We start from the raw sequence: 121,896 nt of genomic DNA on the forward strand, positions 1-121,896 counted from the left end.
ATTACACCTAGTCAGGCTCCTGTGACTTCCATGTTTGCAGCAATCGTGCATAGGCCTTGTACCCCATGTCCCTGTGATTAATTAGGGAACTCTAAGTGCATGGCGTAGTGCAGAGGGCTGCTGTGTCTGTAGTGTCTGCCAACGGTAGCGGTATTGCATGCACTGAACCTGTCTTTCTTCTGTCTCCCCCCCCACACTTTTTGTGGTCTCCCTGTCCTTGTGTGCATTAGCATCATCGGGCGGAGGAGCAGTGCCACCAGAGCAGCAGGGAGCTGCATCCCACATGGCCCTGGAGGGCAAAACAACGTAGTCTGAAGCCACCAGTGGGACAGAGGGCGAGTGGAGCTCCACGGCGGGGACAGGATGTGACATCAGCGACAGCAGCTCCTCCTCTGACGGAAGCTCCCTTGCGGTGGCGGGCCCCTCTGTGCCCCCCGCATCAACAGGTACAGCCGCCACCACCCCACCAACACCGCCCTCCCAGCAGCCCCTCAGCGTGTGTCCCATGGCCGCTCACCCAGGAGGGTGGGCATCTCCTTCACCCCAGGCACCTCAGGCCCTGCCCCAGTCAGCCCTGCTGCCCTCAGTGAGGAGGCTATTGACCTCCTGAGATCCCTCACTGTTGGGTAGTCTACCATTCTGAATGCCATCCAGGGTGTACAGAGGCAGTTGCAGCACACAAATGCATACCTGGAGGGCATTCATTCTGGCCAAGCAGCCCAACAGAGAGCATTTCAGGCTCTGGCCTCTGCACTGATGGCAGCCATTGTCCCTGTGTCCAGCCTCCCTCTTCCAACTCCCTCCACCCAGACCCAATCCCCTGTACCTCAGCCTATCCTAAGCACACCATCAGACCAGCATGCACACACCTCAACACACAAGGGTGGCTCTGGCAAACATAAACACCACACATCCCACAGGCAGTCACACAAGCATCATACCCATGCACACATACCAACATCCACTGCCTCCACTGTGTCCCCCTCCTCAACGTCTCCCTCCTCCTTCCCTGTCTGCTCTCCACTCACACCTGCATGCACTACATCATCAGCCACTATCTCCATCACCAGCACGCCCATCAACATACACCGCTCATGTGCACTCACCACCCCCACTACCATTCACACATCCCCTGTGTCCTCTCCCAGTGTGTCTGTGAGCCCTCCTCCCAAAGTACACAAACGCGGGCACACACCCACCCAACAGCCATCCACCTCACAACAGCCTCCAGCCCATGCACCTTCACCCAAAGTCAGCAAACTACACCTCCTACATCCACTACCTCTTCCTCCACTCCCAAACGCCCTCCATCTACCCATCCCAGTGTGTCTAAAAAGCTTTTCCTATCTAATGTTGACCCCTTCCCTACACTTCCCCCCCCCTCGTCCATCCCCTAGAGCCCGCCTTTCCAGGTCCCAACCCAGCACCTTAGCCTCCACATCACCGGGCACAGTGGTGCCAGCAATTACGGGCTTTTGGAGTGCGCCAAGCAACAGGGCTGCCAGTGTTCCATGGAGCGAGGGCAAGGGCATTCCGCCACCTTCAAATGTCAAAAAGTTGCCCACATCCCGGAGGTAGAAGGCAAAAACACCTGCCACCAAGGGCTCAGGCAAAACAAAAGTGGATAGTGGCAAGACAGATGCACCACCATCCAAGGGGGAGAAGGGCCAGAAGATCAAGGGCAGGTCCACGTCGACGTCAACCTGCAAGGCGGACAAGACCACCACTCGCACCGGCGCCAGCACTGCAGTCACTGAGTCCGCCACCAGCATCGCAGTTAGTGAGCCCGCCACCAACACCGCAGTGACTGAGCCCGCCACCAGCACCCCCACCACAAAGACCGCAGCCAGCACCGATGCCACAGAGCCCGCCGCCATCACCGATGCCACAGAGTCCGCCGCCAGCACCGATGCCACAGAGTCCGCCGCAAGCACCGCCACTAATCACACCGCCACCAGCAACTGAGGCAGCCGCAATCACTGCCGCTACTGACACCGCCGCCAGCACCGCCAGCGGCCCTGTGACATCCTGAGCCAGTGGCACCACCGCAGGCATGGCTGCCATCCCCAGTGGTTAGCCGTCCGAGGCTCGTGGTCAGTTCCAGGAGCCTGGGCAGCTTGCATGTTGCACCACCATCAGTGGAGTGTCACATCCACTACCTCAGTCCTTGGCAGGATGAAGCACTCTGGGCACCAAGCTCCCTCCAGAACCAGTGGAGAAAGACATCCACTACCTGTGTCCTTGGCAGGATGAAGCACTCTGGGCACAAAGCCCCCTCCAGAACCAGTGGAGAAAGACATCCACTACCTCAGTCCTTGGCAGGATGAAGCACTCTGGGCACCAAGCCCCCTCCAGAACCAGTGGAGAAAGACATCCACTTGAGAGACTGTGGCTTTGCACTCCCCAGGATGCAGCAGTGGGCAAACCACCCACTGGAGACTTCAGAGACTGTGGCTTTGCACTCCCCAGGATGCAGCAGTGGGCAAACCACTCACTGGAGAGACTTCAGAGACTGTGGCTTTGCACTCCCCAGGATAAAGCAGTGGGCAAACCACCCACTGGAGAGACTTTAGAGACTGTGGCTTTGCACTCCCCAAGTTAAAGCAGTGGGCAAACCACCCACTGGAATGACTTGAGAGACTCTGGCTTTGCACTCCCCAGGATGAAGCAGTGGGCAAACCACCCACTGGAAAGACTTGAGAGACTGTGGCTTTGCACACCGCAGGATAAAGCAGTGGGCAAACCACCCACTATATAGACTTGAGGGACTGTGGCTTTGCACTCCCCAGGATACAGCAGTGGGCATGGAGCCCCCTCGTGGAGCTGGCGTCGTGCCTTCATCCGGCTGAGGTGCCGCCCCTTCCCTTCCCCCTGAGGTGCCTGTTTAATTTTGATCTGATGCCTCATCAGTGTTCTCTCAGTTTGGAGTCTGGTATCGAGTGTGGGCCTCGCCCATGCATTTTAGGCCCAGTGGTCCACATACTATGAATGGTGCACTATCTGGACTTGTATAGTTGGTGTACATAATTGTTTATACTGTATTTACATTTTTTACTAATGGATTTTTCATAATTACAGTCGTTCAACTCATTTCCTTTTGTCATTGCGTTCTTCCAGGGGGGGTGTAAATGTAATGTTGCAGCATGTATCAGTGTGTATGTTGTTGTGGGTGAGGGTGGGGGTGGGGGTTTTGCATGTAGCGTGTGTGTGTCACTCTCTTTTCCCTCCCCTGTGTTGTAGGTGCAGTACTCACCGTGGTCGCCGCCGCCGTCGTTCGTGCTCCTGGTAGAGGAGCAGGAATACTATTGCAGGGAGTATTTGGAGTTCTGGCTCCATGGCATCCTGGTTCCTCGTGGAATGTGTAGAGGTGAGTGTTCTCCCTTCCAAGTCCTGTTTCCACCATGTTTTTGTTCGCGTTGGTTCCGCCCCGGAAAAAGTGTCAGATTGGCCTCTCATAATAGTGTGGCAGTACATTGTCTTCCGCCTGTCTGTTGGCGGTGACCTCCATGCTGTTTGTTTCTACCACATTGGCGGTCGGAGTGTTAAAGTGGCTGTCTATGTTGGCGGTTTCCGCCATGGTCGTGATTCCATTTTTTTTACCGCCGGCCTGTTGGCGGTCTTACCACCGCTTTAACACCGACCGCCAGGGTTGTAATGAGGGCCTAGTGCTGCAAGATACAGACAATACTTGCGGTACGATGAACTAAGAGTCTACTCCGGTATACATGAGCCTCTCAACAAGAACATGCCCATAAGTGTTCCTGACGACGGAAGTCTTTTCTGTGAGGAAAAACAAGCACGCTGAAGAGTACAGTTGAAGTGCACCGTCTTCCAAGACGAGGGTCTGCATCATGAGCGGGATTTCCAGTTTGCGCTCGAACACTAGACTGCTGACCTCCTTGGGACGTCCGCCATCTTTGAATTCTCGAAGACAAAGCGTGTTGCCAATACGCAATGAATGGCATTCAACAACAGTTTTGTGGATGGCCTTCCATGCCACCAATGGGGATATCGCCGGGCTCTTGTCAGTCTTTGGTGTCTTGGACTTCTATACAGGTAAGTTCTAGTTCCTTCTATGGAATTCCTGACAATTATGTTCTTTAGATCCAACAAATGTTTTCTATTTTTTAAATCCCAAATCCCGATCTATGCTGAAGCTCATAACAAACAAACAAAAACTCCTTGAAGCGGTTGTTGATTTCTTTTAGAGACAAGCATACCAACTGAGAGACGCACCTCATATTCATATGCTGCCATGAATAGAAAAATTCACCAAAATGTTGATATGACTTTGATGAATCGGTTCTTCAATTTACTGAACAATATGTGACTTGTGACATCCCAAATAAAGAAACAAACATTTGTTTGACCAAGTTATTACATTTCAAAGTCTCAAATGAAGTAAATATTGTTTAAGAAAATTATGCAACAGATCTAAACAGTACACAAAATGTTGTTGTGGATTCCCAAGGCCAATCTTTTAAAAAAGGAAGAGTGAATAATCTTATGTCTTCTTTTAGGCATGTTGCTAAAGGGAAGTCACCAAAAAACATATGCAATTTAAAGCGGGCACACATCACAACGCATCAATGGCTACAACCCTTTAATACTTCATATGTGGAATGCTAATATTAATATCCAGTTTGTGGCTGACAATTCAACTTCTGTTGCCCAGGATGTGACTTCACATAGTACTAAACTGAGAAAACTGATATGATGGATGTACAGGAAAACATTTCTTCCAAGCGATCTTTAATTATGAAGCTGTATCAATTTGGCCTTCAAATGCTATCTCAAGAGAGGTTAGCAGTTGTGAGGCGTGCAACCGTTTAAGCAATTCCAGTTTATATGTTAAATCTCAGGGTATTCCTTGGCTCAGCATAGGTTTAGCATCCTCACGAATAAGAGTTTTAAAAAGTTTGTCAAAACTTGAATATCTTGCTCACTTTCACACTGAAAACAAAAACATTGCAAAAACAAATTTAATAGACACATACTATCCTAACGGAAGCCCTTAATGGAAAACCATGTCCCTTTATGAAGTAGCTTAAGTTTATATGTAAAGAAATAATGTAGGTGAGGATGTTCACGTTAACAAATATGATGTACAGGGAATAAGCAGTAGTTTGATATGCCATTCCAAACCTACTCTAATTAATCACCACAAACTTTCATATAATAATCCTACAAAGTATTGTATTATTTAGCACTGTTAAAGCTTTTTAAACCATGGTGAAAAGAGGAAAAATTGATTGGAACATTTTCATTTTATGAGGAAGCTTTTTGTAACTACAGACATAATATTAAAATATCAGAGTTTAAGGTTTATGTTGATATGTTAGACCAAACCATTTTAGACGAATTAAAAAAGAAATATGTGACACTGCAAATAAAGCTTCTAATACAAGTCCTGCTGACCCTCTTGGGGTTCCAAAAACTGTGAATAAAGAAATAATAGCTATGGGTGAGGTAGAACTTGCTATGGGAGAAATACATAAGGACGTTGAAAACTTTGACTATGTGTTATCACAATCAAATTGTGAGCAGCTTACAATATTTGAGGAGACTAAAACAAGTATTGAACATGGACTACAACATGAACAGTGTTTATGTATATGTTCTGAATATCACCCTACATTAAAATACATATCAGGACAAGCTGGTACCGGGAAACGTTTCCTTATAAAAGCAATAACAGCTGACCTTCAGACAATTGCCAATTCAACCTTATCTTATGTGGTTACTGCTCCAACTGGATTATCCACACAAAATACTTAACATGTCATTGTTTTTGGTGATCTATTTCAACTTACCCCAGTTAAAGGCAGCAGAGGCTGCCCTTTGGGGGCTCCAGGGTGTTGACTTACTGCCTCCCTCTTCATCACTGCATGGCATATTACAGCTTTTATGTAAAAGCAAACCATCTCATGAGTCGTTTGATTTGCATGTAAAAGCAGTAATATTACCTTGCAGCAGAAGAGGGCTCTGTGAGATCTACTGCACGTGTCAGATGGGAGCTGTTACAGCCCAAGTCTCACACATACACAATACATATCTGACATACTGCACTAGCATCACGTAGTGCAGCATGTCAGATAATGGAGTTTCAGGGCTTGTCAATCACATGCCCTCTTACCCCATCAAAAGCTAGAATAGAGAAAAAGGTCTACCTCTGCACCTTCAACCCTATTCCATCTTCTAACTATGTGGACGTTTCGTGGGTCTGCCTCTGGCTGCTGCAGACAGACCGAATAGGAAATCGGGGCTGCCCATGTAAGTTGTTGGTTTTGAGTGTGAGTGCGTATGTGTGTGCTAAGGAATGCCTGCATATGTATGTATGAATGGCTGTGTGCATGCCTGCAACTGTGTGTACGTATGCTTGTGTATTTGTGTGCAAAGTGATAGTCTGGCCCACGGGTCGGCAAGCTAGGCCCGCGGCAAAGTGCCGGAAAGTGGTTTTGGGCCCTACCACTTTAATAATCCACCAGCCGCCACTGGTTAAAGGGGAGTCAATTTTTGTGGCAATTAAAGAAAGAAGAAACTCCTAAGGATGTATAGGTAATGTTAATATTTGGTTTCATTTCTCGTATAATGAACTTACCCAAAATATGAGACAAGCAAATGAGGAAGTGTAGGAGGCTGGCCTGGTTTGTAGTGGGTACCAAAGGTACTTACACCTTATACCAGGTCCAGTTATCCCTTATTAGTGAAACGTAGTCAGTGTCTAGAAGCCAGGCCGTCTAGGGGTAGCTGTAAAGCTGCCAAGCAGCCAAGGCTCATCTAGGAGACATGCAAAGATCATGCAATACCACTGTAGTCACACAGTACTTACACACATAAAAGAAAACACTCTGGGGGTCATTCAGACCTTGGCGGACGGCGGAGGCCGTCCACCAAGGTACCGCCGACAAATGACCGCACCGCGGTCAAAAGACCGCGGCGGCCATTCAAACATTTCCGCTGGGCCGGCGGGCGCTCTTCAAAAGAGCGCCCGCCGGCCCAGCGGAAATGCCCCTGCAACGAGGACGCCGGCTCAGAATTGAGCCGGCGTAGTTGCAGGGGTGCGACGGGTGCAGTTGCACCCGTCGCGTATTTCAGTGTCTGCAAAGCAGACACTGAAATACTTTGTGGGGCCCTCTTACGGGGGCCCCTGCAGTGCCCATGCCATTGGCATGGGCACTGCAGGGGCCCCCAGGGGCCCCGCGGCACCCCCTACCGCCATCCTGTTCATGGCGGGTTTCCCGCCATGAACAGGATGGCGGTAGGGGGTGTCTGAATCCCCATGGCGGCGGAGCGCGCTCCGCCGCCATGGAGGATTCAATGGGGCAGCGGTAAACCGGCGGGAGACCGCCGGTTTACCCTTTCTGACCGCGGCTGAACCGCCGCGGTCAGAATGCCCTTGGGAGCACCGCCAGCCTGTTGGCGGTGCTCCCGTGGTCGGTGACGCCAGGGTCAGAATGACCCCCTCTGTGTTACAAAAATAAAGGTACTTTATTTTCAGTGACACAATGCCAAAAATACCTTAGAGACTATACTCCCTTAGGAGGTAAGTTATAAAAAACAGTATATACACTGGAATGCAGAAATAGCTGTAAAAACAGTTAGAAAACAGTGCAAATGGTGAAAATCACAATAGGTTGCAATGGGCCTGGGGGGGGGGGACACTAACCATATACTAAAATAGTGGAATGCGAAAGTCGATTTCCCACCAAGACAAGTGTAGTGTGTAGAGGGGTGCTAGGTGTGTAAGCACCAAAGGTAAGTAATAGAACCCACCCCAGAGCCCAGGAAAGCAGGAGTAGATCACAGTAGGTGATAGAAGGTAATGCAAGAACCAGAACAGACTGCAAGACACCAACAATGGATTTGTGGACCTGGAGACCTGTGGAAGAAGGGGACCAAGTCCAAGAAGTACTGCAGACTCCTGGGAGAACAGGAGCTCCTGCTAACCCGGATGAAGGTGCAAAAGAAGAACAACCGGTGAAGAAGAACAGTCAGTACTGCACCCAAGAAGATGGATGCGGATTCTTGGTTGGTGCAGATAATGTCCCATGCCAAATGGAAGATTGAAGTCTGGTTTGCAATGTTGGATTCCACAATCAAGCCTTGGCACACGCAAAGCACGCATTTAACAGAAAATGGTGTTGCTCGGGACCAGGAGGGACTCTTGGTGGCCCCTACCAAGGAGGGGAAGACAGAGGGGGCTCTCAGGAACTGAGAGAGCCCTCAAAAGACCAGGCAGCATGCACAGGAGTCCCACAGCACAGGGACAAAGAAGGTGCAAATGGATGCCCATGCAGCACAACACAAAGGGATCCCACCCGTCGGAGAACCACTCAGGAAGCTGTGCGTTGCAGGATGGAGTGCTGGGGGCCTAAGCTGTGCTGTGCATGAAGAACTTTGTGGAAGGTCGCACACAAGTCTTGGAAACTGCAAATCATGTGGTGCATGGGGGGGTACTGTTTTGCGTGAAGAGGCAAGTTCTTACCTCCACCAAAGTTGGACAGCTGGACCTTGGGACAGTCGCGGTCACTTCAGTCCACCACCCATGTTGCTGGGAGGCAACAGTTATGCTGCAGCCCATAGGGATCCCCTGGAACCCCAATGTCCTGGGTACCTAGGTACCATATACGAGGGACTTATAAGGGGGCACCTGAATGCCAATTTGGGTTGAAATACTGGGTTACCGGTGTAGTGACAAATGTGGGAAAAGAGACAGCATAAGCACTGGGGTCCTGGTTAGGAGGATCCCAGTGACACAGTCAAGCATACTGACAAACAGTCAAACATACTGACAAACAGGCCACAAACCATAAGCAATGGGGTCCTGGCTAGCAGGATCCCAGGGACATAGTCAAACACACTGACAAACAGGCCAAAAATGGAGATAACCATGCTAGAAAGAGGCTACTTTCTCAGAGGAACAATATGGAAAAATGTTCAAAGATATTAGGCTATGAATCTTTACAGATATTGCAAAAAATAAACTTCAGACAATGAGAATATCCACTTTATTCCTATATATATATATGTTGCATGAGGTCATCATCTGTGAGGTAGATATCATCTATGTAGGACAACACCTCAGGGTTTATGTCATGTAAAATAGATGTAACACGAGCTGAGAACAGTCCTGGACTGTTCTTGTACCCTTGTGGGGGTTGGCAAAGTTTTTTTTGAGAGCCTAAAGCACTGAAACTTGTTAAGCCCCTACTTTCAGGCGTTGTATTTTGGCAGAAAAACCCATTGGATATATCCAGGGTGTTTTTTTTATTTCTTTTACACACTATGTTGTTCATAAGTGCTGTGCTGTGTGCATTTTGTATAGCAAATGTGCATGTGTGACTGCTTAAATGCCTGTAGTCTAAAACTATTGTGTAAGAATGGTCGGGTTTAGCTATGGGAAACAATGGATTGTTCATTGGTGAGACACAGGGTTCAATTACGCCCTGGAACTGTAACTGTGTGAAGATTTCCCTCAAGGGTGCTTTAGCTTCATGCTTTCTTGGATATTGGGGCTGAGGTTGGAATTTAATTGGTATTACATGAAAGGGGGAATCCTTATCTCACCCTATGTGGTTGCTGTATAATGCAGGTACCTGTGCCACTGCCCAATCAATGGTGTGTATTTCTATGAGCTTTCTGGGACCAATGGTTGAGAAAGAATCTTCAATAATCTCTTCTCCACAGGGGAGATCACGGTCCTAAAAGATAGTGCTGATTATGCGTTCAATATCTCCCTCTAACTGTATAGGTACTTTATACACCCTGTCGGGCGTGAAGACATGCATGTCTGCAGTCTCAACTTGTAAGACGTCATCAGTTGCTTTCGCCTCCACATTCTCTTGAAGTTCCCGGCAAACTATTGTGGCATCTGCTGCACTGTCTAGCAGTGCTAGTGCCCACTTCCTGTTCTTCAGCAAAGCCCTCTTCCTGAGTGGCATGTCGTACTGCAATTGCTGCCACGTGTTTCTTTTTAAACTGGAGTTTTTGTTGGGGAAATTTCTCTTCTTTCTTAACAGAAACTTCAGACGAGTGTTGTGAGTCCTTTCTTGGTTTCCCATACTCTGTTTGCTGCTCTGACTGCCGACCTCTCGCACTGCTTTTTTCTTGTGAGTCCTGAAAGGAACAAGATTGGTGTGTATCAGTATAATGATATCTGGCAGGTGTTTTTAAATTATCTCTATTTCTAAGATTATTTCTATTTTGAGGGATCTCCGAGTGCGGAGATTCTTCCCTTTCTTTTTTAGGTGTTTGTTGTTTTTCATCCCAGCGTTTTTTCAAACCTTGAGGTGCTTGCTTGGTAGAGTCTTTATTGGATCTACACTGTAATTGTGATTTGATGTATCTGGCCCCCAGACTATCTCGACTAATACTAGAGTAGGTCTCTGTGATAATCTTTGGCAGCTCACGTTCTTCATCCTGTGCAGCCGCATATGCACCGCTAGTGCATCTGCCTCCCCTTTTAGATTATTCAGTATTATTGAGGGTACTGTGGCAAAATTACCAATTAATTGCATCCCCAAATCCAGGGCTGGGGCAGCCCTGTATTCATCTTGAATTTGTTTTAATACTTTGTGAAGAGGACAAGAGTTGGTGTACTGTGTGTGGTAGTATAAAGCATGGCAAATACCGTGCCCCAAGTGTTGCAGTTATCTACTGTGGGAACCATCCCAAATGGCAACCACATAGTGAGAATTCTATGTTTATCCTGTGGACCCATATGGGGAAAGACTGCTTCCAGCGCGTTTATTTTTTGAGCTAACCAAAACAAAATTTCATCCTGCTTGGCGGGTACTTTACCCATGAACAAATGTACAGTTGCAGGGTTAATGCCTGGTGTGACTGCATGTGGTTGCGCTGGGGCAGCACATGCTGGGTTAGTATTTAATGTTCGCATTACAAACTGTACTAACAGTCTGTATATTGCGTGAGCTCTATATATAAGCAGCGAACCTCAGCTACCACCGCGGTTGCTACATCAGGGTGCAGTGTATATGTGGCCAATAAAGGCCAGGTAGGGCATTCACTGTTCAAAGGAGGCCATTTGCCAATAAATGTGCAGTAAGGGGTGGTCGCATGTTCTCTGCAATTACTATCCATTGTGGGTTTGCCATAGTAATGGTAAGTGTCTTAGTTCAGCGATAAGGACACCATTTGGTGATTAATCCTTTTTTAGGTTCAAGCTTGAACAACCTACAGCGTTAGATAGGTACTACTTACTTAGCTGAGGAGGAAACACTCAATACCACAGACGTCTCCATATATAGTATTGAGGTATCTTTGATCTTTAGTGAGACAGAGATACTTAGGAGGATCCGAAAATTTGTGCTTGACCAAACGCTGGTGGTGCCATGTAGCATAGGTTCTCATTATCCTTTTTTTTAAATTTTAATATGTCAGAGGGGGAGGACTATACAAAAAAAAAAAAGACATAATATATCCATGAGAAAAAAAGAAGCAAAGAAAAAGAAAGAGGGCCTGGAAGAAGACAGTTGAATACATCGCATATCAAAACAGCTAACATCTTTTACAATATATCTTGATTTTCCAGCCATTTAGTCAGTGGTGCCCATATTCGTTCCCCCCTTATGCCTCTTCTTATGACCCTTTAGTTTGTAAAGACTTAATTCAATATTATAGATGGTGAGTAATCTAGAGTGCCATCCCTCAAACGTGGGGGGTTCTTTTTAATCCAGTCTGTAGCAATACAAAGACGATATATTGCCATTGTTAAAAATAAAATACGCCTTATTTTATACAGTGCAGGCTCCATATTTTCAGATGAGTCCATAACCCCAAGTACTACCAACATAACAGTTACCTGAACATTGCAACCTGTAATCTTCTTGAGGAATACCTCTATCTCATTCAAAATTCCCCGTAGCATTGGACATGCAAAAAACATATGCGTTATCTCAGCTTCAGCTTCCCCGCAACGAGTGCAGATTCCAGAGGATTTCCCCCACTTTTTCAACTTTGCAGGAGTGTAATATAGGTCCATCAATGTCTTGTAATGCTGGGTTTTCAAATTAGCTGAGAGAAGCGTTGTATCAGCCATAACTAAAGATTGGTCCATCCATTCCCCAGCCAAACCAAACCGTACAGTCCATTGCTCATTCTGATGTGCCATATCATCTGATTGTAACTCACTTAGTAAAGTATATAACTTGCCAATCTTTGCGCCACTTTTAACAGCCTCAACTATTGGAATCTCCATCATTCCTGACCTATCATACTTCTGAGAATGAAGAAAATTTCGTATTTGCAAAAACTTAAAGAAATGGGTCCTAGGTAAACCATATTGGGACTGCAACTCCATAAAAGATTTACATCCGGATTTACAATACAAGTCTCCAACTTTGTTTATTCCCCAAGGACGCCAGACCGCTAGTATGGGATCCCTAAAGATATAATTCGGGATAGCCGAAAAATTCATTGGTGTGTAAGCCGTAATCTTTCTCAATCCCATGCTCTGTTTTATCTGAGCCCAAACCTTGAAGGCGGCTAAGAAAGGCTTGAATCTTACTTTTTTTAAATAACTTGGTTCCTCAAATTTCGATAACCATCCACTTGCCTCCCCACCCGCCATCATAACATAGATAGGGGTTTGATTTACTTCTACAACTCCACTGGAGCTTTCCCTTATAAGTTCATCCATGTGTTGAAGACAGCAAGCATAATAGTACAGTGTGAAATTAGGGACTGACCAGCCACCACGATCCTTGGGAAGTGTCATATACTTCATAGCCCTTCTCGTTTTAGCATATCCCCATATGAAGTTATTACCCCTTTTTTCCAATCTCTTAAGCCACTTTTTGGTAACCTCAAGGGGAATGGCCCGAAATAAATATAGGATTTTCGGAAGAACTAGCATTTTCAATACATTGCAGCGACCCTTTAATGATAAGTGCAAATTATGCATTCTATCTAAATCTTTCTTTATTCTGCTTAACAGTGGAACGAAATTGATTTCCACCAGACGATTAACCACAGGAGTGATTTTAACCCCCAGATACACCGCTTCAGATACCAGCCGCCTGTCTGTTAACGAAACATGCTCAGAACATACTATCTGTGTCTTATCAGAGTTCAACTTGTATCCAGAGTATCTTCCAAACTCTCTTGCCTCTATTTCTACTGCCTTAATAGCTTCCTCTAGGTTGCTTGTCACTATAGCTACATCATCAGCATACGCAAACACCTTATATGCTTCTATAATAGAGGTTTAATATTTTTGCATTCTTCTAATCTTAGCAAAAAAGAATCAATGTATAAAGCAAAGAGCAAGGGGGAGCAGGGACATCCCTGTCTGGTCCCCCTTGAAATTGAAATAATACCTGATTCCAAACCTGCGATGCATATTCTAGCTTTTGGGGCTGCATATAAGGCTTTTATGGCTGTGATATACCCGCTCCCTATGCCCTTCCACCGCATAGTTTCCCATAAAAACTTCCATGATACACGGTCGAATGCCTTCTTGGCATCTAAAAGTAATAGCCCAAGAGTTGTTTGATGCAATTCTGCAAGATCAATCATGGATATTCTTCTTCTTATATGATCAATTGTATCTCTGCCAGGAATAAATCCATGTTGTTGTTTCCTTACCAGACTGACTATTACATTTGCCAATCTACTAGCCAGAACCTTTGCATAAATCTTTCCATCTACATTCAGCAAGGAGATAGGTCTATACGAACTGGGGAGCTCTGCTGGTTTATCCTTTTTCTTTAACACTATAATACTTGCGCATTCCCACGATGGGGGCGCATGGCCTGTCTGCGCTATACAAAAAATACTATGTATGTCCCTTTTTATGTCTGCTAAAAAAAAGTATAGAATTCGAGTGGTATAGCGTCCGGCCCAGCGGCTTTCCCTGTTGCCAGGGAACTCACTGCCCCAATTATCTCTTCAATCTGAATTGGTGCATCTAATGTGATTTGTTCCTCAGGAGAGAGCCTTGTACCTTTTAATTCCCCCAAAAATCCGCTGACCTCTTTTTGAAGCTGTTCAGAATGCATTATATCCTCTCTATACAAATCCTGATAGTAGCCCTTGAAAACCTCTAGAATTCCTTCTAACTCTGCATGTTTCTGCCTGTTACTATCAATTATATTCAAAATATTCTGCTTAACAGCCTTTTGTCTAACCCGCCTAGCTAGGACTTTTCCTGTTGTTTCGCCATATTCATAATGTTCAGATCGATGACTTTGATAATCAGCTGCAACTGTTTTGTTCAGGTAAGCATTTATTTTAGCCTTAAGAATCATCGTCTGGGTCTGGGTGAGAGTAACATCTTCCTTACTAACGATTTTAAGGGCTAATTCCCTTTCTTTTGTTATTAATCTTTGCTGAAGCTCTGCGATTTCCTTCCCCCTCGCTGTCTGCACTCCCAAACTATAACTGAGGGTTTCACCCCTTACCCCAGCTTTAAATGAGTCCCACACCATCCCCGGATCTGCCGTATTCCTATTAATTTAAATAAATTGGTGAATCCACACTTTCATGTAGGATATATATCCTGGGTCAACCAACAATTTCCTATCAAATGTCCACACGCGCCGTGGACTAGATGGCCCCCTTACTACTATAGACAAGATTAACGGATTATGATCTGATAAAAATCTGGGCTTACATTCTATTTCAGCCCCTCGAATTAAACTTTGTGATATAAAAAAGTAATCCAATCTTATTAATTTCGCATGTGGGAAAGAGTAATAGGTATACCCTGGATTTGAAGTTTTAGTATTTTCCCAAACATCGATCAGCCCATGATCTATCACTAACCTCCTTAAAGCTTTCCATACTTTGGGCTTTCGGCCCTGATATAAGCTCTGAGCGCCCATACTATTACTACCTACCTCTAAATGAATATTTAAATCACCACATTCAATTATTGGTAAGGGCCATCCGGCTAGTTCTACATTCAATGTGTCCAGAGGCTCAACCTCGTCAAAAACTGATCCATATATAGTGCAAAGAGTAAATTTAAATGTGTTCACAGATAGCTCTGCAAGAGCCCAACGCCCATCACTGCTTGTTCGAGATCGACAAACATAAACATTACTCATTCTAGCAAATATCGCCACACCACGTGTCGACACCTCCTACCGGGTACAAACCAGAGGCGTTAACCCAAGCTCTCGCTTGCTCCATGCAATGTGTGTTTCTTGTAAGCAGTATAAGTCCGATTTAATTAGTTTAAGCCCAGCTGCCACTCTTTTCCTTTTTTGGGGGCTATTAAGACCACAAATATTCAGCGTACATATCCTTAATCTATTTGCCATATCTCTCAGTTTGTTGTACCAATCTTACGCCACTGCTTCTTCCTCTAAGCAAACCTACTTCTTGACTTTGAGCCATATAAATCCTCTTCCTCTGACATGTCTTCATTAACTTATTCTGAACATTCCTGCCTATATTAGCACCCCCTGGTCCCCACCACCCCTCTCCCACCTACCCACCCCTTGCCACCCAACTCTACTACCAACCGCACCCCCCCACCCATCTACACCCCCCCATTCCCCTACCCTTCCGCCCAGTTTATGGAAAGTATGGGATCCTACTATCCCTAATGATGAAAGAACATCCGCTCCGACTGTCCCACCCAGTGCCTGTTTTTTAGACCTTTTCTCTTTTTTTTTTTTTCCCCATTCTTTATCTCTATCTCTATCTATCTGAGTACTATTTTGTCTGAATTTTATAAAAAAAGGGAATTAATCCTGAGGGGGGAACATAAAGGGGTTATTTACCGCTACCTCATCTTCTCAACTCCATACCCTTTCTACTTTCCCCACCCCCTACCTTAATCAAAGGGCTCTACCTTAAGAAACCGGACCACTAAGTCCACCCAAAAAAGCTCTTGCTTTCACCTCTGACGTGAAAAACTGGGTCCTATTATCCATTACTACTTTCAGTTTAGCTGGGTTTAATAAAAAAACCTGTGCCCCCTTATTTTGGAGTGGTTGAATTAACTGACGGAGCCTCCACCTTTTTTCAACGGTAGTGTGGCAGAAATCTGGTCTCACAAAAAACTCACAACCCTTAGCCTTACTTCTAGAATTGGGTCGAGCTCGATCGTATATAGTCTGTCTTGCCTGAAAATTAAGCAGAGAGATTAACATTGCTCTGGGTCTCCCACTTCCTCCTACTGAGTTTGACCCTGCTCTACTAAAGGGAAATCGGTGGGCTCTTTGAATCTCTCTATCCCAATCCAGCTGATGTAAGTCCGGAAAGGCCTCCTTAAAAAGTGCGACCATAAAGCTAAGTGTATCTGATCCTTCAAGTCCCTCTGGTATACCCAGTACGCGCAAATTGTTCCTCCTTAGTCTATCCTCTATATCTGTCAATTTCCACTGAGTGTCCTCAAGTTGTTTCTCCATAGCTTCTCGAGTCACTTGGTGAGATCCGGCCTCATCCTCCAGATGAGAAATACGAGTCTCCACTTCTTCCATCCGTGTAGCAAACTCCGAACATGTCTTCGCCACCCGACGAATTTGGATTTGCATCTTACGACAAGCTAGTTGAGTCTTACGGCTCTCAGATTTAGATTCTTCTCGATGTTCCATAATACTTTGATATATGGTTTCCAGCGACACAGGATTAGGCTGTTTTTCAACATTGTCATATAGAGTTAAGTCATCCTTAGAATACTCCCACTGAAGACCCTGAAGACCCTTAGGGGGTGATTCTATCTTCGGCGGGCGGCAGAGGCCGCCCGCCGAAGTTCCCCCACCAAAATACCGCTCCGCGGTCGAAAGACCGCTGAGGGTATTTTGGGATTTGCCCTGGGCTGGCGGGCGGCCGCCAAAAGGCCGCCCGCCAGCCCAGGGCAAATCAACCTTCCTACTAAGATGCCGGCTCAGAATTGAGCCGGCGGAGTGGGAAGGTGCGACGGGTGCAGTTGCACCCGTCGCGTATTTCAGTGTCTGCTAGGCAGACACTGAAATACTTTGTGGGGCCCTCTTACGGGGGCCCCTGCCGTGCCCATGCCATTGGCATTGGCATGGGCATGGCAGGGGCCCCCAGGGGCCCCGCGGCACCTCCTACCGCCATCCTGTTCCTGGCGGGCGAACCGCCAGGAACAGGATGGCGGTAGGGGGTGTCAGAATCCCCCATGGCGGCGCAGCAAGCTGCGCCGCCATGGGGGATTCTAAGGGCAGCGGTAAACCGGCGGGAGACCGCCGGTTTACCCTTTCTGACCGCGGCCAAACCGCCGCGGTCAGAATGCCCTGCGGGCACCGCCGGTCTGTCGGCGGTGCTCCCGCCGACCCTGGCCCCGGCGGTCTGAGACCGCCGGGGTTAGAATGAGGGCCTTAGTGTCCAGCGAGTTAATAGAGTGCTTGTTAGGTCCTACTTGCTCGCTTCTCTTCTTCTGTTTTTTCCTAACCGTGGCATTCTTGCTACTTTCATGTGATTCCCTCCCCAGTGCCAAGGTGGACACCTCGGAATCAAACTCTGAAGAAGTCTTATCCGCCTCTAAGTCCAACTGCTCATTACTTGACCAACTTGAATGATCGGATAATGAAAAAAACGTATCCCCTTGCATTGCCTCGTTATCACGTAACATCATAGGCCCCTGTTTTAACAGACTTATTCCGGCAAAATGAGACAAATCTCCGTTACTGCCGGGGAGTTCTTGTTGTGGTTGTTGTTGACTTCCAACATCTACCTGTGGCAGTATCATGTCACCTTGAAAGCTCTTCCTCTGCTCCACCTGACTTCCAGTAACTTGCTTTTCTAAGGCCGCCACGTCTAACCCATCACTCTGCCTCCCCCCATCTTCCTGTGGGGGGGGTCCTTCCGCAGCCACCATCTCAATGGTTGCTAACTGATCAGCCACCACCGCAACGGAGGGGGTATCGGTACCCCCGCCGGTATGTCTTTCCCTCTCTCAAGAAACCTGTCCAATGAGGCATTCTTAATTTTAGAGCCAATCTTCTCCCCGAGCCATGCTTCGTATCCATTGTCCCTCCCTGTTGAGTTGACAAACTAACCCTTAACGGTTTACCCCGTCCAGACAAAGTCATATTTTTCGCCCCCTTTGGCGGCATTTTTACTTTCTTTGCTTTCTGAAGCAAAAATGCGTTATTGTAATATATACCAAATGTCAAGCGTCTGTAATAAAGAAAAGAGATTCTGACCGTTTTCTGGATCCACGTCTGAAGCTTTCCCCAATTGGCGTCCGGGAGCGCAAGCCAGACGTTGCCCTCAGGCAGAAGCAGAAGAAAACCAGAACGCATTCCACAGAGGCGGTATATAATCCATTGACTCCGCCAGCAATTTCCACGTTGTTTTATTGCCCTCAAGCAAGACCAGGAGCAGAGCGAGCTATAGCACTTCTCGTTCAGGTAGTGTGTAATCCTTTAACGTTAGCAACAGTATCCACGATTTTTCCAAAGGCAACAAGCTGCCGTTATAAAGTATCCAGTGCGACCGCCAGAAGTGAAGCCGCTACAATGTATCCGATGCGAGGATGCGCGAGGATGCGCGAGGACGCCATCACCGCCAAGAAAGCCTCCGGCTCGCAGGAGGGCTTCCGCCGCACTGGAGGGTTCCGGCCGGAGCAGACGTTCGTGGCCGAATTACGCGGCCGCCATCTTGCTTTCCCTGGAGGTTCTCATTATCCTAATGAGGCTACTGGATTTGGGGAGCAGAATCACCTACATTGTGGGGCACTGAGTACAATTCCACACCATGTGACACCTGTTTGCCTAATCTGGGTTTTTCGGCTAAGTAGCAGTGCCTCATCTCTGCCCAAGAGCAGGGATGATTGTGGCAACCGGACTCATGACAAGAAAGACTCCTCAGTAGAATCGTGGTTGATCAGATCTCACCCCTCTCTCTCAATTACATTAGTCTGACACAGGCAAAGATAAACAGAAGCAGAAGATAGTTCAATGTAGGTTTATTGAAGTAACTGCATCTTAGATAAAATGGCATGTATTGCAATAACTAGGATGATAAAACACAAAAGAAGCAAGAGTGTGACAAGGAGAGTGAAACACAAAAACAGTCTCACCACACTGTCACTAAGAGTGATGTATATATTTTTCCTACCTAAGCTAAATTAGAGCACAGCGTTATAAGCCCTAATCTGCCCTTCAGGTTTATCCCTGGGAAGATATCATCCTCCATAACAGAGCAAGGAAGCCTATTGTCTAAAAAGACACCATCTCCATGTAGGCCAGAGATTCAGTAGTCTAAGCAAGCAGCTGTAGTGAAGACGATCAGCAATCAGGATGAAGTCGTGGTTATCTGGTTGGAATCTCCCTCCAACGTGCATGGGACAGAGAAATGTGTTTATAATAAAACAATGGATGGTCTAGGAAAAATGTTCCCACGTAAGCATTATGTATGTTTCTGTGAATGTCGGAGACACAGCGTACCACTTTTGCCGGCAACCCTATCTAACTGTAACCCTGAGCAAAGCACTAAGTGAAATGCTAAGAACATGATTCTTTCGTAGGAGAAGGAACAAATAGATAGAGAAAATAAAATAACACCGCAAATGTGGCTATTGTTAGAAAAATAAAGTGATGCTGAAGAAAATGTAAGTGGGCTAAAGTGCACAACGGCGGGCCTAGTTTCCTAAAATAATGTGTGTAAAACATGGTTAAAATAGCAGATGAATTGTCCATTTTGGCACTACAGTATCATTTTTTTTTGACAATCATATTTTTCTAAACTAGGTGGGTTCAATTCACTCCTCTATAAATAGATTTTTCAAACCTAAAAGCCATAGAAGATGTCTAATAACTTTGGGCTCTGGGGCAGGAGGACTGTTAGAAATGCATTAACTGTGTCACAATCATGCTTTTGTTTCCTTACACAACAGATTGATGATGATACACTGCTCATCACCCTGATGAATATTGTTCTTGTGTGGTGTTTGTCTTTGTCACACCTTTCCCGAAATCCATTTTCCCATCCATTTATCAAGCCCCTTACCCTCTTGCCCCAGGCTGTGTGATTTGTTTGAGGTGTGTCTTAATTGACACCAAATAGATGGGCAGATGCAGTTAAATGTGACACAATGGTTAAATGCAACACCAACTTACTGCAGAATCTCCTATTACATAGCAATAGCCCACAACGCCTGGCTATCCCAACCACGCATAAGTAAGAACATCATTCCTCAACGTCGTCATCATCAATTAGGCCTTTGCTATGCCTAAATAAATGCTTAAACTTGTCGACTACAGAGAACAGAGTAAATTTTTTATGACTTGAGGATTTCATAACTTTGGTTTTCAAATTCCATGCTCACAATTGCTCAGAATAATTTACTACATCTTGTTTTTGTTATACTCTATGGCATTCTTTGATGGTAGTAGTCTTTTTAAATCTATAATATAAATGTATATGTGTAACCTACTAATTTATTTTTGCAAATTATTTGCCTGTGAGCCTTTTGATTAATCTGACAGTTGGAGATCTAGATGGGAGCGGGATCTCGCTTGTTGTGATGTCTTCCCTGTTTGCGCACTAACACTACCATAAAGAAGGCACCCTGGAAACCCTCCAGTAAGGTACTGGAACATTGAGAGAGGGAGCAGCTGTCAGCCATCACTTCATCTATTCCGTTGAGAGAACTCTGGGGTGAAGTGAATTACTTTAGTTAGTACGTAACTAACTTTCATTACATATGAGATAAGTAACTCTGTAGTTAATATAGAGTATGGCAGCATTCCTTCCTAACTGGCATACAGCTTGAGTAGATTAAAAAGACAGGCTGCTCGAAAAGGCATCAGTGCAAAGTTAAAATAAAACACACAAAAATACAGACATAAAGTAGATTAGAAAGATTTTCTCTTTACTAACAAAAATAAACCCAATCTCTCCACCCACAACAGGCTCACCCCTCTCCCACATCTCTTCCCCATCCCTAAACAATGTGCAAAATAAATATCAATGCCCAAATGTCAGTAACAAAAAAACACCAGCCCAAATTCCGACCCTCTCCACACACAACAAAACTTCATCCACCAAAGCAAAAAAAAAGGGCTAGTAGAGGGCATTCTTGATGAGGGTCCTCAGGTGTTGGATCTGGGCATGGAATCATGTCATCCAATGGCCCAAGAGCGCCAGCTCACGCAGCACCCGGTGATGGTGCAGCTGGTCTGAAAGGTTGCCAATGGTGGTACGGGGTCAGGGACAGGCAACTCCAAGCTGCCTGCAGCACTGGCGTGTCCTGGAAGCTGGAGATGCTGGTGGAACTGGGCCACTGAGCATGTGCCTGGCCCTCCTCATCCACCAGCCGCTAGAAGTGGGCCCTGGTGACCTCCAGCCTATGGTGCTGGAACCGGGCTGCTATCCCCTGCTAGGTTGGTAGCGGTTGTGGACCAGCAGGGGTAGCTATATCAAGAAAGAAAAAAGATAAATTGGAAAGAATGCTCTGTGCATCAGTGCAAACACTTGTTTTTTAAATTACACAATATAAGTACATTGCTGGTCCACTTGAGCCATTAGAATTGTTGATGTGCTTAGGAAAGGCACAGGGTCATGATTCTACCAACACATACCTCACATAAAAGGACTGACTGGTTGAAAGGAGGCAGCACAAGACTGAAAAAAACTGGATTTTTTTATAGTAAAGAATTTCCTAAAAAATGAAATCATGTGGGCCCTTTGTATGGAAAAAACAAAAATAAATATTATTAAAGAGAAAGGCATCATCCACTATGTTGTGCAAATGACTGGAAGCGGGGTACCTAGTGCATCTGGTACAAATTTGCTACTCTCTGCAGTCTTCAGCTGGGACAGCTGAAATGGACATAAATTAAATTTGATTCCAATGGCTCTGCTCTTCTCCAAATGCCTTTGAATTCTACCCGGACTCCAAAGATGATTAATATTACACATGTCACGTTTAACATGCGGATAATCGATATCCTGTCTGCTGTAAGTAGTTGGTGGGAACTACCTCCACTACCCTGGGAAGGATGGGGTGAGTGGATTGCTTCTCCACTGGTTCTGGAGGGGGCATTGTGCCCAGTGAGCTTCATCCTGGGAAGGATGGGGTGAATAGATGGCTTCTTCCACTGGTTCTGGAGAGGGCATTGTGCCCAGTGAGCTTCATCCTGGGAAGGATGGGGTAAGTAGACGGCTTCTCCACTGGTTCTGGAGGGGGCATTGTGCCCTGTGATGCATATCTTGGGGAATGCAAGGTCACAGTCTCTCACCTGGGTGTCAGACCCACAGGATTTGCAGGGGCCAGGTCGCACAACAGCCCATGGATGCAGAACTATACACTGTCCGCCGACTGTGACGGCTGCTCAGTGGTGGCAGTGGCGGTGCTGGTGTTGGTGCTGGCAGTGGTGGGGGGAGGCTCCAGCCCTTCCCCTGCAGCCTGGGACGGCTGCCCACTGGGGCTGCTGCTGCTGGCAGTGGTTTTGGTGAAAGTGCTGGCAGTGGTGGGGGGAGGCTCCAGCCCTTCCCTTACACCCTCGGACGGCTGCAGCACCAGGCCTCCTGTTCTTTTTGCCTGCTGGTGCAGGCCCCTTGCCCATCCTGCCAGCAGCTGGGGATGGCTCTGTGCTCCTTTTGGCAGCAGCCGGGGATTGCTCCCTGTCCTTCCTTTTACCAGCTGGGGTGCCTCCTTGCTCTTCTTTGCAGCAGCTGGGGGGGACCTCCTTGCCCTTCTTTGCAGCAGATGGGGGTGCCTCCTTGCCCTTCCTTACCACACTTGGTGCAGGCACCCTATCAGTGTGGCTGCCTGGTGCCCGGGATCCTCTCCCACCTTGTGTGGCAGTGTGCCCCTGGACTGGGTGGCTGAGGTGCTTAGCTGGGTTCTGACCACCCTGGCCTGATGTGAGGGATGGGGGGGGGGGCTAGGGAAGAGGTCAAAGCAAAGGTGGAAAGGAAAAGCTTCTTAGGGACATTGGTGAGGGAAGTTGGAGATGGTTTGGGAGTGGAGGTAGAGGGAGTGGTTGTAGAAGGTGTCTGCTGTGTATGGTGCAGGTGCATGGGCTGGATGCTGTTGTGAGGTGGATGGCTGTTGGGTGTCTGACTGCTTGCGTTTATGTACTTTGGGAGGAGGGGGCACAGACACAGTGGGAGAGGACACAGGGGACATGTGCATGGAAGTGGGGGTGGTGACTGCCAGTGAGGGGCGTGTGCTGATAGGTGTGCAGGTGATGGGGGTAGTGGATGAGGATGTAGTACATGCAGGTGTGAGTGTAGATGAAACTGGGAGGGAGGTGGACGATGAGGAGGAGGGCGCCACAGTAGAGGCAGTGGATGTTAGTATGTCTGCATCTGGATAGTGTTTGTGTGAGTGCCTGTGGAAAGAAGTGTGGTGCTTGTGTTTGCCATGTCCACTCTTGTGTGTTGTCCTGGGTGCCTGCTCATCTGACTGTGTGCTTGGGATAGGTTGGGGTTGAGGGTAATGGGATTGGGTAGAGGAAGTTGGAGGGGGAGTCTAGAAACAGGGACAATGGCTGCCAACAGAGAGGAGGCCAGAACCTAGATTGATATATATTGGGCCACCATGCCAGTGTGAATGCCCTCCAGGAATGCATTTGTCTGTTGCATTTGGGCTGCCAGCCCCTGGATGGCATTCCCAATGGTTGACTGCCCAACAGAGATGGATCGCAGGAGGTCAATAGCCTCTTCACTCAGGGTAGCAGGGCTCACTGGGGCAATGCCTGAGGTGCCTGGGGTGAAGGAGATGCCCACCCTCCTAGGTGAGCGGGCACGGAAAAATATGATGAGGGGCTGCTGGGAGGGCGGTGCTGGTATGGGGGGCAACTGTAGCTGGGGTAGGCACAGAGGTGTCCACCACCACCAGGGAGCTTCCATCGGAGGCGGAATCCATGTTTGAACTGTCCCCTCCTGTCTCTGCCGTGGTGCTCCCCTCGTCCTCCGTCCCACTAGTGCCCTCACCGTCGGTGGATTCGGCCTCCTGGGCTCTGTGAGACGCAATTCCCTCCTTCGCTGGTGCCTCAGCTCCTCCACCAGATGATGGTAATGCACATAAGGACAGGATGACAAAACAAAAAAGGGGGGACGGGACAAAGGATACACTTGGTCAATGGCGGCAACAACACCACCGTTGGCGTACACGACACACACACACAGAGGGAACTGCCTCACGCACTAGGCAATGCACTACCAGTCACAATGCTAGTCACCAGGACATGGATAGGGACACCTAATACCAATTGCAGCATACCTGAGAACCCCAGATCCCTGCTGAGTAGTGGATGCCTACTAACTTGGTTGGAGGTATTTTACATCAGAACCCTGCCCAACATGTGACCTACTCTTCAATGTCAGGACTGGCCTAGGGGCACCCACAGGCCCACATCCCCCACCCGGATACCACCCCACCAGGTGCAAGTTGTATATTGGGGCACTGTACTCACCCCCTTGTTGCTGCTGTGATGCCCCCAAGCGCCCATCCAGCTCCGGATAGGCCACCGCCAGTATGCGGGCCATCAGGGGGGTCAGGGTTTGAGGGGCACCCCATCCCCAGGTGGGCCTCCGCCATCTTCCGTGCCCAGTGTCTCAGGTCCTCCAACCGTTTGCGACAGTGTGTGCTCCGCCTGCCGCAGACCCCCAGGTTCTGCACGTCCTTGGCGATGGAACGCTATATTCCCTTTTTCTGATGGGTGCTGATCTGCAGAGAAATGGACACAGGAAAAGGTATTAGCCCGACCATCCTGCCTGTTACACTCAAGGCCCACCATGCCCCTTCCCATTTGCACAGACATGGCCCACCATACATGCACCTCGCTGCTCAGGGCCCATCCACCAAAAAGGCCCCCTACATGAGGCCTTCACACACAGCACTCCATGCATTCACACCCCATACATCATACTCACAGTGTACCCACCTGGTGGTCTGGAGGCCCATACAGCATTCGGTATTGGGGTAGTATTCCATCCACCAGTCGCTTCAGCTCTGCCGAGGTGAAGGCAGGGGCCCTTTCCCCAGTGACACGAGCCATGGTCAGTTCCAGACACAGGTCACAGCAGCACTTGCAGTGTAGGTCCTCTCCTGTTGAAGGTCAAGTAGCAAGTGAGTGAACAGATAGAAAATGGCGGTGACGTCCGCGGCGGTGCATACCGTCACCTCCGGCGTACATTACCATTGGCCACTGTAACCCATAGGGCCCAATGTTAACCAATGAGGAGTTGAACAGTGGTTTTCAACCGCCTCCCGCAAGGGCACACAACGTCAGCTGAATTACCTCATTTCCGCCTGTCCCGCCACACAGGACAGGCGGACACCATTTCAGAGGGGGTGCAGAATTGGCTCCTAACTGCATCACAGGGCACATATGCACCATTTGGAACTCTCCAAAACAATACTGTTACAATTACGACATGCATTGAAGTGCAGTGGTTGGAAATAAGAGATACTGACCAGCTGCTCACCATTTTGCCCCATAGATTGCAACCTCTGCGGATGAATCGGATATGGAGACATTGCCCTGTGTACAGACCCCTGGTAGACTTGGCAACAATGGAGGACAGGCACATTGTCCTCACCTATAGACTGGACAGGGCTACAATCACAGAGCTGTGTGCCCAATTGGAGCCTGACCTAATCTCTGCTATCCGTCACCCCACCGGGATCCCCCCTCTTGTGCAAGTGCTATCAGTGCTCCATTTCCTGGCAACTGGCTCCTTCCAAGTGACAGTGGGCTTGGCAGCAGGAATGTCTCAGCTAATGTTCTCAATAGTGCTGACCAGAGTGTTGTCTGCCCTGATTAAACACATGCGCAGCTACATCATTTTCCCCCAGGTGGAGTATTTGGCCACAGTGAAAGCTGATTTCTATGTAATGGGACATATCCCCAACATTATTGGGGCAATTGATGGAACACTTATAGCTTTTGTGTCCCCCCCCGGTGAAATTAACAGGTGTTCAGAAATCGAAAGAGCTTTCACTCAATGAATGTGCAGATGGTGTTCCTGGCGGACCACTACATCTCCCACATCAATGCAAAATATCCTGGGTTTGTGCATGATGCCTTTATCCTGAGGAATAGCGGCATCCCATATGTGATGGCTCAACTCTAGAGGCACAGGGTGTGGCTAATAGGTGAGCCCTGTTTCCCACCCAGTTGATGTTGGTGTATGGGTATGGAGTGGGCCCTAATGGTTGGTGTGTGGCTAACAGTTGTCGATGTTTGCAGGTGACTCTGGTTACCCCAACCTCTCATGGCTACCGACCCCTGTGAGGAATCCCAGGACAAGGGCAGAGATACGTTACAATGAGGCACTGGGCGAACAAGAAGGATTATAGAGAGGACCTTTGGCCTATTGAAGGCCAGGTTTTGTTGCCTCCATCTAACAGGTGGATCCCTGTACTACTCACCCAAGAAGGTCTGCCAGATCATCGTGACATGCTGTATGTTACACAACCTTGCCTTATGTTGCCAGGTACCTTTTCTGCAGGAGGATGAGGCTGAAGATGGCCATGTGGCAGCAGTGGAACTTGTGCACAGTGAAGATGAGGAGGCAGAGGATGAGGATGAGGACAACAGAAGTGCAATATTTAATCAATACTTCCAATGACACACAGGTAAGACAGTGTAACTTCACATTTAATTGACAGCTTTGTGTTTGACATTGTCACTGGCAGGCTGATTTTCCCACTTCTATGGCCACTCGGTGTAGCCTTTGGCATCCCTATTTGCAGATATTTGTGCCCCACTTTCACTCCTGGCCTGTTGACTGCAGCCAACTACAGGTCATTCCTATGTATACATTTCTGCACAGTTGATTTTCAATGTTTCAACCTTATTAAACAAATACATACTTAAATGATTTGACATACTCCAGACTTGTATTTTTTCAAAGGGTGTTTATTTCAGTGCTAAGAGGTAGAGGGGGATGTGCAATGAGCTGGAAGTATGGTGGATGAAAGTCCAGGTTGAAGTCCAGTCTATTTGTATCACAGGTGCATTGTCCAAGGGGGCATAGAAAGGGGAGCAATGGCAGTTCAATGTGGACAGGGTGACAGAGTGGGACACAAGGGTGACAATCAGGAGAGTCTCATTTCCTGGCAGGGTTCTTGGCAATAGTCTCTGGCTTCTGCCTGGATCGCAGGTAATGTTTGCGGGGTGGTTCACCTTCTGCAGGGGGAGGGGTGCTTGTGGCCTATTGGTCCTGTGGTGGGGCCTCCTGTCCACTAGCGGCAGCAGAGGTAGAGGGCTGTTCATCTGTTTGGCTAGTGGCAGAGGCCCGGTGAGGTGCCTCGGCCTCCCTCATACTGTTGACCATGTCTACCAGCACCCCCGCAATGGCAACCAGGGTGGTGTTGAAGTCCTTCAAGTCCTCCCTGATCCCCAGATACTGTCCCTCCTGCAGCCGCATGTTCTCCTGCAACGTATCCAGTATCTGGCCAATCATCTCCTGGGAATGGTGGTATGCTCCAAGGATCGCGGTGAGTGCCTCCTGGAGAGTCGGTTTCCTGGGCCTGTCCTCCCCCTGTTGCACAGCAGTCCTCCCAGCTTCCCTGTTGTCCTGTGCCTCTGTCCCCTGAACCGTGTGCCCACTGCCACTGACCGCAGGTCCCTCTTGTCCTGTGTTTGTGGGGTGGCCTGGGGACCCTGTAGTGGTGGACACACTGCTGATTGACGTGTCCTGGGTACAGAGGTATGGGCCCGCTGGGTGGGTGCTGTGGTGGTATTTCCTGAGGAGGGAGGCTCTGTAGCGGTGTGAGAGTCTGCCTGGGTCACCGACTGTCCGGAGATCCCTGATGGGCCAGGTTGGTCATCCAGATCCAGGTGAGCAGAGCTGCTGTCATCACTATGGGCCTCTTCTGGGGGGACTGGATGTTCCTGGCACCTCTTCTCTGGTGACATTGGCTGGGGGACCTGTGGGTATGTAAATGCAGTGTTATTGTTTCTGCGTGTGACATCATGTGCATGGATGTGTTGCCCTCTATGGTTGTTGTTGCCCTGGCAGATTTGCCTTTGAGTGAGAAGCTATTTGGTGGGCTAGGTGAATCTCTCCAGTGTGCATGCAGTGGTGATAGGTGTCCATGCAGGTCTGTGAGGGGTGTCCATGCGTTGATGTTACATGCAGGGCTTGGTATTGGGATGAGTGGGTTGTGATGGTGGGGTATGTGGGAGGTGGTGGAGTGATGGGAGTGAGGGCACAGGTGGGGGTTTGTGATGGCATGCAGGTAGGGGGGGTGATAGTAATAGAGATTTGACTTACCAGAGCCCAGTCCTCCTCCTACTCCTGCGAGGCCCTCAGGATGCATGATTGCCAAGACTTGCTCCTCCCATGTTGTTAGTTGTGGGGGAGGAGGTGGGGGTCCACCACCAGTCCTCTGTACAGCTAGTTGGTGTCTTGCTGCTGTGGAATGTACCTTCCCCCGTAGGTCGTTCCACCTCTTCCTGATGTCGTCCCTTGTTCTGGGGTGCCGTCCCACTGCGTTGACCCTGTCCACGATTCTCCGCCATAGCTCCATCTTCCTAGCAATGGATGTCTGCTGCACCTGTGATCCAAATAGCTGCAGCTCTACCCAGATGATTTCCTCCACCATGACCCTCAGCTCCTCCTCAGAGAATCTGGGGTGTCGTTGTGGTGCCATGGGTGTAGTGTGAATGGTGTGGGTGAAGGTGTGTGGGGTGATCTGTTGGGGTGTGTGATGTAAGGTGTGTGGATGGTGTATAGGTGATGTAGTTATGTGGCTCTGGTTGTGTGTGTGCTCTTGCTGTCTCTCTCTGGTGGCAATTATTTCTAATCATAAAGGGTTGTGGGTAGTGTGGATGTGTTTTTTGTAGTGGTGTGGGTGTGTGGTGTGTGTATGGATGTCAGGTGTGTGTAGTTTGAACTGACCAATGTAGTGTTGTTTTGTTTAGGGGGGGTGTATTTTGAGCGCAGCAGTATGTACCGCCAATGGTTTGCCATCATTGAATGTCTGCTGCGTTGATTCGTGGGTCATAATGCTGTGGGCGTAGTTCTGTTGGCGTAACGGTGTGGGTTTTGCTACCGCCAGTTTATCGCTGACCTTTGGGCTGGCAGACTTGTGTGTGTGGCTATATAGTGACGGATCGGTATGTGTGTGTCATAATATGGTTGGCGGTTATCCGCTGCGGTGGCGTTATGTTGGCGGCAGGCGGCATGGCGGTAAGCGGGATTTACCGCCAATGTCATAATCAGGGCCTTAGTAATGTGGTCTGTATCGGTTACTTGGTACGTATGACCAAGTAGGATTTTCTCAGGTGTCAACAGTGTTTCAGCCCCCATAGTGACACTTGCACCTGTAAGCTTCTACCTCAATACCATTGATAAGAGGGTGCTGCCTGTAGCTCCTCATTAGGAGTCCAGGAAGCCAAAGTGGCAGCGTCAATGCTACTGTCTGATACTAGGACAGCCTCAGTGATTTCTCTGACTAGTTCAGAGTCCTTTGCAGTATCTAAGGTGAACCCAGCTACACCCTTGATTGTCGTACTACAACTGGTGCTACTGCTAGGGACTCTAGAGGAAGTAGTAGTAGTATTACTGGTCCTTTTCTTAGGGCAAGTGGAGTCAGATGTCTCATGTCCTTTTGTCTTACAGACTATGCATCAGGCTTTCTTACCAGGGGAAAAAGAGGATTTGGACCCACCCCAAGAAGAAGATATTTGTAGACCCGAAGAAGACACTTTCTTTGTATCTTTAGGTTCCTCATCATCTTTCACTTGGGGCTTGGTGGTATTCTCTTTCTTATGGTCAAACCCACTATGAGCTTTCTTACCCACCCTAGTATGGACCCATTTGTCTCCTTCTTGACCATTTTTTATGGAAAGGTGAACTCGGAGTCCACCAGGTATTGGTGACGTTTGTCAGTCACACAGTTATCAAGGATGTGCTCTCTCATGATTAAATTGTACAGCCCTTCATAGTCATGTACATTACTACCATGTTGCCAGACTACCAGAGCCTTAACTGCACAGCCTACAAAATCAATTCAGGCTTGAGAGGACTCTTTCTTGTTTCTCTGAATCTTACCCTGTACTCTTCAGTAGTAAGCCCAAGCTCATCAATCAGTGCCTCCCTTAAGACATAGTAGTTGTCTGCATCCTCTTCCCTGACTGCCAAAATTTTGCTTATAACTTTGTCAGCAAAGGAGAGCCACAGGATAGCTTCCCACGGCCTTTGGGGGAACCTTTTTGACTTTACATGTCCTCTCCAGAGCAGTAATCCATTTGTGGAAATCATCCCCAGAGTTGTAAGGGGGGGGGTCTATCTTGCTGAGATTCCTAGAGTGAAAGTGCTCCTCCCTGACTCTGGATTCTCTAGTGCTGCCACCATGGGATTTTAACCTCAAATTCTTCCTCTCTTTCTCCATCTCTAGGGCTCTCTTTTCAAGGGCCAGCTGCTCCTTCTTCAACTTGACTTTAACCTCCTCGAGTTGCAGCAGCTGTAAACCCTCTGACTAGCACTTCCTCCTCTGAATTAGAGTGTGTGGACTCAGCAGGAAGATGCTGAAAAAAGTGAGGATGAGAATGAGGAGGACCTATAACTCCTTGTAACCCTTGTTACCAATCTAGGGGGAGTAAAAGTGGGCCTACTAGTGTGACCCCCTCTGTACTACAAGCACCTCCCTCTCCAGGTTCAGGGGTGCCTTAAAGGATCTCCTCTGAATCCTCAGGGGCATGTCCAGAGTGAGAGCCTGAAGTACTAGTTACTTTCCTCTCTAACTCTGGATGTTTACCCCCCCCTTATCAAGATCTCCCTGTTCTTCCTGCGTCTCAGGGTTCTGGAAGTCATCCTGGATGAGCATCTCTAGGATTTGCCAGGGTGACTACCTGTCTTCAGTTTTCTAGCTTTGCACAGTGATCTGAGTTCTTGAAATGTAAGGGCACCATGCCCAGACTCCTGAGTCTGTTTAGCTTCCTTAACAGAAGACACAGTACTAGTGTAATGTAAGCATACCTACAACTACCATAGTGTTCTAAACTGTTAAAAGATTGGGGATAAGACTATGCTAGACCCTTAACAACTCAATCCAAAAAAGGACACCAATTTGTTAAAAGTACCGCATGTACCTAAGTCGTTAGTGGTTTTCTTGTGGAAACTCACTTATGACCAAGTGGTAAAGCAATGCAACTCTTTATCCCAACCACTGCACCACCAATGTACCTGGGCTTCCTGGTGTAGATATGCCACTTCCCTGGCTATCCAGGGGTGGGAGGCACCCTTGAACATCCCTTGACCAAACAGGTTTTTTTGGGGGTTCTCTGGGAAGGATCCTTTTCAAACCTTTTCCTGACTGTGACCTCCTCCATTGGTTCCTACAGGGGTTCCGACACACGTTCAGCCCTGTGCACACGGCTTCCTGGGTTCCGGTCCTGGTTCTGAGGGTGGTCACTCGTAGGTCATCATCTGAGGTCTCTTCACTCCACAGGGCATCTTGTCACCATCCGGGAAGGGTCTTGAAATGCTCAAACACTAGCCGCAAGCTACCCAATATTATCCTAATGGACACCCGCCACTAGGTTACACCTCTGCATACTGGCTCCTAGGGAATGCCTGCTGCTTAGCTCTGGTGTTCTAGTACTTCCCTAGTCCTGTGGATTCTTGAGTGTTAGTCGGGATTAGTTGTGTCTTTATTAACCTATTTTTTTAGTTTATGGTTTTGCCCCCCCGTAGGGCCCATGTTATCATATGCTTTACCTACCTTTTTTAAATATATGTTTGTGTGTTCATATCTCCAGTTAGGAGATATACCAAAGTTAGTTTAGTGCCTGTGTGTTAATAAATAATCCTTTATTTTTTTAACACCTGGGGCCTGATTACGACCTTGGTGGATAGGATACTCCGTCACAAACATGAAGGATATCCAGCCTGCCATTTTACAAGTTCCATAGGATACAATGGAACTTGAAATATGGTGGACGGAATATTCGTCACGTTTGCGACAGAGTATCCCACCCGCCAAGGTCATAATCAGGCCCTTGGTGTGGTTCCTCCTTGTGTGTAAATCTTTGACTGGTTTTGTGATTATTGCAATTGCTTTACACCCTCTATGATAAGCCATTTGCTGGACTGCATAAGCTTCACTTTGGGCTAGCAAAGTTGGGACTGTGGCTCCTGCCATGGGAAAAATTGTACCCCAGCTTTAGACCAAAGCAGTGACTCCAAAGATCAGTTGGCTGATCCCTGAATCCAGTACCAGGGACAGAAGAGCTGAAGAAGCCCCAACTGGCAAGTTGGGAGCCACCCCAGGAGATCCACAGCTGACAGCTTCTTGTCACCCCACATATTGATCCTTGATGGCCAAAAGGTGCACCCAAGTCAACCAGACCCAGGGTTGGCAAAGAGGGACACCAGCCTCCACAAAATGTTTACGCTCCAAGCTCTGTGTCCGGACACCAGTAGCCCTGCAGCAGCTGTCCTTCTACTGGCTCAAAGAGGGCTTCATGGGACACGAATCTCTCTGGCCAAAGTCACCCTACTTCATCTGTGGTCCAAAGAATCACCACAAAGGCACCCCCGTCATCCGCACAGCAACTGGTGCATCCTTGAGTATCTTTTCATCCTGCATCCCCATCAACATGACCCTTCCATTATAGTCTATGGCGGTTGTCTTGCAAAATTTAGAACTGGACTGATAAACAGTCTGGTGGCCACGTAACTGACCAAATCTACTCCACTGGCCCCCTCCAAATACCTCCATCATTTTTTATTTGGTCACCCAAACAGCTCGAGCAGCTGAACTAACTTTAACAAACTTTTGAAAGGTTGTGTGCTGTTGGAACCCCCAGTGGATGTTGCTCATCAAAATCTCAAAAAATATAATCTACTTTTATAAATTGGTGTCCTGGTTCTCTCATGTTGTGTGATTTTATTTTGTTGTTTCATGCTGTTAAGTGTTTTACACTACGTCCCTTTTTACAACCCCTGCTGCTCAAAAGCCGTAGCTACCCAGGGTTCAGGTTAAGGTTGTTGAAAGAGCCTGACTGCACCAAGACAGTTTTTGCGATTGTATTTCACTGTAAGGCCTCACAGCCACACCATATAATAAACCCAAATCCTCACAATAAGGAATAATCCTGGATACAATACACAAAGAACGGTAGGACAGGGGTTTGCCCGACAAATATTAGAGCCCCAACCTCAAGGGGAATTGTGTTGTTGCTCTGAATATCATAGTCCTTTGCATGTGTAGAATTAGAAATAAAATGCTACTTTTCGTTATGAAAGTAAGTATTTGGCTGGACACTGATTTATTGTTAATACTGTTTGCTGTAATTTTTTTTCTGTTTCTTTTAGGCAGCACGAGAGGAGTCTGGCTGCATGCTCCCATGCTCCATGCAGAGCAGCAAAGAAGAGACAGAGTGGGGAGGAGGGCAGGGGGGCTCAGAGTGGAGGTGCTGCCACAGCTAATATTATGTATGCAGCCGCCCGCCCTCCTCCTGCGCTGCCTCACATACCAGATAAATTACTTAAATTATTTCAGACTTTAGACATGACTGTGGAAGGGAAGAGCATGTATTTTAATTCTGCTTTACAGGATGACTTGAACTTTGTCCCCAAAACCGGGAAATATACTTGAAATTAAAAAAAAGATTTGAGACACTGCATCAGTTCGCTCAAAACCAGGAAAATCTGGAATGTCTGTTCATCCTGTCTGGATATCCTGCTCTGGTGGGTGTCTTACACCCCACAGAGCTACTACGAGTGATGCTGAAATCCATTCATTGCATACTATATTTAAATTCCTATAGGCATAACAGAAAACATTAGAGTTCCTTTTTTTCTGTCAAATAGATCCATTTGCTTAAGTGAGAGACATGATATCAGTGAAAAGACATCCCTTACTGTTACATAACTTCCAGTGAAGTTGAAGTTACTTTATATGACGTCATTGCAGACTGGCTACCCTAAATAGCCTTCCCACTATTTTTAGGGAGAGTGCTCAGCATGCAGGGCACAAGCCGGGGGTACACTCAGGTAGGCAGCTTCCACCCATTATTTTCACTAGGTAGATGCAGTCCACCCTGCGAAGAAGGTGGTCCCCACAGAAATATGCTGAGCTTGTCCTGATGTAATGTTCAGTCACTGGATTATGTTCAGCAGCACCTGCACGTTGTCTGCTTTCCATTGCCAGCAGCAATGTGCAGGCAGGGAAGGCTTTTTTAATTTCACCTCCATCTGGGCCAAAGATAAAGGTTGAAGTTAAGGGGCCATCAGGCCTCCTTTCCTGGCTAAGTGTGAGGCTCCAGACCACACACTAATAAAAATGCAACTGAGTAGAAACAAAAACACAGAGCTTTATATCACTTCACAGGTACTTAAGAGAAGCATGCTTTTGACTTTGTTTAGTCTCTGTATCTAAGAGATATATATGCACTGTAAGAATGTCAGATGTGTTGGTTTGTACCAATATTTACGCAAATAACAGTTTAAATGCCACTATTGTATTTCTTTTATAGCACTACACATTGCAGTGCAGTGTGTCAAACCGCTTTACGTAACATACACGTTATACATTGACAATAAATCATTTGTTTCTAAAAAAATGTACAAGATGTTTTACATAGGATAGTGAGGGTTATAAAGTGTAGTAGTCACATGTGTCTGTTATTTCTTGGGATGTCACTTCCTTTGAGGCCACTTTCTGTGACGCTACGTGTGATGTCATAAGCTGTGATGTCATGTGCTGTGAAGTCACATGCCATGATTTCACTTGCATACTACCTAACTTGGTTACTGCCCTCATTTTTTTTTTAGGACTTGTACCTCGCCTGCAAGGAAGTATTGTAGTGATTAATTTTCAGAGACATTCAGTGTTTCTGACAAAGTTAGAGTAGTGAGCCATCCTGGCTCACTGTGGAAATGGTGACACGAGCACGCACCACCTCGGCCAGGTGTGGCTAAGGTGATAAAATAAAGGGGAATGAACCGCACGAGGCTCAGTCCCAGAGTGTGTACGTGTGTGTGGGTCATGTCAATGCACTCTTTGAGCAGCGCGTCAGCTGGGGCCTAGGGCCATTGTGCTTAGCATCCACCACAGCACACTGGCGACAAGGATGAAGACCAGCGCAGTTGTCAGGGCTGCCGTACCATGCTCAGACACCCCTCAGAACTAGTGGTGAGCCTCAGCTGGTCCCTTCCACATAGGCGACATTGAGGCTTTGTGGAGGAGGATCGGAGGCCTTGGGGGACAGGCCTATTGGCAGCCCTATAGGAAAGATTCAGCCCTCATTATGAACTTGGCGGTAAACACCGCCGAACGCCGTGCTGACGGGGAACAAAAGACCGCCGGTGGGGGTGGACTGCACACTGCCGAATAATGATGCCAAAAAAAGTACCTAAAAAAATCCTGAAATCTCCACCCACTGCCATGGCCAACGACGGCGGAAAGGCAGTACACCTCATCTAGCCACCACCATGCAGACAAATCCTCCGCCCACCAAATAATGATGCACAGATCAGCTTGGCAGACCTTGGCAGACAGTGAATGCCGAATGACCATTGGCGGTATGGACCGCCATGGGCAGCAATGGGACCCACCAACAACAAATGCACACATTGGCAAGTTTGAAACCCACACACTTGACACACATCCACAACACTATAAAACACACACATACACACCCCACAATCCTTTGCAATGCCAATAGCATGACAGATCTTGACAACAAAACACGCATACACTGAACTCAACATCACACTAGTCATACACACAAATACACCACCAAAACCCATACATACCCCAAACACCATCACAAGCCACATACCCAACCACACAACAGCAACCTCACCAATACGCCTACAACACACCACCCACAACACACACCATGGCACCCCCTAAGCACCCCCGCTTCACAGACAGGAAGCTAAGGACCATGGTGGACGAAATACTCAGGGTCGAGCCACAACTATTCGGGGCACAGGAGCTGCAGACACCCGTGGCCAGGAAGATGGAGCTATGGCAGACAATAGTCAACAAGGCAAATGAAGTGGGAAACCATCCACGCACAAGGGACATACGGAAGAGATGAAACGACCTGCTCAGGAAGGTTCGGTCCATGGCATCCAGGTACAGACGACTGGTGGTGGTCCCCAACCTCCTCCACCTGAATTTACTGACTGGGAGGAGAAGGTCCTGGCTATCCTGCACCGGAGGACCTCACTGAACTCACTGGAGGACTGGACTTGGGTAAGTGAACTACAATATCTTATAAGTCACCACACCTGTAATGCATGTATCACCCCATGCCTTCACTACCACCAGGACCTCATCCACTACCCAGTCCACAACACCCACATCCAAGTCCCCTGCATGCCCAGAATACCACAAACAAATCTCCATCCAGGCCCCTGTGCACAGTCACCTACCCCTGCATGGAATCCCAGTGGCACTACAGCACCCACAATGCACCTCCACCTCCCACAAAATATGCACAAAAATGTACTCAAAGGGTCCTTGCATGCCACTACAGGAGAATATAAGCATAAAATAGTGCAGACCAGTGCTGCAATTGTCAACAAAGTACAGGACACCCACGTCTATTCTCCCATACACAGGCACCACCACCCATGCCACCTGGTCGGAGACGTCAAGGAGTGCCAGTCCTCCAACCGGAGAACGGAGGCCCCACTCAGGAGAGTGCAGAGGGATTTCTGGACAGAGAGGAAATCCCTGGCCCATCCCACAGTCCTGGACTGTCACGCTCCAGAAGCCCCACCCAGGACACCACTGACACCCCTACCACACAGCCACCATCATCAGCTCTGGCGAAACAACCGCACACCAGAGTTTCCCAGCCATGGACTGGATGCCCACATGTACAGAGGCCAAAGTCTCCACCCACCAACAGCAGGATGATGAGGGGCCCGTTGCAACTGGGACTGCCAGACCTGTGCAGGGGACACAGGCACAGGGGGATGGGCCAGTGGGCCAGAGGGGTAGCCAAAGGATGGATGCTGCAGCCCAAGAGGTGATTTCTGAGGTCCTGGGAGCATACCACCACACCCAGGAAAGGATGGGCCAGATCCTGGCTACCCTGGAGCAGAATCAGAGGCTGCAGATAGCACACCACCAAGAGGCTATGGAGCAATGGAAACAGCTCGGTGCCACCATGGCCTCCATTGCAGGGGTGCTGCAGCACCACTACCACAGCCAGCCTGAGTCCTCCACCCACCTGCAAGCCCCTACCACTAGCCATCTACATCTGCAGCATCCACTGGACTGGTGGCCCTGCCAGAGGACTCACAGGACATCAGCACCCCTACCCGTGCAGCCCAGCTGCATCTTCGCAAACGTGCCCTCAGGCCCTGATGTCACACTGAAACACCAGCCAAGACCAAGCCCAGCTCCAGGAAGTGACTCTGCCCTGAACTGTCTCCCTTGTTTGCCACTAAGCTACCTTGTTGACATGCCACTGCCATCACACCATCTTCCAATGGCCACAAGGATTATACCCCAGTGCAACCAACTGCTGAGCATATGTACCTGAGTATGTTTTTCACCATGTGCCCACTCCCTTTCACTGTCCCAACACATATGTATATATTGTCATTGAATAAATACACCTATGCACCCAAATTATATGTCCTTCATCAATATGAGGGATCAATTGTGAATGTGAATGCATTAGCCAGTTACTATCATAATAACACTTTTATTGCAGGAGGGATCCAACACACTGAAATGTCTGAACTATGTCACACTGTACCTAAACATGAGTTCTCTGGCACATGCCAACTCAGGTATGATTTAGCATTGTCACTGACAAAAGACACCACAGTACTTATTACATGAGTCAGACTGTAACTATGCAGTGAAGACATCAGCATCATTGAACTCTACCTTAGAGTGACTGGAAGTACAGCCGGATTAGCTGGGTCCTGCAGTTGAGATCTTCCCCCTCTTCTTCCTCACCATCACTCTCATCCCCTCACTGTGCTGCAGGGCTGGTTGGACAACACCCTCCTCTTCCAGAAGGGGGGTAGCTTTCCTCACAGCCAAGCTGTGCAGCATGCAGCAGGCAACAACTATCTTACACACCTTGTCAGGGACATAACACAGGAATCCCCAAGAGAGATGGAGGTTACAAAATCTTGCCTTCAGGAGTCCTATAGTGCACTCTATCACCCTCCTAGTCTGACCATGGGCCTCTTATAATTCCTCTCTCGGATTCCTCAAAGGTATCAGGAGCCATTGCAAGTTGGAGTGGCCAGAATCACCTGCAAAAGTGGGTGAAAGAGGACTTGAAAAAAAAGCCTTTACTTGCATACAGCCTGGCTGTCAGCTATGTAACTGATCCAGTGTCATACACACTCACCTATGAGCCAAGCTCCTTCCTCCTGTAGTTGTCCCATTATGTGTGGCACGCTGCTGTTTCTCAGGACAAATGAATCATGGATTGATCTTGGGAACCTGGCATTGACATGTGATATGTACTGATCAGCAGTGCACGCCAATTGTACATTCAGGGAGTGATAGTTCTTACGATTCCCATACACCTGTTCATTCACTCTTGGGGGTATGAGAGCTATGTGGGTTCCATCAATGGCACCTATCACATGGGGGATATTAGCAAAGGCATAGAATCTGGATTTGATGGCGGTGAGTTCAGCCTAAGTTTGCAAGTGTTGAATAAATGCATACAGGAAATTATACAGGATGTGGCTGACCATTGGCTGTGAGACCCCTGCTGCCATGCCCATTGTCACCTGAAATGCACCTGTGACCAAAAACTGGAGCACAGATAGCACTTGCACAGTTGTAGGGATGGCATGCTGATTCCGATTGGCCGGCTTCAGAACAGGATCCATTAATGCACAGAGGACATGGATTGTAGCTCTATTGAGTCGGTAGGTGATAATGATGTGACGTTCCTCCATAGTGGCCCGATCTATCAGGAGTCTGTAAACAGATGGGGCCCTCCCTCGCCACATGGGTCTGTACCTATGGGGGAGGAAAGAACACATTTTGAGTGTCAACATACACTTGCATCACATGATGTCACTGTACTTTTCAAAATGCATCACATAGCTAACGCACAAAAACAAAATGAATGAGGTACACCGTCAGGCTAATGTGTGCTGAGGTTTCTCTGTCATAATGGCATCACAGCGTAGACACAACCATGAGTACATGTGGGGATCATAGAATCATGTCAGCAATCGACGAAGAAGAGAGAGAATAGGGCCATGGCTGAGGCCCCCTGCTAGGCTATGGAAACGTGGTGGAAGCAAAATGGCAGCCTCCTGCCACCCAGGTATGGTAGAGTAGAAGTGACTTCATTCCGCTGGCATTAGTTGTTATGGCAGAAGGCGGTGTCCACCACTGTGCACCTGATCATTGGATTACATGGTTGTCAATGGGGATCCTGAGCCAATCCTGGTCTCCGCCGATGGTGACGGTGCACACCACCAAGGTATCTACCGCCATTTTGTCAGACCCTTGACACTTGACTCCTGCATCACGTGAAGGGTAGTACTCCACTGTGTGTGCTGCAGTGTCCTGACTCTGGTCCCTGAGGTGGCGCGTGTCACAGGGGAACGGGCCTCAGCCTTCACCGCAGAGGTTCTGGAAAAGCTGGTGGATGGGGTCCTACTCCTGTATGCAAAGTTGTATGAGCGACCATAGGAGTAGGTGAGTTGGCATCTGTCATCCTTAGATGTGTGTGATTGTGGCGGATGCCTGTATGCATGTGTGTTCGATGTGTGATATCCCAGCCGTAGGTTGTCAGGCACTTTCTGCCTGTAATTTGTTCATATGCATGTCAACATTGGCCGTTCAGTATGAAAGGCCATGGCATTTGTGTACGGGGCACCCACACGGATGTCTGTTTCTTTGCTCTTTGTGTCCCGCGCAGGTCAGCGCCCATCAAAAGAAAGGCCTGTGGCAAGCCATCACCAAGGATGTGCGGACCCTGGGTGTCTACAACTGGTGGAGCACCCACTACAGTAAGTGGTGGGAGGACCTAAGGATCTGGGCCAGGAAGACTGGAAAGGTCCAGCTGGGGAAGGCCTCCCAACAAGGAAGGGGTACCTGTTGGACCCCCACTAATGGCCAACATTCTGGCAGTGGCCTATCAGATTTGGATGGGTGCTTGAAGGCAGCACAGCAGCCACAAGGGGGTGAGTACCAACACTGTTGTGATACCATTTTGATGTGTGAATTTGGGTGCTGTGGGATGTATGCATTGTAGTGCCAGGCACTTAGACAGGTTTGTCCCTGAAGTCCTGCCCCCTCCAAGTCCTTGGGATAGTGTCATAACTAGTTTTGGCAGGGCCTGTAGGCCTATAAGGGGTCCCCTTTTTGTCATATGGTATTCATTGTGGCCTTATGGACTTGTAAGTGCATTGACTTGGCATGGTCTCTCATGGGTGTACTTCACACAGTGTATCAGAGTTGTGTTTCATGAGGGCTACGTGGTGTATTCTAGGGTCATGCCTACTAGTAAGGGGCGCATTCATAATGTGTGTTGTGCCTGCTGAGGGTTCGTGCCAGACCTGGTTGGGAGTGTCTGTGCCCCAAAATGTACATATATTCAGGATTTTACTTCTTTCTTGTTTTGTTTCCCCACCCCTGTGTTATTGTGTCCCTGTGTACATTAGCATCATCTGGCGAGGGAGCTGAGGCCCCAGCGAGTGGGGATTCAGCAGCCCACGGTTCCAAGGAGGCAGAGTCGACTGATGCCAAGGGGACCAGTGGGTTGGAGGGCGAGAGGAGTACCACGGGGGAGGCAACTACCACTGGAGGTAGTGACTCTGATATCTCCTCCGATGGCAGCTCCCTGATGGTGGCAGAAACTACTCGGCCCACCCATTCTTTGTCAACTTCCGCTACCCCCATACCATCACCGCCCTCCCAGTTGCTCCCCACCGAGTTGTCTGTGCCTGCTCAACCAGGAGGGTGGGCGTCTCCTTCGCCCCAGGCACATCATCCCCTGCCACAGTCAGCCCTGCTGCCATCACGGAGGAGGCTAGTGACCTCCTGAGAACCATCTCTGTTGGGCACACAACCATCGTGAATGCCATCCAGGGGCTAGCATCCTAGATGCAGCAATGCAATGCATACCTGCAAGGCATTCACGATGCCATGTCTGGCCTACAGAGACCTTTTCAGGCTCTGGCCTCCTCTTTGATAGCACCTAGTGTTCCTGGTTTTTCCGTCTCCCATTCCACCACCTCTACCCCTTCCAGCACGCCACTCCCTTCACCCATCCCAATCACACATACAGACAGCCACGCACACAGATCAACACACAAGAAGCACACAGAGAAACACAAGCACCACACTTCCCACCACAGGCAGCCACACACCCAACATACCAAAGCCCACACAAGATCCACTTCTCCCATTGTGTCAACCTCCCTGCCACCCTGTCTGTCACCTCACCATGCACACCCACACGCACTGCACCCTCAGTCACTACTGCTGCCCCCATTCATGCAGTCACCACAACTTTTGACATCCAGACATGCACCCCTGACACCGCACCTGCCCTCACCATGACTACATTTACAGACACTTGCAGCACACTCACCAGACCTGCAGACACCCAGACAACATCCATCTACACTGGCAGCCTGTCCTCTCCCACTGTGTCCACCCCCTCCTCCCAAAACACTCAAACGTTCCCACACATCCATACCACACAAATCCACCATACATAAGCATACTATACAGGCACCTGCATCCACATCCAGCACACCTACACCTGATAAGATCACTCTCTCAACCTCCTCTCCCAGACCTGCCTCAAAATCTTCTCCAACTGCACCTATGAAGTTTTCCTATCCCTTGGTGACCTGTTTGAACCCACTTGTCCATAAACATTCCCATATCCTTGCCCAGTCCACTCCTTCCTCGTCTAAGTCTGCCCAAGTCTGCCCTTCCCATACATGTGCCCCTTCCCCAGGGAGGAAGAAGCTCTCTCTTGCCCCAGGTCCCTCTGCCACACCCCGGTGCAGGCCCACACCACCTCCTTCCAAGAGCAAGCCCAAACCCTGCCACCTCCCAAAACTAAGCCCAAGACCCCCCTTCCAGACCTAGGTCCCTACCGGCCTCCCCCTGCCCCTGTTCCCTTAGGTGCCTGGCTTCCCCATTGATGCCCCTTTCCAGTGGAGTTCCCTCTGCACACATGGGAGTCAAGCTTGGGCTATATTTGCTTTTCAGGGACTTTACGATGGACTGGCCAATGGCCTTATTTGGACATTACTTTTCAAATACAATTTAAGTGCCAGCAGTGCTGGTGGCACAATATAGTGACGTTGTTCAGCGTTTCACTGCGGGGGTGTGGTGTGCACAGGTGTGTACATTGGTGCAGGTATTTGTTGGCTTGTGTCTGGTAAGTACATTTTGTTATGGTATGTATGGCTTGGGATGGTGGAAGGGATTGGGAGTGCGTTGCGGGTTGGGGTGGGTGGGTGTGTAACTGTACCCTTTCTTCCCATGTGTACTAGGCTGTGGTACTTACCGTCGTTGTCTTCGTTCTTGGCCACGGTCCTGGACGAATATGGTAAGGAGGAGCACTGGCATTATTTCCAACTCTCGCTCCATGTCTGCATCGGCGTGTTCTGTGTACCTCCGGTGAGTGTTTCTTTTTATATTGTTCATTTCCGCCACGCTTTGCCTGGCGGTGGTTCCCACCCTAGAACTGATGGCGGTCTGGTGTTTCATTAATTGGTGGGCGGGTAGGACCTTTCTGCCGGCCTGTGGGCTGCCTCCTCCAACGTTGTTGGGACTACAAAAATGGCAGTGTGTGGATGGACCGCTACTTGTTTCTCATGGGCTTAATTATTTGGTGGTTCAGACCGCCAGCCTGTTGGTGGCAGTTACCGCCGGCAGAGCGGTGTTTACCACCATGTTCATAATGACTATCTCGGTGTCCAGAAAAAGTAAGAAGTGGAGCATGCAAGGTACTGGGCATGTGCAGCCCCTGCACACAGTCTCAGACAGAGAGTAGTCCCTAGTAACCGGCAGGCTCTTACACTGAGTAAACTACATGGCGACCACAATAAGGACACTCGATATTCTAAAGAAAAGGGGAAAAAAGTTAAGAGAAATACACTAAAGCAAATAATACTGAGAAGCTGTAAAAGGACATAAGAGATGCTGAGGATGGTGGGCATGTAGTAAGGCCTTCTTGTTGGGAACTATCCTGAACAACTAGGTCCTAAACAACTACTTGCCTAAACCACTACTGCTAAAGAACTAAAAAGTCTCTACAACGAAGTACTGAAAAACTACTGTCTAAACAATGATTTTGCCTGAATAACGATGCCTGAGCAACAAATTTAGTATAGGCATGTAGCTGTTTAGGACCTAATAGATCCATCACATATTCCTTCCTGGGCTCTCAAAGGTGCTCCATTTTAGCTCCATTTTATATTTTACATTTAACACATTGTAGCTGACATTGATTTTAGCAGTGACATTTCACACACATAGGCTTGCACAATTTTAATATAAGAATACATTCTACATGTCGCTTGTTTGAGTTAGCCTTTTCTTGGCATATAATCAGTACATTCTGTCCAGAGCTAGGAACACAGTACAAAATATCCTAGTGCTTGCGTTGCCTGTTTGGAGGCAGCTTTTAACAGCTTAGACATATCATTGCATCAAAGCTGTGCCTCTAGCATAGTGTCGCTTTGGTTATATAAATGGTGTGCTGACCTGGAAGGGACAGAGGGGTACTCCAGCCATAACCGTCCTGGGACGAATGCGGTGTTCAACATCCAGTTTTGGTGGTGCTGACCTTCCAGCTTACCAAAAGGATTGCCATTCACACTGCTGGCTGATTCCTGACTCAGTTCTCCAGGTATGAGGGATAAGGTTAACATCTTAGATTGGGCAGAGGATACAACCACTAAGCTCTCAGTATAGTCTTGTTGTGTGGAGTTGTATAGGAACCTCTAGAAATCCTATACCATGGTAGGATTGTTCATTCTCTTCACCATGTCCATAATGCTGGTATAAGACGGTGCGGGAAAAATACACACTTGGGGCTGTGATTTTGCTTTTGCATCTCTATTCACAACAATTTGAGGTTTCTTTGGTACATCCTAATTTGTTACTCTGTGTGTTTCCTCTAGGCTCTTGCATTGTAGGAAAGTACCCTCTTTTTGGCATGGTTACCCCCATTTTCTGCCTGATGTTGGTGTGTTTGACTGTGTTCACTTGGATCCTGTTAACCATGACCCCAGTGATTATGTTCTCCCTTCTCTAAATTTTCTCATTGCATACTGTTGACTCCAGTATTTCACCCACAATTGGCATACTGGTGCCCCCTAATAAGTCCCTAGTATATGATACCTAGGTACCCTGGGCATTGGGGTTCCAGGGGATCCCTATGGGCTGCAGCATTTCTTTTGCCACCCATAGGGAGCCCATGCAAAGGCTTATGCAGGACTGCCATTGCAGCCTGCGTTAAAAGGTGCATGCACCTTTTCACTGCCATTTTCACTGCACCAGGTCACTGATAACTCAACCCTATTGCAGGCCTTCCAGCCGTGAAGGCAGGGTGCAGAATACCTCTGTGTGAGGGCACCCCTGCACTAGCAGAGATGCCCCACATCATCCAGGACCATTTCCCCAGACTTAATGAGTGCGGGGATGCTATTTTACACATGCACTGAACATATGTCAATACCTAGGTTCAGCTTCACAATGGTAACTCCGAATATGGCTATGTAAGGTGTTTAACATCTTGGAATTATACCCCAATGTTGATTCTAACATTGGTTGTATAATTCCACACACTCTGGGGGCTCCACAGTGGACCCTCAGTACTGCCATAACAGCCTTCTGTGGTTTTCCAGGCAGCCCTTGCTGCTGCCACCTCACAGACAAGTTTCTGCCCTACTGTTCCACAAGCAGCTCGATCCCAGGAGGGCAGAACAAAGAATTTCCTTTGGGAGAGGGGTGTTACACCCTCTCTCTTTGTAAATAGGTGTTACAGGCACGGGAGGGGTAGCCACCCAGAGCCTTTGGACGTGCTTTGAAGGGCACAGATGGTGCCCTCCTTGCATAATACAGTCTACACCAGTTCAGGGACCCCCAGTCCCTGCGCTGGGGCGAAACTGGACTAGGGAAAGGGGAGTGACCACTCCCCTGTCCATCACCACCCCAAGGGTGGTGCCCAGAGCTCCTCCAGAGCATCCCTGGGTTTTGCCATCTTGGATTCCAAGGTGGTGGGGCACTCTGGGAGCATCTGAGTGGCCAGTGCCAGCAGGTGACATCAGAGCCCTCCCCTGAAAGGTGCTTACCTATGTAGCTGGCAAATCCCATTTTCAGGGCTATTTAGGGTCTCTCTCTTGGGTAGTTCTTCAGATTCGGATTGCAAGACTCCAGCATAAATCCTCTGCATCCTTTACTTCACCTTCTTACCAAAGACATTGCATCTGGACCCTCCAGGAACTCGACAACTGCAACAAAGTATCTTCAGCTCCTGACGGCAAATGAAACTGTTTCCTGGCCGTACATCCTCAGAGGACAGCCTGTCTTCAGTCTGCTCCAGAAGTACAAAGGAATCTCACTTGAAGTGAAGGAGTCACTCCCCTGCTTCAGCAGGCCCTCTCTGCAACAATGACGGTGAAGTACTGGGTTTTTCAGAACCCAGTGGTGCCAGGGTACACACCCTAAGACTTCGAGTCCTTCCTGTTTCAGACTACAGAAACACAGAGTCTTCTTGGTGAAGTCAAAGATCTTGTTTATTGGCTGCAGCCAGTAACAGGTATCCTAGAAGTACAACAGTGTATATTCTCAGGAGACTGCTGCTCTTGCAAAGCTAACCTTCTCTTTTATACAAAATATTATGCTTTGGGCAAACATTCCTTATTTTACAGTTGACCATTCACATATTTTCACTACAAAGAAATAGCAGGGTTATGATGACAAGCCCATATTTCAGTTTGTCCAGCCCTCAATCAATTACCCGGCAAGGCTCAGTACTTTCATCAGATATCAACGGACCCCCAATATAAACAGGCACCTCCTCCTTGTAAAGCAAGTCATAAAGAAAGAAACAGGGACAGGTGCGTGTAAGATTAGGCATGGTTTGTGTGTGATGAAAGGTTTTATGATGTGTTGTGCCTTGATACTAATCTCATTTGGCCACTGGGAAAGAAACTGGCCGAACAGGTTTGGCTTCAGGCAGTGGAGTCAGCTTGCCCAGGTCACAGAGGAGTCAGCAAAGATGTATGTGTCCTTCAGACTCGTTTTCGGCATTAGTCATTGGCCTATGTGAGGGCAATCACAAAATGGCTGTCGTTTAAATGGAACCCGAGGGTTCAGGACGGAAACTCTGATATTCGGGTGATTTCGTTACCCGAATATGAATACAATGCTTGTGCATACTATTCTAATCATTCTCGGTCTGCTGATACCAAAATCGTTGTGATACGACGATGTTTATAACACGGGTCCAGAATTTTCAGTACCACAGACCCTCCTTTTGCCCTTACATAGGCAATAACCTATACTCACGCTAATCTGAGTCCAGGTCTATATTCATAAAGTTGTTGAGATGGTGCTGTAGTATCATCCTATTACCTAGCTCGTCCCTTGATACAGGTTTCCTTACACACGATGTAGCACAGAGGCCACATATTGCAGGAGCACACTGTACACACAGACAGGACAGGAAAAGAATGGCTAAGATCATCCCAATGACTACCAGAGTCTTCCATCCCCAGGCGGATATCAGCTCCCAGAACCACCCCATCAATGACCAATCTCCTTTATCCACGTGAATAGACTCGGAGATCTTATGCAGTTTGGAAATGGCCTGGTAGACTGTCGGAGCGTTATCTGGGATGAAAACACAGCAACTTGATTGGATCACTTTACATACCCCACCTCGGTCTGCAAGTATGACGTCTAATGCGACCCTGTTCTGAAGAGTCATAAGGCGATCCGACTGGAGCTCAGCAGTCAAATTACCAAGGGCACCTGCGGTTTCAACTACCGTGGATTCAACCACCTTTGTCAATTGCCTTATGTTCCTGCTGTTAACCATAGGACCCCAAAACGGCAGAATACCCTTTACGAAATCTCCAAATTCTTGTCCTGTAGTGTCTTCTTTACTTATGACACCTCTAACTATCCTTGTCTTATGGTAATCTGCCGCAGCCGTGTAGGTGGGAGGTAACAGGAACGAAACAAAACATGTGCCTGAGAAGTCAGGGGGCAACCATGTATAGGCTCTATTATGGCAGATGAAATAGGTACCCTTAGCTGCTAAGAACGAAGGAGAAGTCTGAGACGCAAAAACATATGTTTCAGTGCAGATACTTTTCCCTAACTGAGCTCTGGGATTCTTGCCATTACCTTGCAGACATAGGTGACCCTGATGGGGTACAATCCAAATCGGGGAGGATCTCTTTGCTCGCTTGTTCCCACTCAGAGTAACTCCATATCCTGTTATGTTCCATCCAATATATGCTAGTGTCTCATCTCTCGGGATAGTCTCATAGGAAATATCTTCCCTAATCATATCTACTATACCCTTAGCTAGAGCACTATTCTTAGGATTATCTTTCACAGAACGTAGGGGGTTGGCTTCATACGTGTATATGAACACGGTTCTATATGCCCATACAGAACCATTTTGGCTGAAAGGCAGGACCAGAAGGGATACCTTTATCAGTAGTATGAGGCATAAGACCACACACCCAACAGTTAGTTGTGTTCACTACTAATTGGTGTTGGTGTAGAAGCTGAATGAATGAATTGTTGACAAATTCTAATCTTCTAGCAGACTCGTGTTCAGGCAGGGGGTGAAAAGAATGTGAGGAAACAGTAGAAGAAGGTATGGGCTGTGTAATGGGTGCAAATGTCACTTGAAAAGAGAATAAAACATATCCTATTAAAAACGTCATTACACTAAGCAACATGAAAATACATAATATCAAAAATCGTTTCTTTGTCATTATTATACACATTCTGGCTTTAAAGTCCATCTGTCTGGCAGGTCTCTCATTCTTGAAAAACTCCATCCTCTCTAATTGCTGCTCGTGGTGGTAGGGTGTTCTATGCTAGGGAATGCTTCTGTCAGTCCAGGGCAACTCCCTTAGACCGACCAGAACTGTCGACCTAACGTCTTCAGCTGCACTCCAAAGACTTGGGCAACCACGACCCTACAGCTGAACCCGGATGGCGGTTCAAAAAGAAAAAAACAAGAATAAGAAAGTTTCTCAGATGAGAGAGCCGCACCTTTAAAAAAAAATAGCAAAGGAACGGGAAAAAATTATTTGTCCTTAGTTCTTGGTCTCAAATTATAACGGCTTTTTCCAGGTACTGTCTGGTTCTGGAACAAGAGTTCATCCTCTGTAGTGTTCAATCGAATTGACGGTGGCACAGCTTCTTGCAAATTATTGTCACTTTCTCGTTCAGAAATTGTTCCTTTTACACGTGCATCGCTAAATGGCAAAAAACGAGGCACAGTCTCAGAGTCAGCGATCCCCTCCTGGACCCATCGGTCGTACGGTAGAGGAAAAGGGACCCTCTTGCAGTGTACGCCGTGGATCCAGTTCTTTTTCCCTTCCACTCGAACAGCTGATCTTGTTGAGAGGAGGATGAGGTGGGGGCCGGTCCAACGGGGCTGGTCATTCTTTGTCCGCTGGAAGTTCTTGACCAGCACCCATGATCCAGGATCGATAAGATGTCCTGGAGCTTCAGAGACCTGAGGCAGAGTATCGTGAACCTGTTGGTGTAGAACACGCAATTTAGCTGTCAATTCATACAAATAATCAAGCAGTACAGGGTGTTCGATCTCACTGAATTTTGTTGGTCTTGGCACTCCCCATATGTTGGCCGGGCGGCCGAACACAATTTCATAGGGACTTAGTCCCACTCGCGAATGCACAGTCATTCTTGTTGATAGGAGTGCTAGAGGCAGAGCGTCAGGCCATTTAAGACCAGAGCTCGCTTGTATCTTTGCCAACTTCAGTTTTAGCGTGCCATTATAGCACTCTACTAGTCCAGCTGATTGGGGGTGATTTGCAGCGTGGAATTTTTGCTGGATACCTAGCCCCTCACATACTTTTTTCATCACTCGACCCACAAATTCACTCCCATTATCACTCCAGACCATTCTCGGCATTCCAAACCTAGGGAAGAATTCTTTGGCAGGGGCTTTAGCTGTGGATAAGGCAGTGTTGTCTTTTAAGGGATATGCTTCTACCCATCTTGAAAAAGCACAAACAACAACGAGTACGTATTTCAGATTGTTGCACCTTTCCATGTGGATGAAATCTAGCTGCAAAACCTCGAACGGATATGTTGGAGGCGCAAAAATGACCAGCTGGAGTTGGGGTTCCCCTACCAGGATTGTATTTCAGACACACCATGCAATTCTTGACCACATTCTCTGCACATTTAGGAATTCCAGCATTTTGCCATACTGGAGCCAACAACTTACAAATCCCTTTCACACTGATATGGGCCATTCCATGAGCCATTGTCACCAATGCAAGCACATATGCATCGGGTAACAACCATCGCTGATGTTCTGACAAGTCAACCCAACAACCATTTTCATCCAATTTACCCGTACTTTCTTTCCACACACTCAACTCTTTCTCTGAAGCTTCAGCTTGAAGAGACTTCACACCCTCTATCGTATCTTCACTTATTCCAATGTCACCATCCCATCTTGCGGGGCCTGCAACATACATTCGATTCATCACATGTTTTGCTGTTTCTTTTGCTATTTCGTCAGCAAATGCATTGCCACGACCGACATCATCAGTAACCTTCTTGTGTGCACTGCATTTCACAATCGCAACTTGTAATGGCAAGGTCAGTGACTCAAGAAGCTCATTCACCAACTGACCATGCTGAATTTTAGCTCCATGCGAAGTCAGGAACCCACGTTCTTTCCACAATCGCCCAAAACTATGGGCCACACCAAACGCATACTGGCTGTCGGTATATATGGTAACTTTCATTCCTTTCGATAACACACACGCTCTCGTAAGTGCAATCAGCTCTGCTGCTTGAGCTGAATTATGTGGTATACGTGCAGCTTCAACAATCGTATGCAAAGTTGTGACAGCATATGCTGCAGTCGTATCACCATTCGGAAGCTTGAAGCATGAACCATCCACCCATAAGGTACCATCACACTTTACAAGAGGAGTATCTTTAAGATCTACTCTCCCTTTCGTTTCTCCTTCTGTCCTAAGAAAACAATCATGTTGTTCAACATCATCTGTCTCTACTGAAATCGGCAATAACGTGGCTGGATTCAACGTATTGCACCTCTTTATGTGCACATGATTCGCTAACAGTGTCAACTCGTAACCTGACAATCAAGCACTAGTTAAATGCTGTGTCTTGGTCCTGTTTAACAACGTGTCCACTGCATGTGGAACCATCACAATCAACGTATTATTCATCACTAACCCAGCAGACTGTCGAATAGAAACAGCTGCTGACGCTGTGGCTCTCAAGCAACTCGGCAATGCTTTAGCTACCGGATCCAAAGTTGACGAAAAATATGCGCATGGGCGCTGCTTGTCTCCAAAAGACTGTGTCAGCACTGACAATGCACAACCCTCTTTCTCATGGACATACAGTGTAAAGGGCTTACTGTAGTCGGGGGTACCCAACACAGGAGCCGAAGACAATGCATTACGCAATTCGGAAAAACTTTTCTGACAATCTTCAGACCACGGAACGGGGTTCGGTGTATCTTTATAGGTCAATGCTACCAAAGGTTTGGCCAGCAAAGAAAAATTTGGTATCCATTGTCTGCAGTATGATGTAATGCCCAAGAAAGCACGTACTTCTCTCTGTGTCCTTGGCACACTCAATTTTGCAATTGCCTGAATTCTTTCTGAGGTCAGTTTCCTTCCCTCCTTCGATAAGAGATGACCTAAGTAGGTCACTTCTTGTCGACAATATTGCAGTTTTGAAAGGGACACTTTGTGATGTAAATCAGATAAATGACGCAACAACGACAAGGTGGCTTCTTTACAAATCTCTTCAGTATCTGTAGCGACTAGCAAATCATTGACGTACTGAATAAGGGTAGCGCCGTCAGGTAAAGCAATTGCATCAAGCTGTGTTTTTAAAGCCTGACTATATATTGATGGACTTTCACAGTAGCCTTGTGGAGCGCGTTTGAAGCAGAAACTTCGGCCTCCTAAACTGAAGCCAAAAATATCCCTGCTCTCCTTTGCAATCTGGATGCTGAAGAAAGCATTCTTTAAGTCAATCACCGAAAACCAGGTGGCGGAAGCTGGAATCATAGTCAATAGGGCAGTGATATTAAGAACAACTGGAAACTGTGGCACAACTATTTTATTTACCTCTCTAAGATCAATCACGAGCCTGTAAACAGGTGGCTTAGAGGGGTCAGTATGTTTCAAAACAGGCAGAACAGGACTATTACAAACATTGCCTCTTGTCTCTTCAATTACATCTTTTTCAATTAAATCATAAATGATCGCTAGCAACGCCTTTTCACCTTCACTAGAGATCTTGTATTGTTGAATGCGTGGTAATGTAACATTGGCTTTCAATGTCACAACATAAGGCGGTATTTCCAACAGACCCACGTCATTAGGACCAGTAGCCCAAATGGTATCAGGAAGAAACGACAATTCGGTCGGAAGTTTATCCTTCGACAAATACATTGGAGAGACCATTTTCCTACCCAGTGTAAGTTGTACTCCCGAAGGAGAACAATATAATGTCGCATACAATCTTTTCAACAAATCCAATCCTAACAAGTTTTCACCACAACCTGTCGTCAGAATAAGGGGTGCTTCCAATTCACAAGGTCCAACAGAAAGGAACATAGGACTAGAAATCGGGTTCCTAACCGGGGCGCCAGAAAAACCTACTGAAACATTCATCTCGCCAGACAAAGGTGCGCCAGGGAGTTTTGAGTGCATAATAGAACTCTTTGTAGCACCAGTATCCAACAGAAAAGGCTCCGACACACCTGAGGTAATCACCTTAACATAAGGTCCATTCTGATCTACTGGAACTAAAAAAACTCCCTCTCTTCGTCTATGGCTGTCCTAGCAATTATTACCTTCCAAGTTCTCATCTTCTGCATAGTAGTCGTCAGCATAGTACTGAGCCGTCCTACCAGACGCGTTATGTTGCTGGTCAAAACTATTCATTGAGTTTTGAGACGGAAAGGAACGCGTGTTCTGGGGAAAACTTCCACGTCCTCTACCTCTAGGAGCTTGTTGAACACCTCGACCTCTTGCGCCTGAAGCACCATTCGTACGCTGTAACAAAATAGGACAACTATACTTGAAATTACCCTCTTCTTTACAATATGAACACTGATTGGGACCTACAGGAACACGTGGTTGAGAAAACTCGAACCTTTGCGAGTTTCTCTGGAACTGTTTAGGTTGCTGATAGTTACTCTGACCACCACATGGCGGATACGCCTGTTGTAAAAGAACCTTCGTCTTTAATTCTTTAGTTTTCTTGTCTGCTCTATCCTTCTCATCTTTATCCCTATTTTCGTAGTACTGTGCAGTAGCCAATATTTGTGCTGAAGAGGAAACGGCCCAAGAACTCTCTGAATCCTTCAATTTCCTACACAGCTCGGCAAGCAAATTGTGCACAAACTTGTCGACGAACAACCGTTGACCACCTTCTGTACTCATATCTTGACCACTGTGGTCGATAAACGTTTCCTCAAACCTGGTGAAGAAATCAGACACTGTTTCATCTTTCTTCTGCTTATACGCAGACAATTTATCCCAATTCACACGCATCGCAGGCATTAAAGTCTTCATGTAAGTAATGATCCTAGCAGGCAGTTCTGCTACCAAAGGCTCAGGCTTGGCACCACCAACTTGTAGCAGCACTAATATTAGCCCATGAGTCACCTAACTCTTGTGCATGATCTGTATGGCGAATCAATCCCCACAAAGGCTGTGGAACAACATTCCCAAATAACATGTCTATGTCGGCTAAATTCATAATGCATGAGTCTGCAGTCTGTGATAATTCCTTATAATACCCTGCAGGGTTTTTACGGGGATCAGGCAAAGTCTGCTTAAGGGCTAAAACTTCAGCTCGCTTCCACGGAACATGTACCCAAACACGCTGAAAATGAGCTGGGACAGCATCAATTTGATTAGCAACATCAGCCGCAACGGCGTCCTTCCATACCGGAGGGACTTCTCTCATTGGGTACTGTCGCACCTTTTTTTTAACAGAGGAGTCATGTTGGAACAATGACTGAGAAGGATCCTTATTCCTAAAGGACAACAACGTCGCAACTGCTTTCTCAACATCGGGACCCACAATCGTGCCTTTTTCAAACTCAAACCGTACACGGCACAAATCAGGCGGATTTGTTTCCAACCCATTATCCTCAAATTCCTTACAAAGTAATGCACACATTTTCTCAAAAACGTATCTTTGTTTTGGTGCTTCCCATTGACGGAAGACATCCATAACAGACTCTACATCATATCTTAAAGGGTAAACAACCCATTTACGCGCCATACGGTCAAACATTTCTCTCTCTTGAGAATTAGGCAGTTGACTACGCGACTGTTTACGCTCCGAATCTGGGGTCACACCAGACGACCCAAAGAGAGGAAATATAAGGCTGGCAACAGTATCTGTCATTCTCTGTCGGACAGAAGGAGAAGTTGATGAAAGAACAGGAGGAAAAACAGAGGGAGGCAAGGCAGACGCAGAAGCAGACGCAGAGGCAGTATCAGGAAGAACACCAGAAGAGGCAGACGATGTAGTACATAAAGTCGCAGGAGGTACAGATGGAGCAGGTAGCGAAGTCGGCGGCCCTTGAAGGGGCTGCGCCATAGTAGTAGGAGCCAACTGAAGAGGAGCTGACGGCTGTGGAAGAACCTGAGGCACAATAACCAGAGGTTGCACAGCTAAAGGTTGTGGGGGTGCTGTAGCATTCTGCGCATAAGGGGGTGGCGAACTCAACAAGTGTGACATTAAAGGATCTTTCTCAAGTTCTTTTGCTCCATCTTGCTGAAGAAGCGGAAAAACTGGATAACATTTATCGGTCACCAATTTACGTTGCCTGTGCAACTGCTCATTCATCTGTTCTTCTTCATCATCTTTAAACTGCATGGCAGCTTGCATTATCGAGATACCCTCTTCCCTCTTATTTCTCTTTGCTAATTTAATTTCCTTCTGTTTGGCTTCCTTACGCCATAGGCGGAAAGAGTCAAACATCGCCGGCCGGGCTTTCTTCTTAAAAAGTTTAACCTCCAGATTATCCAGAATCTCTGTGTCAAAACTACCATATTGGGGCCATTTTAAAACACCATCTTTCCTGGTGTATCGGATCCATACTTCATTATATGTGAGGGGGCCTATGCCATGTTTCACATATAGTTCATAGGTTGGAGTTCCAATCGGAGGAACCGGACACGAGTCCTCCAATCGGGAATCCCTATTATAACCAAGACAAAACAAATTTCCATGTCTGCTAAGACCAGGCATCTTCGCTCTCCAGTCTAGCTTCAAACTTCAAAGGATTATCGAATACGATAGCCTCGTGAATACACGAATCCCTCGGCTTTGGTACTTGCAAGTTCCAAATCAAAGATCCCAAGGGGATACCAAACTAAGAACCAAACTAAGGACTGGGAGATGCTCCACTTATACTTAACTGAGATATCGATGACGTCACCAGAAGACTCGTTTATCGTTTCGCTCTACAAAATCATCAAGGGTCCAAAACAGGGAGATAGTCAGGGCAGCAGTCCTTCGTAGCCGTCGGGAAGCGGGGAACCTCGCAGCAAAGACTTTCGGACCACGTCGACATACAGGGGTCGATGAAGTGGCGGCCTCCCTCCAGAATTTTCACACGAAGCTCCTCACGAACCTCTGGCTTGGACTGGTACCGCTGAAATCGCCCCACGTTGGGCGCCAAATGAAGTACTGGGTTTTTCAGAACCCAGTGGTGCCAGGGAACACACCCTAAGACTTCGAGTCCTTCCTGTTTCAGACTACAGAAACACAGAGTCTTCTTGGTGAAGTCAAAGATCTTGTTTATTGGCTGCAGCCAGTAACAGGTATCCTAGAAGTACAACACGGTGTATATTCTCAGGAGACTGCTGCTCTTGCAAAGCTAACCTTCTCTTTTATACAAAATATTATGCTTTGGGCAAACATTCCTTATTTTACAGTTGACCATTCACATATTTTCACTACAAAGAAATAGCAGGGTTATGATGACAAGCCCATATTTCAGTTTGTCCAGCCCTCAATCAATTACCCGGCAAGGCTCAGTACTTTCATCAGATATCAACGGACCCCCAATATAAACAGGCACCTCCTCCTAGTAAAGCAAGTCATAAAGAAAGAAACAGGGACAGGTGCGTGTAAGATTAGGCATGGTTTGTGTGTGATGAAAGGTTTTATGATGTGTTGTGCCTTGATACTAATCTCATTCGGCCACTGGGAAAGAAACTGGCCGAACAGGTTTGGCTTCAGGCAGTGGAGTCAGCTTGCCCAGGTCACAGAGGAGTCAGCAAAGATGTACGTGTCCTTCAGACTCGTTTTCGGCATTAGTCATTGGCCTATGTGAGGGCAATCACAAAATGGCTGTCGTTTAAATGGAACCCGAGGGTTCAGGACGGAAACTCTGATATTCGGGTGATTTCGTTACCCGAATATGAATACAATGCTTGTGCATACTATTCTAATCATTCTCGGTCTGTTGATGCCAAAATCGTTGTGATACGACGATGTTTATAACACGGGTCCAGAATTTTCAGTACCACAACGGTTGTGTGGGACCCCTATCCTAATGAGCTACGTGGATCCTGTGTCATGGGTGGTAGACTGAAGTGGTCCTGATGGTCTTGACGTTCAACTGTCGAACTTTGGTGGAGGTAAGAGATTACCTCCCTATGCAAGACAGTAACCCCATTCACCGCATGTTTTGCAGTTGCCAAGGCTTTTTGGCATCCTTCCACAAACTTCTTTGTGCACTGTGCAGCTCCGGTGCCCAGCACTTCTGCCTGCGATGCACAGCTTCCTGCGTGGTTCTCCGACGGCGTGGGATCCTTTGTTGTAGTGCTGCATGGGCCTCATTTTGCACCTTCTTTGTCCCCGTAATGTGGGACTCCTGTGCATGCTGCCTGGTCTTCTGAGGGCTCTCTGAGTTGCTGAGAGCCCCCTCTGATCCCCCTCCTGGGTAGAGTCCATCAGGTCCCTCCTGGACCAGGGCAACACCATTTTCTGAAACCGTGAGCTTTGCGTGTGTCAAGGCTTGTTGGCAGAATCCAGCGATGCAAACCAGACTGCAATCGTACATCCAGCGTGGGACATCTTCTGCAACAACCAGGAACCTGCATCCATCTTCTTGGGTGCAGTACTGACTGTTGTTCTTCACCAGTGGTTCTTCTTTTGCACCTTCATCCAGGTTAGCAGGGGCTCCTCTTCTCCCTGAACTCGTCTGTGCTTCTTGGACTTGGTCCCCTTCTTTCACAGGTCTTCAGGTCCAGGAATCCATTGCTGGTGCCTTGCCGTCTCTCCTGGTTCTTGCAATATCTTCTTTCTCGTGTTCCTGTGTGTTCTAGAAAGGTTTCTGTGATTTACTCCTGCTTTCCTGGGCTCTGGGATGGGTTCTATTACTTACCATTGGTGTTTTCTAATACTACCAGCGCCCCTCTACACACAACACTTGCCTTGGTGGGAAACCGACATTCGCATTCCACTTTCTTAGTATATGGTTTGTATTCCCCTAAGCCCATTTTTAACTATTGTGATTTTAACTATTTGCACTGTTTCTAACTGTTTTTACAGCTATTTCTGCATACTCGTGTATATATTTTGTGTAATACTTACCGCCTAAGGGAGTATAGTCTCTATGGTATTTTTGACATTTGTGTCACCAAAATAAAGTACCGTTATTTTTGTAACACTGAGTATTTTCTTTCATGTGTGAGTACTGTGTGACTACAGTGGTATTGCATGAGCTTTGCATGTCCCCTAAATAAGCCTTGGCTGCTCAGCTACAGCTACCCCTAAAGAACCTGGCTTCTATACAGTGCCAAATCACAAATGAGAGTACAGGGGTTCTTGTAACGTAAGTAGGTCAATAGTGTATCAATTGTGACACTAGACCTCTTGTATACCTCGACTAGAGGTGAAATGTGGGTGAGCTGTGGAGTGGTGTCTGGTCTGAAGGGGGGATTTCCTTTACGGACTAGGTGGTCTCACACACTATATAGTGTCATGCTTCATCATATGACCACCTAGCCCCACCCAGGTAGGACAGTGCCACCTGGGCGGACTCAACCTCACTGTTAAAGGAACAGGAGGGAGTGCGTAAATTAATTTAATTTCTGGAAAAAGGGATCCCGCTATGCTAGGGAAATAAAAACACCTACTCAGATACCCGGGTAAGTTTAATAAGGGTTCGGTGTGGTGGGATTAAAAAGGAATGGGGAACCGGTGTGAGAGCAATGACTCACAAGGTCACCTATCTAAAAGGAGTAGCCGACATGTTTCTGCCCTTGTAATTGAGCTATGGAGGGTCTCTGGGCATTCATCGGGGCGTTGGATCCCTGTTGCATATGCTTCTTAAGCGCTGCACAAATAATCACATTAGAAAAGGGGTTGAGGACCGCTTCAAGGTCGGTATAGGCGCAAAGAGAGCGCCCACCTTTGATGCAAGTCTGACTATAAGGGGATGCTCCCTCTCCAGGATACCAGAGGCCACTAGCCTCGAGTGTTAGGGTCCTCCCCAGGTAAACCCTTGGTTAAGGTAGGCCCTTCCTCAACCCCTTTTCTAATGTGATTATTTGTGCAGCGCTTAAGAAGCATATGCAACAGGGATCCAACGCCCCGATGAATGCCCAGAGACCCTCCATAGCTCAATTACAAGGGCAGAAACATGTCGGCTACTCCTTTTAGATAGGTGACCTTGTGAGTCATTGCTCTCACACCGGTTCCCCATTCCTTTTTAATCACACCACACAGAACCCTTATTAAACTTACCCGGGTATCTGAGTAGGTGTTTTTATTTCCCTAGCATAGCGGGATCCCTTTTTCCAGAAATTAAATTAATTTACGCACTCCGTCCTGTTCCTTTAGCAGTGAGGTTGAGTCCGCCCAGGTGGCACTGTCCTACCTGGGTGGGGCTAGGTGGTCATATGATGAAGCATGACACTATATAGTGTGTGAGACCACCTAGTCCGTAAAGGAAATCCCCCCCCTCAGACCAGACACCACTCCACAGCTCACCCACATTTCACCTCTAGTCGAGGTATACGAGTGGTCTAGTGTCACAATTGATACACTATTGACCTACTTACGTTACAAGAACCCCCGTACTCTCATTTGTGATTTAGTATTGTGTTTTTGGGAGTCGAGTACGGCGTGTGTTCCTCTTGCTCCCATATACTCTCCCTTTGTGTAATGTTCTATACAGTGCCTACATTTCACTAATAAGGGATAACTGGTCCCGGTATAAGGTATAAGTACCTTACTTACCCTCTACAAACCAGGCCAGCTTCCTACATGCGTCCATTGGGATCACCGTCCTCCGATGCACCACAGAAAAAGAGAACAAATATTCAGGTAAGTTTTCTCATGGAGGACCAGGTTTTAACTACTCTTTATTATTTAGGGGGTTATACATGGTTCTCGATTCCCACTTTGTGATTGTGCCACCATCATTATTTGAACATGTATTAGTATTTAATATTGAGGGTCTTCAGTCTCCTTCTGTTGGTTGGCAAGATTATCAAAATAAGTCTTATGTGATGAGAAAAAGAAGAGAACTCTGAGATACCTCTGGTATTATTAGTTATGGTGAGAAAAACCCTCCTCCCTACCTGACATGTCCGTGGGTGTCACCTTCAGCTGCTTTCCTTTGGCCTGGCAGCAGCACCTGGAAAAAGGAAGAAGAAAAAACTGTGACGTCAGGACTGTGAACTTTAGGGAAATTAAAGTAATGACGGACTTCTCTATTCAGGAACAACGACCCAGAACAGAAACACAAGAGAAAGACGACCATTGGCTCACATTGGCTGGATTCTGACATCCGGAGGACGGGGGGAAGAAAGACACCTGAGAGAACGCAGAAGAGAGCCAACACCAGAAGAATCAGGAAGAACAGGAAAGGAGGCCCTTTATTGAAGCGAGGATGATTTGTTGAGCAGTCACCTACCTTACTGCGACCGCAGTGAGGGAGCAGGAGGAGACGACGACTGCGGAGGAAACAATCCACCATATAGTGGCCGCAACGAGAAATCTGACAAAGGCAGTAGCCGAGAAGAAGAGGAGACTTTGTGTGAGGAGTGGTGGATGCAGTAAATGCGCTACACCCTGCCACAACTCAGGAGAGTTGTGGCTGATGTGCTGAGTAAGGAGGGGGTTGACTGTTTTTGTTCTGCCCCCGGGAGAGAGTTAAAACAAGGAGTAATGGTGAAAAGTGATGACCATGTGCTAAAACACTACCTATTAGACTTATAATATTTTCATGTGTGTTGTTTATTTCATTTTGGCATGTGCTGATGGGTATTCTCTTTTAACCCTACATCTTCCCTGAAACTAAACATGATTTGAGCACCATCTCCCACACTTAAAGAAATCACTGGCACAGGTGATAAGGTAAAGGGATAGGTTATAAAAGTAGAACCTATACTTACAGCGTTTTGTTCTTTTCCGAGGATACTGGCGGGGGGTGTTCTCAGATACCTAATGGAATAAAGAAGAAGGAGAAGTGATTATCGTCTGGCCTGGAGCCCGCTCATCAGATGTACACAGAAATATACCCTCCAAACTAGAAACAGAAACCAACAACACTACAATACCATACTGCTTTTTTCGGATTTATGTTGTTTTGTGAGCACCAAATAAACGCCACAATTCACCAACCAACTAAGCCTCCTAAGCCGTATTTCTGCCGTGCCCTCCCACACATGGGTGGATCAAAAAAAATAATAGAAAGAAAAGGTGAGGATCTCATGTGTAGAGGACTATGACAACTCAAAAAAAGCCAAGGTCTCTCGGGGAATGCTTTCTGATTGCAGTTTTTCTCTTTTGATATCCAACTCTTACCCCTTTCCCCCCTCTTTATAACTTCACCTACTTCTCCAATTCCCCCAGAGTCAGCACGCACCTGGTTAAGCCACGTCCCTTCTGGGGCATGGCGGGGCTTTAGGCTGGGAGGGCATCCTTCCGGCGTAGCATTTTCTCAGGGGCGTAGGAGGCACAAAATTTCTGGGGGGGACAGGGACAACCTTGAGGTGGGCCCCCTGCACAAAGTTTGCACCCAGAAGGGTTGCCGTTGGGGGGAGAGGGAGGGGGGTGTTGGGAGGAGGCGGTCGCTTTGTCGAGTCCTGTGCGGCCTGCAATTCCCTGTCTGCTGGGCCCCTGGCTACCTATTAGGCAGCGACAAGCTCTGTGCTGCTGTTCGCCTGTGTGAAGTCCTAAGAGGCATGTTGATTCCTGTGCTGCCTGCAATGCACTGTGCTGCCTGTTGGGAGCTTTCTTTCTAGTCAAGGCTGTGTCAGTCTCTGGCCCCCCGCCTGCCTGTGAAGGTCAGTAAGGCCTATGATTGCTGCTAGGTCCTTGTCTGACTGTCAAATGGCAGTCTCTGTGCTGCCGCCTTCCTGTGAACTGCTGTGCTGTCTGACAGGGCCGGCCTTAGTGCTGGTGGCGCCCTGTGCGACATTGTTTGTTGGCGCCCCGCAGTGACCACCTCTGCCACAGATTCTCTCACTACAATCCATCACAACGCTCTCTCAGATGCATTTCATTCATTTTATAGCACCACTCATACCGGGAAATATCCCTTACAAGGCAATCAATGCAATGCAATGCATTTACCACGCTGCCATTACCACAGATATGGGGCCAGCATGGTGGGGTAGGTTTTAGGGTACAGGGTGGGGGTCATGTAGTATTTAGGACAGAGCGGGGTAGGTTTTAGAGTTCAGGGGGGCAGGGGCGTCAAGGTAGTTTTTAAGGCAGTTCAGGGTAGGTTTTAGGGTTCAGAGTGGGGGCTGGGTAGTTTTTAGGACAGGACAGGGTTACTTTTAGGGCTCAGGGCGGGAGGTTTAGGGCTCAGGGCAGGGGCAGTTTCAAGTGATTGGGCAGGGTGGAGTATGGTATCAGGTGTAAGGGGGCAGGGCGGGGAGAATTTACCACGCATGTTCCTTTACCAAACATTCTTTTACAGCGAAATTTGTTGTAAAGGCATGAGTAGTAAAGGCACGGTCGTTGTTGAGACCGCAATGTTAAGGCATGCATAATATAGGCATGTGTTGTTCCATCATTCAGCCCTCATACCACTCTAGGGTGTCAAAGCACTTTATATCACACAGACATTACGCAGAGACATTCATCATATATGTGTAATTCAGTGTATATGAAATGTTACATAGGACAGAGGACTACAAGGTGTAGGTGTCATAGGTCATCCATAATGGTAGCAGGTATAGTTTAAGAGTGCTTTATCTGGAGAAGCGCAAACTCGGAATTTAAAACATAACACCATGGTTGGGGGCTCTCTTTAATATTAAGAATTGATTTACGCTCAAATTAACTTGTTTTGCAACATTAAGTTAATGAAAAAGTGGGGGAAATCATAACGCTCTAATCTATACCTTGATGTTTGCATGCAGCTCTTTGATGAGTTCATTGCTCACTGTTCTATCTTCAGTTTTAATTTATAAATTGCAGGGGACAAAAAAGGAGTTGGCTCTCTGATGTAGGAAGCTGGCCTGGTGTGTGGTGAGTACCTATGGTATTATCACCTCATACCAGGTCCAGGTACCCCCTTATTAGTGAAGTGTAGACAGTGTCTGTAGCTGTGGAGGAGCAGCCAAGACTTATCTACGACACATGCAAAGATCATGCAATACCACTGTAGTCACACAGCATTTACACACATGAAAGGAACACGTGTTACGAAAATAAAGGTTCCTTATTACAGTACCACAAACACTAAAAAACTAGATAGGCAATACTCCAATAGGATGTAAGTAGCACACTGTTATATGTACAGTAGCAATCAGAAATTGGCATAAAAAGCAATAGAAAACAGTGAAAAGCAATAGGCAATACTGAAGGCCTAGAGGGGACCAGACCATATACTTAAAAAGTGGAATGCGAAAGCCGGGTCCCCATGCAAGGAAGTGTAATCAGTAGAGGAGAGCTGCAGGAACTAGGAAACCCCAAAGGTAAGTACCAGAATGCCCCCCAGCGACCAGGAGAAAAGAGGTAAGTTACTGGTTTTTCCCCAACCCACCAAAAGGACTTCAGAGAAGGATATTGCAAAACGCAGGCAAGACTGCAAAAAACTAGAGGTGGATCCTGGAAGAGGAAGACCTGGGAAATAAGGGGACCAAATCCAGTTTACGTAGGAGTGTCCGGTCGTGGCAGGAGCCACTACCCACCCATCTGTGGATGCAGGAGTTGGTCGACGGGGAGACGAAGACGGTCAGCAATGCAGCACTGGAGCAGATGAAGAGTTCCTAGGTGATGCATTCGATGTCCCACGCCCGATGAAGAATTGCAGTCAGTCTGTGGTGTGGAAAACCCACCAGCAAGCCTTGGCAAAGGCAAATGTCGCAGTAGGACAAAAGTGGAGCTGCCGGGGACCAGCAAGGTCCGGGGGACTCAACCCATGGAGGGAAGTCCCAGGTGACCCTCAGCAAGGCAGAGAGTCTGGAGAAGGAAAGGCAGCCCCCACAAAAGACCTACAGGCAAGGAGCCCAGGAGCTGCAGAGAGGCCCATGCAGCACACCTGAAGAGAGGTCCCACGTCGCAGGTGAAGCGCGTTGAGGGCTGTGCTTCACAGAGAAGAGTGCTGGGGGCTGGGGCCACATGGAGCCTAAAGATCACTTGGAGGAGATAAAAACAGGCCTTGGTAGCTGCAAGAGACGCGGTGCATGGGGGTACTGTCCTGCATGGAAAGGCAAGGACCAACCAACTCCAAAGTTGGACAGCTGGTAGAGATGACCAAGGAGACCACTCCAGACTACCACCCCTAATGCAGGATCCACACAGCTCAGGAGGAGAGGAGATCCATGCAGCCGGTCGTTGTTTCAGTTAGTGCCTGCGGATGCAGGTAAGTGACTTCTTCACTGCAAGGAATTTTCCTTCTTTCTTCTTATGCAGACATCAGAGGAAGCACAGCCGGGCAAATGTTGCAGTTGCTGGAAGGAGCCGGAGAAACAATGTTGCAGGGCGAAGTCGTTGCTGGAGCTGCAGATTGCAGGTTCCTGTGAAGTCCAGTTGCGGTTCCAGTGGCCAGAAGTCAAAGTAAACATTGCAGAGGAGTCCTGCTGGAATCTTGCACATTGAATCTGAGGACCCACCCATGAGGGAAACCCTAAATAGCCCAGAAAGGGGGATTGGTCACCTAGCAGGGTGACCCCTTAGGAGGGGGGTGTGACGTCACCTGCCTGACCTGGCCACTCAGATGCTCACAGAGGCCTCTGCCCACCTTGGGTTCCAGATGGCAGAATCAAGTGGCCACCTGGAGGAGCTCCAAGCACCACCCCTGGGGTGGTGATGGACAGGGGAGTGGTTACGCCCATTTCAATTGTCCAGTTTCGCACCAGAGTAGGGGCTGAGGTCCCTGAACTGGTACAGACTGGTTTATGCAAGGAGGGCACTAAATGTGCCATTCAGAGCATACCAGTAGCTTGGCGAGGCTAACCCTCCCAAGCCTCGTAACACCTTTTTCCAAAGGGAGAGGGTGTTGCCTCCCTCTTCCAAAGGAAATCCTTTGTTCTGCCTTCCTGGGCATGAGCTGCTCAAGCAGCAGAAGGAGGGCAGAAATCTGTCTGAGGGGTGGCAGCAGCATGGGCTGCCCGGAAAATCCTAGAAAGCTGATAGGAGCAATGCTGGGGATCCTCTAAGGAGCCCTCAAAGTGCATGGAATCATACAATCAATACTGACAATAGGATTGGCGTATGATTCTGACATGTTTGTTACCAAACATGTCCAGGTTTCGGAGTTGCCATTATGGAGCTGGACATAGGTGGTGACCTATGTCCAGTACACGCATAAAATGGCGTCCACGCACTCACGAGGTCCAGGAAAATGGAGCTGGAGTTTGTGGGGGCACCTCTGCTCCTGCAGAGGTGCCCTCACACACAGGTACTTGCACCCTGCCCTCTAGGCTAGGAGGGCCTGCCATAGGGGTGACTTACAGTGACTTGGTGCAGTGACCTGAAGTGAAAGGGTGCAAGCACCTTTTTACGCTGGCTGCAATGACAGGCCTGCAGGTACAGTTTACATGGGCTCCTATGGGTGGCATAATACATGCTGCAGCCCCTGGGGAACTCCTGATCTCCCAATGCCCTGGGTACCTGGGTACCATATACTAGGGAATTATAAGGGGCACCAGTACGCCAAATGTGGGGAGTGTGTGGTCCAAGCAACCAAATGTAATGGGAGAGAGCACTGGGGTCCTGGTTAGCAGGATCCCAGTGAACACAGTCAAAACATACTGACAACAGATAAAAAGTGGGGTAACCCTGCCAAAAAGAGGGTACTTTCCTGCATCTGACAAAAGCAGTAACCCACTGACCTATTCACATTATATACACTTTGTGATCTGCATGTAGACGTTCTTTACCTTGTACGTTATGATGAGTCAAAACTCCGACTAGACAAAACTTCAATCTATCTCCAGGAACACCATTAATCACCAGAATTATCTTGAGATTTTTATTTTTGCCTGAAACTGTTGGTGGCAAGGGACACCCAGCAGGTGCTTTTAGAGTCACAATATACTTGCAAACACAGCACCCCCATCCTAAGTCAGCACCCAGTGCAGCGGCACCAGTTGCATCGCCCTAGAGCTGGCCCTGATGCCTTACCTAGCACTGTACATTTCTCAGGCCATCTGGTTCTTCCTGGGACCCATGCTGTGTGCTAGTCTCTCTGTTGTCTATCCAGCAGTGCCAGGCTCTGTTCCACCACAGCCTGTGAAGTCCTGTAAAGCCTGTGAGCTGCCACAGTGCCGGCTTCGCATCCTCAGGCCATTGGCAGGAAATGAGGTTTACAGACAGCCCTTGGCATTTAGAGCGGGCTTTCACAAATACCAGGAAGGTTGAGGGAGAGACAGGGGACCAAAATGTTGGGGGGGACAGGATGTCAACTTAGGGGACAATAATTAGCACTGGGGCAGGCAAGCTGGAGAAAGAGGAGAGAAGAGAGTGAGAGAGAGGAGACAGAAAGGGGGGCCCTAACAACATTGGCACACAGGGTGCCACTAGCGCGCTAAAGCCTGCACTGCTCATATCTCACAGTAACTCAACAATACTGTTTTTAGAAAGAGAGATACTCTGCAACACAGCACTGTATTTAAAAAGAAAGGGAGTTATTAGGCAATACTTTATTTAATTACCCAAACTTCCTTATCTTCTCAAGTCTTGCTGCTGTCTTCAGGGTTCGATTTTCAAGGGAAGGGTAGGGCTCAGGAGGGACGGGATGCAGACAGCAATCAACAAAGGGCCTCTCCTCTCCCTTTGTTCTCAGAAGTGTATGCAGCTGTGGCAAGGTGAGAAAGAATCCCTTGTGTGCTGCAGCACAACAAAAGGGAGGAGGGCAAGTGTCCTGGAGGCAGGTCACAGGTCAAGTGCAGGGCCAGTATAGGTAGCGCTTTCATGCGCCAATGGCCCTGCCAAATACAAAAGAGAAGGGAAAAATCTTCTGTCCCCTCGTCCCCCCCACCCTTGTCCCCCATGTCCCCCCCACTCCAACATCTGGGGGGGACATATCCCCTGCGTCCCCCACACTTCCTACGCCCATGCATTTTCTTCCTTGGTGATAATTCCTCACCCGTCCTCCTCTTTGTCCACCTTGTTACCGCAGTTCACCCTGAGCAGAATCCTTGGTGTCTGGGTGGCAGAATATACGAGAGGGGCTTTTCTCATCTCATCTTCGTTGGTCTTCTTAATGGATGTCACTTCATCTCCTTTTCAACTCCGGCGTCTTTCTCACACGACCAACACTGCGTAGCAGGGCACACCCCCTTAAAGTATTGCGCGTACTTCCTGGTCCTTTCCATTCAGAGTCATGTGACCCTCCTGAGTTGCTGATCAACACGTCGTGCCCGTAGGTATTGGAACAGGGCTCAACTTCATGCTCAAAGATGGTTTGAAGTCCTGAAAGGGCAAGGGACACATTTTAGCCACAATATTTGTTTCAGCAGGCACACCCCAGGGAAAACTATTGGCTTCCTCGCCCAACATGCTTTCATCGGACCTTGTCTCTTGTCAGCTGGTAACTTTGCTTTTTTCATCTGCATTATTATCACAGCTCATTTTCTCTATGCAAGATTATGATTGTTTCAATAAATGTATTGAAAACTAATCTTGTATCTCTCTTGTGTTTCGTCTGGGCATACATGAAAAGTACAACTAAAGGGTAATATCTGTTTCCACAAGTTCCTTGGGAGTCATGGTGTCATGTTCAGGTTGCCAATACTCACCTTCCACCCTGGTAAGGTTAGGGGTTTGGGTGAGGCACTGAGAGCTAGCCAGGATTTGGACTGACAGTCTCTGATGGTCTGGAAGGACTCTACAATCTGAAGTTCTGCCATCCTAATATGCACTCCTATTATTTTGGTAGAAAATATATAACATGGGACCACCAATGTTCATAGGTCGGGTACTAATTTAATGGGTCTCCTCAGTAGTTTCTCTTGTGTGCCCAAGGTCCCCTATTCACCTTAAAACTGAGATGACCAAGGTGTTAGGGATTAAATCCTCCTCAGCGCTAAAGGAAGCTCTTTTTTTCTCTGCACATTGTTCCGGCTTGAACCTTTAAAAAGATACCACACTTTAATATTTCCCTCTGTTAATTTGTTATAAAATGGTGAAGTCAATAACTATTAATGGTAACTGCAGGCCTGCTATTACAGCACATTTGAATGCACATGGGCTACCTAATGAGGTGGAGATAGTGCCTTCATGGGTGAGGCTGCTTACTGTGCATACAAAACTGAAGTATTTTATTTATGGCTCACTTTTCCTGCAGTCTATGCTAACACAAACACATTTCACACATGCACAGCAGCCAATGTGCCAGGCCAGTACTGACCATATCATGATTTAGAAATGCCAATAACATCTCAAGAACACCAAAATTGGTTACAGGGTGCACTACCACGCATTATATAAAATGTTAGATTGGATCCCCTCAGCAATGTCAGGGCCACATGACCGGTTCAAGCCAGTAACACGCGATATCCCAACTTACAGAAATTAGCTGTGGGAGATTTGCACCCTTTATATAATAATTTAGTTTGACTATACAGATGTTTAACACAGTTTATGCATGTATTAATAGCTGCCCCAAGTGAGAGCTGCTCGAACTGTTCACTCACAATTTGCTATGCCTGGTATTTACCCAGTAGCTATCAGTGCTATCATGGGTAGTGTACCCACCAGACAAAAGGAAATTCCATTCTGGATTGCTAAAAAAAAAAAAAAAACGCCTGAAGTAGTTTTTCCCCAAACAGGACCCCAGGATGAACATAGAATTCTCACAATGTGCTTGCCACTTGGGATGGCTCCCTCCATTTATGACTGTTCCTAATGGGGTTCAGTGTGTGCTACGGTACAGACCATGGTGGTCATTCTGACCTCGGCGGTAAAAGGCGCCTACCGCCGGTCAGAAATCCTCCATAATCCCGCCGCGGTCGCGGAAACCCGCCACGGTCATTCTGACCCGCAGAAGGCAAAGCTCCGAAAATCCGACCGCCACAACAGACCGCCAGACCAGCGGTCGGCGGAAAGGTGGAGGTGACCAAACCTCCACCGCCACGCCAACAGAAATACGCCCATGCCATTACGACCCACGAATCCACGCGGCGGTCATTCAAACGCGGTATTCCATTGGCGGGACACACCGGCGCGGTCAGAATACACACAAACGAACAAAACTCACCCACATTGGACGATTTGAATCCCACACACCTGATACACATACACACACCACTCCCACACACACAATACAATATAAAACACCCACCCACATCACCCACAAACCCCTACGCTTAAAAATTCGTAAAGAAGACAAGAGCGAGACACCAGCATCCAAAACATAACAGCCACAGCCACTCAACACCATCACCCACACACTATCCACACACAAAACAACACACACCACCACACTCAACTCACTTAAATACACATACTCCACCCCACACATCATACACACCACCCCATGGCACCCCAAAGACAACCCCGCTTCACAGACGAAGAACTCAGGGTTATGGTGGAGGAAATCGTTCGTGTAGAGCCCCAGCTGTTCGGCACACAGATACAATACACCAGCATTGCCCGGAGGACGGAGCTATGGCAGAGGATTGTCGACAGGGTGAACGCAGTGGGACAGCACCCCAGAAATCGGGAAGACATCAGGAAGCGATGGAACGACCTACGGGGGAAGGTGCGTTCCATGGTATCCAGGCACAACATCGCCGTGCAGAAGACTGGCGGAGGACCCCCACCTCAACCCCCACAATTCACATCATGGGAGGAGGAAGTCTTGAACATCCTGCATCCTGACGGCCTCGCAGGAGTCGGCGGAGGAATGGATACTGGTAAGTTGAAGCTTCAATACTGCTTCCCCCCCACCTGCATGCCAAATCAGACCCCAACCCTCACCCCCATCCTCGAACCCCACCCTCACCCCCACCCCCATCCTCACCCCCACCCTCACCCCCACCACCATCCTCACCCCTACCACCATCCTCACCCCCACCCCCAGCACACCTATTCCCCGCCAATGTCTCACCATCACAACCAACACATCCCAAAACCTAGGCCTGCATGCGTCCACTAAGCATGGACACCCATCACCAAAGCATGCCCAATGCATATACACATCCCCCCCACAAGCCACCCTCACCAAAGCCCCCACACACGAATGCCAGCACTTGGGGACACGGGAACCCACAGATACACCCATATGCCACACATTGAAACTATAACCATACCTCTATACCCCTGCAGGACCCGACCGTCAACACACCGCGGCGGAGGGGCCAGAATTATCCACACCCCCCACCCAAGAGGCCTTCAGCGATGACAGCAGCTCTGTCGATCTGGACACCGATGACCAGCCCGGACCATCGGGGACCTCTGGACAGTCGGTTCCCCTCACACAGGCACAGGCCACTATAGACCCTAACCCCTCTGGGAACACCAGCACAGCTCCCACCCAGCGGGCCCATGCCTCTGTCTCCAGGGCGCGTCAATCTGCGGTGTGTCTACCACTACAGGGCACCCAGGATAACCCACCACCCCAACAACAACAGGGACCTGGGGGCAGTGGTAGTGGGCACACTGGCCAGGGGGCAGAGGCCCAGGGGAACAGGGCAACTCGGCGGGCAGCTGTGCGACAGGGGGGGGAGGAGAGGCCCAGGGAACCCACTCTCCACGAGGTCCTCACCACCATCATGGGAGCATACAACCGCTCCCAGGAGACGATGGCGACGGTACTGGCCCGGTTCCAGGAGATCCAGGTGCTGCAGGAGGAACACTATCGGGGGTACAGGGAGGACATCAGAGCCATCAACACCACCCTGGTTACCATGGTAGGGCTGCTGCAGGACCTCGTAAACAGCAGGGCGGACACTGAACAACACCCAAGGGCCCCTGCCACTAGCCTGGACCAAGAACAGCCATCCACCTCCGCCGGCGCTAGTGGACAGGAGGCCCCCGCACAGCAGCAGCCCACCAGACCCCCACCTCCTGCAGGAGAAGAACCACCCCGCAAGAGGGCCCTGAGATCTCGCAAGACAGAGTAGGATGTCAAGACCCCCGCCAGCAATGGATACCACCTGATGTCATCCCACTGTCCCACATTGTCACCCTGTCCATCCTCGAACTGCCCATGCTCCATCTCTCCACAGGCCTCTGGACAATGCACCTGTGTGACTGTTACTCTGGACTCTGCCATGGACATTCCTTCACCATAGCCCCCACCCACTTGAAACCACCCATCCCATTTTGAGCACTTCAATAAACACCTATTTTGCACCAAAATATCAGGAGTCTGGCTGTGATTTAAATAGATTGTAATTGACATGACAGTGCAAATATGTCCTTGTACATGGTGAAGTCAACAAACAGCTGCCACAAAGCTGTAGTCCATGGGGAAACGAAGCACAGGACTCGTAGTGGGGACCCCAGATCTGAAATAGGGAGGGAAAAGCCAAAACTCAGTCATCATACACTGGGGCAAATAGACAGGCAGCAGAGATGCTGCAGAGTAGTTAACATTTACTAAATTATCTTTGAAATGTTACCTGTGTCCTATTGGAAGTACTGTTCAATGATTCTGTCCCTGTTGTCTGTTTCAGCCCCGTCGTCTTCCTCCTCGTCACTCTCCTCAGGTTCCACCGCTGCCACAACACCACCGTCTCGACCATCCTCCTGCAGGAAAGGCACCTGGCGGTGCAAAGCCAGGTTGTGAAGCATGCAGCAGGCCACGATGATGTGACACACCTTCTTAGGTGAGTACATTAGGGATCCACCGGTCATATGCAGGCAGCGAAACCTGGCCTTTAGGAGGCCAAAGGTGCGTTCGATCACCCTCCTAGTACGCCCATGGGCCTCATTGTACCGTTCCTCTGCCCTGGTCCGGGGATTCCTTACTGGGGTCAGTAGCCACGACAGGTTGGGGTACCCAGAGTCCCCCACTAGCCATACACGGTGTCTCTGTAGCTGTTCCATCACGTAAGGGATGCTGCTATTCCTCAGGATGTAGGCGTCATGCACTGACCCTGGGAATTTGGCATTTACATGCGAGATGTACTGGTCAGCCAAACACACCACCTGGATGTTCATTGAATGGTAACTTTTTCTGTTCCTGTACACCTGCTCCCTGTCTCTTGGGGGAACCAAAGCCACATGGGTCCCATCAATGGCACCAATTACGTTGGGAATATGTCCAAGGGCGTAGAAATCACCCTTCACTGTAGCCAATTCGCCCACCTCAGGGAAAATGATGTAGTTCCTCACGGATTTCATCAGGGCAGACAACACTCTGGATAACACCTTTGAAAACATGGGCTGAGACATCCCGGAAGCAATTCCCACGGTTGTCTGAAATGACCCACTTGCCAAGAAATGTAGTACTGACATGACCTGCACCAGAGGGGGAATCCCTGTGGGTTGGCGGATGGGGGACATCAGGTCGGGCTCCAGCTGGGCACACAGTTCATGGATAGTGGCACGGTTAAGACGGTAGGTCAGGATAATGTGGCGTTCTTCCATTGTCGACAGGTCCACCAGCGGTCGGTACACGGGAGGATTCATCCGTCTCCTCGCCCAACCCAGCGGACGGTGCCTAGGAAGGACAACATGGAGCACACAGTCAGGCAACCCACAGGTACGTACTCACAGCTAGCACAGTATACGATTCTCTATGCAGTGAATGGCGTGTCTGAGTGGCTATGCAAGGCCTAGGCCTGTGTGACGCAGTTGAAATTGAGCCATGTGGGCCCTGGAAATGGCGGCTGCCTGACCTGTGAAGTGTGACAATGGGATGTGAGGTCAATGCGCTGGCGTGGCACACCGCGGCGGGCGGCGGGCGAAGACCACGGCGCGAAGCCGCATTGGTTAACATTGAAGCCTATGGGTTTCAGGAGCCAATGGCGAAGGGCGCCGGCGGTGGCGGGACGCACCGCCGCGGTACGCACCGCCGCGGACGTGACCGCCATTTTCTATCTACTTATCCACTTGCGACTTGAACTTTCACAGGAGAGGACCTATACTGCAAGTGTTGCTGTGACCTCGGTCTGGAAGGGACAATGGCTGCTGCGACTGGGGAAAGGGCCCCTGCCTTCACTGGAGAGGAGTTGGAGAAACTTGTGGATGGGGTCCTCCCCCAGTATGCGCTACTCTACGGTCCTCCAGACCAACAAGTGAGTTTAATTCAATATGGATTTGGGGCCACTGGCTGGCTTGGGGGCCTGGCGGGGATGGGGGGCATGTTGGGCCTGGCGGGGGGCCTGGCGGGGATGGGGGGCATGTTGGGCATGGCGGGGGGCCTGGCGGGGATGGGGGGCATGTTGGGCCTGGCGGGGGGCCTGGCGGGGGGCCTGGCGGGGATGGGGGGCATGTTGGGCATGGCGGGGGGCCTGGCGGGGATGGGGGGCATGTTGGGCCTGGCGGGGGGCCTGGCGGGGATGGGGGGCATGTTGGGCATGGCGGGGGGCCTGGCGGGGGGCCTGGCGGGGATGGGGGGCATGTTGGGCCTGGCGGGGGGCCTGGCGGGGATGGGGGGCATGTTGGGCCTGGCGGGGGGCCTGGCGGGGATGGGGGGCATGTTGGGCCTGGCGGGGGGCCTGGCGGGGATGGGGGGCATGTTGGGCATGGCGGGGGACCTGGCGGGGGGCCTGGCGGGGATGGGGGGCGTTGGGCCACTGGAAAGGAAAATGCTGAGTAACTTGAACGTTGTATTTCTCCCTCCCTGTACGTGTCACATAGGTCCGCGCCCATGAGAAGATCGGGATTTGGCGTGCCATCGCCAAGGAAGTCCGGGCCCTGGGGGTCCACCATCGACGGGGCACCCACTGCCGCAAGAGGTGGGAGGACATCCGCCGCGGGACCAAGAAGACCGCCGAGTCTCTGCTGGGGATGGCCTCCCAACGTAGGCGGGGTGCCTACCGTCAACTGAGCCCCCTGATGTTCCGGATCCTGGCGGTGGCCTACCCTGATTTGGATGGGCGCGTGAGGGCAGCACAGCAGACACAAGGGGGTGAGTCCAAGCATTATCTACTCTGTTGTCGCGCAGTGGAGGTGTCTGGGTGGGGGAGGAGGGCTGTGGGTCCCCCTAGGCCAGGGCGATATCTGTAGGCTGGGCACCCCCGTAAGCCCCTGTGTCCCCAGCCACCACCCTCAGTAGTTTGTCAGTACAGCCATCCCTGGGCCGTGTCATCCATGGGTGCAGTTGTCAACTCTAGGCGTGTAGGGCATGTTCCACGGAATGCGTAGCGGACCCCAAGTGCGCAACTTAGTGCAGGGGGCATCTGTGTCTGTCATGTCCGCTAACTGTACCGGAGATCCATGTAATCAATATCCCTTTATTTCTCTCTCCCCCCCCCCTTTTTGTTTGTCTTTCTGTGCTTGTGTGCATCAGCATCATCAGGCGGAGGAGAAGTGGCATCGGGGCAGGAGGGAGCTGCATCTCACATGGCCCAGGAGGGCCATGCCACAGAGTCAGACTGGACCAGTGAGACGGAGGGCGAGGGGAGCTCCACGACGGGGACGACTGGACCCTGCAGCGACACGGACACGTCCTCGGAAGGGGGCTCCCTTGCGGGGGTGGCACCATCCGTGCCCCCCGCCATTACAGGTACAGCCGCCACCCAGCGCACCATCTCCGCCCTCCCAGCAGCCCCTCAGCGTTCGCCCCGTGCCCGCTCTGCCAGGAAGCCGGGCATCTCCTTCGCCCCAGGCACCTCAGGCCCTGCCCCTGTTACCCCCGCTGCCCTCAGTGAGGAGGTCATTGACCTCCTCCGAACGCTCATTGTTGGGCAGACTACCCTTTTGAATGCCATCCAGGGGGTGGAGAGGGAGGTTCATCGCAGCAATGCGTACCTGGAGGGCATTCATTCGGGTCAGGCTGCCCATCAGCGATCGTTCCAGGCTCTGGCCTCAGCACTGACGGCAGCCATTGTCCCTGTCTCCTGCCTGCCTCTACTAACTCCCTCCTCCCAGTCTCCTGTTCCTCTGCCTGTCCCACCCACACCATCAGACCAGCCTGCACACACCTCAACACCCAAGAGAAGCTCATCCAAACATAAGCACCACAGATCACGCAGACATTCACACACGCAACATTCCGATGCAGACATGCCAACAGTCACTACCACCTCTGTGACCCCCACCTCCTCGTCTCCCTCCTCCCTCCCTGTGACGTCTACACTCACACCTCCATTCACCTCACCATCAGCCAGTGTTTCCATCACCAGCACACCCTCCACTCCAGTCCGCACACGTGCAGTCACCACCCCCACTGCCATTTACACGTCCCCTGTGTCCTCTCCCACTGTGTCTGTCACCCCCTCTTCCACACCACACAAACGCAGCCACCCACCCACCCAACAGCCATCCACCTCACGACAGCCTATCCCTCCTGCACCTGCACCCAAAGACAGCAAACGTGACTCACCTACAACCACATCCTCTCCCTCCACTCCCATTCCCACTGTACCTACCACTCTCCATTGTCCCAAGAAGCTCTTCCTCGCCACTACTAACTTCTTTCCTGACCCTGAGCCCCCCCCTCCTTCTCGTCGGGGTAAGAAGAGCACCTCAGCCACCACCAGCCCTGCAGCCCCCTTGACAAGGGTGCAGGGGTATTGGAGCCCGCCAGCCCGCATGTCTGGATCTTCGCCCAGCAGCAAGGGGACAGCCAGCCCACCCCCTGGGAAGAGGAGCAGAAGGCGGAAGGGGCGCCGCAGGAGCCCGCCTTCTACATCCCCCCCGGACACCACCCAGAGACAGTCACCAGCCACAGCTCCAAAGGGAGGAAAGGGCCACAGGCCGATGACTAAGGAGGGCAAGGGCAGCAAGTTGGAGAGGTCAGGCAGCAGGCCTGCTGCCCAGGAGGAGCCCACAACCCCCATAGCCGCTGCCCCGGGAGGAACCGGCACAGCTGCCCCGGGAGAGCCCACCAGCCCCATAGCCGCTGCCCAGGGAGGACCCAGCCCAGCTGGCCAGGAGGGCCCCACCACCCACAGCCCAGGTGGGCAGTGAAGGAGCACCATCCCCGCTGCCCAGGAGGGCACCACCAGGCATTTAGCAGTTGGCCATAGACCGTCCGCCGTCTCAAGAACCGCTGAACTGGGCCCTTCAAGGCAAGAACCGCTGAACTGGGCCCTTCAAGGCAAGAACCGCTGAACTGGGCCCCGCCGTCTCAAGAACCGCTGAACTGGGCCCTTCAAGGCAAGAACCGCTGAACTGGGCCCTTCAAGGCAAGAACCGCTGAACTTGGCCCCGCCGTCTCAAGAACCGCTGAACTGGGCCCTTCAAGGCAAGAACCGCTGAACTGGGCCCTTCAAGGCAAGAACCGCTGAACTGGGCCCCGCCGTCTCAAGAACCGCTGAACTGGGCCCTTCAAGGCAAGAACCGCTGAACTGGGCCCTTCAAGGCAAGAACCGCTGAACTGGGCCCCGCCGTCTCAAGAACCGCTGAACTGGGCCCTTCAAGGCAAGAACCGCTGAACTGGGCCCTTCAAGGCAAGAACCGCTGAACTGGGCCCCGCCGTCTCAAGAACCGCTGAACTGGGCCCCGCCGTCTCAAGAACCGCTGAACTGGGCCCTTCAAGGCAAGAACCGCTGAACTGGGCCCCGCCGTCTCAAGAACCGCTGAACTGGGCCCCGCCGTCTCAAGAACCGCTGAACTGGGCCCTTCAAGGCAAGAACCGCTGAACTGGGCCCCGCCGTCTCAAGAACCGCTGAACTGGGCCCTTCAAGGCAAGAACCGCTGAACTGGGCCCTTCAAGGCAAGAACCGCTGAACTGGGCCCCGCCGTCTCAAGAACCGCTGAACTGGGCCCCGCCGTCTCAAGAACCGCTGAACTGGGCCCTTCAAGGCAAGAACCGCTGAACTGGGCCCTTCAAGGCAAGAACCGCTGAACTGGGCCCCGCCGTCTCAAGAACCGCTGAACTGGGCCCTTCAGTGCAAGAACCGCTGGCCCTTTGGCAGACGTGGCAGGGCAGGATCTATCTCGGGCAGGGCTGCAGGATGTCCTCTGGCCAACTTGCCTCCTCCAGTGGCAGTGGGGTCTGTTATGGACTGTATGGACTGTGGCTTTGCTCTCCCCAGGATGGCCCAGTGGGCAGGCCACCCACTGTATGGACTGTTTGGACTGTGGCTTTGCTCTCCCCAGGATGGCCCAGTGGGCAGGCCACCCACTGTATGGACTGTATGGACTGTGGCTTTGCTCTCCCCAGGATGGCCCAGTGGGCAGGCCACCCACTGTATGGACTGTATGGACTGTGGCTTTGCTCTCCCCAGGATGGCCCAGTGGGCAGGCCACCCACTGTATGGACTGTTTGGACTGTGGCTTTGCTCTCCCCAGGATGGCCCAGTGGGCAGGCCACCCACTGTATGGACTGTATGGACTGTGGCTTTGCTCTCCCCAGGATGGCCCAGTGGGCAGGCCACCCACTGTATGGACTGTTTGGACTGTGGCTTTGCTCTCCCCAGGATGGCCCAGTGGGCAGGCCACCCACTGTATGGACTGTATGGACTGTGGCTTTGCTCTCCCCAGGATGGCCCAGTGGGCAGGCCACCCACTGTATGGACTGTGGCTTTGCTCTCCCCAGGATGGCCCAGTGGGCAGGCCACCCACTGTATGGACTGTTTGGACTGTGGCTTTGCTCTCCCCAGGATGGCCCAGTGGGCAGGCCACCCACTGTATAGACTGTATGGACTGTGGCTTTGCTCTCCCCAGGATGGCCCAGTGGTCATGGAGTCCCCTCGTGGATCTGGCGTCGTGTACTCAAGTGGCTGAGGTGCCCCCCCTTCCCTTCCCCCTGAGGTGCCTGTCCTATTTTCTTTCTGATGCCCCTGCAGTGTTCTCTCCGTGGAGTTCTTGTCGTGGGACTGGGCCTTGCCCCTTTGCACAGGACCCCTGTGATCCACGGACAGTGGTTGGACTACATTTAGTAGCTGTATATATTTTGTACATAGTTTATTTATTTTTTGGGATTAATGGCGTACATATTTCAATATATCTGCCCGTTTATGATCTCTTCTTTTGGTCTTTGCATTATTTTGGAGGGGGGTGGTTTGTGGGTTGTGACAGTGATCTGTGGGAATGCATTGATGTGTGTGTTGTAGTGGGTGTGGGTGGGTGGGTGTGTGCCGGTAATCTTTTCCCTCCCCTGTGTCGTAGGTGCAGTACTCACCGATGTCTTCCGCGCCGCCGGGCGTGCTCCTGGTATATGAGGAGGAATAGGAGTGCGGGGATGACCTGTAACTCTGGCTCCATACTGCCGGAATCTCGCGTGGAGTGCGTAGAGGTGAGCGTTTTCCCGTTCGTAGTCTGTTTCCGCCGTGTTCTTATCGGCGGTGCTCCCGCCCCGGAAAAGGTGGCAGATTGGTGGGTCGTAATAGGGTGGGCGGTACTTTGTCTGCCGCCGGGCTGTTGGCGGGAACCGCCGCGCTGTTTGTTTGTACCGCTGTGGCGGTCGGAGTGTTAAGTTGGCGGGCTGTGTTGGCGGTTCCCGCCAGGGTCAGAATTGCATATTTTAGACCGCCGGCCTGTTGGCGGCTTGGCCGCCGCTTTATCACCGACCGCCAGGGTCAGAATGAGGGCCTATATCTCTTGGTACACCTTCACTAACTGTTTTGATAGATGTGCTAAAACAGATATAAAATGAATACAAGGCAGCCCCTGCCCTTGACTTGCGGATGAAATTAATAAGCAACTTTGCCAAAGTATCCTCAGTTAGTTAAGAAAATATTGAAAGAGAAGCAGAAGAACTGGCATACACCAACACTTTGCATAGGTTCTATTGGTAGACCAAAAGTTATTGCGGACACCTATCCATTAATAAGTTGAGATAATTTGGGGGCCAGACCAAATAAGGCACGGTTTAAGGGTAATTCTGACAATGACAATACCAAGCAAACACCAGAGTCCTCTGAGAAATGCTGAGCTAAATAAATAAATTATAAAGAAAAACAAAGTCACAGGATTAATCTCCACAACGGAGACCTCTATAAAACGTTATAATTTATGAAACCGTGATACACTAAATCAGACTGATATGTACCAGTACAATGATACATGATACAAGCCCTTCTTATTCCTTTCAGGACTCACCTGTCAGACGGTCTGAGAGAGCAGGGCAGTTAGAGCGCAGACAAGAAGAGGATGTGAAACTTAAGAAGGACTCACAACGCTTGTCCCTCATCATCATTGTGAGAAATACTGACGCAATGCTGTGGAAAGGCAGAGATGCATCATCAAAACCTGCGCTGCAGTACAGTAGTTCTAAACGCCTTGGCTGTGTCATATTTACGATACTGTGCACCATGGTGTAAAGTCCCATTGTGCATTAAAAAAAAGACACATCCGGGGGACGGCTGCCGTACAGAAAACTGACGCATTTCCTGCAAAAGTGATGCTATGCAGCTGTGCGACATGTAAACCAACACAAATCAGCCTTCCATCACATTTGATTGTGTAATGCGTCAAAAATACATCAAAAAGTGACACATTTACGGGAAAAAACATTTCCCCATATCTCAAAAGTGAGAGCTAGAGTAGGCATCAGGCAGCAGCAGCCAGGACAACAACCCCAGCACCAGCCAGGATGTCCAAACAGACTGCCCCAGGGAAGAGAAAGAGTAATGTTAGCGAGGAGGAGAATCAAATCCTGCTAACAGATATGACAAAGTATGAACTCTTAGTCACCTCAAAATTGCCATTAGGGAAGAAAGATACCATTTGGCAGTCCATAGTGGACAAGATCAACAGTGTAGGGCAAGTTAAAAGGACAGTGTAGGAAGCTGGCCTGCTGTGTGCTGGGCACCTATGGTGTTGTCACCTTATGCCAGGTATCCCCTATTGGAGAAGTGTAGGCAGTGTATAGGAAGCCAGGGCTCACTAGGGGTAGCTGTGGATGAGCAGCCAAGACTTATCTAGAAGACATGCAAAGCTTATGCAATACCACTATAGTAACACAGCAACTTATCACACACGAAAAAACCACACAGTGTTAGAAAAATAAAGGTACTTTGTTATAGTAACACAACAATAGAATATTTATAGGCAGTTCCCCCCAACTGAAGGTAAGTACACACTAATTAAATACAGTATAGCAATTAGCAAAGAAACAACAAGCATTGGTAAAACATAGCAAAAATAATGAGGGCCTTAGGGGAGGGCCAAACCATATACAAAGAAAGTGAAATGCAAGATACAGTCCCCACCAAAGGATGTGGAGTTTTTAGAGGGGAACTGGAAGAACTAGGAACCCATAGAGGTGAGTACCTGAGTGACCCCCAGCAACCAGGAGAGCAGAAGTAAGTACCTGGTCTCCCCAAGGGCTCATAGTAAGACTTGGTAAAAGGATTGTACAAGAACAGGACCAGACTAGAAGAAACCAAAGGTGGATTCCGGTAGAAGAGGACCTGAAAAAGAAGAAGATGGAGTCCAGTCTACAATGGAGTGTCCAGTAGGGACAGGAGCTACTACCTATCCTTCTGTGGATGAGGAACCAGGTCAATGAGGGAAGAAGAAGATCAGCTTTGGAGCCCAGGAGCTGAAGAGGAGTCCATGGAGTAGTGCAGATGGTGTCCCACGTCGGTCGTCGGGTTGCAGATGGTCAGTGGTGTTGGACAACCACCAACAAGCCTTGGCAAATTAAAGAGGATCAAAAGAAGAGTTGCAAGACTAAAGAGGGACCAGCAAGGCCCAGGAGAATCGACCCTTGGAGGGGAGTCCGGGGTGACCCTCAGCAGTTGAGAGAGCCAGCAGAAGCAGTCACAGCTCCAACAGACAACCCACTGGCAGCAGGAGCAATAAGTCACAGTGAGACTCATTCAGCACACCTGAAGAGGAGTCCCACATTGCTGGAGCAGCAGAGAGGAGACTGTACTTGGCAGGAAGAAGTGCTGGGGGCTCGGGCTTGTCTATTCTGAGCCTGAAGATCCCTTGGAGCAGGAGACAACAAACATTGGTAGCTGCAAGAGGTGTGGTGCACAAGGGTAATGCCCTGCAAGGAGAGGCAACGGCTTACCGTCTTCCAAGTTGGAAAGCTGTCAGGGAGGACAAAGGGGACCACTCCAGACCATGACCTGTGATACAGGATCCACGCAGTTCTAGAAGGGAGCAGGCTACACCTCCCAAGCATTGTAACACCTATTTATAAGGATGAGGGTGTTGCCACCCTCTCCCACAGGAAATCCTTTGTTCTGCCTTTCCCTGCTTGAGCTGGTCAAGCAGCAGGAGGGCAGAAACCTGTCTGAGGGGTGGCAACAGCACGGGCTGCCCAGTAAACCCCAGAAGACAGGTAGGAGCAATACTGGAGGGTCCTCTAAGGAACCCCAGAGTGCATGGAATCATACAACTAATACTGGCAACAGTATTGGGTATAATTCTGACATGTGTGATACCAACATGATTCCCTACACTCATGAAGTCCAGTGCAATGGAACTGGAGCTCGTAGGGGCACCTCTGCTCATGCAGCGGTGTCCTCACATACAGGGTCCTGCCCCCTGCCCTCTTGGTTAGGAGGGCCTACCATAGGGCTGACTTACAGTGACCTGGTACAGTGACCTATGGTGAAAGGGTGCATGCACCTTTTTCATGCGGACTGCAATGACGGACCTGTAGGCACATTTTGCATGGGCTCCCATGGGTGGCACAATACATTCTGCAACCCATAGGGAGCCCCTGGTGTCCCAATGCTCTGGGTACCTGTAGGAAAGTACCATCTTTCTTGGCGTGTTACCCCCAAATTCTACCTCTTTGTTTTGCCTGTCTCACTGGGATCCTGCTGGTCAGGACCCCAGTGCTCATAGTTTGTGGCCTAATGTGTGTGTTTTCAGTAGTGCTTAACTGTGTCACTGAAGTTTTGCTAACCAGAACTTCAGTGCTTATGGTCTCTCTGCTTCCAAATTAGTCACTATAGTTTAGTGACTTAATTTACCAATTCCAATTGGCACACTGGACCCCCCTTATAAGTCCCTAGTATATGGTACCTAGGTACCCAGGGCAATGGGGTTCCAGGAGATCCTTATGGGCTGCAGCATTTCTTTTGCCACCCTTAAGGCGCTCAGACAAACCCTTTCACAGGACTGGCACTGCAGCCTGCGTGAAATAGTGCACATACTATTTCACAGCCATTTTCATGGAGCACTTAAGTACTTATAAGTGGCCTATATGTCTAACCTTCATTTACTGAAGGCTTGGTTCAAAGTTACTAAGTGTGAGGGCACCCTTGCAAAAGCAAAAGTGCCCCCACGCTGTCCAGGGGATACCATTACATGCATGCACTACATATAGGTCAATACTTATATGGAGATTCACTACATAACTCCAAATATGGCCATGTAAGGTGTCTAAGATCATGGAATTGTCTCCTCATTCCAAAACTGGTATTGGGTGGCCAATCCCATGCATCCTGGGGGCTCCACCATGGACCCCCAGTAATGCCAAACCAGCTCTTTGAAGCTTGCACTGCAACTACAGCTGCTGCCACCTCACAGACAGGGTTCTTCCCTCCTGGGGTCTGAGCAGCTCAGTTCCAGGAAGGCACAACAAAGCACCCTCTCCCTTTGGAAAAAGTTATGAGGGGTAGCCTTCCAGAGCCTCTGGAAATGCTTTGAAGGGCATGGATAGTGCCCTCCTTGTATAAGCCAGTCTACACCGGTTCAGGGATCCCCAGTACCTCCACTGGCATGAAACCGGACAATGGACAGGGGAGTGACCACTCCCCTGTCCATCACCACCCCAGGGGTGGTGCCCAGAGCTCCTCCAGTGTGTCCCTGGCATTAGCCATCTTGTTTTCCAAGGTGTGGGGACACTCTGGAGATCTCTGAGTAGCCAGTGCCAGCAGGTGACTTCAGAGACCCCTCCAGATAGGCGCTTACCTGGTTAGGTAGCCATTCCCCCTCTCAGGGCTATTTAGAGTCTCTCCTGTGGGTTCCTCTTCAGATTCAGCTTGCAGGTTTCCATCAGGAATCCTCTGCAACTCATGCTTTATCCTCTGACTGTCGGAGCAAAAGCAGACTGCTCCACGAACTGCTGTAACTGCAACAAAGTATCCAAGAAGGCTACTGTGACTCTGCAACTTCTGCTCCAGCCAGAAATTGCAACATTTTCCAAGGTGTGCACACTCTGAGAACTCCCTGTCTTCACGCTGCACCAGAAGGACTGAAAAAATCTCCTGTGGAGTGACGGAGTCACTTCCCTGCTCCAGCAGGCACCTTCTAAGATGACACCGGTTCTCTGGGACTCCTCTCCTGAAGACGAGTGTGCTCCCAAGAACACAGGTGGTGGACCCCTTCGACACAGACTGTCCTAAGGTCCAGCTGTCCATATTTGGAGGAGGTAAGAGACTGCCTTCCCAGTTTGCGACAGTACCCCTGTGCACCAGGTCATCTCTAGCTCCTGAGGCCTCTGTGCACTATTTGCAGGAATCCTTCATGCACAGCCTGGCCCAGGTCCCCAGCACTCTATCCTGTGACGCTCAACTCGTCAAGTTGTTCTCCGGCGGCGTGGGACCTCCATTTGTAGTGCTGCAGCAACCGCAATTTGTACCTTCTTTGTCCCCATGTCCAGGGACTCCTGGGGCTGCTGCCTAGACATCTGTGGGTTCCCTCCAGTTTTGGGAGCCCCCTCTGCCTCCTCAGTCTGATTTGGGGCCCCTCCTGGGTCCAGGCAGCACCATTTTGATGCAAACCACAACATTGCTTGAACCAAGCTTGTTGGGCGAATCTAGCGCTGCAACTCACCTGCATCCAACATCTCAACGTGGGACATCCTTTGCATCATGCAGGAACCCGTACACATCTTTGGTGCTCTTTTGCAGACTTCTTCCAACCGGAGAATCCTCTTTTGCATAATCTTCTAGGTTGGCAGGGGCTCCTGTCCTTCCTGGAATCTTCTGCGACTTCTGAACTTGGTCTCCTCCCTTTACAGGTCTTCAGGTCCAGGAATCCACCATTTGTTGCCTGCAGTCTTGCTTGCTTCTTGCAATAATTCTTATCACAACTTGTTGTGTGTCCTGAGGAAACTTGCAGTACTTTACTCCTACTTTCCTGGGTTCTGGGATGGGGTATTTTACTCACCTTTGTGGTTTTCTTACACTCCCAGCACCCCTCTACACACTACACTTACCTAGGGGGCTATTCGTGATTCGCATTCCATTTTCTTAGTATATGGTTTGTGTTGCCCCTAGGCCTATTTCTTCCTATTGCATTCTATGGTACTTTCTACTGTTTGCACTATTCTGTGACTATTTACTTACCTGATTTTGGTCTCTAGTCTGTATATTGTGTATAATACTTACCTCCAGAGGGAGTATTGCCTCTCAGATATTTTTGGCCTTGTGTCACTAAATTAAAGTACCTTTATTTTTTATAACACTGAGTATTGTCTTTTATTGTGTAAAAGTACTGTGTAACTATAGTGGTATTGCAGGAGCATTGCATGTCTCCTAGTTCAGCCTAAGCTGCTCTGCTACAGCTACCTCTATCAGCCGAAGCTGCTAGAACACTGACTACATTTCACTAATAAGGGATAACTGGACCTGGTATAAGGTGTAAGTACCTAGGGTGCCCACTACAAACCAGGCCAGCCTCCTACATTGATGGCGCAGTGGTGGGATAAGTACTTGCAATTGCTTTACCACTTTGTTACTAGTGTTTTTCACAAGAAAAGCTTGCTCAAATACTTAGAGCTATACACAATTGTACCTAGAAGTCACTCTTAACTTTCTAAAAAGTTCTTTAAAGCTTAGCAAAAGCTTTTTCAAAGTTTCTGAAAAGTTTTCCTTTCTCTAAAAAGTTAGGCCTAATAGTCTACTAACTTTTTTCCTAAACACTTTCTGTCAATATGTCTGTTGTAGAGGCTACCCTTATTGTGAAGAAAACCCATGAAAGTTTGAATTTTAAAAGTTTGAGGGGTCTCTGCATTGAAAGAAGTTTAGGGATCGGGAAGAACCCCAACAAGGAATTCCTCTTAAATCTTCTCCTGAAGGCTGACCAGGGACTTACCACTGGTCAGGAACAGCCAGAGGGGGAGGTAAAGGAAAATTCCAACCAGGTAGGCTCAGAGGAGCATTCTGATAATCCTGCGGAGGGTCCTTCCACCGATCTTTCCATCAACAAACCCCCTAGTGTAGCTGGTAGTGTGAAGGGGTCACACACCAGTAGGGCTACCTTTACATCTAGAGGCCAGATAACTAGGGTGACTAAAGTTAGGAAAAGATCTGCCTATGGCAATTCCAATGTCACTTCTGTCTCAGAAGTATCCCACACTTCTAACCCTAAGACCAGCCCCTAGATAGAGAACTCAGAAAGCTGAGTTTAGAGTAGGCCAGACTGAAGCTTCAGCATCAACAGTTGGCCTTAGACAGGGAATTCCTGGCTGTGGAAAGGGAAAGGCAGGGGTTGGGGTTAGTTCCCCATGGTGGCAGCAGCAGTTTCAGGAATTCCAGTGTTAGGGAATCTACATTTGATTCTAGAAATCTGCACAAAGTTGTTCCCCCTTACAAGGATAGGGATGACATCTATAAGTGGTTTGTTTCACTTGAGAGGGCCTATAAATTTCAGAGGGTCCCTCAAGCACAGTGAGCTTCTATCATGTGGTTGTCTTTCACTGGCAAGGGGAGAGACAGACTCCTTATTGTCAGGGAGGATGACTCAGACAACTATCGCATTATTAAAAGTGCACTCTTGGATGGTCTGGGCTTAACCACTGAGCAATATAGAATAAAGTTCAGAGACACCGGAAAGGAGTCTTCACAGGATTGGATAGACTTTGTAGACTGTTCAGTGAATGGCCCAGAAGGTTGGTTAAATGAATGGCAGTAAGGTGACTGACTATGAAAGCCTGTATAACTTAATTCTGAGAGAGCATATTGAACAATTGTGTGTCTGATTTGTTGCATCAGTATCTTGTGGACTCAGATCTGACCTCTCCCCAAGAATTGGGAAAGAAGGCAGACAAATGGGTCAGAACAAGGGTGAGCAGAAAAGCTCATACAGTGGGTGACAAGGACAGCAAGAAGTAGGATTGTAAGTCTCATGACAATGGTGGGGACAAAGATAAAAAATCTTCAGAGTCTTCATCAGGCCCACAAAAATCCTCTGGGGGTGGTGGGTCCAAATCCTCTTCACATAATGAGAAAAAGCCATGGTGTTACTTATGTAAAGCTAAAGGCCAGTGGGCAAGTGACCCCACTTGTCGAAAAAGAAACATTAAGCCTCCCACAACCACAACCCCCACTGCTTCCACTAGTGCCCCTAGTAATAGCAGTGATGGTGGGAAGAACACTACTAATAGCCAGTCAAAGGGTGTAGCTGGGCTCACTTATGGTAATGTAGTGGGGGTTGGTCTAGTTAGGAGACCACTGAAGCTGTTTTAGTCCCTGATGGTGGCATTGACCTTGCGACCCTTAATATGGATAAGTACAAGCAACTACCCCTAATAAATGGTGTTCAGGTTGAGGCCTACAGGGACACAGGTGCTAGTGTCACTATGGTGATGGAGAAACTGGTAGCCCCTGAGCAACACCTACTTGGTCATCAGTACAAAGTGACAGACACCCATAACAACACTGTTAGCCACAACATGGCTGTTGTGACTCTCAACTGGGGGGGGGGGGGTATTGGTCCAAAGAAAGTTATGGTATTTACTGACGTACCTGTAGAGTGTCTCTTAGGAAATGATTTGGAAACTTCAGCATGGGCTGAAGTGGAGTTGGAGGCCCATACAGCAATGCTGGGCATTTCTGGGCATATCTTTGCTCTTACTACTGCTCAGGCCAAGAAGCAAAGAGGGCAGGGAAACTTGGATCCTGGCACAATGGATCAAGTGCTCCCAAAAACTAGGGGTAGAAAAGGCAAACCTTTGTCCACTAGCCCTCCCTCTCCAGATGATTCCCCTTTTGATGAGGGGGAGTCTACTCCTTCTGCAGAACCAACACCAGAGGAGCTTGACGCTGGCACAGCTGAGCGTTTGGGTGCAGGCTGGCCTGTCAGGGAGGAACTGAGTGTGGCACAGCAGACCTGTCCCACACTAGAGGGTCTCAGACAGCAAGCTGTAAAACAGCAACATAGGGATGTCCATGATGTCCATAGAGTTTACTGGGAGAATAATCTCCTCTATACTGAGGCAAGGGAGCCCAAACCTGGTGCCACTAGGAGACTGGTCATCCCTTTACAGTATAGGGAATTCCTCCTAACTCTGGCACATGACATTCCTTTGCCTGGACATTTGGGGCGAAGTACAACATGGGACAGACTTGTTCCCCATTTTTACTGGTCTCACATGTCAGAGGACATTAAGGAGTTTTGTTTCTCCTGTGTCACCTGCCAAGCCAGTGGCAAGACTGGTGACACCATATAAGGCCCCCTTAATCCCACTGCGAGCTTTTGGAGTGCCGTTTGAGAGTGTAGAGGTTGATATTGTTGGCCCCCTTAACCCTCCTACAGCTTCTGGTAATAGATTCATCCTTGTGGTGGTGGACCATGCAACAAAGTATCCAGAAGCTATCCCCTTAAGGACCACTACAGCACCTGAAGTGGCAAAGGCCCTCCTGGGAATATTCTCCATTGTTGGTTTCCATAAGAAAGTGGTATCAGACAGAGGTAATAACTTCATGTCTGCATACCTCAAAGCAATGTGGATGGAGTGTGGTGTAACATACAAATTCACCACCCCTTATCATCCACAAACAAATGGATTGGTTGAAAGGTTTAATAAAACTCTCAAAGGCATGATCATGGCACTCTCTGAAAATCTCAGAAGAAGATGGGATGTCCTCTTGCCATGTCTCCTTTTCACCAACAGGGAGGTACCATCGAAAGGAGTGGGCTATAGCCCCTTTGAACTCCTCTTTGGTCACCCTGTTAGGGGTCCACTTGCTCTTGCGAAAGAGGGGTGGGAGCAACCGTTGAAGCCCCCTAAACAAGACTTTGTGGATTATGTACTTGGCCTAAGATCCAAAATGGCAGAGCACATGAAAAAGGCCACTAAAAACCATCAGGCCAGCCAAGAGCTCCAAAAACAATGGCATGACCAGAAGCCTGTCCTGACAGGGTACCACCCAGGAAAGAAGGTGTGGGTATTGGAGCCTGTGGCCTGAAGAGCACTCCAGGGTAAATGGAGTGGACCCCATCTCATTGTGGAGAAGAAAGGTGAGGTCACCTACCTGGTGCACCTGGGCACTGCCAGAAGCCCCCTTAGGGTGCTTCATGTCAATCACTTTAAACCTTACTATGATAGGGCTGATTTAATCCTACTCATGGCCACAGATGAGGGGCAGGAAGAAGAGAGTGACCCTCTCCCTGACCTCTTCTCCAACACTAAAGCTGATGGCGTAGTGGAAGGAGTGGTGCTTTCAGACTACCTCACTGCAGAGCAGAAGGAGGACTACAAAAACCTCCTAGGACAATTTTCTGACCTCTTTTCCCTCATACCTGGTACAACTCCCTAGTGTGAACATTCAATTGATACTGGAGACAGTTTTCCTGTCAAAAGTAACATTTATAGGCAGCCTGACCATGTCAGAGATTGCATTAAATAATGTACAGAAAATTTTAGACCTGAGAGTTATTAAGCCCTCTGATAGCCCCTGGGCCAGCCCAATGGTGCTTATCCCCAAACCTCATTGCAAAGAAGGAAAGAGAGAAATGCGGTTTTGTGGGGACTATAGAGGACTTAGGCCCTCATTACAACCCTGGCGGTTGGTGATAAAGCGGCGGTAATGCCGCCAACAGGCCAGCGGTAAAAAAAATGGAATTATGACCATGGTGGAAACCGCTCAGACAGACAGACACTTTAACACTCCGACCGCCACAGCGCTAGCAACAAGCACCACGTCGATGAACGCCAACAGCCAGGCGGAAGACAGTGTACCACCCACTGTATTAAGACCGGCCTATCCGCCACCTTTTCCGGGGCGGTACCAACAACAGCAAAAGCACGGCGGAAACAGAACACAGAAGTCAAAGGACTCACCTCTGGACACTCAGTGAACAACCACGATGCCATGGAGCCCGAGCTGCACATTTTCACCATGCTCGTCTACCTCTTCCTGCATTACGAGCAACAACGCCGGCGAAGACGACCACAGTGAGTACTGCCACCTAGCACAGAAGGGAGAGGGGAGGAAAGAGAGAGTGACACACACACACAACACACAACACCTCCACCGCCACCCCCAAAACCAGACACACAACCAGTAACATTACATATTCGCCCGCTACCCCTAAGGAATAATGCAAGGACAAAAAGGATTGGAAGAAAGTGAGTGTAATATGATAAAATATCATGAATAAGTACATCAAAATACAAAAGTATATACATATTTATAAATTGAGGGACACTGCCCAGTCCTCATTGTCCGTGGGCCACAGGGCCACAACACATAGGCCAAAGCCCCACCTCACTCCTGCAACAACACAGAGAGAACACTGCAGGGGCATCAGGTCGAAAACACACAGGCACCTCAGGGGGACGGGGAATGGGGGGCACCTCAGCTGGAAGATTGTACAACGCCACTGGTCCTGTAGGGGGCTACATGCCCTGTATGACGTCCTGGGGAGTGCAAGGCCACAGTCTCTCTAGTGGGTGGTTTGCCCACTACTTGGTCCTTGGGAGTGCAAGGCCACAGTTTCTCTAGTGGGTGTTTTGCCCACTGCTTGGTCCTGGGGAGTGCAAGGCCACAGTCTCTCAAGTGGGTGGTTTGCCCACTGCTTGGACCTGGGGAGTGCAAGGCCACAGTCTTTCTAGTGGATGGCTTCTCCATTGGTGCTGGAGGGGGCCTTGTGCCCAGTGTGCTTCATCCTAGGAAGGATGGGGTGAGTGGATGGCTTCTTCCACTGGTTCTGGAGGTGGCCTTGTGCTCAGTGTGCTTCATCCTGGGATGGATGGGGTGAGTGGATGGCTTCCCCACTGGTGCTGGAGGGGGCATTGTGCCCAGTCTGTGGATGGCTTTTTCCTCTGGTTCTGGAGGGGGCATTGTGCCCAGTGTGCTTCATCAAGGGAAGGATGGGGTGAGTGGATGGCTTCTTCCACTGGTGCTGGAGGGGGCCTTGTGGCCAGTGTGCTGCATCCTGGGAAGGATGGGGTGAGTGGATGGCTTCTTCCACTGGTTCTGGAGTGGGCATTGTGCCCAGTGTGCTTCATCCTGGGAAGGATGGGGTGAGTGGATGGCTTCTTCCACTGGTTCTGGAGGGGGCATTGTGCCCTGTGATGCAGATCTTGGGGAGTGCAAGGCCACAGTCTCTTACCTGGGTGTCACACCTACAGGATTAGCAGGGTCCAGGACGCACTACAGCCCATGGAGGCAGGACTACACACTGCCCGCCGGCGGTGACGGCTGCTCAGTGGTGGCAGGGACGGGTCTGGTGTCGGCGGGCAGGGTCCAACCCATCCCCTGCAGCCTCGGATAGCTGCCCACTGGGGCTGCTGCTGTTGGTGGCGGTGCAGGTGTCAGTGCCGGCAGAGGTGCTGGTAGCGGTGCTGGCAGTGGTGGGGGAAGGCTCCAGCCCTTCTCCTGCAGCCTCAGATGGCTGCCCACTAGGGCTGCTTCTGCAGTGGTCCTGGTGGCGGTGCTAGTGGCAGTGCTGGCAGTGGTGCTGGTGGCAGGGCTGGCAGTGGGTGGGGAGGCTCCAGCCCCTCCCCTCCAGCCTCGGATGGCTGAACTGCCATGGTTGGTAGTGGGGGCTCCGAATCAGTCCCAGCACCAGGTCTCCTGTCCTGCCCGCCTGCTGGTGCTGGCCCCTTGTCCTTCCCTTTTGCAGCTGGTGGTGCCTCCTTGCCCTTCACTTTGGCAGCTGTTGGTGCCTCCTTGCCCTTCCCTTTTGCAGCTGGTGGTGCCTCCTTGCCCTTCACTTTGGCAGCTGTTGGTGCCTCCTTGCCCTTCCCTTTGGCAGCTGGTGGTACCTCCTTGCCCTTCCCTTTGGCAGCTGGTGGTGCCTCCTTGCCCTTCACTTTATCAGCTGGTGGTGCCTCCTTGCCCTTCCCTTTCGCAGCTGGTGGTGCCTCCTTGCCCTTTCTTGATGCACCTGGTGCATACACACTTCCAGTACTGCTGGCTGGTTCCCGGGATCCTTGCTCACCTGCAGTAGCTGACAACACTACTGTGGCCTTGACCTGAGTGGCTGAGGTGCTCGCCTGGGTTCTGACCACCCTGGCCCAACGTGAAGGATGCAGGGGGAGGGGGAGGGAAGAGGTCAACAGTGGAGAGGAAAAGCTTCTTCAGGACTTTGGGGCAGGAAGAGGGTGAAGGTTTGGGAGTGGAGAAAGAGAAAGTGCTTGTAGGAGGTGTCTGTCTGCTGTCTATGGGTGCAGGTACATGGGCTGGATGCTGTTGTGAGGTGGATGGCAGTTGGATGTCTGAGTGCTTGCGTTTGTGTACTTTGGGAGGAGAGGGCACAGACACAGTGGGAGAGGACCCAGGGGAGGTGTGCATGTATGTGGGGGTGGTGACTGCCAATGAGGGTCGTGTAGTGATAGGCATGCTGGTTGGTAGTGGATGAGGATGTAGTGCATGCAGGTGTGGGTGTAGATGCTACTGGGAGGGAGGTGGACGACGAGGAGGAGGGGGCCACAGTGGAGGCAGTGCATGTTGGTATGTATTCATCTAGATGGTGTTTGTGTGAGTGCCTGTGGGATGATGTGTGGTGCTTGTGTTTGCCTGAACCACTCCTGTGTGGGTGCATGCTGGTCTGCCTGTGTGCGTGGGATAGGTTGGGGTTGAGGGGAACGGGACTGGGTAGAGGAAGTTGGAGGGGGAGGCTAGAAACAGGGACAAGGGATGCCATCAGAGAGGAGGCTAAAGCCTGGATTGATCTCTATTGGGCCGCCATGCCAGAGTGAATGCCATCCAGGAATGCATTTGTTTGTTGCAAATGGCCTGCCAGCCCCCTGGATGGCATTCATAATGGTTGACTTCCCAACAGAGATGGATCTCAGGAGGTCAATAGCCTCTTCACTGAGTGCAGCAGTGCTAACTGGGGCAGTGCCTGAGGTGCCTGGGGCGAATGAGATGCCCACCCTCCTGGGTGAGCGGGCACGGGAAACTCACTGAGGGGCTGCTGGGAGGGCGGTGCTGGTACAGGGGGTGACGGTTGTACCTGTAGTTGGGGTGGCCACAGAGGTGTCCGCCACCACCAGGGAGCTTCCATCGGAGGAGGTATCACTGTCCGAACTGTCCCCTCCTGTCTCTGCCGTGGTGCTCCCCTCGCCCTCCGTCTCACTGGTGCCCTCACCGTCGGTGGATTCGGCCTCCTGGGCCCTGTGGGATGCAGCTCCCTCCTTCACCGGTGCCTCTGCTTCTCCGCCAAATGACGCTAATGCACAGAAGGACAGGGTGACAAAACAAAAAGGGGGGGGAGACAAAGGATACACTGGGTCAATGGCTGCTCCAACACCACCGTTGGCGTACATGACCACACACATACACACACAGGGAACAACCCTACGCATTAGGCAAAGCACTACCAGTCACAATGCTAGACACCAGCCCATGGACAGTAATACCTAACGCCATTAACGGCATACCAGAGACCCACAGACCCATGCCCAGTGGTGGATGCCTACTAGCTTGGTTGGAGGTGATTCACATCATACCCTGTCCAACATGGGACCTACCCTGCAATGTCCGGCCTGGCCTAGGGGAACAGATAGAAAATGGAGGTCACGTCTGCGTCAGTGCGTACCGTCACCGCCTACGTACATCACCATTGGTCACTGTAACTCATACGGCCCAATGGGATCCAATGAGGAGTTGCACTGTGGTTTTCGACCGACTGCCGCAACGGCGCACAACGTCAGCGGAATTACCTCATTTCCACATGTCACTCCATACAGGACAGGCTGACGCCATTTCAGGGAGGAGGGCAAGCCATGGCACCTAACTGCGTCAAAGTACACATGTGCACCATTTGGGCCTATACAACAATCTTGTGTTACAGTCACAACATGCAATACAGTGTAGTGTTTTGAAATATGGGATACTAACCAGCTACTCACTGTTTGCCCCCTTCTGCGGATGAATTGGAGATGGAGACATCCCCCCATATACAGGCCCCTTGTGGACTTGGAATCAATGGAGGACAGGCATATTATTCCTACCTATAGTCTGGACAGGGCCACAGTCACAGAGCTGTGTGCCCAATTGGAACCTGACCTTATATCTGCTATCCGTCAGCCCTCCGAGATCACCCCTCTTGTGCAAGTCCTATCTGTGCTCCATTTCCTGGCAAGTGGCTCCTTTCAAGTGACAGTGGGCTTGTCAGCAGGAATGTCTCAGACAATGTTCTCAATAGTGCTAACCTGAGTGTTGTCTGCTCTGATTAAACACATGCGCAGATACATTGTTTTCCCCCAGGTGGAGGATTTGGCCACAGTCAAAGCTGATTTCTATGCAATGGGACATATCCCCAACATTATTGGGGCTATTGATGGTACACATATTGCATTTGTCCCCCGCCGGAGAAATGAACAGGTGTTCAGAAATCGAAAGAGGTTTCACTCCATGAATGTGCAGGCAGACCAGTACATCTCCCATGTCAGTGCAAAGTGTCCTGGGTCTGTACATGATTCCTTTATCCTGAGGAATAGCAGCATCCCATATGTGATGGGTCAACTCCAGAGGCACTGGGTGTGGCTAATAGGTGAGCCCTGGTTCCCACCCAGTGGATGTTGGTGTTTAGGTATGATGTGGGCCCTAAGGGTTAGTGTGTGTCTAACAGTTGTCCCTCGATATTTGCAGGTGACTCTGGTTACCCCAACCTCTCATGGCTACTGACCCCTGTGAGGAATCCAGGACAAGGGCAGAGGAACGTTAAAATGAGGCACATGGGCGAACAAGAAGAATAATAGAAAGGACATTCGGCTTCCTGAAGGCCAGGTTTCATTGCCTCCATCTAACAAGTGGATCCTTGTACTACTCATTCAAGAAGGTGTGCCCGATCATTGTGGAATGCTGTATGTTGAACAACCTTGCCTTACGTCACCAGGTGCCTTTTCTGCAGGAGGATGAGACTGGAGATGGCAGCAGTGGACCCTGTGGGCAATGAAGATGAGGAGGCAGAGGATAAGGGTGAGGGCAACAGAAGTCCTACTGTAAGACAGTACTTCCAATGACACACAGGTAGGACACTGTAATTACACTTTACATCGACAGTTTTGTATTTGACATTGTCCCTGGCAGGCTAATTTTCCAACTTCTATGGCCACTTTCTGTACCCTTTGGCATCTCTATTTTCAGATACTTGTTTCCCACTATCGCTCCTGGTGTGTTCACTGCAGCCAACTACAGGTCATTCCTATGTATACAATACAGTTACATTGCAGTGTTTAAAGCTTGTTAAACAAATACATGGTTAAATGATTTGACAGACTCCATATGTATTTTTTTAAATGGTGTTTATTTAAGTGCTAATGATTAGAGGGGAATGTGCATTGGGCTGGGTTGATGATGGAGGAAAGTCCAGGATAGAGTCCAGTCTCTTTGTATCACAGGTGCATTGTCCATGGGGGCATGGGAAGGGGAGCAATGGCAGTTCAAGGTGGACAGGGTGACAGAGTGGGACACAAGGGTGACTTTCAGGAGAGTCTTATTTCCTGGTGGGGGTCTTGACAATGTTCTCTGGTTTCTATCTGGATCGCAGGAACCGTTTGCAGGGTGGTTCTCCTCCTGCAGGCGGTGGGGTGCTGGTTGCCTGTTTTTCCTGTGGCAGGGCCTCCTGTCCACTAGCGGCAGTGGAGGTGGAAGGCTGTTCATCGGTTTGGCTAGTGTCAGGGGCCTGGTGGTGTGCCACTGCCTCCCTCATGGTGTTGGCAAAGTCAGCCAGCACCCCTGCAATGGTGATCAGGGTGGTGTTTATGTCCTTCAAGTCCTCCCTGATCCCCAGATACTGTCCCTCCTCCAGCCACTGGGTCCCCTGCACCTTGTCCAGTATCTGGCCCATCGATTCCTGGAAACGGTGGTATGCTCCCAGGATGTTGGTAAGTGCTCCTGGAGAGTCGGTTCCCTGGGCCTGTCTTCCCCCTGTCGCACAGAGGTCCTCCCAGCTTCCCTGTTGTCATGTGCCTCTACTCCTGAACCGTCTGCCCACCACCACTGACCCCAGGTCCCTGATCGTCCTGAGTTTGTGGGGTGGCCTGGGGTCCCTGTAGTGGTGGAAACACTACTGATTGATGTGTCCTGGGGACAGAGGTATGGGCCCACTGGGTGAGTACTGTGGTGGTGTTTCCTGAGGGGGTAGGCTCTGTGGTGGTATGGGACTGTGCCTGGGTAACCGACTGTCCGGAGATCCCTGATGGGCCAGGTTGGTCATCCAGATAAAGGCATCCAGAGCTGCTGTCATCACTGTGGGCCTCTTCTGGGGGTGGACTGGAAGTCGCTGGCACCTCTTCCCTGGTGACGCTGGGTGGGGGACCTGTGGGGATGTAAATACAGTGTTATTGTTTCAGTGAATGTCATCTTGTGCATGGGTGTGTTGCCTTGTATGGTTGTTATTGCCCTGGCAGCTTTGCCTTGTGTGAGTAGTGATTTTGTGGGCTAGGTGATTCTCTCTAATGTGCATGCTTTAGTGATGGGTGTCCATGCAGGTCTGTGTGTGGTGTCCATGCATTGGTGTTACATGCAGGGCTTGGTATTGGGATAAGTGGGTTGTGATGGTGGGGTATGTGGGAGGTGGTGAAGTGATGGAAGTGAGGGTAGGGGTGGGGGTTTGTGATGGCATGCAGGTCGGGTGGGTGATAATAATAGAAATTTGACTTACCAGAGTCCAGTCCTCTTCCTACTCCTGCCAGGCCCTCAGGATGCATGATCGCCAAGTCTTACTCCTCCCATGCTGTTAGTCATGGGGAGGAGGTGGGGTCCACTGCCAGTCCTCTGTACAGCTATTTGGTGCCTTGCTGCTGTGGAACATACCTTCGCCGTAGGTCGTTCCACCTCTTCCTGATGTCATCCCTTGTTCTGGGGTGCTGTCCCACGGAGTTAACCCGTGTGGGTGAGAGTGTGTGGGGTGCTGTGTTGGGGTGTGTGATGTGCGATGCGTGGATGGTGTATAGGTGATGGTGGTGTGTGTCTGTGGTCTTGTCTGTGGTCTTGCTATCTCTTGTTTCACTTGTTTGTAACAATAAAGGGTTGTGGGTAATGTGTGTGTGTGTACTATAGTGGTGTGGGTGTGGTATGTCCATGTGTGTCAGGTGTTTGTAGTTTGAATTGTCCAATGTGGTGTAGTTTTGTATGTGTGGTGTATTTTGAGCGTGACGGTATGTACTGCTAATGGTTTAGCGCCATTGAATGTCGGCTGCGGTGATTTGTGGGTCATAATGCTTTTGGCGTAGTTCTGTGGGCGTAACGGTGTGAGTTTTGGTACCGCCAGTTTATCACTGACCTTTGGGCTGGCTGACTTTTGTGTGTGGCTGTATAGTGACGGATTGCTATGTGTGGGTCATGATATGGGTGGCGGTAATCCGCTGCGGTGGCGGTATGTTGGCGACAGTCAGAATGGCAGTAAGTGGGATTCACCACCAAGGTCATAATGAGGGCCTTAATACTGTAACCAAAACTGATGCTCACCCTATACCCAGGGCGGATGAGCTCATAGATACACCGGCTTCTGCCAAGTATCTAAGCACCTTTGCTCTGACAACAGGGTATTGGCAGATCAAGTTATTAGAGGATGCAAAAGCAAAAACTGCATTATCTACCATATGAGGGCATTACCAATTCACAGTTATGCCCTTTGGTTGGAAAAATGAACCTGCCACTTTCTAGAGGCTGGTGAATACAGTCCTCCAAGGTTTTGGAAGCTTTCAGTGCAGCATACTTAGTTGACATTGCTGTATTTAGCTCCACCTGGGATGACCACCTGGTCCATCTATGGAAAGTTTTGGAGGCCCTGTAAAAGGCAGGCCTCACTATCAAGGCTTCAAAGTGCCAGATAGGACAGGGGAAAGTGATTTTTCTGGCCCACCTGGTAGGTGGAGAACAGATTGAACCACTACAGGGGAAGATCCAAAAATGTATGGACTGGGCTCTGCCTTCTACTCAGACCCAGGTCAGAGCTGTCTTAGGACTCACTGGGTATTACAGGAGGTTCCTTAAGAAAGATGGCTCCACTGTTGCCCCTCTTAATGGCCTTACTTCCAAGAAAATGCCTAAAAAGGTATTATGGACAGCTAGATGTCAGAAAGCTTTTGAGGAGCTTGAGCAGGCTATGTGCACTGCACCTGTCTTCAAAATCCCAAATTACTCCCAAAAAGTCATTGTTCAGACAGATGCTTCTGATCTGTGGGTTGGGGCAGTGTTATCACAACTTAACTCAAATGGCCAAGATCAACCTGTTGCTTTTATCGGTAGGAGGTTGACCCCTAGAGAAAAGTGTTGGCATAGAGAGGGAGGCCTTTGTTGTGGCCTGGGCCTTAAAGAAGTTGAGACCCTACTTGTTTGGGACTCACTTCATTGTTCATACAGACCACAAACCTCTCTTATGGCTAAAACAGATGAAAGGTGAAAACCCTAAATTGCTGAGGTGGTCCATTTCCCTACAGGGAATGGACTTTTGCAGTGGAACATAGACCTGGGAGTACACACACCAATGCAGATAGACTCTCCAGATATTTCTACTTAGACAATGAAGACTCATCTGGGCAAGGTTAGCCTTATTGTCCCTCGTTTGGGGGGGGGGGATTGTGTAGAAAAGTACCATCTTTCTTGGCATGTTACCCCCAAATTCTACCTGTTTGTCAGTATGTTTTGCCTGTATCACTGGGATCCTGCTGGTCAGGACCCCAGTGCTCATAGTTTGTGGCCTAATGTGTGTGTTGTCAGTAGTGCTTAACTGTGTCACTGAAGTCCTGCTAACAAGGAACATCTGTGCTTATGCTCTTTCTGCTTCCAAATTAGTGAATGTAGTTTAGTGACTTCACTTACCAATTCTAATTGGCAAACTGGACCCCTCCCCCCCTTAAAGTCCCTAGTATGTTGTACCTAGGTACCCAGGACATTGGGGTTCCAGGAGATTCTTATGGGCTGCATCATTTCTTTTGCCACCCATCAGGAGCTCAGACAAACCCTTTCACAGGACTGCCACTGCAGCCTGCATGAAATAGTGCACACACTATTTCACAGCCATTTTCACTGCACTTAAGTAACTTATAAGTCACCTATATGTCTAACCTTCATTTACTGAAGGCTAAGTGCAAAGTTACTAAGTGTGAGGGCACCCTGGCACTAGCAAAGGTGCCCCCACACTGTCCAGGACCAGTTAAACGGCTGCACTACATATAATTCAATACCTATATGTAGCTTCACAATGGTAACTCCGAATGTGGCCAAGTAAGGTGTCTAAGATCATGTAATTGTCACCCATTCCGAATCTGGTATTTGGGGGTCAATCCCATGCATCGTGGGGGCTCCACCATGGACCACCAGTAGTAACAAACCAGCTCTCTGAGGCATGCACTGCAGCTACAGCTGCTGCCACCTCACAGACAGGGTTCTGCCCTCCTGGGATCTGAGAAGCTCAGTCCCAGGAAGACAGAACAAAGCATTTCATTTGGGAGGAGGGTGTTACACCCTCTCCATTTGGAAATAGGTGTTACAGGCTTGGGAGGGGTAGCCTCCCAGAGCCTCTGGAAATGCTTTGAAGGACACAGATGGTGCCCTCCTTGCATAAGCCAGTCTACACCGGTTCAGAGAATCCCCAGTCCCTGCTCTGGCGTAAAACTGGACAAAGAAAAGGGGAGAGACCACTCTCCTGTCCATCACCACCCCAGGGGTGGTGTCCAGATCTCCTGCAGTGTGTCCCTGGTGTTAGCCATCTTGTTTTCCAAGTTGTGGGGACACTCTGGAGATCTCTGAGTGGCTAGTGCCAGCAGGTGACATCAGAGACCCCTCCTGATAGATGCATACCTGGTTAGGTAGCCATTCCCCCTCTGAGGGCTATTTAGGGTCTCTCCTGTGGGTTCCTCTTCAGATTCAGCTGGCAAGTTTCCACCAGGAATCCTCTGCAACTCCTGCTTCATCCTCTGACCGTCAGATCAACCGCAGACTGCTCCAGGAAACGCTGTAACTGCAACACAGTATTCAAGAAGGCTACTATGGCTCTGCAACTTCAACTCCAGCCAGCAACTGCAACAGTTTCAAAGGTGTGCACGCTCTGAGGCTCCCTGTCTTTACCCTGCACCAGAAGGACCGAAGAAATCTCCTGTGGAGTGACGGAGGCACTTCCCTGCTCCAGCAGGCACCTTCTAAGACGACAACCGGTTGTCTGTGACATCTCTCCCGACGACGAGCATGCTCCCTGGAACACTGGTGGGTGACTGCTTCGACACAGACTGTCCTAAGGTCCAGCTATCCAAATTTGGAGGTGGGAAGAGCTTGCCTTCCCAGTTTGCAACCTTCTTTTGTAGTGCTGCAGCAACTGCAATTGGCACCTTACCTTCTTTGTCCCCATGTCCTGGGACTCCCGTGGGTGCTGCCTGGTCATCTGTGGGTTCCCTCCAGTGTTTGGAGCCCCCTCTGCCTCCTCTGTCTGAGTTGAAGCACCCAGGCCCCTCCTGGGTCCAAGCAGCGCAATTTGGATGCAAACCACATTGCTTGAACCAAGGCTTGTTGGAAGAATCCAGCGCTGCAACTCACCTGCATTCAACATCTCGACGTGGGACATCCTTTGCATCATGCAGGAACCCGCAGACATCTACTGTGGTGCTCTTCTGCAGACTTCTTCCAACTGGAGAATCCTCTTTTGCACCATCTTCTAGGTTGGCAGGGGCTCCTGTCCTTCCTGGAATCATCTGTGACTTCTGAACTTGGTCTCCTCTGTTTACAGGTCTTCAGTTCCAGGAATCCACCATTTGTTGTTTGCAGTCTTGCTTGGTTCTTGCAATAACTCTTATCATGACTTGTAGTGTGTCCTGAGGAAACTTGCAGTACTTTACTTCTACTTTCCTGGGCTCTGGTGTTTGAGTATTTTACTCACCTTTGTGGTTTGCTCACACTCCCAGCACCACTCTACACACTACACTTGCCTAGGGGGGAATTCATGATTCGCATTCCACTTTCTTAGTATATATTTTGTGTTGCCCCCTAGGCCTATTTCTTCCTATTGCATTCTATGGTATTTTCTACTGTTTGCACTTTTCTGTGACTATTTACTTTCACATTTTTTTGATTTCTACTCAAAATAAAGGGGGCTGTTGTCCCAGTAGACTTTATGGGTACCACTGACATCCCCTGGTTCCTGTGCTGCAGCTTGCTAACTTAAAGCTTCCAGTGTGGGACAGGACTGCTGTTCCTTAGTGGGTTCCTCCCTGATGGGCCCCCCTGCACCTAAGAGCTCAGCTGTGTCAGCTTTAAGCTTTAAGGTAAGTACACACTAATTAGATACACAGAACTTTGCTGATTGCTATTGTGTACATCATTAGTGTGTACTTACCTACAGTTGGGGTGGACTGCCTATAAGTATTCTAGTGCTATGTTACTATAATAAAACACCTTTACTTTATAACACTGTGTGGCTCTTTCACGTGTGATACGTTGCTGTGTGACTATAGTGGTATTGCATAAGCTTTGCATGTCTCCTAGATAAGTCTTGGCTGCTCATCCAAAGCTGCCTCTCGCTTCTTAGACACTGCCTACACTTCACTAATAGGGGATACCTGGACCTGGTATAAGGTGACAACACCATAGGTGTCCACCACACACCAGGCCAGCTTCCTACAAACAGAAACAGAGTGCAAGAAGTGCTGGCAAAATCACAAGTGCAGAGCCAAAGAGAAATGGCCAACAACCTGAAGGCAGCCATGTGGTCTAGAGAAGGAGAACCTGATGTCCCAGAGGAGCTGACGTCCTTGGAGGAACAGGTGGCATCAGTCATCCCAGCAGAGTTGATAGCTGGAGTGGAAGGACACAACAGTGTAGCCTATGAGGACCACCAAGATCTACAGGGTATGTGGCAAAAAGGGGCAATATCCCCAATATGTCATCCTCTGCAGCACAGCATGCCACTTTCCTGTGCTGCACTGTGCTGAGTGTAAGGGAAAGGGATGGAATTGTACACATGCCCAGTCAAACATAGAAATGTAGGTCAAAACGACCAGTTGCATGTTCCACTGCCCAGTCCACCTCCATCAGGTTTGTCCAGTCCATGTCTAATGTACAGTACCAGTCCTGCTTCATCTTTGTATATTCTTTTTTAGTTTTTTGTCCTCATTCACTTTACCCACAGGCCAAATATATTTTCAGAGGCCACCGCTGGGGGATACATTTGTTCTAGATTAATCTCCCCTTAGAGGCTCCCAACCGGGGTGATCCATATCTGTGGAGTAGCCCTTGGAGCGCATCTACGCAGCATTCCCTTGGACTCACACCTGTGTAATCATGGGACAGACCAATTTTATGTTGCTAACCAGTTTTTTAGCGGGCCCAGAAACCATAATTCCTAATATCTTCTTCCTTCCCCCTTGAATCATATGTTAAGTTAAATATTAACGAGTCTTTCCATTCCGAGATCGTACTGATCCATTTCCTACAAATCTCCATCCTGGCCAATATTATCATATAGAACAACAATTTAGCCCTGTCCTTATTTACCTCTGTTTTACAACCAAAAATAACTACTGGGGGGCTTACCTGACACTTTATAGGTAAGATCTTATTGATACTTTCACCATCCTCACTCCAAAATCGGCTAAGCTTTGGGCACTCCTAGAACAGGTGCAAATCTCCTGCAGATTCTAGGCCACATTTCCCACACCTGACCTTATTACTGAGCTTCAATCTTGATAACTTCTCTGGGGTCCAAAAGGCCCTGTGCATTGAAAATAAATTGTTCCTTCTGAAACAGGCAGGTTTGACTGTGGAATACAACAGGGTAATAGATACATGCCAAGTTCTCTTATCTGTGATCCTGGGAAATGTTCTTGCAAATTTCTTCTGGCATAAGAAATTCTCTGTCTATCATTTCCAGGAGTGTCCAGTAGCATCTCGATACTTCTTTCTTGTAGAGGTCAGCCTGCTGAAGCAACCTTTCAGCCTCGTTTGAGCCTCCCACTCCTCCTTTAGCCTCTTTTACCCAGCTCTTTATTTGCATATATTAAATTTGGAGAGGTTTCCAGCTATCTCCCTGTTGAGGTCTTCATAGGAGATCAAGCCCACTTCCTTACACAGTTGTCCCCAATGCAGAAGACCGGCCTCTTTCAGGGGTACAGCTAGAGCGTCTTTAGTCCATTCTGGTGAGCCCGGTGAATCCCATAGCGGTGCACATTTACTGTAGTATGGCAAGTTAGTAGCCCTCCTCACCTCATACCACATTCTTGCCAAGTCTTGCATTAGTTTAAATCTCACCTTCTTGAAGAATTTAGGGTCTCCAAATGTACATAGAAACCCCATCTCTGTAACCATCTCAAATTACATCATAACTTTTAATATCTGCCCCAGCTCGGAGACAGTTGACCCTCCTAGAGCCCCTCTCATATTGTTAATAAAGAGTGCCCATGGATAATATTGTAGATCTGGTAGCACAGCCCCCCCTTCTCTTGCCTTCGTGTCAGCTTCTTTCATGCTATATGCGCTCCCTTGTTGGCCCATATAAAACTACTGAATTTACCCTGAAACTTACTTAACCATTCCTTATTGTACCTCAAAGACAGCGCGTTAAAAATAAATAGCAATTTCGGTAAGATCATCATTTTAACAAGGTTGACCCTCTAAAATCGTAAGGGGTAAGTTAGCCCAACTCTTCATCTGCTTACATGACTCAGTCATAACCCTCTTAAAATGTATTTCTCTAATTTTTTCAGTATCATGTGTTATCGTAATGCCCAAGTATTCCAGCTCTCTCTTACTTGGGACGCTCTCATCAGACATGTTCAAAGTCATGACTTCAGTTTTTCCTTTACTAACCGTGTATCCTGCAATTTCCACAAATTTTGTCATCAGATTTTCCAAGACGAGTAAGGTTTGTTTCAGATTTATTGTATAAACCATCAGATCATCTGCATATAGGGCCACTTTCCTGGATCAGTTTCCACAATGAAACGGGGCTATCCTCAACTCTCTTTTAATTTTACAGGCCAGGGGTTCTATGTACAGATTAAATAACAATGGGGATAGTATGCATCCCTGTCTAGTTCCCCTCCCAATTTTGAAATGGCGAGTTAAGGAGCCGTTAACCAAAATTCTTGAGTCCGAATTTTGATATATTATCCATAACATCCTTATAAATCTCCTTCCCAGGTTAATAGTCTCACAGAGAGTACTCAGATATGACCAATTGACCCTATCAAATGCCTTGGCGGCATCAATCGTCACCACATCTATTGTGCCTATCAAACATTGAGTTAACGCATGCATGTTTCTACCCTTTAAAAACCCTTTTTGATCTACGTGAATCAATTTACCTAGCACATTGCCCAACCTGGCCGTTAAAACGTTTGTAAACATGTTATAATCACTGTTCAGTAAAGAGATCGTCCTGTATGAATCGCAACGCGTGGGGTCTTTCCCCGTCTTTAAGATTAGTGTGATCATAGCCTCCCTCCAAGGGGGGGAGCATAGCCCCCTCTACCAGAATGTTATTACACAACCCAGCGAGGATTTTAATTATACTGTCCCCTAAGACTTTATAGATTTTGAGAGGTAACCCATGCGGGCCTGACGTTTCCCTGATTTCCCCGAATGTATCACCTCATCCACTTCTTCCTGCCCAATTGCTTCATTCAGGGTTTTGTTGTCCTCTTCTCCCAGGTTAATGAGATCTAAATTTTTCAGTCAAGACTGTACCTTATCTGGTGACACCTCTAAATTCTCTGTATAAAGATCCTGAAAAAAATCTCAAAAGGACTCACCAATCTCCTTGTTTCTCCTACACGTGTTCCCCTAGATTTTTTCCCTGAATCTCTGCCACCTTGTTTCTCAGCTGCTTTGACTTTAGCTGCCAAGCTAGTAACTTCCCACTGTTTTCCCCATATTCAAAATGTGCCACCCTATGGGCTTCACATCTTGCCTTAACTCTTTTGTCTAAAACTGCTTCAAGTTCATATAGTAGATCTTGGAGCACCTTCGCTAGTTTTCCACTTTCTTCTACCTCACCGCTTTTGTCTATCAGCTCTTTCTCCACTAATTGTATACTCTCTTCCAAGTGACTGAACTCATTTTTATATAGTTATTGTTGTATGTATATCCCCGCTTTGCTCCCATCATCTTTCTCCATACATCATGTAACCCTGAGACGCCATATTAATTACTTGAGATTGCCTGATAAAGCATTTTATATACGACAATGAATTTTATTAGCTTATAAAATGACAAAGATACTGAGCAAAAGCTCCATGGAAGGCAACAGCTGCATATACTTGCATGATAGACATAAGTTTTTATCAAAGTTCCTTTTATCTTATGTACGTTTAATTTATTGTATTTTAAGCACGATCATAGCCTCAGTTTCGAGGATTTTACTGTAACATTTTTTGCCACCAGCTTCTATTAATACTATGTACGACTGCTATTTTGAATTTTAACGGTATCAACCTACTGTGTAAGACTGTTACCTTTTCGAATTTTTAATGGTCTAAATTTTTAGACCGAATGAATTTAAATAAAAAATACTTGAGATTGCATCTTCTCTTTCATTTTCGATCTGCTTCCAGGCGACCTATCTAAATTGTAATTTAATACTATATTGCAATCCCCCACCCATATTATTGGATCAAGACATTGGAACAAATGTCAGAATAACTCTCTCAAGGGTGCAATATCATCCCTGTTAGGCCCATAGCAGTCCACTAAAGTGAACACTTGATCAAAAGCCACCAATTTTCCTGTTGCCTACCTACCTGCCTTATCTACCGGCCCTCCCTGGAAAGAAATTCCAGGGTGATTTCTGACTAGTATAGCTACCCCATTACTACCCCCACCTGTTTGGTGCTTAATATGTGCTGAATCCATCTACATGGCTCAAACAACTTGGTACACTCTTCATTAGACAAATGTGTTTCTTGCAAGACTATCCCCTTAGCTTGGGCATCTCTACAGTATTGCACCAGCCTGTTTTGCCTACTCCTCACCCTTAAACCATTAACATTCCATGATAGGAGTCTCAACTCATTTCCCCTCAACATCTACCTTCTATGATCCGCCCAGACAGGCAAATGGAAATCCTTTTCAGGTACAAGTGAATGTGGACATTTAGTTTTTTAATTTGAACCATGCTCCCCACCCTGTGCTTTCCCCCCATGTGCCAACCCCCTCCCAACATCCCTGTGACACATCCCCTTATCCCTAGGAAAAACACCCTTTCATCTTACTCTAGGCGAATATGCCTCAGGAGGACCCACCTGGGCCCATGAGTACTATCCATATTGAGTCTGTACGCATATTAACCAAGTAGCTAATTGCCCTTATCTAGCTTTTTAATGAAATCGTCCACATCTCTACAATCACTGAAGGTATACATTTTGTTATTAGCCATAACTCTCAGGAGAAGCCAGGAATTTCAATTGGGCCATAGCCCATAACTCTTTAGGACTTCAATTCTCTTTCCCAATTCCAATTGTTTGTTCAATGTCACATTTGAGAGATCAGATCTGATCTCCAAACTAGTATTCTCAACCGTCAGTGGCTTCTTTTCGATACAGCAGCTAAAAAATGCACCTTGATAGCATATGTATTTAATTAGACCAGGATCTTTCAGGGTTTATCACTGTTAGGGGGTTCTCTAAATGGATCTCTTGCACCATCAGGATATCTTCTTCAGTATCATCAATCTGGACCTCTTGTTTGATCAGACGGACTACCAGACCTTTCAAATCTCCTCCTTCCAGACCTTCGGGGACTTTTAAAAACTTCAAATAATTTCTTCTTGGATTATTTTCCATTGATTCAAGCTTTAACTGAACCCTTGAATTGCCTCCCTGTTTTCCTCCGTGGCTCTCCTCAATTCACTGACCTCTACTTCCAATGCAGCAGTCCTCTCTGCCAGGTCGTCAAACGTCTGCCCAAGGACTTCGCATAGATCTCTTGTCTCTTTCTGATTACTGTTCGAGATCTCAAACTGCCTCTGACCTCCAACGCCAAGGCTCCTATCATTCCTGCTATAGACTGATTAAGAGATTGCATCACTGAGCCCTGCGCCTGGGGACTCTGCCCCTGCTACTGTAAGCCCCCATCTAAAACCTGCATCTCCTCGTTCTCTAACTCCTGCTGGTAACTGATTGATATCCCTTTTGCGAGATCCACTGAAACGTCCTGACCAGAAGGTATATTGTTATTAATCTGACTCAAATTTCCCTGTTCCAGGATTTGAAACTTATTAGGGGAGCACTGCCTTTGCGATACTCGGTTAACCTCCATGCTCCCCTCTAAATGTATGCCTTGTTGCTCCCAGTCTCTCCCTTCCATCGCCAACGTGGCAGGCAAAACTTTGAAGTATGTCCTTAGGGAGGGGGTGATCTTCAGCTTCTTAATAAAAGGTCTATCGTTTTTTTTAACTCACCGGAGCCAAAACCGTATTGCTGCTACTATTGCTGACACCGTTCTCCTGACTATCCGAAGTAGCAGATATAAACGATTTGGTAGATTTAGCAATTTTTTGGGGGGCAGCCCCTGTCACAAAAGCCAGGTTCCCTTTTGGACCTGAAATCCTCCTACCGCTTCTCAAAGAATAAATAGGGTCAAATTTATTCACACCTGCACCCCCTTCCTTTTGCCGGAGTTTAGCTCTCTTGAGCCCTGCATAGCAATACTTTTGTTTTTATTTCCATCACTTTCCAGAGATTCTATGGGGAAACCAAATCCAACAATCCCCTTCCCAGGTGGGAACGAATTACCTCTCCTTGAGAAGTCGGGTGTGTGAAAATCAGCCATCAACTAAAATCTCCTACTTTCACTGTGCTCCGGTGTCCTTTCTCCATCTATGCTGCTTGTGCTGCCTCTGCCTCTATTCCCCTGGATGGGAATCCTCATCGATACCCACTTGCCACGCTGCAGCCCGAGCGTTGGCAGGTGGGTAGCGGTGAGGATTCCATGGACACCAGGGACTCTGATAATCCCTCCAGGGCAACGTTCAGGTAAATGTTTACTGCCTCTAATCCCCACGATTTAGCTGCTCCTCATTACGGGGAAATGCGCAGACTCCTGTACTCTCGCGCAACAGGTTCTAGGGGAGCAGCCTGCACCTAGCTGGCTGCCATGTTCTCTCCCCAGTAATGTCAATCTTTGTATAGTCTGACTTGTTGTGTAATTGACCAAGACTAAAGTGCCCCAATAGAAAGCAAAAAATCTGGAGAGGAACACCACAACATGCCAGGACACTGGCACCATGCCCACCCTGACTTCGATACTGCATGCCCCCTTGCACAATGAGGCTAGTGTGTTTGTCTTGGGGTCATAAAGCCAAATCTGGATTGCAAAGCAATGGAATGGAATTAGGTTGTCAGAGGATAAACTCCTCATCGGAGAAATAGGGGTCAGGTGTGGGGCATGTGTAATATCACCACATAGGCTGAACTAGGAGACATGCAAAGCTCCTACCATACCACTTATATCACTTTGCACTATATCATAAAAATACAATACTCAGAGTTACCAAAAATAAGGGTACTTTGGGCCAGATGTAGTAAACCCCGATTTTACGAATCGGAAATTGCGAGTCGGTGCGACGCCGTGCATTGCAAAATCAGATGCAGAACGGTGTCTCAGACACCGTCTGCAAATCTCAATGGGGTCGCAAAGACCCACCTCATTAATATTAATGAGGTGGGTCGCATTTTGCGACCCCATTGAGATTCCCTGCACTCACAGGGATGGTGGCTTGCTGGAGACAGCAGACCTCCATGTCTGTGACTGCTTTTTAAATAAAGCAGTTTTTTTTTGTATTGCAGCCCATTTTCCTTAAAGGAAAACGAGTTGCAATACAAAAACGAAAACGAAACCATTTGTTTCGGTTTTTCAGAGTAGGCAGTGGTCCATTGGACTTCCTGCTCTGAAAAAACATTAAGGGCAACATTCACAAAGGGGAAGGGGTCCCATGGGGGCCCCCTCCCTTTTGCAAAAGGGTTACCACCAGTGTAACACTAGTGGTAACTGCAAATTGCTTTGCGACCGCATTCGCGATCACAAAGCAATTCTGCATCACTGTGCGAGTCGCAAATAGGAGGGGAACACCCCTTCCTATTTGCGAGTTGCATTCCCATTTTGCGATTCCGTTATGACTTGCAAAATGGGAATGTGCCTCACGATGCACGTTTTGCATGGCACAAACTGCGATTTTAGCAGTTTGCGCCATGCAAAACGCTTACTACTTCTGGCCGTTTATTTTAGTGACAATATGCCAAAACTATCTCAGAGGATATACTCCCTTAGGAGGTAAGTAAAATACACAAAATATAAACACAAACCAAAATCAGGTAAGTAAAACACTTAGAAAAGTAGTGCAAATACTGTAGAACACAATAGAATGCAATAGGAGACAATAGGCCTAGGGGCAACATAAACCATATACTCCAAAAGTGGAATGCGAACCACAAATGGACCCCAGGCCTAGTGTAGTGTGTAGAGGGTCGCTGGGAGTTTTAAGAAAACACTAAGGGTGTCCAAGATACCCCACCCCAAGACCCTGAAAAGTAGGAGTAAAGTTACCCTACTACCCCAGAAAGACAGTAAAGTCGAGCTAGGGGATTCTGCAAAGACAACAACTGACTGCAAAGCACTGAAGATGGATTCCTGGACCTGAGGACCTGTAAAGGAAGGGGACCAAGTCCAAGAGTCATGCAAGTGTCCGGGGGGGCAGGAGCCCACTAAACCCTGGATGAAGGTGCAAAAGGGCTGCCTCCGGGTGGAAGAAGCTGAAGATTCTGGAACAACGGAAGGTGCCAGGAACTTCTCTTTTGGTCAGAAGATGTCCCGCAGCGTGCTGGAGGATGCAGAGTTGCTTCCACGCAGAAAGACCACAAACAAGCCTTGCTAGCTGCAAGGGTCGCGGTTGAGGATTTTGGGTGCTGCCAAGGCCCAGGAAAGACCAGGAGGTCGCCCCTTGGAGGAGGAGACAGAGGGGGTACTCAGCAATAGAGAGACCCCATGCAGAAGCAGGCAGCACCAGCAGAAGTACCTGAAGAGACGTTCAGAAAATCTGAGCACAGCAGTCATCTCAGCACAACAAAAGGGAGTCCCACGAAATCGGAGTCCAACTCAGCGAGTTGGGCAATGCAGGACGGAGTGCTGGGGACCTGGGCTAGGTTGTGCACAAAGGAAGTCTTGCAAAAGTGCACAGAAGCCCTAGCAGCTGCAGTTCACGCAGTACACAGGATTAGTGTCTGGCGTAGGGAGGCAAGGACTTACCTCCACCAAATTTGGACAGAAGGGCCACTGGACTGTCGGGGACACTTGGATCCAGCTCCTGTGTTTCAGGGACCATGCTCATCAAGATGAGAGGGGACCCAGAGGACCAGTGATGCAGAAGTTTGGTACCTGCGTTGGCAGGGGGAAGTTTCCGTCGATTCATAGGAGATTTCTTCATGGCTCCAGTGCAGGGTGAAGGAAGACAGCCCTAGGAGCATGCACAACCAGGAAACAGTTGAGAAAGCCGGCAGGATGAGGCGCTACACTGTTGCTGGTAGTCTTCTTGCTACTTTGTTGCGGTTTTGCAGGAGTCCTGGAACAGTCAGCGGTCGATCCTTGGCAGAAGTCGAAGAAAGAAGTGCAGAGGAACGCTGGTGAGCTCTTGCATTCGTTATCTGAAGAGAAACCCACAGGAGAGACCTCAGAGGAAGATTGGCTACAGAGAAAGGTAAGCACCTATCAGGAGGGGTCTCTGACATCACCCGCTGGCACTGGCCACTCAGAGGTGTCAATTGTGCCCTCACTCCTCTGCATCCAAGATGGCAGAGTTCTGGGACACACTGGAGGAGCTCTGGGCACCTCTCCTTGGGAGGTGCTGGTCAGGGGAGTGGTCACTCCCCTTTCCTTTGTCCAGTTTCGCACCAGAGCAGGGCTGGGGGGATCCCTGAACCGTTGTAGACTGGCTTATGAAAGGAGGGCACCATCTGTGCCCTTCAAAGCATTACCAGAGGCCAGGAGAGGCTACTCCTCTCAGGCCCTTAACACCTATTTCCAAAGGGAGAGGGTATAACACCCTCTCTCAGAGGAAATCCTTTGTTCTGCCTTCCTGGGACTGGGCTGCCAAGGCCCCAGGGGGGCAGAAACCTGTCTGAGGATTGGCAGCAGCGGTAGCTGCAGAGAAAACCCCAGAGAGTTAGTTTGGCACTACCCGGGATCTATGCTGGAGCCCCGGGGATGCATGGAATTGTCACCCCCAATACCAGAATGGTATTGAGGTGACAATTCCATGATCCTAGACATGTTACATGGCCATGTTCGGAGTTACCATTGTAATGCTACATATAGGTATTGACCCTTATGTAGTGCATGCGTGTAATGGTGTCCTGAACAGTGTGGGGGCACCTTGGCTAGTGCCAGGGTGCCCTAACACTAAGTTACTTTGCACCTAACCTTCACTACGTTAGGGTTAGACATACAGGTGACTTATAAGTTACTTAAGTGCAGTGTAAAATGGCTGTGAAATAACGTGGACGTTATTTCACTCAGGCTGCAGTGGCAGTCCTGTGTAAGAATTGTTTGAGCTCCATATGGGTGGCAAAAGAAATGCTGCAGCCCACAGGGATCTCCTGGAACCCCAATACCCTGTGTACCTATGTACCATATACTAGGGAATTATAAGGGTGTTCCAGTGTGCCAATTATAATTGGTAAAATTAGTCACTTGCCTGCAGTGACGAATTTTAAAAGCAGAGATAGCATAAACACTGAGGTTCTGGTTAGCAGAGCCTCAGTGATACAGTTAGGCACCACAGAGGGAACACATACAGGCCACAAACTTTATGAGCACTGGGGTCCTGGCTAGCAGGATCCCAGTGACACATATCAAACATACTGACAACATAGGGTTTTCACTATGAGCACTGGGCCCTGGCTAGCAGGATCCCAGTGAGACAGTAAAAACACCCTGACATATACTCACAAACAGGCCAAAAGTGGGGGTAACAAGGCTAGAAAGAGGCTACCTTACTACAACTAGCATGAAACTACATTGTACACAGGTTACTTGATGTGCAGGGTGAGAGCACAAAGGTGTTGCTTCCCATGGTAGAGACCACCCTAACTCCTTTTATGTACAAATTAATACTGGGCGAGATCTAAGTGATGCATCCCAGAGGACCATGTGTGTTTGTTCAAACAATAGATTGTGTGTGAGCCCAGTGGGCCCCTGGTAGTGCTGTGCAATGTAGGTGTGGTTGAGCACATTGAACTGGTATTGTGTTTGATTGGAGAGACATTGCATAGCAAGGAGGTGAGAACTGATGTGTGTACTGGAAGGTAGCCTGAGCAATACACATGCACTATAACGTCTAATAGTGTCACACTCGTGTTGCAGCTGGGAAAGGATGACATACAAGAGGGAATAGATGTACCTCATCCTACATGTGATGTGGGTGAAGATGTAGAGGTGCGATGGACAAGAAAACGTCCTACTAGGCCACTTATATCAAAGCGGGAGGAAGTCAAACAGGGAACTGTGAAGTGACAGGATGCGCTAGGTTGCCACAACTATGAGCAGGATTCAGGGTTGGGAGGAGGGTTAGAAGTTTATGGGACTACGTGTATGGGAAACCAGGGTAGGTATGTGTCACTGATTATCACAACTACTAGCATGAAGTGTACAGTGAGACATGTAGCCCTTAAATACAGGCAGCCATGTTGGGTGATTGGAAGTGGTGACTCATAGGGCTTGGCATCACATGAGTCAATTTATGATCTGGGTTCCATCAGTGTGTGACAAGAAGTGGCCTCCCTAGCCCTAAATGAGGATTGCTAGAGGAGTCATGTACGAGTGAGTTGGGTTGAGTCAAACAATGTGTGATCCTCGGCAGATAACCAACTTGGGCAATGATGAAATGGGATGAGCGTCAGTGCTAGTAACCTGCCTAGTTTGACTGGGCCTATCTCCGTACAGTTAGCACACACTGTTTTAACAATGAAGCCAACTGTGTTTTTAATGAAGTCCCATGAATATACACAGATAGCACAACCATGGTGAGTACACTCCCTTACATATTCCCGCAGTGTAGCAAGCTTGCTAGCTGTGTAGAGTAATGTGGATGCGTGATCGAGATGAGCCATTGGCAACATGAATGCACAATGTACATACAAGACACCACAACAAGGCAGACTGCTGTGGTGTACAGTGTGTAAGGCAGACTGCAGGATCAAATTAAATGCTTGACCAAACCCACACCACTTTCCCAGGAGCCGTGGCTAGAGGAAATTCCATGGCACCCAGGTGACTTGTTGAAATGTGCACAGTAGTGCTGTCAATACCAGAAAACACATTCAGTGCAGCCATTATGAAAATGAAAGCTAATCTACAAGGCAGATGTGGACCTTTCCTTAACTTACCCACATTGGCAGGGCAGGCAAGCAAGCTGTGTAAATGTGTTGCAGTGTGTGGTATGACACAACTAATCATCCTTGTCACTCAGTAGTTGGTGGACAATGCACAGATACTGCCATCTGAAAGACAACTACAGTGCCACTTGGCCTCAATACCTAGAAGTCACAAGGGTCCTACACATTTGTGTTGTACTGAAAGTGAATGAGGATAAATACTGTATGTCAGCCAGATTACTCGTCAACATTTAGCATAGATCACCATTGATATATCTCCATTTTATTGCAGAGGGAGAAACTACTCCTCCTGACCAGCTGTCTGTCCTGGATGACCATCCTGCTGGCAATGACCTCCTGCCCCCACACTTTTCAGCTAATCCTGGACTACATTGTAAGACCTTTGGTTGCAGGAGGGGCTGACAGTGTTGATGGGTCTCCAGATGAACTGCCTCCAACAGGACCTACCCCATCTGCCAGCTCCAACCCAGCTCAGGACTCTGAGGACCCTCAATTTGTCTTTCAGTGCTAATCGGTAGGAGTCCAGTGGCAGATAATAGATGATGTGGGGGTGGGGATAAAGACCATTGCGAGCACGATAGAGGGAGTCCTTAGATGCCTTGGTCCCAATAAGTACACATCTGAGGCAAAAAGAGCCACCTACCCTCCGCTTCAGAGATTGGAACAGTCCCTATCTGACATCACTGGTGTCATGGGGCAGAGGCAAGAACAGCCCTGCCGATGTGACACCAGTGAGGTTGCCACCCATCTGGGAGCTACACACACCATCCTGGAATCTATGGAGCAGAAGCAGGACCCTATATTGCAACAATGCGTGCCTTTCATTGCAACGTTGTTGCTGTGCTAATAAGGCAGCAGACCCTTCTCAGCGCTGTGCTGCCTTACTTGTTGGCACAGGCAAATGCTCCTGGGAACAGGGGAGCCACATCTTCAGCACCTGATATGTGTGTGCCTCAAATGCCTTCTGCACAAACACCACCATCCTCAGGAGAGGCACAACACAAGATGTGGACTTTCCCAATTTCCAGGGGAGAACTAGCCAGTGACATTTATCTTTGGCTCTTGGCCAATTTCTCATTGGACCTGTGTCAATTATCATGCCACTGCACTTGTCACCTAATACTGTTTCTGTTTTGTATGTCCACCTGTTAATCTGATCCGTTTGTGTGACGGTCAATGAGGCCTACCTTCCCTAATGGCAATTTGAACCTCTTCCTCACTGGAATACACCTCTTCTCCACATGTCACATGACATGTATACCCCATGTCTGGACATCCTTTGCCTCTCAAATAATGTTGGGGTTGTTGCTGCCAGAACTGCTACTGTTAATCAGCCTACGAACGCACCAGTAAATAAATGCACTAACTTGAACCTGTTTGTTGTATTTCTGTTGCAGATGGGACTAACTAGACCATGGTCGATGTGTAGACACAAAGGCACATCATAACATCTAAAGGGATATGCGCTACAGCCCCTTATACATTCGCTTGTTGGAGAAGGCCAAGTATCGTGGACCTCCCCTGCCATGCCATTATGTTGCAAATCTTGTTGAACTATTAAATGTAATTGTCTGACTTGGTACCTTGGGTGCCGCACAGTGAATTAGGCCAACTAATCACACAATTGCAGGATGGCACACATTGGGGCCTGTGACACAGGTGAGCCACTAACACATTCTTACACATCTACATATATTTAGCTTACTTACCATAAAAAGGTAATCATGCACATATGTCAGCCTCAGTGCTTACATAGAAGATATGTTATGAGTACTATCATAATGCATGCACTGACAATATGCTGATAAAAATGGCCAGACTCCTTCAGTATAGCATCATACCTATGCCAAACAAAGATGTAGAAGCTCAGTGCTACATTTTGGATGTTATTAAACATGAACTGCAACTACTAAATGGTGTGTCAAAGCACACTGGGATACAAAGGGACAATGTGTTCCTATGGCACTGAGAACCCTTGCAAGCACTGAGTGTGAGTGTAACCACATATGACATCAACTGTACTATGTACACATATGACAGTATAGAGGAGCCAGACCACAGAGCTTGGAAACAAGCTACACATCCCTAATGTCAGACAATTGTGTACACCAGCTTAGCAAGTATTTGCACTAATTCCCATGCAGGATGTGCCTCACTTAGCAAGTACTCAATGGCAATGATGACTGACATTTCTAGTCAGATGAGGGGCACTTTTGTGGATATAAACCAGCATACCACAATGGCATACTAGTACAATACTTCAAGGGTGAGTGTGTAAGTGCCAGGCACCAGTGTGTGTACAAAGCTATGATTGTGTACCCTGTGGTGACTGTTCCATCCCTGTTGTATCTTAAACTACACTCAGTGCTAAAGTAGATGACTATCTGTGTTGGGCTGTTTGTCCAGTCGCACAAAGAGGACTACTTACAGTGCCCATAGAATGTTGAAGAGTCCCTAAATGACTCCATTGCACTGTTTACTGACACTTGTCCATAGGCCTCTCACTACGTTACACATATTTACCAAAAATATCATGCACTCAAACCAACATTAGCAATCATGACAACTGTTGGGCAGTGAATATGCCTTTAGTTTGTGAAAGTAGAAACAAGTTGAATATATGAAAGTCCTAAATATCACTAACTAAAACTAAGTAGCCTACACTACCTAACACTATCTAACCTAAGCCTAAACTAACCTAACCTACCTACCCCACACTACTTTATCTTAAAACTGCCTTAACCTACCTAAACTTAGCCTCATCTGTGCTACACATGTAACACAGCAGACATGTTAAACATCAATCCCCCACCCCCTCACTACACCTATCTCTGCACAACACAAAAGACAAAAACATCCTGAACAGACACTACCTAAACAAATAAATCTAAACAAGTATATATTTTTGGTATTTCGTAAAACACACACAATATATCAAGCTCCAACAGAAACATACCCAACCATATGCACACAGTAACACTACTCACTAATAAAAGATATAATAACTAATACTACCCTAACCTATACCTATGCTAAACCTATTCAAACTATGCTAAAAAGACTATAGAAACAAGTATTAAACAACAAAGGAAAGGTAAAAGCCCAAGGGAGAATTAAATCTGGGCACTCATCTGCTGCAAAGTCTGCACCAAGGCCTGCAGACTAGAGAGTTTCCCCTCCATGACAGCCATTCCTCTGATCAAATTATTGTAGGTCTTTCAGGGCCTGTGTCTCAAATATTGAGCTCACTCCAAGGGTCGTGAGCATTGCATCTGTTACTTAGCCCTGCTGTGCAGATGATGTGCGTGGATCCGCTACTTGGACTCCACTGTGGTTTTGGCCCACATCCTGAGGGCTTGATGCCTTGGAAGGTCTTGGTTGCCCCTGCCTGTCTGACTTTCAGGTACTAGCTGCCTTTCCTTCCTCGTACAAGTCTCCCCATCCACTTGTAGGCCTTTGCCCCGTGCCTGATGTGACAGTAGTGCTCCAGCCTAATGATACAGGCTTTCCCCTCCTCTGCTGTCATGTCTTGTTGTCTGGTGGAAATGAAGGACATATATCTCAACCAAAGCTGAACTTGTGTATGTTGTCAGCAATAATAGGCTCACATTTTCTAAACATCACATGTGGCCTGTCCAGCCAAAACCACATTTTTGGAAAGAGAAATGAACAATCTTCCTTCTAAGCATTCACTTCTCCTAATGTGATAAGACAAACATACTCAAGTGCTGGCAGTGTAGGTATATAAAATAGCAATGTCCACACAAATAAACTTATAACCATATCAATCCAGAGAGTGAGTTGGAAGTATGATGTGGTGTACACATGGAATTGAACACATGGTCCACATAGGGACACCCTGGTGTTGGTTATGCAGCATGCAACAGGGTATATTTTGTGGTCAGTAACCTATGTGAAATGAGTTAGGTCAGGCAAGTACAGGTAGTGTGCCTCAGCATTAGTTAACTCATATGGCAAATTGCTGCATTGGCTGACTCTGCCAGGTAGTTAAAACATAGATGGAGGGTGGATAGCTAACTCCTGTAAAACAGACCTGTTGGACACTTCTTGAATGTTGACTCATGGAAATACCAAGTACTCTAACACATAGCTTATGGAATAAATTTCCTGCAATACCAGTTGGACCTTTACATATCCTGGTGTATGTCCACATGTCAGCAAGGCTACTTTCCTTGATGCACATTAACAAAAAGCATATCCATGTAATGAGAGTGTGCATCCATGCTTCAGATCGCATATTTACAGGTACGTTGTGCTGTATCTTGAAGGTCAAGGGTGACAGCTTTGGTGCTAGACAGCAGGGGTAATGCTACCAGTAGGTAAACAATGTAATAGGCTGTATTCTGCTGACACAGTGTAGACCTGCATATGGTCCTTCCCGCATTGCATCTAAGTTGAGAAACTCACTGCAAAGGTAGGAATCTTTTTCTAGATTAGGACATTGGGTATATGAGGCCATGAGTGAGGTATTTAACTGCATTTCCATGTGTAGACTAGGAACATGTGCACGTGTACCCATACCTGTTTTGTCTGCACTGAGGTAGGATACCGCACTTCCTGTCAGGACATATGGCCATATCTTGCCATGTGGACACTAAACTAGCAATGTGCATCAGACAGGCAGTCTGAAGATAAACCATCCAACCCCAGGCTCAATTAATTTCTCCCCTACATCCTCACATTTCCCATGGCATCTTTTTAAGTGGTCCTCTGTCACCCCATCTCACATGTTAATGATATGGAGTACTGTGAGGGATGCTAAGGTACACATGAGGCAAGATTACTGTTGCTATAGTTAAGGATAAATGTTGCCTAACTGATGAAAGGAAGTAAATGATTCCTAAAGACAATGCACTTACCCCTTCACAGCAACACACGGTGATATGCCATCTGGCCACTGTGATTACTCTAATCAATTCTATGTTTAACATTACCCCCTCACAACTACATATGCAGCATCTATCATAGGAAGGGGTGTTGTTTTGTGATGCCTAGCCTGCTCACATGGTCACACAAGTTTACCTGATTGTGAAGTTTGGCTACACGTCTAGCTACTGGTACATGCATGGATCACAAAGTATTTGTTATTAAACAGCATGAATGTCTGATCATGCCTATAGTCTTTTACACAATGTCAATTTTGGTAGCGAGGATAAACGTATTCTGTGTGTATGGGCGTAGTATCATGCTAAACAACAATAGTGGAAGTATTGTTTTTGAAAGGAGGTTCACTGTGTGTAGTATTCCATCACCCTGTAATGCTGACAATTGTTAATGTAGTCTTGAATATGTGTTACACCGCACCCCACCCGTCTCATGTTCAAATTTGGACATAGGCAAGCATTCTGTGACCTGAACAACTAAGCCTATCTCATGCCACTTCTCCATAACATATTTTGGATCAACATTTTTGACGTTTTTGCCATGGTATAGGTGCTAGACAATGAAACTTCTGACCACCTGTAGAGAGTGGGGCTGGTGATAGTACATGTGCTTTAAGCATCCAACCCGTAGCTGGCTAAATATTACCACAGCAGATATTGAGCCATCCATCATGTGGGCTTGCATACATTGCCACTACATGCACATTGACATTTGTCCTTATTATTGGCACATGTTACAATGTGCTACTTCATTGGTGAATTGACATGCACTGTAAATTGGTTTCAGGTGAATGATGCGACCCCATACACATCAAAATGTTAATAACATTATATATCATTCACAAGCCTTAAAAATCTAAATACACATTCTATTGACAGACACTGGTAGGATTGGGATCCTTGAAAGGCTCCACCTAGGCCAGAGTGTATGGTCCAGGACCACCTACAAGACAAAAATATGGTACATTGCTTTGTGAATATTGAACATGCACGCTGCGTACATACGAAGCACAGATCAATGGCTTCCAAACATCTTGTATTCTCTGCTTGTTGGACACGTAGCATGTGACAAAGTTGAAATGGCTTAATAATGGATTGATGTATGCCATAAGGAAGTGTTTAAGGACAATATCAAACTAATCATGTCACTGGTGCACAGAGAGCAGAGTGTGCACAAAACATCCTTCCTTGCTACATGGTGCAAGGGTGCATGCCTTTGATGGCTGTCTCAACATTCAGTTTTGGAAGGGCTTCACTCTGGAAGTTATTGAATTGGCAGGGGTATGCCCAACTCTATACGTGTGCTGAACAATGCAACACACAGTAGACAGTGAACATGGTAGGTGATTCTCCTTACCTTGCTCCTTACATGCTACAAGTGGAGGGTATTTCAACATTAAACATTTGTGTTCTGTACAGGCTCGTTTGTGAATTGTGGCATGAAGAAATGTGAGGGGGGCCTCCCCACAAAGTATATAGTGGGTGAGACCACATTCTGGACCCAGTCATGAGCTCTCAGGCCAAAGGCCAGCACTGCCTGCATAGTGCCAGAGGGGGACACTGGGACCTCTGAGCCTCCTCTGCACTGAAGGATCTTCAGGGGCAAATTCTTTAAGTTCAAATTCCTACTATCTGTCTGAATATTTGCCATAGGATAGATTACAGATGAAATACACACTCAGGGAACATCATACACTGGCTGCTTCAGGCAGTCTACAGTGTTTGTTGCATCCAGCACACAGATTATCTTGTTATATATGAAGGTATGGTGTTAGGCCAATATGACACCTGTGACTGTGGGCAGACATAATTTATCAGACTGAAATAGCCGACAACCACCATGGCATTTTGGGGTACAGACACATCTGCTGTCTGAGCTTTGAGTCTGGAACAATATGTGTGGCACATGAACAAAACACCCCGAAAAGTGTTAGCTAAATCTGTTCGCCCATAGTTTGATCATTACAAGGCCAGCTTGAGAAGGCCAGACAAGTGTGGTGAACCCCAAGTGTCACTATGTTTCGCTATTCCTTGCATCACATTATTCTGAACCAGAGAGGGGTTCCTTGAACTTTGAATGTGGCTAGCCATTCACACCAGACAGTCATATGTGCATTTACTGACAGAGGACACCACACAAACCTGCAACGTGCCAATGTTGACTACCTTGACAGGAGTGATATTCCATGTAGTTAGACCTTGACATCTTAACTTTACTTTGACTTTCTTTGTGTCATGTTTTCCTCAGCATACATAGATGGAGCACTAGCACTTACAGCATTGTTTGGTTAACAGAAAGACACACCATTACGTCACATCCATTCCTGCACACAACAGTTGCATCCTTGCATCATGGGGCAGGTGCGCCTGCATTGAACCTAGGTAGTCGATCCAACACCAGCGCAGCTCAAGTGTCAACATTTATAAGTATTAGGTAAGATACTGCACTTCTCTTGCTATGTGCATACAAACATTGATGTGGCATAGGGAGACTATCTGTGCTGCACTGTGTGACCATGCACATTAAATGCCCCTCTGTTTGCACCTGCAGGACCACAGGTAAACTATACTGTAAGTGACCAAGGTAAGCCGGCAACATACGTCATGAAGTGCGGGACACACACTAAGGCCCTCATTATGCCTTTGGTGGCCTTTTTGCAAGACCTCCAATCTATGGGCAGCAGCAGACCGCCTGTGCTGGCGGTCTTCCACCCACCATATTACGAGTACTGCTGGATTTCCGCTACATTTTGGGTGCTGGTGGGCAGAGGCGCCGGGGCGTTTCCACCACTGGCCCGGCCCCACCAGAAGGGCTCTCTCGCCGTATTATGAGCAGTAATAAGGCATGGCGGTGTCCTGATGGCGGGATGCTGCCGGAGCTGGAAGTGCCCGTTCCCTGCCTGTCGACCTCCTCCCCGGACTAGGTAAGTCGATCCTCTGACAGGAAAGGGGGTGGGAGGGTGGGTGGTGTTGTGTGTGAGAAGGTGTTGTCTGCATGTGTGCATGTATGTGTGCGTGGCTGAATACGTGTATGAATGTAGAAGTGAGTGTGTGTATGAATGGTACTGTGTATGTATGTGTGTATGAGTGGTGAGGTGAATGTGAGTATTAGTGTTGTGGTGAATGCGAGTATGAGTGTTGTGGCAAATGCGAGTATCAGTGTTGTAGTGAATGCAAATATGAGTGTTGATGTGAATGTGTGTATGGATGCATGTGAGTGAATGCGTGTATGACAGTGTTGGTGAATGAGCGTATGCAGGGTGCATTTGGGTGTCTAGGTACGTGTGCATGTATGCGGGGTGCTGTACCTAGAGGGAGGGGTATGAGGGGTATTGTGCTTGCTGGAATGGGGGGGAGCCATCTGCCGGTGAGACTGAAGAAATTCTCTGTGACCGGTAGCCTTTCCGTAAGGGTTTTCGTGGCGGTGCTACAGCTGCAGGAACCCTGGTGGAAAGGCGACTCCTAATACCACCGCCGGTCTCCTGTGGACCAGTGGGTTAGAGATGGTCCTCTGCGGCCCGGTGAGTCCGACCGCCCTGTCGGTCTGAGCGGAGATGTGGTGGGCCCAGGGTCATATTGTGGGCCGAAGTCATTGCACACTATTTGGTACTACACTCACTTTGGACTGCGGCAGAGGGTTTCTTGCTGAACACAATGTAGCAGCACACACAATCTCTGCATGTGCACACAGTTACACATTGCAAATTTTCAGTTGTGAATGCCTTGGCCAGGCCCAAGCTTGCCTCACTTGATGTTGTCATGACCACAAATATCATGAAACACGACATAGTTCTGGGGTGAGTGTGTCACAAAACATACCTTTAGAATAGGTGAGTTATCCCTCAGTCACCCCTCAGTTAGACATGTTTAAATAGTCCCTTATACTTGTGAAGTGCAATTAACAAGATGCTGCCATTCACACATGATCTATATCTTAATCTTTTCAACATTAATAACACTACATAGACTCTGAGGGCAGGACTTTGCACGTGCCTCCTGGTCCAAGGAGACTGCATTTCCAGATACAAGCATATGTAGTGGGGCACACTCAACTTACATTTCACTTTTGGGTGGATACAAGATTTGTGAGTTACTCTACAATGCACTTGTACACTCAGGTCAGAGGTACCCAACTCTTGCCATGCAAAGCAAAGTTCATATCAAATTCCCTCCATCCAATGTTCTGCCTATTTACTGACTGTACAGTGTCATCAGCTAATATTGTGTTTTTACATGCCTTAGTTCCTAATTGCATTCTTGTGCAATGCATGAGAAATGCATCCTTTATCTGTTATAGCATGGTGTGGCATATGTGAGAATGTAGGCAGGAAAAGGTTTAGATGTGCTATTTCTGATGGATACAACTACCTGTGGATTCCTCACCTTAGGAATTCCCCCAAATGCGCTAGCATTTGATGGACATTTTTTTGCCTAGCTTGCCACGTCGAAGAGGATGTCCCAACTGCAATGCTCTGCACGCGACTCCATCTGACATCATCAGAGCCATAAGAAATCCTTGCCGGGGTGCTGACGTCAGTTCCCTTTTTTCCGCGCCTTCGCTGCTAATGGTTTTTCTACTTCTCAGTAGTTTCTCACCTGTATCAAGGGAATTGTTTTGTAGCGCTACTATGTCTCCACTGAAGAAATCTGGTTTTAAACCTTGTAGTGAGTGCGAGGGCCACATGTCGGTGATGGATCTGAACATGAATTGCCTCTGGTGTCTGAGCTCTGATCACAACGTGGCAGGTTGCTCGTCCTGTCAACGTATGAACCCAAAAGCTCTGAAGGAAAGAGAGGCTAAGCTTTTCTTAGCAAAAGCTAAGAAGGAGAAAAGAGGTCGGCGAAGATCGAGGACACAGGACACTTCGGCACACAGATCTTTAAGGTCTCATAAGAAGCGATGCCAACGGCATGAGTCACAACGCCGTTCATCCCGAGATCGGTCTCAGTCTTCTCCGAGACGGTACAGCACAACTTGGGAGGTCAGCCCCACCGTGTCTCCTCAGCCACAGTCTCCGGAGGCATGTCTGGCTCCAACTTTGATCGAGATCTCCGAGTCACCAACAAGTCCCACAGCTCATTTCTTTCCTGCATCCACACACGGTCAGGAGTTTGAAGTTCAAGCGAATGATACAGCACAGCCACCGCAAGGGGATCAAGATTATCATGCCTTCCTGGCTCTGGCAGCGGATCCGTCTTTATTCCTTAATGCTCTGTTTAGCATTTTTAATAGGGCGAAGGTCCCCTCTGGTGCACCTGCTGGTCACAAAGGTCCATTGGCTTTCACGCTGGGGTTGTCTGAGCTGTATCAGCAGGCCCCATTTATGCCCTTTTTACCAGCAATTCCTTGCGAGGATACTGGCTCGGCTCCAAGGGTGTCACGCCTCTGCCCCGGATTACGGTGTCAGCAGCGCCGATGGAGTCGATACCGGCTCAAGATGGATCCCAATGCTCTACTTCAGCATAGAGTGTGGCTTCGCTACCCACACCTCCTCCACCAGTGTTACCTTCTCCTTCAAAGCCTGCGTCTTTCTATTGACAATACATTTGGAGTTCAGACTTCGGTTGAGAAGGAGGGCCTTGAGACTTCTGGAGAAGCAACAGTATCAAGAAAAACAACAACAATTAGAGGAAGGAGAAATCCTGGGGCCTTCAGGTGATTTCAAGTGCTTAGACTCTGTTAGTGGGTTAGATGTGTCCCCTGAGTGGGAGATTTTATACCCTGGAGGTGAACTCTTGCAGAAGCTACTCAGCCCTGGAGAGATTTAAAGATAGCAGGGTCACTGCAAAATCTTTGGGCCTTCAGGCTTCTTCTTCTGCGACCTACAGATCTTTCTGTAGATTCAAAGGGTTTGGCCGTGGGTCATTCTTTCTTGGGAGGCAACAGTCTCATGTCCAGCAGC

The 121,896-nt window shown here is 48.5% G+C and overlaps 1 protein-coding gene and 1 long non-coding RNA gene across 2 annotated transcripts; one reads left to right on the forward strand and one right to left on the reverse strand.

Moving 5' to 3' along the window:
- Positions 1–9,704: 9,704 nt before the first annotated feature.
- Positions 9,705–105,549, reverse strand: LOC138301738 (uncharacterized). Its single transcript, XM_069242247.1, has 5 exons — positions 105,438–105,549; positions 65,709–66,034; positions 59,554–59,602; positions 58,738–58,793; positions 9,705–10,119 (listed from the first exon to the last, which is right to left on the reverse strand). The coding sequence occupies exons 2-5, from the start codon at positions 65,801–65,803 to the stop codon at positions 9,705–9,707; spliced, it is 615 nt and encodes a 204-aa protein (XP_069098348.1). The 5' UTR covers positions 65,804–66,034; positions 105,438–105,549.
- A 40-nt stretch (positions 105,550–105,589) lies between these two features.
- Positions 105,590–112,461, forward strand: LOC138302093 (uncharacterized). The gene is made up of 2 exons (XR_011205271.1): positions 105,590–105,677; positions 111,361–112,461. It is a non-coding gene; the product is annotated as an uncharacterized lncRNA (long non-coding RNA).
- Positions 112,462–121,896: the final 9,435 nt, after the last annotated feature.

Source organism: Pleurodeles waltl, chromosome 6 (assembly GCF_031143425.1).
Source record: "Pleurodeles waltl isolate 20211129_DDA chromosome 6, aPleWal1.hap1.20221129, whole genome shotgun sequence".
Lineage (NCBI taxonomy): Eukaryota > Metazoa > Chordata > Amphibia > Caudata > Salamandridae > Pleurodeles > Pleurodeles waltl.

Bases quoted from the DNA above. Each gene is read 5' to 3' on its own strand.
- LOC138301738 (XM_069242247.1), bottom strand. From the start codon at position 65,803: ATGAGAAAAGCCCCTCTCGTATATTCTGCCACCCAGACACCAAGGATT. The intron at 59,603-65,708 runs GTGAGGAATTAT...TTATTCCATTAG, and splicing joins GTGGACAAAGAGGAGGACGG to GTATCTGAGAACACCCCCCG. The intron at 10,120-58,737 runs GTAGGGAGGAGG...TGTTCCTTTCAG, and splicing joins GACACCCACGGACATGTCAG to GACTCACAAGAAAAAAGCAG.